This window comes from Pristiophorus japonicus, chromosome 2, assembly GCF_044704955.1.
Source record: "Pristiophorus japonicus isolate sPriJap1 chromosome 2, sPriJap1.hap1, whole genome shotgun sequence".
NCBI lineage: Eukaryota > Metazoa > Chordata > Chondrichthyes > Pristiophoridae > Pristiophorus > Pristiophorus japonicus.
In genome coordinates this window covers 57816315-57960493 of record NC_091978.1, presented here as the reverse complement: position 1 = coordinate 57960493, position 144179 = coordinate 57816315, and the positions used below count along the sequence as shown (strand labels likewise).

The following is a 144179-nucleotide window of genomic DNA, read 5'->3' as shown; positions in this document are numbered from 1 at the left end:
GAAAGAAATCGAAAGGTGACGTCACAGCCAAGGGGGGTAAGTGATTGGTAAGTAGTTTTTCTTTTTCTTTTCTATATCAGTAAGTAACATTTAGCATTGTTGTTGCCAAATTAAGTTAATCTAAGGGTTAAGTCATGGCAGGACAGCTCAGACACATGTTATGCTCCTCCTGTACTATGTGGGAAGTCAGGGACGCTTCCGGTGTCCCTGACGACTATGTGTGCGGTAAATGCATCCATCTCCAGTTCCTGACGGACTACATTGCGGCACTGGAGCTGCGGGTGGATTCACTCTGGAGCATGCACGATGCTGAGAATGACGCGAATAGCATGTTTAGCAAGTTGGTCTTACCACAGGTAAAGGGTACACAGCCAGATAGTAAATGGGTGTCCAACAGGAAGAGCAGTGCAAGGAAAGTAGTGCAGGGGTCCCCTGCGGTCATCCCCCTGCAAAACAGATACACCGCTTTGGGTACTGTTGAGAGGGATGACTCATCAGGGGAGGGCAGCAGCAGCAGCCAAGTTCATGGCACCGTGGGTGGCTCTGCTGCACAGGGCAGAAAAAAAGAGCGGGAGAGGATAGTGATAGGGGATTCGATTGTAAGGGGGATAGGCTTTTCTGCAGCCGCAACAGAGACTCCAGGATGGTATGTTGCCTCCCTGGTGCAAGGGTCAAGGATGTCTCGGAGCGGGTGCAGGACATTCTGAAAAGGGAGGGTGAACAGCCAGTTGTCATGGTGCACATAGGTACCAACGATATAGGTAAAAAACGAGATGAAGTCCTACAAGACGAATTTAGGGAGCTAGGAGTTAAATTAAAAAGTAGGACCTCAAAAGTAGTCTCAGGATTGCTACCAGTGCCATGTGCTAGTCAGAGTAGGAATTGCAGGATAGCTCAGATGAACACGTGGCTTGAGGAGTGGTGCAAAAGGGAGGGATTCAAAATACTGGGACATTGGAACCGGTTCTGGGAGAGGTGGGACCAGTACAAACCAGATAGTCTGCACCTGGGCAGGACCGGAACCAATGTCCTAGGGGGAGTGTTTGCTAGTGCTGTTGGGGAGGAGTTAAACTAACATGGCAGGGGGATGGGAACCTATGCAGGGAGACAGAGGGAAATAAAATGGAGGCAGGAGCAAAAGATAGAAAGGACAATAGTAAAAGTGGAGGGCAGAGAAACCCAAGGCAAAAAACAAAAGGGCCACATTACAGAAAAATTCTAAAGGGGCAAAGTGTGTTAAAAAGATAAGCCTGAAGGCTCTGTGGCCTCAATGCGAGGAGTATTCGGAATAAGGTGGACAAATTAACTGCGCAGACAGCAATTAGCGGATATGATGTAATTGGCATCACGGAGACATGGCTCCAGGATGACCAAGGCTGGGAACTCAACATCCAGGGGTATTCAACATTTAGGAAGGATAGGGGCAGAGAGGAAAAGGAGGAGGGGTGGCATTGCTGGTTAAAGAAGAAATTAATGCAATAGTAAGGAGGGCCATTAGCCTGGATGATGTGGAATCGGTATGGGTGGAGCTGCGGAATACCAAAGGGCAGAAAACGCTAGTGGGAGTTGTGTACAGACCACCAAACAGTAGTAGTGAGGTTGGGGACAGCATCAAACAAGAAATAAAGGATATGTGCGATAAAGGTACAGCAGTTATCATGGGCGGCTTTAATCTACATATTGATTGGGCTAACCAAGCTGGTAGCAATGCGGTGGAGGAGGATTTCCTGGAGTGTATGAGGGATGGTTTTCTAGACCAATATGTCGAGGAACCAACTAGAGAGCTGGCCATCCTAGACTGGGTGATGTGTAATGAGAAGGGACTAATTAGCAATTTTGTTGTGCGAGGCCCCTTGGGGGAAAGAGTGATCATAATATGGGTAGAATTCTTTATTAAGATGGAGAGTGACACAGTTAATTCGGAAACTAAGGTCCTGAACTTAAGGAAAGGTAACTTTGATGATATGAGGCGTGAATTGGCTAGAATAGACTGGCAAAGGATACTTAAAGGGTGGACGGTGGAAGCAATGGCAAACATTCAAAGATCACATGGATGAACTTCAACAATTGCACATCCCTGTCTGGAGTAAAAATAAAACGGGGAAGGTGGCTCAACCGTGGCTAACAAGGGAAATTAGGGATAGTGTTAAAACCAAGGAAGAGGCATATAAATTGGCGAGAAAAAGTAACAAACCTGAGGACTGGGAGAAATTTAGAATTCAACAGAGGAGGACTAAGGATTTAATTAAGAGGGGGAAAATAGAGTACGAGAGGAAGCTTGCAGGGAACATAAGAACTGACTACAAAAGCTTCTATAAATATGTGAAGAGAAAAAGATTAGTGAAGACAAATGTAGGTCCCTTGCAGTCGGATTCAGTTGAATTTATAATGGGGAACAAAGAAATGGCAGACCAATTGAGCAAATACTTTGGTTCTGCCTTCACGAAGGAAGACACAAATAACCTTCCGAATGTTCTAGGGGACAGTGGGTCAAGTGAGAAGGAGGAACTGAAGGTTATCCTTATTAGGCGGGAAATTGTGTTCGGGAAAATGATGGTATTGAAGGCCGATAAATCCCCGGGGCCTGATTGGGATGCATCCCAGAGTACTTAAGGAAGTGGCCCTAGAAATAGTGGATGCATTGGTAATCATTTTCCAACAGTCTATCGATTGTGGATCAATTCTTATGGACTTGAGGGTACCTAATGTAACACCACTTTTTAAAAAAGGGAGAGAGAAAATGGGTAATTATAGACCGGTTAGCCTGACATCAATAGTGTGGAAAATGTTGGAATCAATCTTTAAGGATGAAATAGCAGCGCATTTGGAAAGCAGTGACAGGATCGGTCCAAGTCAGCTTGCATTTATGAAAGGAAATCATGCTTGACGAATCTTCTGGAATTTTTTGAGGATGTAACTAGCAGAGTGGACAAGGGAGAACCAGTGGATGAGGTGTATTTGTACTTTCAAAAAGCTTTGGACAAGGTCCCGCACAAGAGATTAGTGTGCAAAATCAAAGCGCATGGTATTGGGTGTAATGTACTGACGTGGATAGAGAACTGGTTGACAGACAGGAAGCAGAGAGTCAGGATAAACGGGTCCTTTTCAGAATGGCAGGCAGTAACTAGTGGAGTGCTGCAGGGCTCAGTGCTGGGACCCCAGCTCTTTACAATATACATTAACGATATGGAAGAAGGAATTGAATGTACTATTTCCAAGTTTGCAGATGACACTAAACTGGATGGCGGTGTGAGATGTGAGGGGGACGCTAAGAGGCTGCAGGGTGACTTGGACAGGTTAGGTGAGTGGGCAAATGCATGGCAGATGCAGTGTAAATGTGAGGTTATCCATTTTGGGGGCAAAAACACGAAGGCAGAATATTATCTGAATGGCAGATTAGGAAAAGGGGAGGTGCAACGAGACCTGGATGTCATGGTTCATCAGTCATTGAAGGTTGGCATGCAGTACAGCAGACGGTGAAGGCAGCAAATGGTATGTTGGCCTTCATAGCTAGGGGATTTGAGTATAGGAACAGGGAGGTCTTACTGCAGTTGTACAGGGCCTTAGTGAGGCCTCACCTGGAATATTGTGTTCAGTTTTGGTCTCCTAATCTGAGGAAGGACGTTCTTGCTATTGAGGGAGTACAGACTAATTCAAGGGATGGCTAGACTGTCATATGAGGAGACTGGATCAACTGGGCCTTTATTCACTGAAGTTTCGAAGGATGAGAGGGGATCTCATAGAAACGTACAAGATTCTGACGGGACTGGACAGGTTAGATGTGGGAAAAATGTTCCTGATGTTGGGGAAGTCCAGAACCAGGGGACATAGGGTAAGTGGTAGGCCATTTAGGACTGAGATGAGGAGAAGCTTCTTCACTCAGAGTTGTTAACTTGTGGAATTCCCTGCCGCAGAGTGTTGTCGATGCCAGTTCATTGAATATATTCAAGAGGGAGTTAGATATGGCCCTTACGGTTAAGGGGATCAAGGAGTATGGAGAGAAAGCAGGAAAGGGGTACTGAGGGAATGATCAGCCATGATCTTATTGAATGGCAATGCAGGCTCAAAGGGCCAAATGGCCTACTCCTGCACCTATTTTCTATGTTTCTATTTGTTTAATGTCTCTGCGATTTCCTTATTGCCCATTATAATTTCTCCTGTTCCTGCCTCGAATGGGCCCACATTTACTTTCACTCATCTCTTCCTATTTACATACCTATAGAAATGTTTAAAATTTGTTTTTATGTCTCTTGCTAATTTACTCATTCTTTTTTTCTTTTATCAATTTTTGGTCCTCCTTTGCTGAATTCAGAAGTCCTCCCAACCCTCAGGATTACTACTCTTGACAACATTATAAGCCTCTTCCTTTGATCGAATACTCTAACTTCTTATCAGCCACGGTTGGACCACTTTTCCTGTGGGGTTTTTGTGCCTTAAAAGGAATGTATATTTGTTGTAAATAATGTATTAATTCTTTAAATGCTAGTCACTGCTGGTCTATTGTCATACCTTTTAATGTAGTTTCTCAATCTACCTTAGCCCTCATACCTACATACTTTGCTTTGTTTGGATTTAAGACTCTAGTTTCGGACTTGGCTAAATCACTTTCAAACTCAATATAAAATTATATCATATTATGGTTTACTTCCCTAAAAGGTCTCTTTACTAAAAGTTATTAATTAACTGTTTCACTCATTGCACAATACAAATCTAAAATAGCCTGTTCTCTAGTTAGTTCCTCAACATACTGATCCAGAAAACAATTTTGCATACATTCCATGAACATGATGACACACTATAACTGCAAATTTGGTTTGCCCAGTCTGTGTCGATTAAAGTCCCCCATGACAACTATATTACCCTTCTTACATGCGCCTCTAATTTCCAGATTTATACTCTACCCTACATTATAATTACTGTTTGGGGGCCCTATAAAAATTCCCACCAATGTTTTCAGCCCCTTGCTGTTTTTATTAGCTCCACCCAAACTAATTCTACTTCTTGTTTTTCTGAGCTAAGATCCTTTCTCTCTATTGTCTTTATCTCATGCTTTATCATCAGGGCTACACCTCCTCCTTTTCCATCTTGTACATCCCTTCTAAACGTTACATATCCTGCAATATTTAGTTCCTAACCATGGTCACTTTGCAACCAGCTTCTCTAGTCTATCCACATAACTGAAGTCCCTCATCCCTGGTACCATTCTAGTAAATCTCCTCTGCATCCTGTCCAAGGCCTTGACATCCTTCCTAAAGTGTGGTGTCCAGAATTGGACACAATACTCCAGCTGAGGTCTAACCAGTTATTTATAAAGTTTTAGCATCATTTCCTTGCTTTTGTACTCTATGCCTCTACTTAAAGCCAAAGATCCGGTATTTAAAAAAAAACTACTTTCTCAACTAGTCCTGCCACCTTCAAAGATTTCTATACACAAACACCCAGGTTTCTCGGTTCCTGCATCCCTTAAAAATTGTACCAATTAGTTTATGTTGGCTCTCCTCATTCTTCCTCTCAAAATGCATCACTTCACACTTCTTTGCATTAAATTTCATCTGCTATCTGTCTGCCCATGTAAATTTGAAGTAATACTTTCTGTATACTTCAGAAGAATCACACATTTTGGCCAAGGTAGAATCTATTCCTGTGCTAGGTCCACATTAGCGTGATTAAATTTAATTCCAGGTCCCTACATATTTTATTTTATTCTTCAAGTTTATAAAATCACATGAACTGCAAAATGACATTACAACTCTGAAAATCACTCCACGTACTCATTTTTCATAATACATACCAAGAGGTCTCCATGGTGCTCGACATGTAGACCACATTAACAGTGAACTTGACAAAGCAAAAATTTGTAATACTTTTACCTATCACACTACAAATAACTTTATTTACACTTCTCTTGCCCAAAACCTCTTCTGTTATTATACATGTTGTACCTCTCCAGTCCGGGACACTCTGATCCGGAACCATCCGTGGTTCGGCATCAGTCCCTTGCCTGGAGCGTGAGAGGCGGCGGGTGTGGGTGTGATGGCAGCAGGGGATGCGAAGGCAGCGGCGGATCCGGGTCCGGCAGCGGAGGGGAGTGCAGAGGCGGGTCCAGCGTAGGAGGGGGGTGCGGCAGGGAGACACGGCCTTAAAAAAAGAGAAGCAAACTAGTACAGCGAGAGAGCGCGAGGCCAGAGTTGTGCAGCCGGAGCATGATGGAGGCGTTCAGGAGTCCGGGCACAGTCATCAGGTACCAGTAAGCTTGGGCTCGGCATGACATCTGTGGTTTGGCAAATTCTCTGTTCTGGCACCGGTCAGGTCCCAAACCAGAGAAGTCCAACCCCTTTCCCAGGATAGCACTAAATGTTTTTATGTTGGAGTAAGGCAGAGACATAAGTTATCTTATTGCACCAAGAGGCATTTACAAAAAGGAATCAAGTATGCGGGAAAGTTTTCAGCATGATGTAAAGTTGCTGATTTGTAGTTAAATTTATGACTCACACTTCAGCTTTTGACCAAATTGAAACTCTTCACTCAACTCTTTGAACTTTTGCATATTATTCATTGACCAAGTACAAGTGAATTGTGAAATAACTAGTCATTCCACAAATGTGTACCGCCTTAAGTGCTTACAATATAAAACATACATGGTTTTAAGCAGAGGGAAGATGAGCTTGCATACCAATCACAAAACCACTCATGAATGTCATACAGAATACTTCCATTTTAAGTTGTCTGATTACATCCCTCAAATGTCACAAAGCGCTTCACATACAACTTCTGAAGTACAGTGACTTGTGATGTAGACAAATACTGCAGCCATTTTGCACATGTTCCCACAGACAGCCTATCTTTTTGTGGTATATATGTGGAGAGAAGAATGTGGTCATAATTATCTGCTCTTCTTTTGAATATTGCAAGAGAGTCTTCTAATGTCTGCCTGAGCCACCAGAACAAGAGTGCTCCTGATTTGCCCCAGTACTGGCTCAAAGGTTAGTAGGCAAAGCTGTAAATGTTGTCCCCACCCATATAGTCAATTAACCACCCAAGTTCACATATGAACAATGGTTAATAGAGCAAGGCACTGGAGATCCACCTCTCACCATAAATCAGTCGAAGTGGATACAAGAATCATCAGAAAGAATAAATAGGAAGGATCGCCCTACACTTGTACTGGTTCATACTGGTTTCTGTGTTTCAGGCTTAAAAGCCCTTCAAAAGAGAAGATATATATGCAACACTTATAATCCAAATACTATGCACAACTCTTCATCCCCTTTCTTGTTATTAAAATGAAGTTAAATACAAAATAATTATTTATTCCCAGTTTTCTGAGCAATTTTAAAACATACAATATTTTAAGGGAAGTGTCTATACACTATGATGTTTCAGTCAGACTAAAGAATTATAAAATGTTTAGGCACATCCCTAAAAAAAAAAGTTTTAAATTGTGACAATTCAGCAGGTTGTACTTCCTTTCTCGTATCAAAAGCAACAGAGAATGTTTCAACAGGCTAGGTTTTGTGTTTCATGTGACCACTTCCTTTCTCCTCAACAACAACTTCTTATGAAGCCCAAGTCGGCTCCAAAACTCTCATTCCAGGGAGATTTTCCTAACACTTTCCTTGCACTTGGGGCTAGACACAGTAAAAAGGGTTGCAGTCTGCTAGGCAAGTTCTTTGTTCAACAACTTGTATTTATAAGAGCGCCTTTAACATAGCAAAACGTTCCAAGGCGCTTCACAGGAGTATTACAAGACAGAATATTTGACACCGAGCCACATAAGGAGAAATTAGGGCAGGTGACCAAAAGCTTGGTCAAGCATCTTAAAAGGAGGAAAGACAGGTAGAAAGGCAGAGGTTTAGAGGGGGAATTCCAGAGCTTGGGGCCTAGGCAACAGAAGGCACGGCCACCAATGGTTGAGCAATTATAATCAGGGATGCTCAAGAGGGCAAAATGAGAGGAGCGCAGATATCTCGGGGGTTGTGGGGATGGCGATTACAGAGACAGGGAGGGGCAAGGCCATGGAGGGATTTGAACACAAGGATGAGAATTTTGAAATCGAGGCATTGCTTAACCGGGAACCAATGTAGGTCAGTAAGCACAGGGATAATGGATGAACGGGACTTGGTGCGAGTTAGGACACGCGCAGCCGAGTTTTGGATGACCTCAAGTTGACACAGGGTAGAATGTGGGAGGCCAGCTAGGAGTGCATTGGAATAGTCAAGGCAAGAGATAACAAAGGCATGGATGAGGGTTTCAGCAGCGGATGAGCTAAGGAAGTGACGAAGATGGGTGATGTTATGAAGATGGAAATAGGCGGTCTTAGTTATGCAGAGGAGATGTGGCCAAAAGCTAATTTCAGGGTCAAATAGGACACCAAGGTTGCGAACAGTGTGGTTCAGCCTCAGACCCGATGTAAGGGAGAGGGATGGAATCAGTGACTAGGGAATGGAGTTTGTAGCAGGGACCGAAAACAATGGTTTTGATCTTCCCAATATATAACTGGAGAAAATTTCTGCTCATCCAGAACTGGATGTTAGACAAGCAGTCTGACAATTTAGAGATCGTGGAAGGCTAGCATCTCACTGGCAAAACCTGTTGTCTTGTTCCATTTTATGGATACGATGTATTGAAATTCCTTTTATTCCTAAAATGCAAATGCGCCCTACACGCTCTTTCTCCTCCTTGTCGTACCACTATGTTGAAATCAAAATTCATTACAACCTCCTAACTTCACCTCATTCTTTCTCAGATCCTAACTGTAGAACGCTTTACTACCCTCCTGCGATCTTTACGCTTTTAAAACTCAATCTTAGAAACATACAAAATAGGTGCAGGAGTAGGCCATTTGGCCCTTCGAGCCTGCACCACCATTCAATATGATCATGGCTGATCATGCAAAGTCAGTACCCGATTCCTGCTTTCTCTCCATACCCCTCGATCCCTTTAGCCGTAAGAGCCATATCTAACTCCCTCTTGAATATATCCAATGAACTGGCATCAACAACTTTCTGTGGTAGAGAATTCCACAGGTTCACAATTCTCTAGGTGAAGAAGTTTCTCCGCATCTCTTTCCTAAATGGCTTACTCCTTATCCTTAGACGGTGATTCCTGGTTCTGGACTTCCCCAACATCAGGAACATTCTTCCTGCATCTAACCTGTCCAATCCAGTCAGAATTTTATATGTTTCTATGAGATCCCCTCTCATTCTTCTAAATTCCAGTGAATATAAGCCTAGTCGATCCAGTCTTTCACATGTCAGTCCTGCCATGCTGGGAACCAGTCTGGTGAACCTTCGCTGCACTCCCTCAATAGCAAGAATGTCCTTCCTCAGATTAGACGACCAAAACTGTATACAATATTCCAGGTGTGGCCTCACCAAGGCCCTGTACAACTGCAGTAAGACCTCCCTGCTTCTATACTCAAATCCTCGCGCTATGAAGGCCAACATGCCATTTGCCTTCTTCACCGCCTGCTGTACCTGCATGCCAACTTTCAATGACTGATGTACCATGACACAGGTTTCGTTGCACCCCTCCTTTTCCTAATCCGTCACCACTCAAATATTCTGCCTTCCTGTTTTTGCCACCAAAGTGGATAACCTCACATTTATCCACATTATACTGCATCTGCCATGCATTTGCCCACGCACCTAACCTGTCCAAGTCACCCTCCAGCCTCTTAGCATTCTCCTCACAGCTCACACTGCCACCCAGCTTAGTGTCATCTGTAAACTTGGAGATATTACATTGTATTCCTTTGTCCAAATCTTTAATGTATATTGTAAAGAGCTGGGAGCCCTGCACTGAACCTTGCGGTACACCACTAGTCACTGCCTGCCATTCTGATAAAGACCCGTTTATTCCTACTCTTTGCTTCCTGTCTACCAACCAGTTCTCTATCCACGTCAATACATTAACCCCAATACCATGTGCTTTGATTTTGCACACTAATCCCTTGTGTGGGACCTTGTCAAAAGCCTTTTGAAAGTCCAAATACACCACATCCACTGGTTCTCTCTACTAGTTACATCCTCAAAACATTCTAGAAGATTTGTCAAGCATGATTTCCCCTTCATAATCCATGCTGACTTGGACCGATCCCGTCATTGCTTTCCAAATGTGTTGCTATTACATCTTTAATAATTGATTCCACCAGTTTCCCCACTACCGATGTCAGGCTAACTGGTCTATAATTCTCTGTTTTCTCTCTCCTTCCTTTTTTAAAAAGTGGGGTTACATTAGCTACCCTCCAATCCATAGGAACTGACCCAGAGTCTATAGAATGTTGAAAAATGACCATCAATGCGTCCACTATTTCTAGGGCCACTTCCTTAAGTACTCGGAGATGCAGACGATCAGACCCTGGGGATTTATCGGCCTTCAATCCCATCAATTTCCCCAACACAATTTCCTGATTAATAAGGATTTCCCTCAGTTCCTCCTTCTCGCTCGGTACCTCGGTCCCCTAGTATTTCCAGAAGGTTATTTGTGTCTTCCTCAGTGAAGACAGCACCCAAGTATTTGTTCAATTGGTCTGCCATTTCTTTGTTCCCCATTATAAATTCACCTGATTCTGACTGCAAGGGACCTACATTTGTCTTCACTAATCTTTTTCTCTTCACATATCTATAGAAGCTTTTGCAATCAGTTTTTATGTTCCTGGCAAGCTTACTCTCACTCTCTTATTTTCCCCCTCCTAAATAAACCCTTTGTCCTCCTCTGCTGAATTCTAAATTTCTCCCAGTCCTCAGGTTTTTCTGGCCAATATAAATGCCTCTTCCTTTGATTTAACACTATCCCTAATTTCCCTTGTTAGTCATGATTGAGCCACCTTCCCAGTTTTATTTTTACACCAGACAGTGATGTACAATTGTTGAAGTTCATTCATGTGATCTTTAAATGTCTGCCACTGCCTATCCACCATCACCCCTTTTTTAAGTATCATTCGCCAGTCTACGTCTCATACCATCGAAGTTACCTTTCTTTAAGTTCAGGACCCTAGTGTCTGAATTAACTGTGTCACTCTCCATCTTAATGAAGAATTCTACCATATTATGGTCACTCTTCCCCAAGGGGCCTCGCACAACAAGATTGGTAATTAATCCTCTCTCATTACACAAGGATGGCCTGCTCTCTAGTCGGTTCCTCGACATATTGGTCTAGAAAACCATCCCTTATGCACTCCAGGAAATCCCCCTCCACCATGTTGCTACCAGTATGGTTAGCCCAATCTATACGTAGATTAAAGTCACCCATGATAACTGCTGTACCTTTATTGCACGCATCCCTAATTTCCTGTTTGATGCCATCCCCAACCTCACTGAGCTAATTATTAGTTTAATTAACCTGGTTTCTTTTATTCCATTTTTCTTCTCAACAACGGTGATATCTTGCTTCTATACCTTGATAGAATATTAACTAGCTGATCTCCAGTGAAATCACTCACTGTAAGCACTATTTATAAGGATAAGTATGTTCTGTAATGTAACACACACAGTATTATTCTGCCACAGTGAAGCTGTGAGAAACCTGGCCTGTCCTTACAAGGTCTCCAATTACTGTGAATATACACATCTGCAACTACGTAGAAATTAGAACATGGAAACAGACTGTTCAGCCCAGCCAGTCATTGTTGGGTTTAGAACTATTGCCGAGTGGAGGATAAACACCATACGTCCATCCCATTCTCTATTTCCATATCATTGTATTCCATTTTCCTTCAATCATCTAAACTATTCTTAAATACTGACCAAGTCACCAACTTCGGTAGTTTCTCCTGCACTATCTTAAAATCTCTCATTTACATTTCCAGACCTCTCGAATTACTGGAATCATTTTGTCCTGTCTCATCCAGTCTTAATTTTTTAATCAGTATCAAATGATCCTGTAATGTCTTCTGTTGTAACAAAATCAACTACAAAAAAAAAATCAGCTGCAACTTTTCCAAGTCTTCCTTCATATTTGTGCTTCCTCATACCAGTCAGCATGTCTGTGAAGTGGCACTGCATCGCCTTTATTGTCTCAATATCCTTCCTAAATGGTGCAGACCAACAGTATTCCAAACTATGGTCTCAATGGAAGTTTTATATAGCTCCACCATATTCTAGACCTCTTGCCATAAAACCCAGTATTCCATTAGTTTTTCTTTCGCTTTAAAATAGCATTATCCACTTGATGCTGCTTTTAATGTTTTTTTGAATCCCTAAATACCTCTGCTCTTCCATAGAAACCAAATATATTTACTACTTCGTACTGTAAAAAATTAAATATACCAGCTCACATTTAGCGACTTTGAATTTCATTTACCATTTTGTTTTTTAACCATGGCACCATTTTATTAATATCCCCTTGCAACTTAGCTTTGAAACTCAATTAACCATGCCTCCTATTTTAGTATTGTCTGCAAATTGAGACACTGCACCCTATATCCAAAATCATTGATGTACAGTGTGAACAGAAGTGGTCTCAAAACAAAATCCTATGGGTCACCATTATCTACTTCGTTCTAATCAGTTTTTAAAATCCAAATTTACTACCCTTCCCCTAATTTCCTTACTCTTTAATGATCTCCACTAATCTCCTCTGTGGTACCTTGACAAAGGCTTCCTGAAAGACTGAAAGAACTGCATTTCCCCCATTCATCACATATCTCCCCTCCTCAAAAGAACTCTATCACCTTTGTTAAACATGACTTTTTCCTGAAATAGGTGTTGGCTGCTTCTATTATTTTCTCTTCACCTAGATATTTTGTCTTGAAAGATTCCAAAGGTTTTCCTACCACAGATGTTAATATAACTGCCCTGCAATTACTTGGGTTCAAAAGCTGTGCCCTTTTTGAAAATGGGCATTACATTAACCACTTTCCAGTCCTCCGGCACTCAGTTATTCAATAGAACCCTGAAAGATATTTTTAGGGTCTTTGCCTATTCTTACCCCATTTCTCTCAATCTTCTGAAGTATCCCATAAGTCCTGCACTTTATCGTCATTTACTTTAACTTATCTAATGCTTTCCATTTATTTATTATATCTTTCATTTCACTTTCAATCAATTCAGAATTTACCTCCTCTCAACATCCTCTTTTGTAAACACTGAAGCAAAATACTTAAGAATCCCTGTAAATTTCCATTTATCCTCAGTTAATAATTCTCTTTTTAACATATATATTTATTGAATAATTCACTGTTCAACTTTATTTTGCGATACTCTCCCCATACACTCTTTTAGGTGTCAGCTTTGGCTCATTGGTAGCACTCGACTGAGTCAGAAGATCATGGGTTCAAGCCCCACTCCAGACTTGAACACATAATCTTGGCTGACACTCCAGTGCAGCGCTGAAGGAATGCTACATTGTTGGAGATGCCATCAAAGCTCTGCAGCCCTGCCACAGCCAGTCGTGAATGGTGGTGGACAATTAAAGGGAGAAGATGGCTCCATGAACATCACTTGCTTTGGAGGCAATTCAGAGAAGGTTCACTAGGTTGATTCTGGAGATGGGGGGGGGGGGGGGGATGGGGGGGATGTTGACATGAGGAAAGGTTGAGCCTCTACTCATTGGAATTCAGATCAATGAGAGGTGATCTTATCGAAATGTATAAGATTATGAGGGGGCTTGACAAGGTGGATGCAGAGAGAATGATTCCATTGACAGGGGAGACTAGAATTAGGGGGCATAATCTTAGAATAAGGGGCCACCTATTTAAAACTGAGATGAGGGAAAATTTCTTCTCAGAGGGTTGTAAATCTGTGGAATTCGCTGCCTCAGAGCTGTGGAAGCTGGGACATTGAATATATTTAAGGCAGAGATAGACAGTTTTTTAACCGATAAGGGAATAAGGGATATGGGGAATGGGCAGGGAAGCGGACACGAGTCCATGATCGGATCAGCCATGATCATATTAAATGGCTGAGTAGGCTTGAGGGGCCGTATTGCCTGCTCCTTCTCCTATTTCTTATGTTTTATCACCATTCTCGATGGCGGAGCACAGTATGAGAGTGAAAGAGACAAGGCTGAAGCGTTTGCAACGACCTTCAGCCAAAATTGCAACGTGGATGATCCATCTCGGCCTCCACCAGTGGTTCCCACTATCACAGATGCCAGTCTTCAGCCAATTTGATTCACTCCACGTAATATCAAGAAATGGCGGAGCGCACTGGATACAGCAAAGGTTATGGGCCCTGACAACATCACGGCTGAAGTACTCAAGACTTGTGCCCCCGAACTGGCCTCACTTCTAGCCAAGCTACAACATATGCATTTACCCATCAAAGTGGAAAATTGGCCAGGTACGTCCTGTCGAAAAAAGCAAAAACAAATCCAATCCAGCCAATTACCGCCCCATCAGTGTTCTCTCAATCAGCAATAAAGTGATGGCAGTTGTCGTCGACAGTGCAGTAAAGCGGCATTAACTCACCATTAACCTGCTCACTGATGCTCAATTTGGGCTCTGCAAAGACCACTCGGCGCCAGATTGCATCACAGTCGTGGTCCAAACATGGACAAGAGAGCTGAATTCCAGAGATGAAGGGAGAGAGTGACAGCCCTAAACATTAAAGCAGCATTTGACCGAGTGTAGCACCAAGGAGGCCTAGTAAAATTGGGGAAAACTTTCCACTGGCAGGAGTAATACCAAGCACAAAGGAAGCTGGTTGTGCCTGTTGGAGGCCAATCATCTCAGTCCCAGGACATTGCTGCAGGAGTTTCTCAGGGCAGTGTCCTAGGCCCAATCATCTTCAGCTGTCTCATCAATGACCTTCCCTCCATCACAAGGTCAGAAGTGGGGATGTTTGCACAACTTTCAGTTTCATTCGCAATTCCCCAGATAATGAAGCAGTCCCTGCCGGCACGCAGCAAGACTTGGACAACATCTGGGCATGGGCTGATAAGTGGCAAGTAACATTAGCGCCGCAAATGTGCCAAGCAATGACCATCTCCAACAAGAAATACTGGCATTAAAAATAAATTGTCTTTTATGACAGATGCACGATAAAGAGAGATACTGATCATGTTTATGGCTAGAGCTGCCTTCACTAATCCAATCTCCAAGAGTGAAAAGCAATCAAGATTAAAATCAGGGCGCAATAGTCTAAAATATGTCAAAGTATGGTGAAGGGTGCGTTTTTGACTTACTTTGGTCTCCTAAAGATATGTCCATACTGTGAACAGGCCAGGCCTACTGTTGGGGTGTAAACAATCGGCATCAATTCTTCAATGTTGTCAAGCAGAACTCGATAGAATAGTCTCTCATTTCTTTCCTGAATGCCCATCACATAAATATATCTGTAAGGGAACAGCAGTTATGACAGAAAAATTCTGCAAGATCATTCACGCAAAGATATTTTACTTTAGCACTTTCTGTGCCTTAGAATAAGTGTTTTAAAAAAATAGCTAATTTCACCAACCACCCAAGCATTGGGTGCACAATACAATCAACATGTTTTGACATCAAAGACAATCACACGTAATACAGAATGGCACAGTACATTGAATCTCAATCTTATTATTCAACCTAACACCTGGAATGAGGCCACACGCACACAACTTACTAACAGGGTCTAAATTGTTTTGATTAATTACAATCCAAGTCGTCTGAATCTCACACACACAGAAACTCCCATATAAAAGTACTATGCAACCAGTTTCAAATTAAGGAATTTTACCCTTCTATAATTTCGATTGCACTTTAAATTTAAAGCAGAGGGGACAATTATATGATTTAGGTATTTAGGGCCCATGTTTCCGCCCTCTAGAAAAACGGCGCATCTCGATAAGGTGCGCCGACTTTCTGGAAGAAAAAGGGCGGCGAAAACTTGTGATTCTCCGGTCTCTTCAGGACGTCTTCGTGCTCGGTGTGACGCAGCACAAGGGGTTGGGAGAGGGGGACCTCTGCACATGCGTGTTAAAAGTGTGCGCACACGTGCAGTAGCTCCAGGCCCCCTGAGGCTGCGTGGGAGGGGCCCGAAGCACACCGCCCCGAGCCCTGGCCGGTGCGGCGAAGATCAGACTCTGGCCTCCCTCCTCTTCAGATTCAGCTCCTCCCCCCTCCCTCCCGTTCAAGTCCCACTCCGGCTCCCCCCCCCCCCGCATTTTTGCTGCACATAAACCTCCCCCATCTCACCGCCCCCTTCATCTAACTCTCTAGCTTCCCCTTAAAATGTATCTATGCTATTCAACATTGTCAACACATTGCATAAAGACATTTCTCCTGAATTCCATATTGGATTTATTCAAGACTAACTTATATTTATGGCCCTTAGTTTTGATTTCAACACAACTGGAAACATCTGTTCAACATCTAATTCATGTATTAATTGCCAATTAAACTCGCCGTAGAAAGTTAGGGCTTGTACTGAACAGTGCAAGTACCTTTTTAATGACTAAATTTATATTCCAGCAATGCTACTCAATCTTTCTAGCCCAGAAAGGGAACTGTGAAGTCTCATTCCTACAGGTAATAAATGGTTGGTGTAAAAAAAATAATTTTCCTATTTTTGCTTTCCGTTTTTTCTCTCGCTCTCTTAATTCAATCTTTTGTTCCCTCCATTTCTCTTTCTGTACCGGATTTAACACTAATTCACCCAATTTGCTTCTCCGTCATTCCTCTGTTTCTTTCTCAATTCTTAAATCTCACTGTTGGTCCTATCGTTCACTAAGTCCCATATGCCCCACTGCCCTCAGCATGCAGTTATCAGCTCACACTTCCTGCAAACAGTGCAAATAAAATTGAGCGGAGGAGTGAGGAAAAAAGTCTAACAGGCCTCAGGTCAGGTAAGAGTACATTGTGATAAAATGCTAACTTAAAAATATCTCTAAGGAGATGCAGGTTATAAGCCCATTAAAGTGGAATTGATTGCATTTTTTTTTTAAAAAGATGGGAAGAAAAAAAAACTTGAAATTAAGCATTTTCTAAATATTGCTCCACATTAGCCAAACTGAACTGAACTAAACATTAATCCAATAGGTGTTTTAATAAATTAAGTCGAATCAGAGATATAATCAAGCTGAAGAAATAGATTATTTTGTGACAAAGAAACAGAGCATATCTGTTGTACTGAAGTTGCATGTTCAGCCATGAACTCATTGAATGGCGGTGCAGGCTAGAAGGGCCGAATGGCCTACCCCTGCACCTATTTTCTATGTTTCTATGTCTACAGAGAAATAAATAAGCATAAAGCTATACTTAATAGTGCTGCAAACAGTTATATCAATGACTAACAAAAGACTTTGAGAAAGGATAACCATCCGTGGCTAACTAAGGAAATAAAGGATGGTATCAAATTGAAAACAACTGCATACAAGGTGGCCAAGATTAGTGAGAGGCCATCGGATTGGGAAAATGTTAAAAACCAGCAAAGAACAACTAAAAAAAAATGAAGAGGGGGAAGATAGATTCTGAAAGTAGACTAGCAAGAAATATAAAAACCAGATAGAGTTTCTGCAGGTATATAAAAAAGGAAGAGAGTGGCTAAAGTAAATGTTGGTCCCTTCGAGGATGAGACTGGGGAATTAATAATGGGGAACAGGGAAATCGCAGAGACTTTGAACAAATATTTTGTATCGGTCTTCACGGTAGAAGACATAAAAACATCCCAATAATGGATAATCAAGGGCTACAGGGAGGGAGGAGCTTAATACAATCACGGTCACTAAAGTAGTCGTACTCAGTAAAATAATGTGACTAAAGGTGGACAAGTTCCCTGGACCTGATGGCTTGCATCCTAGGATCTTAAAAGAAATGACTGCTGAGATAGTGGATGCATTGGCTGTAATCTACCAAAATTCCCTGGATTCTGGAGAGGTCCCAGTGGATTGGAAAACCACAAGTGTAACACCCCTATTTAAAAAGGGAGGCAAAAAGAAAGCAGGAAATTATAGACCAGTTAGCCTAACATCGGTTGTTGGGAAAATGCTGGAGTCCATTATTAAGGAAGCAGTGGCAAGACATTTAGAAAAGCATAATTTAGTCAAGCAGAGTCAGCATGGTTTTATGAAAGGGAAATCATGTTTGACAAATTTGCTGGAGTTCTTTGATGTAACGAGCAGGGTGGATAAGGGGGAACCAGTGGATGTGGTGCATTTGGATTTGATAAAGTGCCACATAAGAGGTTACTGCACAAGATGAAAGTTCACGGGTTGGGGGTAATATATTAGCATGCATTGAGGATTGGCTAACAGAAAACAGAGTTCGGATAAACAGGTCATTTTCCAGTTGGCAAACAGTAACTAGTGAGGTGCCACAGGGATCAGTGTTGGGACCTCAACTATTTACAACCTATATTAATGATTTGGATGATGCGAGATGTAGTCCATTTGGAGTGTAATGTAGCCAGGTTTGCTGATGTTACAAAGTACAAAGATGGGTGGGAAAGCAAGTTGTGGGGAGGACACAAAAAATCTGCAAAGGGATATAGACAGACTAACTGAGTGGGCAACAATTTGGCAGATGGATTATAATGTGGGAAAGTGTGAGGTTATCCACTTTGTCAGAAAAAATAAAAAAGCTAATTATTTAAACCTTGTGCATGAAACACAAACAGTTAATATGCAGGTACAGCAAGTAATCAGGAAGGCAAATGGAATGGTGGCCTTTATTGCAAGGGGGATGGAGTATAAAAGCAGAGAAGTCCTGCTACAACTGTACAGGGTATTGGTGAGGCCACACCTAGAGTACTGCATACAGTTTTGGTCTCCTTATTTAAGAAAGGATATACTTGCATTGGAGACTGTTCAGAAAAGGTTCACGGTTGATTCCTGAGATGAAGAGGTTGGCTTATGAAGAAAGGTTGCGCCTATACTCATTGGAGTTCAGAAGAATGAGGGGTGATCTTATTGAGACATAAGATAATGAGGGGGCTCAACAAGGTAGATGCAGAAAGGATGTTTCCACTCATGGGGGAATCTAGAAGTAGGGGGCATAGTTTTAGAATAAGGGATCGCCCATTTAAAACTGAGACGAGGAGGATTTTCTTTTCAGAGGGTTGTAAATCTGAGGAACTCTGTCCCAGAGAGCTGTGGAGGCTGGGTTACTGAATATATTTAAGGCAGAGATAGGAAATAGACAAATTTTTGAGCAATAAGGGAGTAAAGGGTTTTGGGGAGCAGGCAGGGAAGTGGAGCTGAGCTGATAATCAGATCAGCCATGATCTTAGGGTCAAAAGGACCAAATGGCCCACTCCTGCTCCTATTTCTTCTGTTCTTATGATTTCCTGGGTTATTGATTCTCTGGTCCAGAAGTTGTAAGCTGAAAAAAAGTTACTTCTAGCTGTCTGCAAGGTTGTCTTTAGTATTTTCTAATCTCATAAGTTTTAGAAGGGGGAAATCTTTTGAGAAGAAAACTAAACAGCAACAACTTTTATTTATATAGCGCCTTTAATGTAGTAAAGTGTCCCAAGGCGCTTCACAGTAGTGTTATAAGACAAAACAAATAAATTGGACACAGAGCCACATAAGAAATTACAGCAGATAATCAAAAGCTTGGTCAAAGAGGTAGGTTTTAAGGAGTGTCTTAAAGGAGGAAAGAGGGGTAGAGAGGCGGAGAGGTTTTGGCATAAAAATAAATTAACTACAAAATGTCTGTTTAAAAAAAAAATCTGTATTTTCCAGTTTGTGTATCCTGTGGTTTGTCAAATTAAATATTTCTGACAAAAGTTGCCACATAAAAACAGCTGTGTGCTTGGCCAGTACTGATTCAAAAAAATATTGATGCCACCAATCAGATAAACAGATAGATCCATGCTAATAACATGCCATCTGCTCACAGCTGGAACAGCTGCTGTCTAAATCAGCTATCAAAATCAATGCACAAATCTTCAGCAAGCTACCAGCTGATTAAAACAATCAAACATTTCCAAGCAAGCAAGAGATGTTTGATTTCCTATCCTAAATACAATGGCTTCACTTTCAACCAACCATATTACAACTGTACCACAGTTGTACTCTATTTGACATCTAACATTAAGTAAAGCCATTATAGAAAATGCACAATTGTTCATGTCTGCTTTTGTGGCCACAAGGACCGAGCCAACTACACTCTCAGTTTTACTATATTATGCACAATAAATGAGCTAGCTCTTACTTTGTTAAAGGATCCTCAATTTTTTCCAGATTCTTCTTAAAGCGCATTGCTTGAATATCTTGTGTTTCTATTTTAGGAGGTAGAAGCCCATGCAAGCCAAGAATCTGTCGTTCTTCTAACGTGAATGCCATGCCCTAGAAACATCATATTTGACAAATGAATCAATTGTGGCAATTAGTGCATTGTAAAAATTGTACACAATGATATATAGATCCACGCTTTGCACGTACCTTACATCCTTGGTCAGGAAAGTCAATAAAGGTTGCCTAAAAGCCTGGCACAGATCTAATGCAAATCATTCTGTACAATGAGAATTTTGAGGAACAGAAAATTACCCTTTTAAAAAAAAAAAAATAAGTCGATCCCCACTTACCCACCTGTTCTCAAAAACACCTCTCTCAAGAAACGCATTCAACTGTCGTTTTATATTGCAGTATTATTTCAATGGTCTTTTCTACTAATTTATTCCAATTACTCCTTTCTTCCTATTTCCTAACATTCAAAACAAATTGAAGAAAGAATCATATTTAATTTAATCTGCTCACATTTTATCACATTCACTGATGGAGTAATTTACAAATCTCCAATTTGATGCCCTAGTGATGACGAGATCAATGAGAGAGATATTAAATCCTCATTAAATAATTTTCCTCTACAAGGTCCCAGTAGTCAAATGTGACATTATTGTTGGATATGTTTTTTTTGCTTCAGACCCACATTTCTGTTAATCAGGATTGCCGTTTCCTCGTGTTTATTTTAAATGGATAAGGGAAGCCTTATTTCAAAATTTCTTCCAAAATATTATAAATTTGTGCAGTGATGAGAAGGGTGAAGAAAAGTAGAGAGTGTGTAACATTTGCGTTCCTCCTTCTGGAATTTAAAAAAAAAATTGAATAAAAATCTACTTTGTGTTGCAACAGATCATCGTATCACTATCTCTACTTTTTACATTCTCACCACAGAATAGTAGCGGCCATGTTCATATCAGTAAGAGTATTTTGCTACACTGGGCTCCTCAGTAACTTCACAGCAGAATAAACATTTTGCCTTTGCAGGCCTCTATTCTTGCCCAGGAGGCAGAAAAAAAATTAGGCTGGAAGATTTCATGGAACACATTTTCTATAACGAGGATACAGATCTCTACACATGGTCAGTAACTTGAGATCGTAAATTCAACACAATATGAAGGAAGAAGCAATTAGGAGATATTTTTTTAATGTCGTGGGTTGTTAGGACATAGAAAGCCTCATCAAAAAAAGAAAAAAATGAAACGGTTATAGGCTAACGTCAGGGGAATGGAATTAAACTCTTTCAGGAGTCATCCCATAGGCACAATGGGATACATGCCCTATTTTGTGCTGTAAAATTCTGATTCTGAAAAATCAATGGATATGCAAAACTAGGACTGCAACCACTTGTGCATTCTCCCTCCTTTTGCCCCACCATTGACAACCATACTTTCAGATGACCAAGTTCCAGTAACTGCAATTATTTCCTTAAACCCCGCCATAACTGGAATTCTTTCCCTAAACCCTGCCATCTCTCCATCTCCCTCTCCTTTAAAACCTTCCTTAAAACCCACCTCCTTGACAAAGCTTTTGGTCACCCTTTCTAATCTCTCCTCCTTTGGTTTGTCGTCAGTTTTTTTGACACCGGCGCTATGTTAAAGGCAAGTAGTTGCTGTAGCAAAATAGCATCAATTTGTTTTTTTTAAAAAACACATACGCAGTAGTATGGACAATAGCAGAATGAGAAACTTTTAGAACTTCTAATGCGTTTTTTTTGGCAAGAAGCAAACATGTGTCTGGAACAGTAGTATAAATAAGGGAAAACAAAAGTAGAAGTTCTGACGATAGGTCAGCAACCTGAAACATTAACTCTGTTTCTCCACAAATGTTGCCGAACCTGCATGTTCGCAGCAATTTCTGTTTTTATTTCAGTATAAATATACAATACAAAAAAACAAAATGTAGGATTCCAGACATTAGATACAGGAAACTCTGGTGGTGTCCTGCAACATTTATGGAAAAATTATATAATTAAAAAAAATCAAATACCTTATTTGTTCTGGGACTCAGCATGAGTGGTTTACCCTTCTCCTTTGTATGCACACACCGGCACATGTACACACATGGTCTCACGGCCAAATTAAGTCGAGACAACATCTTTAATATTCAGTCTGCAGGAGTTAAATATAAACCATGTTAGCCATTTTAGTAACATATGTTGAGAGCATTCTAATATTAGAATCCAATATATGTGAATTCAAGCCCGTCTAAGAATTTGGATTCAAAAGCTCCACATAAACACATGGTGCCAGATTTCCCCAATTGGTCGGGGCCATAAAAAGAGCAGTGTGCGGAGGCCCAGGAGCAACATGGAGGCATGTAACTTCAGGGAGCAGCATGAGCTGCGAAGGCAGCAAAGAGTGACGTCATCAAGGTCCAGGTCAGTGATTGGAGTGTGGGCAGATACAGCAGGAGCGGCGAGAGACTGTAGAGCGATGTGATCGGGACCCAGGGGAGGCGCGTGTTCAAGGCCAGGGGCAGCCTACACTGCGATATGTGTGCGTGCTAGGTCCGTGCAGCAGAGGTGGTCTCCAGTTTGGGTAATCCTTGCCACTGGACCAAGACCTAGCTCTGTCAAGCCAGTGTGCTGGCTAGTGTGCAACAGTCACCACACGTTAAAATAATCCAAGCACAGACATCTTCCGTCCTTCAGCATGTAGTTCAGGACCTGGAACTTTAGGTCCTTCATTGGAACACCTGTGAACTTATCCTTTATTGGCATGGAAGCAAGTCATCCTCGTTTCGAGGGACCACCTATGATGATTGGCACAATGCAAGCAAAACAAGGCATTTCAGCAGGCAAAAGAAAAAGGATCTTAGGATTTTAAAAATCAACTCAGAAAACCTCTACATATAGGTAAGATGGTTAGCAGGATTTGCAAAAAAGTTCCCATAAGTTCAGATATAATTTGTATCCTCTGAACTCCAGATCAGAGTATTTATCACTAGGTCATTCTGTAAAATGTGACACTGTTTTTGCAGGGGTAGGAATTGCTCTACTTTCCACACCCTGTAATTTCTCCAAGTCATGCATAAATGCAGGGAAGTGAATAATTTGCCTCCAGAGTTCTACAAATGCCACCGTAAACCAATTGCAGGTGTTTGAAAGTAATAATAATGATGCCCCTCTTTCCCCCAACAGTGCCACTTCACAAATCATTCCCAGAATGCAATTTGGAAGCATAAGCAAACATGGAGGTAACATCTGTTTGCTCTATCCATATGGGCTTGTAGAAATCGGCTGATTTTGGCTGGCGTTTAGTGATTACTATAATTACCAATCTATTTATAATCACACATTAAAGTCTCGGTGGTACAACAGGATAACAAACTTAGACAAACCAATGTACACATCTTTAATGAAAATCAAAAGTTACAATTTGAATTATTTATGGAGATCATCCAATACAACCAATTACTTCTGGTTAGCAGGAAGTAAAATGAATAACTTTTCATCTAGTGCGCACCAAAGTTTAAATTGAAGGTTGCCAAATCGCTAACTAGACTAATGGTGGACAATAAAAGTCAGTGATCCAAACAGGTCAACTTCCTGCTTGTTTAATGGACGCATGTACAATCATGGTTCAGTAACCATATATTCACTCAGAGCAGCCACTCCCACTCATGCTGCTAAATATACTTGGCCATGGTCTAACAGTAGTGTTCACTGAAGCCTGGTTACACATTTACTCATGTTTATATCCCAAATTACAAAGTCACAGTGTAATATGTTGCTTGACCTATTTCTATATCCACTAGTACTGAAGAAAATCTACTTCATGATGAAATCTTGCCAATGGTAAAAATGGTTGAGAGTTGAAGTCCTCGGAGGTGATGCTGCTGCCGGCAACTTCATTTTCACCAGGGAGGGGCAGAACAAAGTGCAGAGCTTATGCATTCATTGCATAAGACACACTATCCACATACCCCAAATAACATACTTGGTTAACCTATGCAAAGTCAATTGAATTAATACTTTGAGATAGCATTATTACTTTTAGGGATCATTTCTAGGATTTGTAATTCGATAAATGTGTTCTAAAATGGCTCCAGCAATTTCCAAGAACTCTTCCACAATGGACTTGCGACCAGAATAGTTTTTTGTTGAATTTTAGACCCAAAAAAGTGCTGAAGCGTTTGCAAAAAAAGATGTGTCTTGGAATAAAAATGACTTTGATGTAACAACAGAGGCAGCAGGCAAATGAGCTAACTACAAGTTAAAAGTTTTGCATTTGGTGCCTGGCTGCTGCATTTAGGATGCAAAAACATGCTGTTGACCATCTCAATCTTACAGATTTTCACCCTCTCCAAAAAAAAAATTTCAAATCATATCCCTGAAAAATATTCAAGTTCTTTGAGCAGCCATTCTTGATTCCCGACCCACCTCAAAAGTTAAATTTATAAAAATTTAAATTCTATAAAAAAGATAATCTTATTCATTCAATCTTCCAGTACGTTTAACATATACACTAGCCTTTCCTGTGTCTCTGGGAATGGAACAGAAGAAAGGTCAATTCCTTGTAGATCTTGATTTTGAGCTGGGCGTTGGGTTACAATTGATTTTCAACTCTCCAGACAACTTACAAGCTTAATGCCCCTCACTGATTGATTTCATGCACAATTTCTGCAGATGGAATTGTATGTTTCCTCAGCTTTTGCTCATGTATAGTACCGTAAACAAAGAAAAACAAAAAAGGTAGGAAGGAGAAAGGGAAACCCAAAAGAGGAATGCAAGCCATGAAGAGCTAAGCAAAAGGCAGTTCCCATTTGCCTGGCCACCAGCTCCCCCCCACCCCCCACTCACCCATTTTATTTTTGTCCTTTAAATTTCAATTTGTAAGCAACCCCACAGGAACTTTACTAGATTTAACATTGAATTCTTTCCGCTCAACCTCAAGACATTAGTGTTTCCTTTAAACAGGATTCAGCCAGGCAAGAGTTGTTTTTGGAGAATTTTCACATCCCAAAAAAGTACTATATCGTCAATGAATTCCCTTTACAGGTACTGAAGGCGTCAGCATTGTTCCGTTTATGTCATGCGAATACATTATTTTGCACCAAAATTGAAATTTAGAATAGAAATTAAGTGTAGGGGGTAGATAGATACTTAATTTTGAATCTTTGACTCAACTCATTTACTAAATTTTAAAAAAGCAAAAAAATGCTTGCACACAAGGTCATACTCAGAACCCACATTACATTCGAGTCACGAGCGGATAAAACTGGAACCAGAACAGAAAGCAGAACAGATAGAAATGTTTGAGGAATGCTAAAGATCATGCTTAATTGCTTTGAACAGCACTAACTGCAAATAAGGATAAAAGCAACAAGGCCATAAAATGCCCTGAAGTTTAAATCCATTTGTTTGAATTGCTCACTTTTTCCCTTCTGGTTAAACTGTGTGCCTTACAGATCAGCAGTAGTACTTGTGTCAACAAAGAAAAAAATAGGTAAGTTAAGCAACACTTGTATAACTCTGAATGGGGACAAGATTTTTTTTTTAAGTTCTATTTATCCATCACTATGAGGCCCTTCCTAGTTATTGTTGTGCTCACATCTATGCTATGTTAATATGCAAATAAAATAAATGAGAGGAGGCAGTTCTTCAGCTACTATAAAGTAATATCCACATCAGTCCTCCAGTACTGAGCATTATGTTTTACAAAGTTAAACCACAAATGTTTTTAAAGTGTTTTACAATGCAAAACCATTTGGGAGGTTTCAATGAGCCAAATGCATAGCACAGGCTTGATGGCCGCCTTCTGTGCTATAATCATTCTATGATTCTAAAGCTGCAAAACCCCTCCGATTATTGCACAAAAAGTCACAACTTAACATTTATATTACCAACCCTACAATCTGTTAGTCTTCTTAACCTTCAAGCTGAAGCCTTCTAAATTTATAGAAACTGGTGATAGCTCTCAAATGACCTCAAATTTAGGTCAGACCTAAATTTCCTACATTACAACAGTGAATACACTTCAAAAGTATTTAACTGATTATAAAGCGTTTTGGGACATCCAACAGAAGGGCTTCCGCTGGTCAGGATGTTAAACGGGTTGGTGACGCAAAGGAAAAATAGTTGCAGGGAGAGTGCGGGAAGAGTTCCAGCCTACAATAGAATCCTGGAACAAAGGAGTGGGAAAAATGAACCGCATGGCAGGCTTATCCTTTGCCAAAGCCCCACACTAGGGGCCCAAGTTTCGGCCTGAGTTGCTCCTGTTTTTTTGGAGCAACTGGTTTAGAATGGAGTATCTTCGAAATTGCAATTCTCAGCATTTAGTATGCTCCAGTTCTAGTCAGTTCGTACAGTTTCACTTTGGAACAGAATTTTTTTTCCCCAAAAGGGAGCATGTCCGGCCACTTACGTCTGTTTTGAAAGTTTAGGCAGTGAAAACTTACTCCAAACTAACTTAGAATGGAGTAAGTGAAGATTTTTGTACGCTCAGAAAAACCTTGCGTACACTTTACAAATCAGGCGTAGATTACAAATTAGGCGTAGGGAACCGGGGGGGGGGGGGGTGAAGGGAAGTAATTAAATTCTACAATCATTCAATTTATAAAAATAAAGATCCAACCTGAATAAAAATTTATAAACAAAGCAAAGCAAAGATTAAATATTCCATGTTCCTACCCATGTGAAGCAGCAGCAGCCTTCGAGCTGCAGTGCTTCAGGCAGGCCTTCCTTCCATCAGTGTCTGGACGGCAGCCGAAGAAACAGCAAGCAGCTTTCGAGCTGCGAAGGGGACTGAGGCCATTTGGCCAGGAGACAGGGGAGGCGTCAGGCCACAGTGGACGGCAGTAGAATCCGGCAGCAGCAGGCTCCGAGCTGCGAAGAGTTAGGCTGCTCGGCCAGGGGTCCATGAGACAAATCTTCACTTTTCCTCTAGTTCCTTTAAAAATGGCCGAGTGCCAATGTTTATGTGCCACCGCTCCAACGCGCATGCGCAGGGTTGCTGGCATGATGTTGCCTTATTTAAATTAGCCCCGCCCCCCCACTACTTGTAGAATCGGCGTGAGTCTCTTGCTCCGCCCCCCGCTGTTCTGTGCGTGCCGTGCCGTGCCAAGCTGCTGAAGACCTACAGGGAGCCGGAGAATATGCAAGTATTTTTTCGCCGCACTTTCGAGCGTGAAAAACGGGCGTCCAGGTCGGGGTTGCGCAGTTCTAGGCGCGGCCCGAAACTTGGGTCCAATAGGCTAAATTGAGTAGGTAGTGACAGATAAACCAGGTATGCATCACTGGACTTGTATATTCATAGCTCCTTCCACCATACTAAAAATAAGATGCCTGTTGTATAGTTGATAAAAATAAATCAAGACTTGGACAGTTGCTAGAAGGGATTCCTTGGAGGCCATTTACGAGAACATAGTCATGTCCAGAATTTGTGCCTACCACGGTTGGGTCGCAGAGAGACAAGCAGATGCTGCTTCTGAAGCTCAGCACTTCCAACAGGCGGAACCAGTACTCAACAACAACTTGTCCCAGGGAGCTTCAGCAAACAAAATTTGACACCGAGCCACACAAGGAGATATTAGGACAGAAGCTTGGTCAAAGAGGTAGGTTTTAAGGAGCGTCTTAAAAGGAGGAGACAAAGAAGTCGAGAGGATTAGGGAGGGGATTCCACAGCTTAGGGCCTAGGCAGCTGAAGGCACGGCCGTCAATGGTGGAGTGATTAAAATCAGGGATGTGCAAGAGGGCAGAATTGGAGAAGTGCAGAGATGAAGGACGGATTTGAAAACAAGAATGAGAATTTTAAAAATCAAGGCGTTGGTGGACTGGGGGCCAAAACATGTCAGAGCACAGGGTGATAGGTCAATGGGACCTAGTGCAAGTTAGGATATAGGCAGCAAAGTTTTGGATGAACTCAAGTTTATGGAGGGTGGAAGATAGGAGGCTGGCCAGGAGAGCACTGAAATAGTCAAGTCTAGAGGCAACAAAGGCATGGATGAGGGATTCAGCAGCAGATAAACTGAGGCAGGGATGGAGGCAGGCGATGTTAGAGGTGGAAGTAGACGTTCTTGGTGTTGGAGCAGCTATTATGTTAGAAGCTCAGCTTGGGGTCAAATAGGACACCAAGGTTGCAATGGGTCTGGTTCAGCCTCAGACAGTGGCCAGGGAAAGGGATGGAGTCGGTGTTTGGGGTGGGGACTGAAGACAATGGCTTTGGTCTCCCCAATATTTAGTTGAAGGAAATTGCTGCTCATTCAGTACTGGAAAGAGTATGACAATTCAGCTAATGTAACACCTCTGTTTAAAAAAGGGGGTAGACAAAAGACAGGTAACTATAGGTCGGATGGTTTAACATCTGTAGTGGGGAAAATGCTTGAAGCTATCATTAGGGAAGAAATAGGACATCGAGATAGGAATAGTGCAATCAAGCAGACGCAACATGGATTCATGAAGGGGAAATCATGTTTAACTAATTTACTGGAATTCTTTGAGGATATAACGAGCATCGTGGATAGAGGTGTACCGATGGATATGGTGTATTTGGATTTCCAAAAGGCATTCGATAAGGTGCCACACAAAAGGTTACTGCAGAAGATAAAGGTACACGGAGTCAGAGGAAATGTATTAGCATGGATCGAGAATTGGCTGGCTAACAGAAAGCAGAGAGTCGGGATAAATGGGTCCTTTTCAGGTTGGAAATCAGTGGTTAGTGGTGTGCCACAGGGATCGGTGCTGGGACCACAACGGTTTACAATATACATAGATGACCTGGAAGAGGGGACAGAGTGTAGTGTAACAAAATTTGCAGATGACACAAAGATTAGTGGGAAAGCAGGTTGTGTAGAGGACACAGAGAGGCTGCAAAGATTTAGATAGGTTAAGCGAATGGGCTAAGGTTTGGCAGATGGAATACAATGTCGGAAAATGTGAGGTTATCCACCTTGGAAAAAACAGTAAAAGGGAATATTATTTGAATGGGAAGAAATTACAACATGCTGCAGTGCAGAGGGACCTGGGGGTCCTTGTGCATGAAACTCTTTTAGGAGTCAACAAACAACATTAAACAGTGCCCCCCGATCTGGGGGAAAACACCAACATTTACAAGGCCCTTTTTTATATTTTTTGGGGGGGTTTTTTTGGGTCCTTGTGCATGAATCCCAAAATGTTAGTTTGCAGGTGCAGCAGGTAATCAGGAAGGCGAATGGAATGTTGGCCTTCATTGCGAGAGGGATGGAATACAAAAGCAGGGAGGTCCTGCTGCAACTGTACAGGGTATTGGTGAGGCGGCACCTGGAGTACTGCGTGCAGTTTTGGTCACCTTACTTAAGGATATACTAGCTTTGGAGGGAGTACAGAGACGATTCACTAGGCTGATTCCGGAGATGAGGGGATTACCTTATGATAGATTGAGTAGACTGGGTCTTTACTCGTTGGAGTTCAAAAGGATGAGGGGTGATCTTTATAGAAACATTTAAAATAATGAAAGGGATAGACAAGATAGAGGCAGAGAGGTTGTTTCCACTGGTCGGGGAGACTAGAACTAGGGGGCACAGCCTCAAAATACGGGGGAGCCAATTTAAAACCGAGTTGAGAAGGAATTTCTTCTCCCAGAGGGTTGTGAATCTGTGGAATTCTCTGCCCAAAGAAGCAGTTGAGGCTAGCTCATTGAATGTATTCAAATCACAGATCGATAGATTTTTAACCAACAAGGGAATTAAGGGTTATGGGGAGCGGGTGGGTAAGTGGAGCTGAGTCCACGGCCAGGTCAGCCATGATCTTGTTGAATGGCGGGGTAGGCTCGAGGGGCTAGATGGCCTACTCCTATTCCTAATTCTTATGTTCTTATCACTGCCAAAACAAGTGAATATAGGCCTTGAGGGAATGTTGTCAAAATTTGCAGATGATACAAAAATAAGATGTATAGTTAATTATTTAGAAGACCAAATGAAGTTACAAAGTGATATTGCTAAGATGGGGGGATAGGTTAAAAAAGTGGCATATGGAATTCAATGTTAGATAACGTGAGGTGATGCAGTCTGCTAAAAAAACAGTAATTACAGTCAATGCATGTATGCTTTGTGCTGTGGAATAGTAAAGGGATTTGGGGGTATAGGGTCACAAAACATTAACGGCAGCATCTCAGGTTGATACGGCTCTGGTAAAAGCTAATGAAATTCTAGGTTTTACCACAAGGTATAGAATATAAAAACCAATGAGGAGCCCACGTAAAACCTCAAGACCTGTAGCACTGTATGCATTATTGAGCTCTGCACTGCAAGAAGGACATCAAGGCTTTGGATAGGGTACAATATAGATTTGTTAGGATGCCAAGAGGAAATACAACTACAGTTACAAATAAAGACTTGGAAAAATTGGATCTTTTCTCATTAGATTTTAGAGTGAGATGATGGAAGTGTTTAAAATTATGAAAAGATTAGCCTTGGCATAGTTTCTGGTAGTTGTATGGTCCAAAAAAAGGTCATAGAGACAAGATTAAATGCAAGAGATTTAGAACAGAGAACAGGAGAAACGACTAATTTCAGAGTCATAACTGAGTAAGTGATTGACGCAGAAATTATGTCAACATTCAAGATAGGATAGGTGAATGAAGAAGAGAGGTTTAAAGCAATATAGGAACAGGTTGGGTAAACATAATTAAAATTATTTAACTGCTGACGGTAAAAGCTGACATGGACTGGTTGGGCTAAATGGCATGTTTCCATATTACATTTCATACATATTTCTATGAAAAATAATTGATGTACATATATGGCAAACATTCCATCCAGGGAATGGAATTACACTCCACGTGTGCCAAAGTCAAGTGTTGAGAGACAGATTCTGAGCGAGAAGCTCGCACTTGGCTTTTATGCATGTCACATTGGGGTCACATTGGGATCAGACACTCATGCCAGACAGGCACTTTTATGCCAATGCAATCCCTTCACCTATGCTTTGTGTACATGGCCTCACTTTACACCTTTCAAATGTACATCACCTCTTTAGTCTGGAGCACACAGCTTCCCTTTACATCTTATGAAGTGAAAATTTATTACTCTATCAATCATTTTAAATGCAGCAATATCAAACTCGTGACTTCCACTTTTTCTTTCTTTAGAAGATTTACATTTGCCATCTTAAAGAATTCTCCAAGCAGATACAACCCCAACAAGTTTAAACTGTCAGTTGTGGAGCTAGTTTAGATTTCGAACATTAAATTAGACTAACAAAAATTCGCATCATGTACTAACTGTCAGTAACAGAACATCTCTTGCTATTTCTTCAAAACTATTTTATTTTAAATACGTAATACCGCAGTGTCAATTTGTCAGTGATCATTGCATCCAATATTGAGGCAAATTACTAACCGACATTGATTTTAAATTAGGATATTAGTTCCAGCTTTTCTAACTCCAACTTTGTTATTGAAACAAGAAATTACAACATTAAAGTATATTCCAAAATCTGCACTGCACACAACTGGCAGATATTAAAGAGAATAGTATAGGTAGGTTCTCTTAATCTGTCCCAGCAGATTGGAAAACTGAAAATGTAACCCTACTTAAAAAAGGAGGCAGACAAAAAGCAGGAAACTATAGACCAGTTAGCCTAATATCTGTGGTTGGGAAAATGTTGGAGTCCATTATTAAAGAAGCAGTAGCAGGACATTTGGAAAAGCAAAATTCGGGTCAGGCAGAGTCAGCATGGATTTATGAAGGGGAAGTCATGTTTGACACATTTGCTGGAATTCTTTGAGGATATAATGAACAGGGTGGATAAAGAGGAACCAGTGGATGTGGTGTATTTGGACTTCCAGAAGGCATTTGACAAGGTGCCACATAAAAGGTTACTGCACAAGATAAAAGTTCACAGGGTTGGGGGTAATATATTAGCATGGATGGAGGATTGGCTAACTAACAGAAAGTCGGGATAAATGGTTTATTCTCTGGTTGGCCACCAGTAACTAGTGGGGTGCCGCAGGGATCAGTACTGGGACCCCAACTATTTACAATCTATATTAATGACTTGGAAGAAGGGACTGCGTGTAACATAGCCAAGTTTGCTGACGATACAAAGATGGGAGGAAAAGCAATGCGTGAGGACACAAAAAATCTGCAAAAGGACATAGACAGGCTAAGTGAGTGGGCAAAAATTTGGCAGATGGAGTATAATGTTGGAAAGTGTGAGGTCATACACTTTGGCAGAAAAAAAAATCAAAGAACACATTATTATTTAAATGGAGAAAGATTGCAAAGTGCCACAGTACAGCAGGACCTGGGGGTGCTTGTGTATGAAACACAAAAGGTTAGTATGCAGGTACAGTAAGTGATCAGGAAGGTCAATGGTATCTTGGCCTTTATTGCAAAGGGGGATAAGTATAAAAAAGAGGGAAGTCTTACTACAGCTATACAAGGTATTGGTGAGGCCACACCTGGAATACTGCGTGCAGTTTTGGTTTCCATATTTACAAAAGGATATACTTGCTTTGGAGGCAGTTCAAAGAAGGTTCATTAGGTTGATTCTGGGGATGAGGGGGTTGATTAATGAGGAAAGATTGAGTAGGTTGGGCCTCTACTCATTGGAGTTCAGGTGAGAGGTGATCTTATCAAGAAGTATAAGATTATGAGGGGGCTTGACAAGATGGATGCAGAGAGGATGTTTCCACTGATGGGGGAAAACTCGAACTCGAGGGCATGATCTTAGAATAAGGGGCCGCCCATTTAAAACAGAGATGAGGAGGAATTTCTTCTGAGGGTTGTAAATCTGTGGAACTCGCTGCCTCAGAGAGCTGTGGGAGCTGGGACATTAAATAAATTTAAGACAGAAATAGAGTGTTTCTTGAGCGATAAGGGGACAAGGGGTTATGGGGAGTGGGCAGGGAAGTGGAGCTGAGTCCATGATCAGATCAGCCGTGATCTTATTGAATGGCGGAGCAGGCTCGAGGGGCCGTATGGCCTATTCCTGTTCCTATTTCTTATGTTCTTAAGGGAATGTCCAGATCTACCAAAATAATGTTTACTGTGAGCTGTCTGCAAGTTGTTTTTCATTGATCTGATCCATCACTCCCATATATTTTACTATCTCTGCCTTCTTACACCTTTTCTCTTCTGAAGTATGTTGACCAAAAAACAGCATGCCAAAACTCCAGATGTAACACTGTCTAATGTAAATTCTTATATCATACTTCATTGGTGCTTGAATAGCTTCAGCTTCAATTGACCTACCCATAAAGCCAGATTTCTCATTTGCAGCCCACCCGATCTGTGACAGACCCAAGCATTAATTTCAATAATGTAAAGCAATTAAACCATGTTGCCTTAAAAAGACACGCGTAAACATTTTAGAAAAGTAATTAGTCTGGTGCCATCAAAAAAGGAGCACCACCACTTAAAGAAGCTAAAGTTTCATAAATGCAGCCCAACTAAAGCCTTTTAAATGGAATTATTTCTTGCCTTGCATTTCCCAGTAATTGAGTCCATTTTTACAGCTACTTTACAAAAAAAAACACAAAATAGTTTTCTGGTGCTACATAGCTTGATAGAGTAGGACTTATAGTTGTCAGGCTAAGATGGCTGCCAAGGAAGCATTTGTGAGGACTCCAACTTATAAAAAAATTAAAAGACAGTTCATCCAAGATTTGGATAACAAATCACAACGTATTAACTGTGGCATAACCCCATTTAATATATTATCTTATCATTTTAACAGGCGAGATCATTTACAATATTTACAGGAACCTTACCTGGTTTCATTTAAAACAGGTGTTGGGGACCAAAGACACAGGTGGGCAACCAATCTCACAACTGTATAATGTAGAGACTGCAGTGCAGCTTTGGTTTTGCATCAGCACAGACACAGCCGTATCACGACCCACTAGAGATCTATGCAGGATGTCATAAGTTTGTTTTAAGTGAAGTTTGTTTTAACTGTCGTATAACTCCAGCTACAAAATTAGCATACGCTTCCATATATTCAGAGATCCTCTCAATGTCCTGCACTCCCTCATATTCTTCATATAAATTAATTCCATAATTCTAACTGGTCTTGTATAATCTCATTGATGTCTATCTGGCCACTAACCAATATTAGAAGTATTACATTTATTGAACAGCTTCAGAAAAACAGTTCCACATATCTACTTACGGTGATCCGCCACTGGGATGGACATTGCAAACCCTATTCCAGCTATCGCAGCACTCATGTCGCCTTATGCAACATTAAAATGCAAATGATTAAAACCAAATGCCATGGGGACCGAGATTAGTGACTCCATGTTGGGTTTCTTTTTAAATAGCATGCAGTTTGGAGCATTTCTTGAAAAGACGTTCTATAAAATGAGTGGTCCTCCAGAAAGTTAAACTGATAAAGAATTACTCAATTATCCGAAAACCTTCTGGGCTCAGATAAATGCTTCAGTATGCAACAGCACAGTCCCTCAATCAACATCACAAAAACAGATTTAACTGGTCATTGTCACATCGCTGTTTGTGGGAACTTGCTGAGCGCAGTGCCGGCGACATCACAACAGTGACACTTCAAAAACAGTACTTCATTGGCTGGAAAGCGCTTTGTCGTGAAAGGCGCTTTATAAATGCGACTCTTTCTGTCAACAGAATAAGGACCAGCGCTGTAAACAGCATCCTCCAAACAGCCCACCAAAGCCGTATCTCTCTGGCCGACCGGCTGCGCATCTTCTCATTTCAGCCTCCCAACACTCGGCGATGCCATGTCTGTAAATCAAAAAACCGTACTGCACTCGCTAGAAGTTTGTTTTATTTAAAAAATGCCCAGGGGGCGGGCAGAATAACTTACCGCGACGCCAGCCTCTGCCGAACTCACTCACTCACTCACGCCCAATCTTGACCTTCAGCCCGTCCTGAGCCACGCCAGAAAGCTCGAGCACCAGATTCCACGCCTCAACCGTCGCCGTCGCCGTTACCTCAGGTCGTAACCCGCAGCCGCTCGCATCCCAGATGACGCGCGCAAGATGCCGAGTGCGAGCGACCAATGGAGCGAATGAACAGCTTTCGCCTTGGGCGGGGCGGGGCCTTGTGATTGGCAACCGAGCCGCTCCAATAGGAACTCGAGAAAGCAAGAGCGCGCGAGGGTGGGCACGTTGCTGCTAATTTAAGTTGGAATCAGTGGCAGGAAGGCTTCAGTGGGAGGGAGAGTTATTGTTTCCTTCCTCTTTAGATAAGGGTAGTCTGCGAAAGAAGGCAAACTCGGTTAAATAATGATTGAAGTTCACATGGATTGTTTGCTGGAACCTGTTTTTTTTTAAACTTGCACTAATAATCCCAACACAAACTTTTAAAACTTTAAAGTGCTGTTCTTTCTATTTGATTTTGTTGTTGTTGAAAAAGCAGCAATTGTCCTGCCAACCTGCAAAGGCTGGTGGAGGGTCTCCTGTGTCAGTTGTGCCTCAGTGGGTAGCACACTCGCCTCTGAGTCAGAAGGTTGTGGGTTCCAGTCCCACTCCAGAGACTTGAACACATAAATCCAGGCTGACACTCAAGTGCAGTAATGAGGGAGGTGCCGTCTTTCGGAAGAGATATTAAACCGAGGCCCCGTCTGTCCTCGCAGGTGGGCGTAAAAGATTATGGCTCTTTCGAAGAAGAGCAGGAGAGTTATTCATGGTGTCCTAGCCAATATTTATCCCTAAACCAACATAACAAAAACAGATTATCTGGTCATTATCACTACTGTTTGTAGGAGCTTGCTGTGCACAAATTGGCTGCCACATTTCCCACATTACAACAGTGACGACACTCCAAAAGTACTTAATTGGCTGTAAAGCGCTTTGAGATGTCTAGTGGTCACGAAAGGCACGATATAAATGTAAGTCTTTTCCTTGGCAAGCCGCTGCAGTGAGAGCAAGAGGATAACTCAAGAAAAGATGGGGCCTATTAGAGACCATGAGGATAATTTGTGTGGAGGCGGGAGACGTGGGTATGGTTCTTAATGAATACTTTGCGTCTGTTTTCACAAAAGAGGGGCGATGCAGACACTGCTATCGGGGAGAGAGGAGGTATTAAGGGGTTTAGCAGCTTTGAAAGTGGATAAGTCCCCAGGTCCGGATGAAAAGTATCAGGCTGTTAAGCAAAGCAAAAGAGGAAATAGCAGAGGCTCTGACCATTTTCCAATCATCTCTGGCTTCAGGTGTGGTGCTAGAGGACTAGAGGATGACTAATGTGGTACATTTGTTTAAGAACATATGGAGAGAAAGCAGGAAAGGGGTACTGAGGTGAATGATCAGCCATGATCTTATTGAATGGTGGTGTAGGCTCGAAGGGCCGAATGGCCTACTCCTGCATCTATTTTCTGTTTCCATGTTTCTAAGAAGGAAGAAAGGGATAGACTGAGTAATTACAGGCCAGTAAGCCTGTTGATGGTGGGAAAATTATTGGAAAAAATTCTGAAGGACAGGATAAATCTTCATTTAGAAAGATACAGATTTGTTCAGATCCACGGATTTGTTAAGGGAAGGTCGTGTCTGACTAATTTGATTTAATTTTTTGGGGAGGTAACAAGGAGGGTCGATGAGGGTAATTTGTTTGATGTAGTGTATATGGATTTTAGCAAGGCTTTTGATAAAGACCAAAATGGCAGATTAGTCATGAAAGTAAAAGCCCATGGGATCCAGGGCAAAGTGGCAAGTTGGATCCAAAATTGGCTCAAAGGCAGGAAGCAGAGGGTAATGATTGATAGATGTTTTTGTGACTGGAAGGCTGTTTCCAGTGGGGTTCCGCAGGGCTCAGTACTAGGTCCGTTTTGTGGTATGCATCAAAAATCTAGACTTGGATATAGGGGATATGATTAAGAAGTTTGCAGATGATACTAAAATCAGCTGCGTGGTTGATAAAAAGAAAGCTGTAGACTGCAAGAAGATATCAATCAACTGGTCAGGTGGGCAGAACAGTGGCAAATGGAATTTAATCCAGATAAGTGTGAGGTAATGCATTTGAGGAGGGCTAACAAGAAACAGGAATACACATTAAATGGTAGGCCACTGAGAAGTGTACATAAGAACATAAGAACATAAGAATTAGGAACAAGAGTAGGCCATCTAGCCCCTCGAGCCTGCTCCGCCATTCAACAAGATCAAGGCTGATCTGGCCGTGGACTCAGCTCCACTTACCCGCCCGCTCCCCGTAACCCTTAATTCCCTTATTGGTTAAAAATCTATCTATCTGTGATTTGAATACATTCAATGAGCTAGCCTCAACTGTTTCCTTGGGCAGAGAATTCCACAGATTCACAACCCTCTGGGAGAAGAAATTCCTTCTCAACTCGGTTTTAAATTGGCTCCCCCGTATTTTCAGGCTGTGCCCCCCTAGTTCTAGTCTCCCCGACCAGTGGAAACAACCTCTCTGCCTCTATCTTGTCTATCCCTTTCATTATTTTAAATGTTTCTATAAGATCACCCCTCATCCTTCTGAACTCGAACGAGTAAAGACCCAGTCTACTCAATCTATCATGATAAGGTAACCCCCTCATCTCCGGAATCAGCCTAGTGAATCATCTCTGTACCCGCTCCAAAGCTAGTATATCCTTCCTTAAGAAAGGTGACCAAAACTGCACGCAGTACTCCAGGTGCGGCCTCACCAATACCCTGTACAGTTGCAGCAGGACCTCCCTGCTTTTGTACTCCATCCCTCTCGCAATGAAGGCCAACATTCCATTCGTCTTCCTGATTACCTGCAAACTAACTTTTTGGGATTCATGCACAAGGACCCCCAGGTCCCTCTGCACCGCAGCATGTTGTAATTTCTCCCCATTCAAATAATTCCCTTTTACTGTTTTTTTTCCAAGGTGGATGACCTCACATTTTCCGACATTGTATTCCATCTGCCAAATCTTAGCCCATTCACTTAACCTATCTAAATCTCTTTGCAGCCTCTCTGTGTCCTCTACACAACCTGCTTTCCCACTAATCATTGTGACATCTGCAAATTTTGTTACACTACACTCTGTCCCCTCTTCCAGGTCATCTATGTATATTGTAAACAGTTGTGGTCCCAGCACCGATCCCTGCGGCACACCACTAACCACCGATTTCCAACCCGAAAAGGACCCATTTATCCCGACTCTCTGCTTTCTGTTAGCCAGCCAATTCTCGATCCATGCTAATACATTTCCTCTGACTCCACATACCTTTATCTTCTTTTGTGTGGCACCTTATCGAATGCCTTTTAGAAATCTAAATACACCACATCCATCGGTACACCTCTATCCACCATGCTCGTTATATCCTCAAAGAATTCCAGTAAATTAGTTAAACATGATTTCCCCTTCATGAATCCATGTTGCGCCTGCTTGATTGCACTATTCCTATCTAGATGTCCCGCTATTTCTTCCTTAATGATAGCTTCAAGCATTTTCCCCACTACAGATGTTAAACTAACCGGCCTATAGTTACCTGCCTTTTGTCTGCCCCCTTTTTTACATTAGCTGCTTTCCAATCCGCTGGTACCTCCCCAGAGTCCGAGAATTTTGATAGATTATAACGAATGCATCTGCTATAACTTCCGCCATCTCTTTTAATACCCTGGGATGCATTTCATCAGGACCAGGGGACTTGTCTAGCTTAAGTCCCATTAGCCTGTCCAGCACTAACCCCTAGTGATAGTGATTATCTCAAGGTCCTCCCTTCCCACATTCCCGTGACCAGCAAATTTTGGCATGGTTTTTGTGTTTTCCACTGTGAAGTCTGAAGCCAAATAATTGTTTAAGGTCTCAGCCATTTCCACATTTCCCATTATTAAATCCCCCTTCTCATCTTCTAAGGGACCAACATTTACTTTAGTCACTCTTTTCCGTTTTCCGTAGAGGAACAAAGGGACCTGGGAGTGCATGTCCACAAATCCCTGAAGGTAGCAGGCCAGGTAGATAAGGTGGTTAAGAAGGCATATGGAATGTTTGCCTTTATTCGCTGAGGCATAGAATACAAGAGCACGGTTGTTATGCTTGAACTGTATAAAGCACCAGTTAGGCCACAGCTAGAGTACTGCATGCAATTCTGGTCACCGCATTACAGGAAGGATGTGATTGCACTGGAGAGGGCACAAAGGAGATTTACGAGGATGTTGCTGGGAGTGGAGAATCTTAGCTATGAGTACAGATTGGATAGGCTGGGTTTGTTTTCCTTGAGGCTGAGGGGAGACTCCATTATGAGGGGCCTAGATATAGTGAATAGAAAGGGCCTATTTCTCTCAGCAGAGGGGTCAAGAACCAGGGGGCATAAATTTAAAGTAATTGGTAGAAGGTTTAGGGCGAATTTGAGGGGAAGTTTCTTCACCCAGAGGGTTGTGGGGGTCTGGAACTCACTGCCTGAAAGGATGTTAGAGGCAGAAACGCTCACCACATTTAAAAAGTACTTGGATGTGCACCTGAAGCACTGTAACCTGCAGGGCTACGGACCTAGAGCTGTAAAGTGGGATTAGGCTGGATAACAACAGAAATCTCAGCAGGTCAGGCAGCATCTGTGGAGAGGAAGCGGAGTTAACGTTTTGGATCGATGACCCTTCATCAGAACTGAAGAGTGTTCGGAAAGAACAGATTCTTAACAAGCCCTGAAAGGGGAGGGGATGAAAGAACAAAAGGGAAGGTCTGTAATAGGTTGGAAGACAAGAGAGATTATAGAGACAAAAGGGATGAGGACCCAAATTCAAATGATAATGTCGGGAATTAGAAAAACTTTAGTCAAGATAGGGTGTGAATAATGGGATAATGACCAACTGCCATTAGAGACAAGGGAAAAAAGTAGAAAGAAAGAAACAGGTTCTGAGGTTGGCGGGGGGAAAGGGAGCCAAAGATTGCCAGTGGTTACGCTTTGAAATTGTTGAACTCGATGTTGAGTCCAGAAGGCTGTAAAGTGCCTAAACAAGGTGCTGTTCCTCGAGCTTGCGTTGAGCTTCGTTGGAACAGTGTAGGAGACTGAGGTCAGAGTGGGAATGCAGTGGGGAATTAAAGTGACAGGCGACTAGAAGCTCGGGGTCATACTTGCGGACTGAACGGAGATGCTCCACAAAGCGGTCGCCCAATCTATGCTTGGTCTTCCCAATGTAGAGGCGACCACATCGTGAGCAGCGAATACAGTATAGTAAATTGAAAGAAGTACAAGTAAATCGCTGTTCCACCTGGAAGGAGTATTTGGCTCCCCTTCCCCCCACCCCCCTCAGAGCCTGTTTCTTTCTTTCTATTTTTCCCCTTGTCTCTAACGGCAGTTGGTCATTATCGCGCCATTCACACCCAACAGCACATTACAGCACAAGGGCCACATTACAGCAAAATTCTAAAGGGACAAAATGTGTTAAAAAGACAAGCCTGAAGGCTCTGTGCTTCAATGCAAGGAGTATTCGGAATAAGGTGGATGAATTAACTGCACAGATAGCTGTTAACGAATATGATGTAATTGGCATCACGGAGACATGACTCCAGGGTGACCAAGGCTGGGAACTCAACATCCAGGAGTATTCAACATTCAGGAAGGATAAACAGAAAGGAAAAGGAGGTGGGGTGGCATTGCTGGTTAAAGAGGAAATTAACGCAATAGTAAGGAAGGACATTAGCTTGGATGATGTGGAATCGGTATGGGTGGAGCTACGGAATACCAAAGGGCAGAAAACGCTAGTGGGAGTTGTGTACAGACCACCAAACAGTAGTAGTGAGGTTGGGGACAGCATCAAACAAGAAATTAGGAATGCGTGCAATAAAGGTACAGCAGTTATCATGGGCGACTTTAATCTACATATTGATTGGGCTAACCAAACTGGTACCAATGCGGTGGAGGAGGATTTCCTGGAGTGTATTCGGAATGGTTTTCTAGACCAATATGTCAAGGTACCAACTAGAGAGCTGGCCATCCTAGACTGGGTGATAATGAGAAAGGACTAATTAGCAACCTTGTTGTGCGAGACCCTTTGGGAAAGAGTGACCACAATATGGTAGAATTCTTTATTAAGATGGAGAGTGACACAGTTAATTCAGAAACTAGGGTCCTGAACTTAAAGAAAGGTAACTTCGATGGTATAAAACGTGAATTGGCTAGAATAGACTGGCGAATGATACTTAAAGGGTTGACGGTGGATAGGCAATGGCAAACATTTAAAGATCACATGGATGAACTTCAATAATTGTACATCTCTGTCTGGAGTAAAAGTAAAATAGGGAAGGTGGCTCAACCGTGGCTAACAAGGGAAATTAAGGATGATGTTAAATCCAAGGAAGAGGCATATAAGTTGGCCAGAAAAAGCAGCAGACCTGAGGAGTGGGAACATAAAAGCTGACTGCAAAAGCTTCTATAGATATGTGAAGAGGAAAAGATTAATGAAGACAAACGTAGGCCCCTTGCAGTCAGATTCAGGTGAATTTATAATGGGGAACAAAGAAATGGTGGGCCAGTTGAACAAATACTTTGGCTCTGTCTTCACGAAGGAAGGCACAAATAACCTTCCGGAAATACTAGGGGACCGAGGGTCCAGCGAGAAGGAAGAACTGAAGGAAATCCTTATATAGCGGGAAATTGTGTTGGGGAAATTGATGGGATTGAAGGCCGATAAATCCCCGGAGACTGATAGTCTGCATCCCAGAGTACTTAAGGAAGTGGCCCTAGAAATAGTGGATGCATTGGTGATCATGTTCCAACAGTCTATCGACTCTGGATCGGTTCCTATGGACTGGAGGGTAGCTAATGTAACACCACTTTTTAAGAAAGGAGGGAGAGAGCAAAGGGGTAATTATAGACTGGTTAGCCTGATAACAGTAGTGGGGAAAATGTTGGAATCAATTATTAAGATGAAATAGCAGCGCATTTGGAAAGCAGTGACAGGATCGGTCTAAGTCAGCATGGATTTATGAAAGGGAAATCATGCTTGACAAATCTTCTAGAATATTTTGAGGATGTAACTAGTAGAGTAGACAAGGAAGAACCAATGGATGTGGTGTATTTGGACTTTCAAAAGGCTTTTGACAAGGTCCCACACAAGAGATCGGTGTGCAAAATTAAAGCACATGGTATTGGGGGTAATGTACTGACGTGGATAGAGAAACATAGAAACATAGAAAATAGGTGCAGGAGTAGGCCACTCGGCCCTTCTAGCCTACACCACCATTCAATGAGTTCATGGCTGAACATGCAACTTCAGTACCCCCTTCCTGCTTTCTCGCCATACCCCTTGATCCCCCTAGTAGTAAGGACTACATCTAACTCCTTTTTGAATATATTTAGTGAATTGGCTTCAACAACTTTCTGTGGTAGAGAATTCCACAGGTTCACCACTCCCTGGGTGAAGAAGTTTCTCCTCATCTCGGTCCTAAATGGCTTACCCCTTATCCTTAGACTGTGACCCCTGGTTCTGGACTTCCCCAATATTGGGAACATTCTTCCTGCATCTAACCTGTCTAAATCCATCAGAATTTTATACGTTTCTATGAGGTCCCCTCTCATTCTTCTGAACTCCAGTGAATACAAGCCCAGTTGATCCAGTCTTTCTTGATAGGTCAGTCCCGCTACACTCCCTCAATAGCAAGAATGTCCTTCCTCAGGTTAGGAGACCAAAACTGTACACAATACTCCAGGTGTGGCCTCACCAAGGCCCTGTACAACTGTAGCAACACCTCCCTGCCCCTGTACTCAAATCCCCTCGCTATGAAGGCCAACATGCCATTTGCTTTCTTAACCGCCTGCTGTACCTGCATGCCAACCTTCAATGACTGATGTACCATGACACCCAGGTCTCATTGCACCTCCCCTTTTCCTAATCTGTCACCATTCAGATAATAGTTTGTCTCTTTGTTTTTACCACCAAAGTGGATAACCTCACATTTATCCACATTGTACTTCATCTGCCATACATTTGCCCATTCACCTAACCTATCCAAGTCGCTCTGCAGCCTCATAGCATCCTCCTCACAGCTCACACTGCCACCCAACTTAGTGTCATCCACAAATTTGGAGATACTACATTTAATCCCCTCGTCCAAATCATTAATGTACAATGTAAACAGCTGGGGCCCCAGCACAGAACCTTGCGGTACCCCACTAGTCACCACCTGCCATTCTGAAAAGTACCCATTTACTCCTACTCTTTGCTTCCTGTCTGACAACCAGTTCTCAATCCATGTCAGTACACTACCCCCAATCCCATGTGCTTTAACTTTGCACATTAATCTCTTGTGTGGGACCTTGTCGAAAGCCTTCTGAAAGTCCAAATATACCACATCAACTGGTTCTCCCTTGTCCACTCTACTGGAAACATCCTCAAAAAATTCCAGAAGATTTGTCAAGCATGATTTCCCTTTCACAAATCCATGCTGACTTGGACCTATCATGTCACCTCTTTCCAAATGCACTGCTATGACATCCTTAATAATTGATTTCATCATTTCACCCACTACCGATGTCAGGCTGACTGGTCTATAATTCCCTGTTTTCTCTCTCCCTCCTTTTTTAAAAAGTGGGGTTACATTGGCTACCCTCCACTCGATAGGAACTGATCCAGAGTCAATGGAATGTTGGAAAATGATTGTCAATGCATCCGCTATTTCCAAGGCCACCTCCTTAAGTACTCTGAGATGCAGTCCATCAGGCCCTGGAGATTTATCGGCCTTCAATCCCATCAATTTCCCCAACACAATTTCCCAACTAATAAGGATTTCCCTCAGTTCCTCCCCATTACTAGACCCTCTGACCCCTTTTATATCCAGAAGGTTGTTAGTGTCCTCCTTAGTGAATATCGAACCAAAGTACTTGTTCAATTGGTCCGCCATTTCTTTCTTCCCCGTTATGACTTCCCCTGATTCTGACTGCAGGGGACCTACGTTTGTCTTTACTAACCTTTTTCTCTTTATATATCTATAGAAACTTTTGCAATCCGTCTTAATGTTCCCTGCAAGCTTCTTCTCGTACTCCATTTTCACTGCCCTAATCAAACCCTTTGTCCTCCTCTGCTGAGTTCTAAATTTCTCCCAGTCTCCGGGTTCACTGCTATTTCTGGCCAATTTGTATGCCACTTCCTTGGCTTTAATACTATCCCTGATTTCCCTTGATAGCTACGGTTGAGCCACCTTCCCCTTTTTATTTTTACGGCAGAGAGGAATGTACAATTGTTGTAATTCATCCATGCGGTCTCTAAATGTCTGCCATTGCCCATCCACTGTCAACCCCTTAAATATCATTCGCCAATCTATCCTAGCTAATTCACGCCTCATACCTTCAAAGTTACCCTTCTTTAAGTTCTGGACCATGGTCTCTGAATTAACTGTTTCGTTCTCCATCCTAATGCAGAATTCCACCATATTATGGTCACTCTTCCCCAAGGGTACAACGAGATTGCTGATTAATCCTCTCTCATTACACAACACCCAGTCTAAGATGGCCTCCCCCCTAGTTGGTTCCTCGACATATTGGTCCAGAAAACCATCCCTTATGCACTCCAGGAAATCCTCCTCCACCGCATTGCTTCCAGTTTGGTTAGCCCAATCTATGTGCATATTAAAGTCACCCATTATAACTGCTGCACCCTTATTGCATGCACCCCTAATTTCCTGTTTGATGCCCTCCCCAACATCACTACTACTGTTTGGAGGTCTGTACACAACTCCCACTAACGTTTTTTGCCCTTTGGTCTTCTGCAGCTCTACCCATATAGATTCCACAGCATCCAAGCTAATGTCCTTCCTAACTATTGCATTAATCTCTTCTTTAACCAGCAATGCTACCCCACCTCCTTTTCTTTTTATTGTATCCTTCCTGAATGATGAATACCCCTGGATGTTGAGTTCCCAGCCCTGATCATCCTGGAGCCACGTCTCCATAATCCCAATCACATCATATTTGTTAACATCTATTTGCACAGTTAATTCATCCAGCTTATTACGGATACTCCTTGCATTAAGACACACAGCCTTCAGGCTTGTTTTTTTAACACCCTTTGTCCTTTTAGAATTTTGCTGTACAGTGGCCCTTTTTGTTCTTTGCCTTGGGTTTCTCTGCCCTCCACTTTTCCTCATCTCCTTTCTGTCTTTTGCTTTTGTCTCCTTTTTGTTTCCCTCTGTCTCCCTGCATTGGTTCCCATCCCCCTGCCATATTAGTTTAACTCCTCCCCAACAGCACTAGCAAACACTCCCCCTAGGACATTGGTTCCCGTCCTGCCCAGGTGCAGACCGTCCGGTTTGTACTGGTCCCACCTCCCCCAGAACCGGTTCCAATGCCCCAGGAATTTGAATCGCTCCCTGCTGCACCACTGCTGAAGTCACATATTCATCTGTGCTATCCTGCGATTCCTACTCTGACTAGCACGTGGCACTGGTAGCAATCCCGAGATTACTACTTTTGAGGTCCTACTTTTTAATTTAGCTCCTAGCTCCTTAAATTCGTTTCGTAGGACCTCATCCCTCACCAATGTGCACCACGACAACTGGCTGTTCTCCCTCCCTTTTTAGAATGTCCTGCACCCGCTCCGAGACATCCTTGACCCTTGCACCAGGGAGGCAACATACCATCCTGGAGTCTCGGTTGCGGCCGCAGAAACGCCTATCTATTCCCCTTACAATTGAATCCCCTATTACTATCGCTCTCCCACTCTTTTTCCTGCCCTCCTGTGCAACAGAGCCAGCCACGGTGCCATGAACTTGGCTGCTGCTGCCCTCCCCTGATGAGTCATCCCCCTCAACAATACTCAAAGCAGTGTATCTGTTTTGCAGGGGGATGACCACAGGGGACCCCTGCACTACCTTCCTTGCACTGCTCTTCCTGCTGGTCTTCCATTCCCTATCTGGCTGTGGACTATTTACCTGCGATAAGACCAACTCGCTACATGTGCTACTCATGTCATTCTCAGCATCGTGGATGCTCCAGAGTGAATCCACCCTTAGCTCCAACTCCGCAACGCGGTCCATCAGGAGCTGGAGGCGGATACACTTCCCGCACATGTAGTCGTCAGGGACACTGGAGTCGTCCCTGAGTTCCCAAATGGTACAGGAGGAGCATAACATGTGACCGAGCTGTCCTGCCATGACTTAACCCTTAGATAGGCAACAACAATGCTAAAGTTTACTCACTGTTATAGAAGAGAAAAAGAAAAGCTACTCACCAATCACCAGCCAATCACTTACCCTCTTGGCTGTGATGTCACCTTTCTGTTTCTTTCTATTTCATTTTTGCCTTCTCCCTGTAGCTGCACAAGTACGCCTTTTATAGGCCTCTCTCCGAAGTCCCGACGCTTCTCCACACACCTCTCGCCGACGCTGGGCCCCGGACTCCCTGCTGTGCCTTTTATAGGCCTCACCAACAAACTCCCGACACCTCTCCACGCACCTCTCGCCGACGCTGGGCCCCGGACTCCCTGCTGTGCCTTTTATAGGCCTCACCAACGAATTCCCGACGCCTCTCCATGCACCTCTCGCCGACTGGTTGGCAGACAGGAAGCAGAGAGTCGGGATAAACGGGTCCTTTTCTGAATGGCATGCAGTGACTAGTGGGGTGCCGCAGGGTTCAGTGCTGGGATCCCAGCTATTTACAATATACATTAATGATTTAGATGAAGGAATTGAGTGTAATATCTCCAAGCTTGAAGATGACACTAAGCTGGGTGGAGTTGTGAGCTGTGAGGAGGACGCTAAGAGGCTGCAGGGTGACTTGGACAGGTTAGGTGAGTGGACAAACGCATGGCAGATGCAGTATAACGTGGATAAATGTGAGGTTATTCACTTTGGTGGCAAAAACACAAAGGCAGAATATTATCTGAATGGCGGCAGATTAGAAAAAGGGGGGGTGCAACAAGACCTGGGTGTCATGGTACATCAGTCATTGAAAGTCGGTATGCAGGTACAGCAGGCGCTGAAGAAGGCAAATGGTATGTTGGCCTTCATAGCTAGGGGATTTGAGTATAGGAGCAGGGAGGTCTTACTGCAGTTGTACAGGGCTTTAGTGAGGCCTCACTTGGAATATTGTGTTCAGTTTTGGTCTCTTAATCTGAGGCTGAGAGGGGATTTCATAGAAACATATAAAATTCTGATGGGACTGGACAGGTTAGATGCAGGAAGAATGTTCCCGATGTTGGGGAAGTCCAGAACCAGGGGACACAGTCTAAGGATAAGGGGTAAGCCATTTAAGACTGAGATGAGGAGAAACTTCTTCACTCAGAGTTGTTAACCTGCGAAATTCCCTACCGCAGAGAGTTGTTGATGCCAGTTCATTGGATATATTCAAGAGGGTGTTAGATGTAGCCCTTATGGCTAAAGGGATCAAGGGGTATGGCGAGAAAGCAGGAAAGTGGTACTGAGGTGAATGATCAGCCATGATCTTATTGAATGGCGGTGCAGGCTCGAAGAGCCGAATGGTCTACTCCTGCACCTATTTTTCTATGTTTCGATGTTTCTATCTTGACTAATGTTTTTCTAACTCTTGGCATTACCATTTGAATTTGGGCCATCATCCCTTTTGTCTCTCTAATCTCTCTTATCTTCCAACCTATCACAGACCTTCCCTTTTGTTCTTTTTTCCCCTCCCCCGTTCAGTGCTTATTAAGAATCTGTTCTTTTTGAACACTCTCCATTTCTGACGAAGGGGCATTGACCCAAAACGTTAACTCTGCTTCCTCTCCACAGATGCTGCCTGACCTACTGAGATTTCTAGCATTTTTTGTTTTTATTCCAGATTCCAGCATCTGCAGTATTTTGCTTTTGTATTAGGTTGGATAGCCTTTTGTTGGCCGTGCTGTAAATTTCTATGATTCTATGAAGCGACCTGGAGTATTTGCATTGCAAATCTGATTGTAATTTCAAACTGCCCTGATGTTGAGCAACTACAATGCGAACTTAAAAATATTTTGAGTATTTTTATATATTTTGTTGCTTTTCAATTACTGTCTTTGTTGTGGCTGTTCGGTTCCCATTAATCATTTGGGTAAATATGAAATATAGTGCCAAAAATTGCAGCCTCGCCAGGTGTATACGAACTGCACATGCACCCGGCGAGGCCTCGAAAATGCCAGTCTCGGCACGCGATGCACGTGCACAAGAACTGGCTTTTCCGATCTGTCAAAATTTCTTTTGACAGGTTCAACACATCCGTGGGAGAAGGATATCTGCCGGGCAGAGATCAGGCTATTTGCCCAACACTTGCCCAGCGAATGTCCTTCAAACTCTTACGCTTGGTAAAAGGAGGCGTATAGCTTACTTTTACCTAGGGTTTTAAAACATAGAAAAATTTAATTTAATCACTCATTTTTATATTTAAAACCCTGTCCTTTAAGGTAAGTTTATTTTTAACCCTATTAAATCACATTAAAAGAAAATTCAAAAAAAATTATTTTTTTCGAAAACATTCAATTTCAATTAATTTTAAATATGTGAGGTGTTTTTTTATATTTATTGTGCTATGTTTCTTGTTTTAGGTGGGTATTCTCATTGATAGTAATGGGAGGTCCGTACAAACAGAGCTCCCATTATTATCAATGTGAATACTGCATAGTGATTGGTGGTCCAGGCCCATGTGGTTCCAGGATACGAATCCCTATCTGGAGGACATGTTCTTGTACGCTGCACAGCGACTAGAGGCCTCTGACCGCAATCCTATATTCCTCCGGGACCACCATGTATTTTCAGAGATTTTTTCGGGTTAGAGACGTTTGTCCGAGGGTAGCTTCTGACCACAATTCCCACCACCCCCCACCCCCGCCCCCCGCAATATCTAATAATAGCACAGTTGGTATTTAGCAAAAGAATCGCCGACAAGCACTGGGTATATCAACACTTTATTCAGTTTATAAATTCTAAAGGTCCTCTTTCAGAAGGATTTACTTTGCTTCTTTATTTTGGAAGAGATTGGTACTTTGATTACTTTCAGCTCATTACCTCTGGAGATGATAGTCTGCAAATCATAATCTGTTGACATTGTTTGCAGTAGGAAGAAACAAACACAGCACAAACATTTCATTTTTGGAAGATGAAAGGAAAATGCTGAGGGGTGACTTACTGGAGGTCTTTGAAATTACGTAAGGTTGTGATAGAGTAGACTCAGAGGCTTAGAAATTCAGAAGTGTCCATTGTTGGGCGCTTTTCCCGCAGAGTGCTAACAGCCTGCGCTCAAATGGGCAGGTCTGAGGAGCCCCAGATTGTGGGCCTCAGACCTCATTATCACGTAGATGGCCCTGCGGTCGGAGCCCGCACAGGTTAGCGCTCCAACTTTCAGGTAAGTGATTGGGGTTCAATCGCAGGGATCTGGAGGAGGAACAGCTGGGCCTCAGAGTCCAATTGGAGGGCTGTCAGGGTCGGGTAGTAGGATCATGCGGTCTGGAGGAGGAATGGCTGGTCCTTGGAGTCTGATCGGAGGGCCGATGGAGATCGGGGTGAGGGGGAGGGAGATCGGGGTGGGGAAGTGGAGATCGGGGTGGCGGGGGGGGGGGGGGAATTGGAGATCGGGGTGGGGGTGGGGAGATCGAGGTGGGGGGAGGGAGATCGGCATGGGGGGTGGAGATCGGAGTGGGGGGGAGGTAGATCGGAGTGGGGGGGTGGAGATCGGCGTGGGGGGAGGGAGATCGGCATGGGGGGGGTGTGGAGATTGGCGTGGGGGGGAGGGAGATCGGCATGGAGGGGGTGGAGATCGGAGTGGGGGGAGGTAGATCGGCGTGGGGGGGAGGGAGATCGGGGTGGGGGGGGAGGGAGATCGGCATGGGGGGGTGGAGATCGGAGTGGGGGGAGGTAGATCGGCGTGGGGGGGGAGGGAGATCGGCGTGGGGGGAGGGAGATCGGCATGGGGGGGTGGGAGATCGGCATGGGGGGGGAGGGAGATCGGCGTGGGGGGGGGTGGAGATCGGCGTGGGGGGGGAGGGAGATCGGCGTGGGGGGGGAGGGAGATCGGCGTGGGGGGGGAGGGAGATCGGCGTGGGGGGGGGAAGGAGATCGGCATGGGGGGGGTGGAGATCGGCGTGGGGGGGGAGGGAGATCGGCATGGGGGGAGGGAGATCGGCGTGGGGGGGGAGGGAGTTCGGCATGGGGGGAGGGAGATCGGCATGGGGGGGGAGGGAGATCGGCATGGGGGGGTTGGAGATCGGCGTGGGGGGGGGAGGAAGATCGGCATGGGGGGAGGGAGATCGGCGTGGGGGGGGAGGGAGATCGGCATGGGGGGAGGGAGATCGGCATGGGGGGGGAGGGAGATCGGCATGGGGGGGTTGGAGATCGGCGTGGGGGGGGAGGAAGATCGGCATGGGGGGAGGGAGATCGGCGTGGGGGGGAGGGAGATCGGCATGGGGGGGAAGGAGATCGGCATGGGGGGAGGGAGATCGGCATGGGGGGGGAGGGAGTTCGGCATGGGGGGAGGGAGATCGGCATGGGGGGGGAGGGAGATCGGCATGGGGGGGTTGGAGATCGGCGTGGGGGGGGAGGAAGATCGGCATGGGGGGAGGGAGATCGGCGTGGGGGGGGAGGAAGATCGGCATGGGGGGGGTGGAGATCGGAGTGGGGGGGGGAGGTAGATCGGAGTGGGGGGGGGTGGAGATCGGCGTGGGGGAGGAGGTAGATCGGCGTGGGGGGGAGGGAGATCGGCATTGGGGGGTGGAGATCGGCGTGGGGGGTGGGTGGAGATCAGAGTGGGGGGGAGGTAGATCGGGGTGGGGGGTTGGAGATCGGGGTGGGGGGGGAGATCGAGGTGGGGGGAAAGAGATCGGGATGGGGGTTAGGGAGATCGGGATGGGGGAGGGAGATCGAAGTGGGGGGGAGTTAGATCGGGGTGGGGTGAAAGAGATCGGGATGGGGGTAGGGAGATCGGGATGGGGGGGCGGTAAATCGGGGTGGGGGTAGGGAGATCGGGGTGGGGGTAGGGAGATCGGGATAGAGGGAGGGAGATTGGGATGGAGCGGGGGGAGGGAGATCGGGGTGGGGGTAGGGAGATCGGGATAGGGGGAGAGAGATCGGGATCGGGGGGAGGGAAATCCTTCTGGGGGGGAGGGAGATCGAGGAGGGGAGGAGGGAGATCGGGCTGGGGGATAAAGAGATCGGGGTGGGGGTAGGGAGATCGGGATAGAGGGAGGGAGATCGGGATGGTGGGGGGGAGGGAGATCGGGGTGGGGGTAGGGAGATCAGGATAGCGGGGGGAGATCGGGGTGGGGGGGAGGGAGATCGGGCTGGGGGGGAGAGAGATCGAGGTGGGGGGAAGGGAGATCGGCGGGGGGGGGGGGATTGGGGCGGGGGGAGGGAGAGATGGAGGGGGGATCGGTGGAAGATGATTGGGGGGAGGGAGATCGGGGAGTGAGGAGGGCGATCGGGGGGAGGAGGGAGATCACGAGGGGTGGAGATGGGGGGGAGATCGGGGGGGGGGGGGCGGCAGATGGGAGGGAGGGAGGTGGATTTGGAGATCGGAATCGGAAGTGAGGTCTGAGATTACAGGACCATGAGCATCGCCGATTATGGTAAGTACTTGCCTTTTTTTAAACTAGCATAGTGTTTAGCGTTGCATTTCCTGGAGGCAATCAGCAGTGGTGTTGGCTGCCTCAGGCGCAAACCAAAGTTGCAGTGGGGACCAGAAGCTGGTTGTAGTGTATTTACTTCATGTTTAAGAATTCAAAGCTACACATTTGCTGTAAAGAACTAGCTGGTTTATTTGAAAAGGTTTAACAATCAAACTGAACCCTACCAGTTCCTCCATATATGTACATGCTGTTTGTAGCCACCAGATGGTGTCATTGTTGGAGGCCACTGAGCAGCACGCACATGGTGCTGCTCTGGGTATAAAAGGCCAGCCATTTTGTGAGTCTGGAACTTTGGGCAGTAATAAAGCAGAAGCAAGGTTGTACCTTGTTCAGTTAAACAGTACTCAGTTTATACCTTTATTGCATACATAACATTCTGCCAGGTTCACAACTGCATGCCTCATCATGGACTCAATTAATTGGGGTTTTACTGAGTCTTGTGAACATCACGTGACTGGCTAAGCCACTCACAGTGAAACAGCTCCACAACTATTTCAGTTGAAACGTAAATCAAATGCCGCCTTTTGGAAAGGGCACTAGAACCCACAAATTAACATTGTGAACTTTAATGAAACCTTAAATCAAATTAAAATTTGGTTGCCGGAGGTGATGATGCACTCCAGTCCCTCCGGCACCCACCTCTCGCGGAAGGCCAAGAGTGTACTGGTGGACATCGCAAGCTCCATCTCCAGGGACACCCTGGCCCGGATGTAAGCACGGAAGAGAGGCAGGCAGTCGGGCTGAACGACCCCCTGAACCGCCCGCTGCCTGGACCAGCTCATGGCCCCCTTGGCCATGCCCCAGGAGCAGTCCTATGAGGAGGCCTTCCGACCTGCCCGCTCCCCTCCGCATAGAATGTCCAAAGATCAGGAGCGTGGGATTGAAGTGCAACCAGAGTTTGAGGAACAGGCCCTTCAAATATTGGAACAGGGGCTGCAACCTGACACATTCCACATAAACATGGAACATGGTCTCTTCCAGATCGCAAAAATTACAGGAGGCTTGGGAGTCCGTGAACCGACTTAAAAACCTATTGCAGGAGTAGGCTATTCGGCCCTTCGAGCCCGCACCACCATTCAATATGATCATGGCTGGTCATTTTTGCAACTTTAGTACCCCATTCCTGCTTTCTCTCCTTACCCCTTGATCCCTTTAGCTGTAAGGGCCACATCTAACTCCCTTTTGAATATATCTAACAAACTGGCCTCAACAACTTTCTGTGGCAAAGAATTCCACAGGTTCACAATTCTCTGACTGAAGAAGTTTCTCCTCATCTTGGTCCTAAATGGCTTACCCCTTATCCTTAGACTGTGACCCCTGGTTCTGGACTGCCCCAACATCGGGAACATTCTTCCTGCATCTAACCTGTCCAATCCCGTCAGAATTTTATATGTTTCTATGAGATCCCCTCTCATTCTTCTAAATTCCAGTGAATATAAGCCTAGTCGATCCAGTCTTTCTTCATATGTCAGTCCTGCTATCCCGGGAATCAGTCTGGTGAACCTTCGCTGCACTCCCTCAATAGCAAGAATGTCCTTCCTCAGATTAGGAGACCAAAACTGTACACAATATTCAAGGTGTGGCCTCACCAAGGCCCTGTACAACTGCAGTAAGACCTCCCTGCTCCAAATTCTCTCGCTATGAAGGGCAACATGCCATTTGCCTTCCTCACCGCCTGCTGTTCCTGCATGCTAACTTTCAATGACTGATGTGCCATGACACCCAGGTCTCGTTGCACCTCCCCTTTTCCTAATCTGTCACCATTCAGATAATATTCTGCCTTCCTGTTTTTGCCACCAAAGTGGATAACCTCACATTTATCCACATTATACTGCATCTGCCATGCATTTGGCCACTCGCCTAACCTGTCCAAGTCACCCTGCAGCCTCTTAGCATCTTCCTCACAGCTTAGTGTCATCTGCAAACTTGGAGATATTACATTCAATTCCTTCGTCTAAATCATTGATGTATATTGTAAACAGCTAGAGTCCCAGCACTGAACCTTGCAGCACCCCACTAGTCACTGCCTGCCATTCTGAAAAGGACCCGTTTATTCCTACTCTTTCCTTCCTGTCTGCCAACCAGTTCACTATCCACGTCAATACATTACCCCCAATACCATGTGCTTTGATTTTGTACACTAATCTCTTGTGTGGGACCTTGTCAAAAGTTTTTTGAAAGTTCAAATACACAACATCCACTGGTTCTCCCTTGTCCACTCTACTAGTTACATCCTCAAAAAATGCTAGAAGATTTGTCAAGCATGATTTCCCCTTCATAAATCCATGCTGACTTGGACCGATCCTGTCACTGCTTTCCAAATGCGCTGCTATTTCATCCTTAATAATTGATTCCAACATTTTCCCCACTACTCATGTTAGGCCAACCGGTCTATAATTACCCGCTTTCTCTCTCCCTCCATTTTTAAAAAGTGCTGTTACATTAATTACCCTCTTGTCCATAGGAACTGATCCAGAGTCGATAGACTGTTGGAAAATGATCACCAATGCATCCACTATTTCTAAGGCCACTTCCTTAAGTACTCTGGGATGCAGACTATCAGGCCCCGGGGATTTATTGGCCTTCAATTCCATCTATTTCCCTAACACAATTTCCCGCCTAATAAGGATACCCTTCAGTTCCTCCTTCTCACTAGACCCTCGGTCCCCTAGTACTTGCGGAAGGTTATTTGTGTCTTCCTTCGTGAAGACAGAACCAAATTATTTGTTCAATTGGTCTGCCGTTTCTTTGTTCCCCATTATAAATTCACCTGAATCCGATTGCAAGGGACCTGCGTTTGTCTTCACTAATCTTTTTCTCTTCACATATCTATAGAAGCTTTTGCAGTCAGTCTTTATGTTCCCGGCAAGCTTCTTCTTGTACTCTATTTTCCCCCTCTTAATTAAACCCTTTGTCCTCCTCTGCTGAATTCTAAATTTCTCCAAGTTTTCAGGTTTGCTGCTTTTTCTGGCCAATTTATATGCCTCTTCCTTGGATTTAACACTATCTTTAATTTCACTTGTTAACCACGGTTGAGCCACCTTCTCCGTTTTATTTTTACTCCAGACAGGGATGTCCAATTGCTGAAGTTCATCCATGTGATCTTTAAATGTTTGCCATTGCCAATCCACTGTCAACCCTTAAGTATCATTTGTCAGTCTATTCTAGCCAATTCATGCCTCAAAGCATTTAAATTCCCTTTCCTTAAGTTCAGGACCCTAGTTTCTGAATTAACTATGTCACTCTCTATCTTAATAAAGAATTCTACCATGTTATGGTCACTTTTCCCAAAGGGGCCTTGCACAACAAGATTGCTAATTAGTCCTTTCTCATTACACATCACCCAGTCTAGGATGGCCAGCTCCCTAGTTGGTTCCTCAACATATTGGTCTAGAAAACCATCCTTCTTACACTCCAGGAAATCCTCCTCCACCGCATTGCTACCAGTTTGGTTAGCCCAATCTATATGTAGATTAAAGTCGCCCATGATAACTGCTGCACCTTTATTGCATGCATCCGTAATTTCTTGTTTGATGCTGTCCCCAACCTCACTACTACTGTTTGGTGGTCTGTACACAACTCCCATTAACGTTTTCTGCCCCTTGGTACTCCGTAGCTCCACCCATACCGATTCCACATCATCCAAGCTAATGTCCTTTCTTACGATTGCATTAATTTTCTCTTTAACCAGCAATGCCACCCCGTCTCCTTTTCCTTTCTGTCAATGCTTCCTAAATGTTGAATACCCCTGGATGTTGAGCTCCCAGCCTTGGTCACCCTGGAGCCATGTCTTCGTGATGTCAATTACATCATACCCAAAGGAAGCCTTTGAGAGGCTATGGATAGATCAAGCTGAACGACCCAAGCTGGTCCCGGTTCAGGCAAAGCTGCGCACCTACACCAAGGAACTGATATCGGTTGTTGGTAGTGCGGATGTAAGTGTATCCCATCTTGGCGTGGTGCACAATTTACCATCGTGGATTGTTTCAGGTGATGGACCATCGCTACTTGGAAGAAGATGGATGGGGAAGAATCATTGGAACTGGGAAGACTTCATCCCTCCAGCGATCGACGTTCCCCGTGCTCAGAGGCAGAGCGAGCCCCCACCTTCGGTTGGACCAGGCACCGGAGAACAGATCCGCGCAGCCCCCGGGGCACAAACCGCTCATTGCGACTGCGTGGCGATGATCCGGCTGAGACGACCCGAACGCACCTTCCCGGTTTCAGTGGCAAGACTCCTGGGAGGAAGATTGGATCCGAGGGCGCCGTCCCAGCTTCAGTGGCAGAATCCCTGGGAAAGAAGATTGCGGCAGTCGACATCATGGACAGGGAAAAGATGGCCTCCAAACCATGAGGTGCAACGCTAATGGAGCAACGCCATGTGGTTCCACACAAGGAAGGTGATTGGGGTAAAAGTAGTAAGGCCATTTTAAAGGAGGCCAGCAACCCGCCATCTTTGAATGAACTGCTTGAAATTGGTAACCAATGTAAAAGTCCAGCTGCAATGAGCAAAATGTTGTTGAGCGATGTCGGGTGTAAATTGCAATCAGCCAATGTAGCGGGCGAACACCTAACGGTCATATACAGGTCCAGCGGGCTACCCAATGCTGTAGCCTGCGCCCCCGGGACCAGAACGATGTATCATAAAGTGTCCCCACAGAGTAAACGATCCCCGGAGAACAGAGGCACCGGTAGCGATACCCTGCCTCAGATCCGTTTAACACTGCAGGCACCCGATGGCATGAACCGCCATAGGCCAGCAACAGTAAACTGTGCCTATGCTCGCAGTCGGCTACCGTCGTCCACCACCCGGGTGGAAACGTCGCAGCCCACAAACCCACTTGCCACCATGGCAATGCCCAAGAGCGAAGGGTCACCCGCAACGGCACCTCCGAATGGGACCTGGACCAGCCAGGATCCCAAACTAGAGAGTGCTCACAATGGTGCCCTCAAGGAAAGCGAGTCAGCAGTCCCCTGTGAACTGCTAGACAAGACGAGGCAGCCCCACCGTCGCTTAGACAAAACGCTCACTCGCTCAGACCGCTTCCCAGGAAGCAGCAGCGACACTATGCAAACAAAAAGGGCAGGGAGGTCACAGACAGATCAGCTGTCTTTGGGCCTGCCCGACACTAGGAGTAACATCGAAACATAGAAAATAGGTGCAGGAATAGACCATTCGGCCCTTCGAGCCTGCACCACTATTCAATAAGATCATGGCTGATCATTCACCTCAGTACCCCTTTCCTGCTTTCTCTCCATACCCCTTGATCCCTTTAGCCGTAAGGGCCATATCTAACTCCCTCTTGAATATATTCAATGAACTGGCATCAACAACTCTCTGCGGTAGGGAATTCCACAGGTTAACAACTCTCTAAGTGAAGAAGTTTCTCCTCATCTCAGTCCTAAATGGCCCAGTCCTTATTCTTAGACTATGTCCACTGGTTCTGGACTTCTCCAACATCGGGAACATTCTTCCTGCATCTAACCTATCCAGTCCCGTCAGAATTTTATATGTTTCTATGAGATCTCCTTTCATCCTTCTAAACTCCAGTGAATACAGGCCCAGTCGATCCAGTCTCTCCTCATATGTCAGTCCTGCCATCCTGGAAATCAGTCTGGTGAACCTTCGCTGCACTCCTTCAATAGCAAGAACGTCCTTCCTCAGATTAGGAGACCAAAACTGAGCACAATATTCCAGGTGAGGCCTCACGAAGGCCCTGTACAACTGCAGTAAGACTTCCCTGCTCCAATACTCAAATCCCCTAGCTATGAAGGTTAGCATGCCATTTGCTTTCTTCACCGCCTGCTGTACCTGCATGCCAACTTTCAATGACTGGTGTACCATGACACCCAGGTCTCGTTGCACCTCCCCTTTTCCTAATCTGCCGCCATTCAGATAATATTCTGCCTTCGTGTTTTTGCCACCAAAGTGGATAACCTCACATTTATCCACATTATACTGCATCTGCCACGCGTTTGCTCACTCACCTAACCTGTCCAAGTCACCCTGCAGTCTTTTAGCATCCTCCTCACAGCTCACAACGCCACCCAGCTTAGTATCATCTGCAAACTTGGAGATATTACACTCAATTCCCTCATCCAAATCATTAATGTATATTGTAAATAGCTGGGGTCCCAGTAACGGCAAGAGCCCTGAGCTCTGGCAACTCGATGCAATATGAGATGTAAATGTAAAACCCATGTGATGAACTTGAATGCAAGTTGCATGTAACGGGCCATTAACATGATCTCTGTGTTGGGAGGGTGGGGGGGGGAGGGGGGGAGGGGGGAGAATGGAGTCGTCATGTACTCACAACCAGAAACCACGGGGACCTCCATTGGCAACAAATCTCACTACTAACCCACCCAAGCTAGAAGCGACCCTCCAATGGTCAACCAGGAAGAGCAAAGCCCAGGTCACCGTCAATGTACGAATCAATTTGGATTAAAGACTTGGGGGGAAGTGATGTCATGTATGTAGACCACGTATACTAACTGTATAGTCACATAAGGTGTGCCACCAGAGGGCACTGCGATGGGAGACCTGAGGGTCACCTGATAGGTGTGCAGGGCCCAGTAAAACATAGAAACATAGAAACATAGAAAATAGGTGCAGGAGTAGGCCATTCGGCCCTTCTAGCCTGCACCGCCATTCAATGAGTTCATGGCTGAACATGCAACTTCAGTACCCCATTCCTGCTTTCTCGCCATACCCCTTGATCCCCCTAGTAGTAAGGACTTCATCTAACTCCTTTTTGAATATATTTAGTGAATTGGCCTCAACAACTTTCTGAGGTAGAGAATTCCACAGGTTCACCACTCTCTGGGTGAAGACGTTTCTCCTCATCTCGGTCCTAAATGGCTTACCCCTTATCCTTAGACTGTGACCCCTGGTTCTGGACTTCCCCAACATTGGGAACATTATTCCTGTATCTAACCTGTCTAACCCTGTCAGAATTTTAAACGTTTCTATGAGGTCCCCTCTCATTCTTCTGAACTCCAGTGAATACAAGCCCAGTTGATCCAATCTTTCTTGATAGGTCAGTCCTGCCATCCCGGGAATCAGTCTGGTGAACCTTCGCTGCACTCCCTCAATAGCAAGAATGTCCTTCCTCAAGTTAGGAGACCAAAACTGTACACAATACTCCAGATGTGGCCTCACCAAGGCCCTGTACAACTGTAGCAACACCTCCCTGCCCCTGTACTCAAATCCCCTCGCTATAAAGGCCAACATGCCATTTGCTTTCTTAACCGCCTGCTGTACCTGCATGCCAACCTTCAATGACTGATGTACCATGACACCCAGGTCTCGTTGCACCTCCCCTTTTCCTAATCTGTCACCATTCAGATAATAGTCTGTCTCTCTGTTTTACCACCAAAGTAGATAACCTCACATTTATCCACATTATACTTCATCTGCCATGCATTTGCCCACTCACCTAATCTATCCAAGTCACTCTGCAGCCTCATAGCATCCTCCTCGCAGCTCATACTGCCACCCAACTTAGTGTCATCCGCAAATTTGGAGATACTACATTTAATCCCCTCGTCTAAATCATTAATGTACAGTGTAAACAGCTGGGGCCCCAGCACAGAACCTTGCGGTACCCCACTAGTCACTGCCTGCCATTCTGAAAAGTTCCCATTTACTCCTACTCTTTGCTTCCTGTCTGACAACCAGTTCTCAATCCGTGTCAGCACACTACCCCCAATCCCATGTGCTTTAACTTTGCACATTAATCTCTTGTGTGGGACCTTGTTGAAAGCCTTCTGAAAGTCCAAATACACCACATCAACTGGTTCTCCCTTGTCCACTCTACTGGAAACATCCTCAAAAAATTCCAGAAGATTTGTCAAGCATGATTTCCCTTTCACAAATCCATGCTGACTTGGACCTATCATGTCACCTCTTTCCAAAAGGCTGCCCACCATGCTTGTGCCTCACTCTGGAGTTACAATAAATGGGACTACAGTCACAACAGCTCAAGTACAAGACTAGACCTCGTGGAGTCATTCATAAGAGTATTACAGACATAATGGGCCCAGGTTTCCACATGATTCGCGCCTGATTTTTAGGAACAACTGGTGGAGAACGGACTATTTTAGAAATCGCAATTCTCCACATTTTTTTTTCTGCAGTTCTAGTCGGGTAGAACAGTTCTAGTTTAGAACAGAATTTTTTCTTCAAAAGGGGGCGTGTCCGGCCACTGACGCCTGATTTGAAAGTTTCCACAGTGAAAATGTACTCCAAACTAAAGTAGAATGGAGCCAGTGAAGATTTTTGTAGAACTGAAAAAACCTGTTCTACACATTAAAAAATCAGGCGCAGGTTACAAATTAGGCGTCCAGAACGAGGTGGGGGGGAGGGGGGGGAAGGGAACTCATTAAATTCGACAATAAATCCTTATTTATACTTATACAAATATTATACAAATAAATCCAACCTGAATAAACATTTATAAGCCAAGAAAAGATTAAATAAACCATCTTCCTACCTGTGTGAAAGTGCTTCAGCCAGGGAGAATTCTGCAGCCGTTCGTGTCGCTGAGCGGGAGGGGGAGAGAGAGAGAGAGAGGGAGGGAGAGAGAGAGGGGTGGGGAGGGAGAGAGAGAGAGGGGGGGAGGGAGGAGAAGAGAGAGAGAGAGAGAGAGGAGGAGGGAGGGAGAGAGAGAGGGGAGGGAGGGAAAGAGAGAGAGGGGGGAGGGAGTGAGAGAGAGGGGGGGAGGGAGGGAGAGAGAGGGGGGGAGGGAGGGAGGGAGAGAGAGGGAGGGAGGGAGAGAGGGGAGGGAGGGAGAGAGAGGGGAGGGAGAGAGAGGGGGGAGAGGGGGGGAGGGAGGGGGAGAGAGAGAGAGAGAGAGAGAGGGAGGGGGGGAGGGAGGGAGGGAAGGGGGAGGGAGGGAGAGAGAGGGGGGAGGGAGGGAGAGAGAGAGGGGGAGGGAGCGAGAGAGAGGTGAGGGAGGGAGAGAGAGGGGAGGGAGGGAGAGAGAGGGGAGGGAGAGAGAGGAGGGAGAGGGGGGGAGGGAGGGGGAGAGAGAGAGAGAGAGAGAGAGAGAGAGAGAGAGAGAGAGAGAGGGAGGGAGGGAGAGGGGAGGGAGGGAGGGAGAGGGGCGGGAGGGAGAGAGAGAGAGCCGGGGGGGGGGGAGAGAGGGGGGGGGAGAGAGAGAGGAGGGGGGAGTGGGTGTCTGGTCGGCGGAGGGGGGGGGGGGGCGGGGTGGGGGGAGCGGGTGTCGGGTCGGGTCTGGTCGGCGGGGGGGGAGCGGGTGTCGGGTCGGTTCTGGTTGGCGGGGGGGGGGGTGGGGAGCTGGCCTTGGGAGGAGCCTTATTCACGCAGCCCCAGTGAGGCCATTCAACCAGGGCTAGGGGCTGCGTGCTTCGGGCCCCTCCCACACAGTTCGGCGCCTGGAGCTACTGCACTTGCGTGCCGACTGTAGCGCGCATGTGCAGAGGTCCTGGCACTGTTTTCAGCGCCGGGACCTGGCTCCGCCCCCCCACAGCTCGTGCTGGCTGCGCCGAGGGCCAGAGGACCTACAGGTAGGTAGAGAATACCGAGGATTTTTTTAGGCGCCGTTTTAGGCGCGAAAAACAGGCGCCCAGCTCGGAGGGGTGCCCGTTTTTTTTCTTGTGGAAACTTGGGCCCAATAAGCTGGTTTATAACGAGTGCTTGACCCCTGTAGGACACCACTCAGAGCAGTCCTGTCCAGCGGCTTAGTTGAGCGGTGACTTTGGCCGCCAGCTCTTGCCAGTTCGCCGGGCAACAGCTCCACATCTATTTTAGTTGAACGTAAATCAAGTGCCCCCTTTTGGCAGAACCGACAAATTTCAAATTAAACTTTTACAGTAACTTACATCAAATCAAAATTTGGTTGCTGGGGGTGATGATGCACTCCAGTCCCTCCGGCACCCATCTCTCGCGGAAGGCCGTGAGCGTACTGGTGGACACCGCATGCTCCATCTCCAGGAACACACTGGCTCAGATGTAACCGTGGAAGAGAGGCAGGCAGTCGGGCTGAATGACCCCCTCAACCACCTGCTGCCTGAATCGGTTACTGGCCACCTTGGCCATCCCCAAGAGCAGTCCTACAAGGAGGCCCTCTGACCTGCCCGTTCCCTTCTGCACAGGGTGCCCAAAGATCAGGAGCGTGGGACTGAAGTGCAACGAGAATTTGAGGAGCAACCCTTTCAAATAATGGAAGACGGGCTGCAACCTCACACATTGAACATACACATGGAGCAGTACTCTTCCAGACCGCGGAAATTGCAGGTGGCCTGGGAGTCCATGAACCGACTTAAAAACCGATTGCACGGGACTGTAGGAGTTAAACTAATATGGCAGGGGGATGGGAACCAATGCAGGGAGACAGAGGGAAACAAAATGGAGACAGAAGCAAAAGACAGAAAATAAATTAGTAAAAGTGAAGAACAGAGAAACCCAAGGCAAAAAACAAAAAGGGCCACTTTGCAGCAACATTCTAAAGGGTTTAAGTGTGTTAAAAAGGCAAGCCTGAAGGCTCTGTGCCTCAATGCGAGGAGTAGTCGGAATAAGGTGGACCAATTAACTGTGTAGATAGCAGTTAACGGATACGATGTGGTTGGCATCACGGAGACATGGCTCCAGGATGACCAAGTCTGGGAACTCAACATCCAAGGGTATTCAACATTTAGGAAGGATAGACAGAAAGGAAAAGGAGGTGAGGTGGCATTGCTGGTGAAAGAGGAAATTAATGCAATTGTAAGGAAAGACATTAGCTTGGATGATGTGGAATCGGTATGGGTGGAGCTACGGAATACCAAGGGGCAGAAAATGCTAGTGGGAGTTGTGTACAGACCTCCAAACAGTAGTAGTGATGTTGCGGAGGGCATCAAACAAGAAATTAGGGGTGCATGCAATAAAGGTGCAGCAGTTATCATGGGTGACTTTAATATGCATATAGATTGGGCTAACCAAACTGGAAGCAATGTGGTGGAGGAGGATTTCCTGGAGTGCATAAGGGATGGTTTTCTAGACCAATATGTCGAGGAACCAACTAGAGGGGAGGCCATCTTAGACTGGGTGTTGTATAATGAGAGAGAATTAATTAACAATCTCGTTGTGCGAGGCCCCTTGGGGAAGAGTGACCATAATATGGTGGAATTCTACATTAGGATGGAGAATGAAATGGTTAATTCAGAGACCATGGTCCAGAACTTAAAGAAGGGTAACTTTGAAGGTATGAGGCGTGAATGGGCTAGGATAGATTGGCGAATGATACTTAAGGGGTTGACAGTGGATGGGCAATGGCAGACATTTAGAGACCGCATGGATGAACTACAACAATTGTACATCCCTGTCTGGCATAAAAATAAAAAAGGGAAGGTGGCTCAACCGTGGCTATCAAGGGAAATCAGGGATAGTATTAAAGCCAAGGAAGTGGCATACAAATTGGCCAGAAATAGCAGCAAACCCAGGGACTGGGAGAAATTTAGAACTCAGCAGAGGAGGACAAAGGGTTTGATGAGGGCAGGAAAAATAGAGTACGAGAGGAAGCTTGCAGGGAACATTAAAATGGACTGCAAAAGCTTCTATAGATATGTAAAGAGAAAAAGGTTAGTTAGGACAAGCGTAGGTCCCCTGCAGTCAGAATCAGGGGAAGTCACAACTGGGAACAAAGAAATGGCAGACCAATTGAACAAGTACTTTGGTTCGGTATTCACTAAGGAGGACACAAACAACCTTCTTGATATAAAAGGGGTCAGAGGGTCCAGTGAGAAGGAGGAACTGAGGGAAATCCTTATTCGTCGGGAAATTGTGTTGGGGAAATTGATGGGATTGAAGGCCGATAAATCCCCAGGGCCTAATGGTCTGCATTCCATAGTACTTAAGCAGATGGCCTTGGAAATAGCGAATGCATTGACAGTCATTTTCCAACTTTCCATAGACTCTGGATCAGTTCCTATGGAGTGGAGGGTAGCCAATGTAACCCCACTTTTTAAAAAAGGAGGGAGAGAGAAAACAGGGAATTATAGACAAGTCAGCCTGACATCGGTAGTGGGTAAAATGATGGAATCAATTATTAAGGATGTCATAGCAGCGCATTTGGAAAGACGTGACATGATAGGTCCAAGTCAGCATGGATTTGTGAAAGGGAAATCATGCTTGACAAATCTTCTGGAATTTTTTGAGGATGTTTCCAGTAGAGTGGACAAGAGAGAACCAATTGATGTGGTGTAGTTGGACTTTCAGAAGGCTTTCGACAAGGTCCCACACAAGAGATTAGTCTGCAAAGTTAAAGCACATGGGATTTGGGGTAGTGTGCTGACGTGGATTGAGAACTGGTTGGCAGACAGAAAGCAAAGTGTAGGAGTAAATGGGTACCTTTCAGAATGGCAGGCAGTGACTAGTGGGGTACCGCAAGATTCTGTGCTGGGGCCCCAGCTGTTTACATTGTACATTAATGATTTAGACGAGGGGATTAAATATAGTACCTCCAAATTTTCGGATGACACTAAGCTGGGTGGCAGTGTGAACTGCGAGGAGGATGCTATGAGGCTGCAAAGTGACTTGGATAGGTTAGGTGAGTGGGCAAATGCATGGCAGATGAAGTAGAATGTGGATAAATATGAGGTTATCCACTTTGGTGGTAAAAACAGAGAGACAGACTATTATCTGAATGGTGACAGATTAGGAAAAGTGGAGGTGCAACGAGACCTGGGTGTCATGGTACATCAGTCATTGAAGGTTGGCATGCAGGAGCAGCAGGCGGTTAAGAAAGCAAATGGCATGTTGGCCTTCATAGCGAGGGGATTTGAGTACAGGGGCAGGGAGGTGTTACTACAGTTGTACAGAGCCTTGGTGAGGCCACACCTGGAGTATTGTGTACAGTTTTGGTCTCCTAACTTGAGGAAGGATGTTCTTGCTATTGAGGGAGTGCAGCGAAGGTTCACCAAACTGATTCCCGGGATAGCGGGACTGACATATCAAGAAAGACTGGATCAACTGGGCTTGTATTCACTGGAGTTCAGAAGAATGAGAGGGGATCTTATAGAAACGTTTAAAAATCTGACAGGGTTAGACATGTTAGATGCAGGAAAAATGTTCCCAATGTTGGGGAAGTCCAGAACCAGGGGTCACAGTCTAAGGATAAGGAGTAAGCCATTTAGGACCGAGATGAGGAGAAACTTCTTCACCCAGAGAGTGGTGAACCTGTAGAATTCTCTACCACAGAAAGTTGTTGAGGCCAATTCACTAAATATATTCAAAAAGGAGTTAGCTGTCGTCCTTACTACTAGGGGGATCAAGGGATATGGCAAGAAAGCAGGAATGGGGTACTGAAGTTGCATGTTCAGCCATGAACTCATTGAATGGCGGTGCAGGCTCGAAGGGCAGAATGGCCTACTCCTGTATCTATTTTCTATGTTGCTATGTCTATATTTCTAACACGCTCCAGGCCAAGTCCCAAATAAATAAAGGGAGGACTCCCGCATAGAGAGTACTGCATTGGGGACCCCTGCCTCATCTGGACGGCAAGATGGTGCGCCATGGCGTGTCCGGACAGCAGATGAGGATGGCAAAGTGGAGAGTGTGCAAGAGCAGCCCGTACAGGAATCCCCTCCATGCAGAACTGAAAGGCATGGAGGGGATTTCCTAGAGGAGGCTCAAGTTGTTAGGCGCCAGCATCGAGGGAGGTTTCGGGGCTTGGTGCTGATGAGGAATTCCGTCCGGATGGGTGTCAGTTCGGACAGGATCGCCCCATGTGCCTGAGCCTCCTTGACGCACCTAGTGGAGTCAGGGCCCAGAGCTGTTTTTAGCGACTCGATGGCATTGGCCGCAAGCCAGACGTTGGCCCAGGATAGGCGCCGTGCCAGCTCTTCTGGTGTCATCCAGCCCACTCCTCTGCCATCCAGTAGATCCGTGACCCTGGTCACTTTGCCAAACACAGCCCTCTCATCCATCTGCCACATAAAACCGTGCTCGTGGAGGTATGGATTCCTGAGCAGCGGCTCGCGAAGGGCAGCCACCACTCCAAATGGAGCTGCGTGTCATAATTGAGGCTGTACTGCTGGCAGATGAAATACGTTACCAGCCCACATCATGTAGAAGGATGCTTGACGTACAGGTATCTCTGCAGGGTCTGATGATGGAAAGTCACAGTCTGGGTGCTCATGCACACCAATGCCTGATCGCCCTGCCTAAGCGGGAGAATCAGAGCCGCAGCAGAGACCCAGTGCTTCCCAGAAGAAGTCGGCGAGCTTGGTGACAAACAGAGGGGCAGGGGTCAAAGTGACCAACCGGTACCACAGCATAGCGGCCACCAGCTGGTTTATGATTAGTGCCCGACCCTGTAGGACAGCACTCGGAGCTGTCCTGTCCAGCGCCCTAGGCGAGCAGTGACTTTGGCCTCCAGCTCCTGCCAGTTCGCCGGGCAACAGCTCCACAACTCTTTTGGTTGCAATCAAATTAAACAATTAAATCAAGTGCCCCCCTGATTAAAGGGGGAAGACACTCCAAACATTTTTCAAGTGCCCTTTTTTTTTTTCCTTTTCTTTGTTTTTTTTGTGGGGGTTTTTTTGTGGTTTTTTTTAGGGCACCGAGAGGCAAATTATACAAGTGCCTCCTGACTCGGGGGACACTAAAAAATCCGGCAATTAAAACAAATTAAACTTTAAAACATATAAAATCAAATTAAAATTTGGTTGCCGGGGGTAACGATGCACTCCAGTCCCTCCGGAACCACTCTCGCGGAAGGGCGTGAGCGTACTGGTGGACAACGCATGCTCCATCTCTAGGGACACCCTGGCTCGGATGTAAACACGGAAGAAAGGCAGGCAGTCGGTCTGAATGACCCCCTCGACCGCCCGCTGCCTGGACCGGCTGATGGCCATGCCCAGGAGCAGTCCTACAAGGAGGCCTTCGGACCTACCCGCTCCCCTCCGCACAATGCCCAAAGATCAGGAGTGTGGGACTGAAGTGCAACCAGAAATTGAGGAGCAGCCCCTTTAAATAATGGAACAGGGGCTGCAACCTCGTGCATTCAATAAAAACGTGGAACACGGACTCTTCCAGACCGCAGAAATTGCAGGCGACCTGGGAGCCCGTGAACCAGCTTAAAAATTTGTTGCACGGGACTGCTCCGTGCACCACCCTCCAGGCCAAGTCCACAATAAATAGTAGGAGGACTACCACGTAGAGTGCACTCCATCGGGGACCCCCACCTCCTCTGGACGGCAAGATGGTACGCCATGGTGTGTCCGGACGGCAGATGAGGATGGCAAGGTTGAGAGTGTGCAGGAGCAGCCCGTACAGGAAACCCCTCCGCGCAGAACTGAAAGGCACGGAGGGGATTTCCCCGAGGCGGCTCAAGTTGTGAGGTGCCGGCTCCCGAGGGAGGTTTCGGGGCTTGGCGCCGATGAGGAATTCCGTCCGGACAGGGGTCAGTTCGGACGGGATCTCCCCACGTGCTTGAGCCTCCTCGACACACCTAACAGAGTCAGGGCCCAGTGCTGTTTTTAGCGACTCGAAGGCATCGGCCGTGCGGCGGACGTCGGCCCAGTTTAGGCGCCGTGCCAGCATGTCTGGCGCCATCCCGCCCGCTCCTCCGCCATCGAGCAGGTCCCTGATCCTGGTCACCTCGCCAGCCACAGCCTTCTCGTCCGCCTGCCACCTACAAACGCGGTCGTGGAGGTACGGATTCCTGAGCAGCGGCTCCTGAAGGGCAGCCACCACTCCAAACGGGGGAGAACTGCGCTTGGTGGTGACTTTGTTCCAGATCCTGATGAGTTCCAGGTAAAAGACAGGCAGCCCCTGCACGGCGGTCCTGACGCCCCCCAAGCTCACAAACAGGAGCTGCGTGTCGTAAATTGAGGCCGTGCTGCTGGCGGAAGAAATACATCACCAGCCCACACCATGTAGAAGGATGCTTGACGTACAGGTACCTCTGCAGGGTCTGAAGACGGAAAGTCACAGCCTGGGTGCTCATGCACACCAATGCCTGATCGCCCTGCCTAAGCGGGAGAATCAGAGCCGCAGCAGAGACCCAGTGCTTCCTGTTGTCCCTGAAGAAGTCGGCGAGCTTGGTGACAAACACAGGGGGAGGGGTCAAAGTGACCAGCCGGTACCACAGCATAGCGGCCACCAGTTGGTTTATGCTTAGTGCTCGACCCCTGTAGGACAGCACTCGGAGCAGTCCTGTCCAGCTCCCTAGGCGAGCGGTGACTTTGGCCTCCAGCTCCTGCCAGTTCGCCGGGCTACAGCTCCACAACTCTTTTGGGGACAAAAATAAACATTAAATCAAGTGCCCCCCGATCTGGGGGACACTCCAAACATTGTTCAAGGACCTTTTTTTTTGTGTTTTTTTTGTATTTTTTTGTAATTTTTTTGGGGCACTAAAATCATAATTTTTACAAGTGCCCCCTATAAAAGGGGAGAGGGACACTAAAACCAGAACTTAAAACAAATTAAACTTTAAAGCATATAAAATCAAATTAAAATTTGGTTGCCGGGGGTAATGATGCACTCCAGTCCCTCCGGCGCCCACCTCTCGCGGAAGGCCGCGAGCGTACCGGTGGACACCGCGTGCTCCATCTCCAAGGATACCCTGGCCCGGATGTAGGCGCGGGAGAGAGGCAGGCAGTCAGGCTGAACGACCCCCTCGACTGCCCGCTGCCTGGACTGGCTGATGGCCATGCCCAGGAGCAGTCCTACAAGGAGGCCTTCGGACCTACCCGCTCCCCTCCGCACAATGCCCAAAGATCAGGAATGTGGGACTGAAGTGCAGCCTCTTTAAATAATGAAACAGGGGCTGCAACCTCGCGCACTGCACTCCATCGGGGACCCCCGCCTCCTCCGGACGGCAGGATGGTACGCCATGGCGTGACCGGACGGCAGATGAGGATGGCAAGGTTGAGAGTGTGCAGGAGCAGCCCGTACAGGAAACCCCTCCGCGCGGAACTGAAAGGCACGGAAGGGATTTCCCCGAGGCAGCTCAAGTTGTGAGGCACCGGCTCCCGAGGGAGGTTCCAGGGTTTGGCGCCGATGAGGAATTACGTCCGGACGGGGGTCAGTTCGGATGGGATCTCCCCACGTGCTTGAGCCTCCTCGACACACCTAACGGAGTCAGGGCCCAGAGTTGTTTATGCAACTCGAAGGCATCGGCCGCGTGGCGGACGTCGGCCGAATTTAGGCGCCGCGCCAGCGTGTCTGGCGCCATCCAGCCCACTCCTCTGCCATCGAGCAGGTCCCTAACCCTGGTCACCTCGCCAGCCACAGCCTTCTCGTCCGACTGCCACCTAAAACCTCGCTCGTGGAGGTACGGATTCCCGAGCAGCGGCTCCTGCAGGACAGCAGCCACTCCAGCCGGTGGAGAGCTGCGCTTGGTGGAGACTTTGTTCCAGACCCTGGTGAGTTCCTGGTAAAAGACAGGCAGCCCCTGGACGGCGGTCCTGACGCCCCCCACACTCACAAACAGGAGCTGCGTGTTGTAGTTGAGGCCGTGCTGCTGGCGGATGAAATACGTCGCCAGAGCACACCACCTAGGAGGGGGCTCGACGTAAAGGTATCTCTGCAGGGTCTGAAGACGGAAAGTCGCTAGCTGGGTGCTGACGCACACCAACGACTGACCACCCTCCCTAAGCGTGAGCCTCAAGACCGCAGCAGAGACCCAGTGCTTCCTGTTGTTCCAGAAGAAGTCCACCAGCTTCTTCTGTATCTTGGTGACAAACGCAGGAGGAGGGGTCAAAGTGACCAGCCGGTACCACAACATGGCGGCCACCAGCTGGTTTATGACTAGCGCTCGACCCCTGTAGGACAGCACTCGGAGCTGTCCTGTCCAGCGCCCTAGGCGAGCGACGACCTTGGCCTCCAGCTCCTGCCAGTTCGCCGGGCAACAGATCCACAACTCTTTTGGGGGCGGGGGGGGGGTACAAAATAAACATTCGATCGAGTGCCACCCGATCTGGGGGACACTTCAGACACTTATAACTGCCCTCTTTTTTTTTGTTTTTTTTGTGGTTTTTTTTCTTTTGTGATTTTTTTTTGGGTCATTAAAATCATATAATTTATAAGTGCCCCCTTATAAAAGGGAAGGGGAACACTAAAACCCGCCAATTAAAACAAATGAAACTTTAAAACATAAAATCAAATTAAAATTTGGTTGCCGGGGTGATGATGCACTCCAGTCCCTCCGGCGCCCACCTCTCGCGGAAGGCCGCGAGCGTACCGGTGGACACCGCGTGCTCAATCTCCAAGGACATCCTGGCCCGGATGTAGGAGCGGAAGAGAGGCAGACAGTCAGGCTGAACGACCCCCTTGACTGCCCGCTGCCTGGACTGGCTGATGGCCATGCCCAGGAGCAGTCCTACAAGGAGGCCTTCAGACCTACCCGCTCCCCTCCGCACAATGCCCAAAGATCAGGAGTGTGGGACTGAAGTGCAATCAGAAATTGAGGAGCAGCCCCTTTAAAGAATGAAACAGGGGCTGCAACCTCGCACACTCCATAAAAAAATGAAACACGGACTCTTCCAGACCGCAGAAATAGCAGGCGGCCTGGGAGCCCGTGAACCGGCTTAAAAATTTATTGCACGGGACTGCTCCGTGCACCACCCTCCAGGCCAAGTCCCCGATGAATAGTGGGAGGACTCCCATGTAGAGTGCACTCCATCGGGGACCCCCGCCTCTTCCGGACAGCAAGATGGTACGCCATGGCATGTCCGGACGGCAGACGAGGATGGTAAAGTGGAGAGTGTGCAGGAGCAGTCCGTACAGGAAACCCCTCCGCACGGAACTGAAAGGCACGGAGGGGATTTCCCCGAGGCGGCTCAAGTTGTGAGGTGCCGGCTCCCGAGGGAGGTTCCAGGGTTTGGCGCCGATGAGGAATTACGTCCGGACGGGGGTCAGTTCGGACGGGATCTCCCCACGTGCTTGAGCCTCCTCGACACACCTAACGGGGTCAGGGCCCAGAGCTGTTTTTAGCGACTCGATGGCATCGGCCACGCGGCGGACGTCGGCCGAATTTAGGCGTCGTGCCAGCATGTCTGGCGCCATCCAGCCCGCTCCTCCACCATCGAGCAGGTCCCTGACCCTGGTCACCTCGCCAGCCACAGCCCTCTCGTCCGACCGCCACCAAACACCTCGGTCATGGAGGTACGGATTCCCGAGCAGCGGCTCCTGCAGGACAGCAGCCACTCCAGCCGGTGGAGAGCTGCACTTGGTGGAAACTTTATTCCAGACCCTGGTGAGTTCCTTGCAAAAGACAGGCAGCCCCTGGACGGCAGTCCTGACACCCCCCAAGCTCACAAACAGGAGCTGCGTGTTGTAGTTCAGGCCGTGCTGCTGGCGGATGAAATACGTCGCCAGTGCACGCCACCTGGGAGGGGGCTCAACGTAAAGGTATCTCTGCAGGGTCTGAAGACGGAAAGTCGCTAGCTGGGTGCTGACGCACACCAACGACTGACCGCCCTCCCCAAGCGGGAGACGCAAGACCGTGGCAGAGACCCAGTGCTTCCTGTTGTTCCACAAGAAGTCCACCAGCTTCTTCTGTATCTTGGCGACAAACGCAGGGGGAGGGGTCAAAGTGACCAGCCGGTACCACAGCATAGCGGCCACCAGCTGGTTTATGACTAGCGCTCGACCCCTGTAGGACAGCACTCAGAGCAATCCTGTCCAGCGCCCTAGGTGAGCGGCGACCTTGGCCTCCAGCTCCTGCCAGTTCACCGGGCAACAGCTCCACAGCTGTGGACATGCTCACAGGTGCATACATTACACTGGTGTTCGGCCCCTTATTTGCATATGCAAATGGTCTAATGCCTGATTCAGACATGGGTAAAAGATGCCTCTTGTTCACCTTTACCAAGATGGCTTCCAGAGCGGCCCGCTCCAGAAGTGTGTGTGTATGGTCCAGACGTCATTTTGGACATAAAGCGACACCCATAGTGGCAAAAAAACGGACGCTATGTTGCTGAATTTCTAGCCCATAGGGTTTGTCTCCACTTGTGGGGAAGAGACAAATTAGAGGCAATCAATATAAAATAATCACCAAGAAATTAAATCGGGAATTCAGTAGAAACTTCTTTACCCAGAGACTGTTGAGAATGTGGAACTCACTCCCACAGGTAATAGTTGAGGCCAATAATATAGATGCATTTAAGGGAAAGCTAGATAAGCATATGAGTGAGAAGTGAATAGAGGATTCTGGTGATAAGAGTTAGCTGATGGATGGGAGGAGGCTTGAGTAGAGCATAAAACCGAAACATGGACTGGTTGGGCCGAATGGTCTGTTTCTGTGCCGTGTATTCTATGTAATTCTATGTATCTACCAACTGTGAACATCCTTTTTTGGCGTGGAAGCAAGTCATCCTCGTTTCGAGGGACCGCCCATGATGATTTATCAATTTTAAAGAATCCAACATTCACTCTGATCACTATTTGAGATTTGAGCATGGGACACAGGACTAGAGATTAATCATGATTCTTTTATTAAAATTACATTTTGTACCAATTAAATCCTCAATTGAACCAATTTTACTTCTAGTCACTTCCACAAAAAGGGTATCCGGTTGCGTGGAAAATTATATTATATTTATGTTGTGAGATCATTGTAAAGTGGTGGGTAATCTTGAATTCTGTATAAATGCATATTCCAATGGACTCAAACATTTTGATGGATCTGCCTTTTTAAAATGTGGTTTCTACCACAAAGAATAAATTTGCTTTGTCCTGTATGCTGGTGGCTACACGAATAGTCCTTGCGAGGAAATACCAGTCGCAGGTCGGGGATATAAGGAGGAGCATGCCACTACAAGATGCATTGCGTTCCAGGTGGGCGACGGCTTTGAGGAGGGCGACTGGGTGACGTCACCAAAACCCAGATTGCCGATTGGAGCTTAGGCAGGAACATCGGCGGGGCCCGGGTACAGCAGAGGAGTGGCGTGGTCAGGACTGAGGAGCAGTGAGAGACCATGGCGGAGGTGCGGTGAATGATCAGGGCGGAGGAGTGGTGAGAGATCGTGGCGGAGGTGCGGCGACTGACTGGGGCAGAAAAGCGGAGAAAGGTCGGGGTCCAGGAGCGACGTGATTGGGGCGCAGAAGAGGCGAGGGTCCAGGGGCAGCACGGGCCAGCCCTTACTGCAATATGTGTGCGCACTAGGTCCGTGCAGCAGAGCTTCGTCTCCAACCATCTTGGTTAACCCTTGCCAGTGGACCAAGACCTGGCTCTGTCAAGCCCGTGTGGTGGCTGGTGTGCAACTGCCACCCTATGTTAAAAGAATCCACGCACAGGCATCTTCCACCCTTCAGTATGTAGTTCGGGACCTGGAATATTAGGTCCCTCATTGAAACACCTGTGACCTCATCCCTTTTTGGTGTGGAAGCAGGTCATCCTCGATACGAGGGACTGCCACCCAAGACCCCACCCCACTGCTGGCCAAGAACGGGGAAACACTTATCAAGGACACCGAGGCAGTCAGGGCCCGCTGGAAGGAGCACTTTGAAGATCTCCTCAATCGAGACTCTGCCTTTGACTTGAGTGTTCTCGCCTCCAGCCCACAGCATGCTACCCGCCACCACCTCAGCAAGACCCCAACACTGCATGAGGTAGAAAAAACCATAAGACAGCTTAAAAACAACAAGGCTACAGGTGCGGATGGAATCCCTGCTGAGGCATTGAAGTATGGCGGAGAGGCACTGCTGGCGCGAATACATGACCTCATCTCTCTCATCTGGAGGAAGGAGAGCATGCCGGGAGATCTCAGAGATGCAGTAATCGTGACCATCTTTAAAAAAGGGGACAAGTCCGACTGCGGCAACTACAGAGGAATCTCCCTGCTATCAGCCACTGGAAAAGTTGTCGCTAGAGTCCTCCTCAACCTACTTCTTCCCGTGGCCGAGGAGCTCCTCCCGGTGTCTGAGTGCGGATTTTGTCCCGTACAGGGCACAACGGACATGATTTTTGCAGCGCGACAGCTACAGGAAAAATGCAGGGAACAGCGCCAGCCTTTATACATGGCCTTCTTCAACCTTACAAACGCCTTTGACACTGTCTATTATGTCTGTAATGCACATATAAATGACTCCACGAGGCAATATATTGTACTCAAACTATAGGGACCTTGGTCCTTTATTCGTAACTCCAGAGTGAGGCACAAGCATGATGAGCAGCCTTTTACACTGGGCCCCGCACAACTATGCAAGTGACCCTCAGGTCTCCCACCGCAGTGCCCTCTGGTGGACAGCTTCTGCCACAGGGGCAGGAAACACCGGTCTCCACCAGTCGCACCCTCTAGTGGTGCCAGCATAGTATATACACAGTGTAAAGCTTATTGATAGTACATCAGGTAACAAATCTCCATCTTATGCAACTATACAGTGACTACACATAGAGTATATCTATAGTCTGCATATATAACACTGTCAACCGCGAGGGTCTATGGAGCGTCTTCCTCCATTTTGGATGCCCCGAAAAGTTCGTCACCATCCTCCGCCTGCTCCACGACGACATGCAGGCCGTGATCCTTACCAACGGATCCATTACAGACCCAATCTACGTCCAGACCGGGGTCAAACAGGGCTGCGTCATCGCTCCAACCCTCTTTTCAATCTTCCTCGCCGCCATGCTCCACCTCACAGTCAACAAGCTCCCCGCTGGAGTGGAACTAAACTACAGAACCAGTGGGAACCTGTTCAACTTGCGTCGTCTCCAGGCCAGATCCAAGACCACCCTAACCTCTGTCGTTAAGCTACAGTACGCGGACGACGCCTGCGTCTGTGCACATACAGAGGCTGCACTACAGGACATAGTCGATGTATTTACTGAGGCGTATGAAAGAATGGGCCTTACGCTAAACATCCGTAAGACAAAGGTCCTCCACCAGCCTGTCCTCACCGCACAGCACTGCCCCCCAGGCATCAAGATCCTGGACAACGTGAACCACTTCCCATATCTCAGGAGCCTCCTATCAACAAGAGCAGGCATCGACGACGAGATCCAACACCGCCTCCAGTGCGCCAGTGCAGCCTTCGGCGGCCTGAGGAAAAGAGTGTTTGAAGACCAGGCCCTCAAAACTGCCAGCAAGCTCATGGTCTACAGGGTTGTAGTAATACCTGTCCTCATGTATGGCTCAGATACATGGACCATGTACAGTAGACACCTCAAGTTGCGGGAGAAATATCACCAACGATGTCTCCGCAAGATCCTACAAATCCCCTGGGAGGACAGGCGCATCAACATTAGCGTCCTCATTCAGGCTAACATCCCCAACATTGAAGCACTGACCACACTCGATCAGCTCCGCTGGGCAGGCTACATAGTTCGCATGCCAGATACGAGACTCCCAAAGCAAGTGCTCTACTCGGAGCTCCTTCATGGCAAACGAGCCAAAGGTGGGCAGCGGAAACGCTACAAGGACACCCTCAAAGCCTCCCTGATAAAGTGCAACATCCCCACTGACACCTGGGAGTCCCTGGCCCAAGACCGCCCTAAGTGGAGGAAGAACATCTGAGAGGGCGCTGAGCACCTCGAGTTTCAACGCCGAGAGCATGCAAAAATCAAGCGCAGGCAGCGGAAAGAGCATGCGGCAAACCTGTTCCACCCACCCTTTCCCTCAACGACTCTCTATCCCACCTGTGACAGAATCTATGACTCTCGTATCGGACTGTTCAGCCACCAAAGAACTCACTTCAGGAGTGGAAGCAAGTCTTCCTTGATTCCGAGGGACTGCCAATGATGACTACTAACACCTATTGAACTTGAAGGTGTAGAAAATGGAAGAATAAACCCATAGGAATAGCTGCAACAGCGAACATTGGACTTGGGATGAGAATCCAAGAAGGATTGACCCTTCAAGTTTCAGACCCTACCCTAAAATATACACATGATAACAAACACCCACGGATGTCCTGGACAACATGTGCTGTTTGATGGGCCCCTCCCCTATGCTGTATTTTTGGATTTTTTTAATGGCATGCTGGTTCAACACACCTGTTCTTGCTAATAGTCACAAATGTGCAAACTGAAAATAACTTGTGACTCAGTTCACCTTAGCAGCAAGATTATTTTGGGTGCCTTTGGATATGTACGTGTCACAAAATGTACTGTGGAAAATAATTAGCAGACTGAAGCAAATACTGTTCCAGAGAATATCCAACCGCGTTTCCCCTAAAATTAAAATGGTGCAAAAAAACACATTAATTCTGAAAAAATGATCTTTATTCATTTTTTGGAGATATTTACATCAAAGTCCTCAATATCCCAATAAATCTGGAATAATTTAAGATATATGCTTTTAAAAAATAAAACACCAAAGCTTTATTTCCATTTCACACAGTTTGAGACACATTGATGTATTCTATTTATAAAAATGCAGATTGGAATTCTGTATTATGCATGAGTTACAGTACTGTGCAAGACATTCATTTCTGTCACTATTTTCAAATATAACTTTTGTTAATACAGTGCATTATCAATATTGATTTTTTTCCTTTAAATTTCAAAGCAACGGTACCCCTTTTGCAGGCCTACATTCATAATAAAATATAGCTAAAACATTTTTGAGGCCACTTTTAGGTAGATCTCCTGAGCAGGCAACCACTTTCTTATGTTGGTCAAATTTATTATTAAAAGGCCACCGTCTTCATGAAAAGAGATAAACCTCTTTCCCATTTATTTGCAAAACAAAATTATGACATGGTGCTATAAATTGCACTGAGATTTATGGTGTCACTTGCTTGCCACAAAAAAATGATGCACAACTTTTCTGGCTCTTCTGCCCATGATAACAATGCCCTATTTAAAAGAAGAAAAGTAAATGAATCAAGAGACCGAACACTATAACAGTAAGGCACAACTTTGGTCACAAATTCCTACTTTCCAAATATTATTCATCAGGTATACCTTGCAAGTTTACAATACATCTCGACGGTTTCTGTATCACCTGCCCCTGGCTCCCGATGTTGAGCCAAGCTTGTCACATTGCAGTCAGTGATTTGACTGCAATGTGTGGAGCCAGCAAAGGTAATCTAGAATCCTTGTGGAAAAAGAAACTTGTAAAGTATAATGGTTTAATTGTCAAGAAACTGATAGGGCTATTACAAGTCGACAGATTCATGTGTATAGTGGGTCTGTATCATAGCCAAAACATCCACAATGGCTTTGGGTATCCCAACAAGCCAACAGTACAAGTTTATAGTTAGTAAATCACCAGTCCCATGACTTATATTCACTATATAACTGCATGATATTAATGTCTTAGTAACAGAAAAAGTTATTTTATCTTATGGGAAATGCTTTGAGCTTTGCACTTATTGCTCACTCACTCCCTTTGAGCTTCATGTATTAAACTGAATTGTATCACCAATGATGATGACAGCACATGAAATATTTTCTAAAATGGTCTTATAACTGAAAAGATAGCATAACGATATAAAGGCCATTCATCCTCATGCCCCTGAACCAGTCAGCAATCCATACAACATAAAAGAATTTCAACCCCGTAAATATATTTTGATTGGTTTCATTTATTTATTTTTACCTCAGATTTTTCTCTCACACGTTCTGCCCTTGTCTTTAATTTGAAGTGTCTAATGATTCGGGGATACAAATCCGGAGATGGCCTCGTACCTTGTTCCTTGTGTGAAACCAGGCAGTTTGAGTGTCAGCAAGCTATTAGATCATGGGATCTATTGCAGACGAGGCGAGTTCTGTTTCCCTCTGACATCTCCACATATGCTTCAGCTGGGGTTAAGATAAGGTCATTAAGGTTAGGTGCCCAGACCAATTCCTTTCGCCCCCTCCCTAATCTGGGGACACTGAGGCAAATTGTGTGCACCTCCAGCTGCGTGCTTGAAATTGGCTAACTCAGCACATACCAGAACGTGAGACTTTACTGATTTTCATGATGTGTTGCACATTTACCCATTGAGTTATCTACTTCATAGAATTTTAACTAGTTACAGAATGTAACATGCACATTGACTGTAACTCACTCATGACTTCATCACTCACAGATGATCAAGTTGATTCACCCCTTTAATTGTATCCTATAGATATTGTGTTCTCAATACATTACATATAGAATAATGGATATTTAATCCACAGACACAGAAATGTTGGTACAAGAAATAGCCATTCAGTTCTTTGAACCTGTGCGGATAGTATATATCAAAACTATTTATTCTATTTCTTTTTCCCTGCCCTTCTCCTGCGCCCTTTATTTTGAAGAATGTTTCTAATTCCCTCCAAAAAGTAAATGAGTTCAGAAATTATGCATCATATTGGGTACATCTGCTGGACAGTAGCTTTGTTGCAGGTGTGCAAATAGGTTGTTTACCTGACTAAAAGATTATGAGATTATTGTTTACTCAAGTATTTAGATTAAGTCAAAAACCAGCAATATTTTTGTAGTTTATCTAATCACCAAGATTAAAGAAGTACTTTATGATTATTTTCGGCTATCTTTTTTTTAAACATTCTATGACGTTGCTCACAGTAAGTCTGATGTTAATCCTGCTTTATAAAGAGGAGTGTTATAACATGCAGTGTTTTATTCTACTGCTGAAGCGAAGCTGTGCCCTTTAAAGCCACAATGTCTAATTGTTAAGTAAAAACAGCCTCTGGTCAATCAGAGATTAATTATCATTTGCTGAGGGAACTGTATAAATTTGAAAAATGCTTTCAGGCTACGTGTCAGAAGCATTCAGCATTTGGTGGCCTAATTTTCTGCCTTGTTTTTTTTATGATTGTTTTGCATTTGGAGCAATGTGTGACATTGGTGTGACAGACAAAATGTGGACTAGATGGTGGTATTGGTCATGGTATGATCTTTTTTTATAAGGGCAAGAGTGTTATACAATTTATTGGTCTGATGCTGAGATGGAACTGAGCCCTTTTTAATACAGAGTACCACCAAATGTTATTGTTATTATTATAGTATTAGTATTAGGCAGTCCCTCATATCGAGGATGACTTGCTTCCACACCAAAAAGGGATGAGTTCACAGGTGTTTCAACGAGGGACCTGACGTTCTTGATCCCGAACTACATACTGAAAGGTAGAAGATGCCTGTGCCTGTGCATCTTTTAACATGGGGTGGCCGTTGCACACCAGCCACCACATGGGCTTGACAGAGCGAGGTCTTGATCCAGTGATCCAGTTTATTAAGTAAACAGGGTCTCAATGTCAATCAGAATCTAATTGTTCAGTAAGGGAACTTTTAGAGTGAGACAAATCAGAGTTTAATTGCCGATCAGATTGCAAATCAGAAGCCACGATGGAATATTTGGCTTTCTTTCCCTGTTTTAATTACTAAGGTCTTTTTTAATGGGCCATATACATTCTGACTCCTGTGTTTGGAATGTATTTTCTGTTGACGGAGAGTTTCTCCGTGCATTCCGAAGGACCAGCTTTCTCTTTTTTTTTTCCAGGCTATGAAAGATTCTTCTATAATCAACTGCAAGAAATTTGCCTAGAATGAATTTGTCTAGAATGAATTTGTCTAGAATGAAATGCGAGTGAGAGATCTGACACAGAATGTGACGTGACACCTGGAGATATACCATTTCAATCTTAATTTTTAAAATATATATATATTAGAATACTATTGGATGGAATAAAAAGCTCTGTGTTGCTGGTGATATTCACAATGAAAGATTAATGATTGTGGGCGTTTACTGTTTATCTCTTGCCTCTTTGACATTTCCATGCACCAATCCCAGCCTAGGAGAAAACAGATGAGCTACTGAATAATTTGCGTCTGCTAACTGACACAATGCATCACATCAGAATAGTTCGGTTTGACGTGGTTTCTAAGCCACACAATTTCATCCCTAACTTTTAGAAACTTATAAAAACAAAATGATTTTGTTTACAAAAGAAAATTGTTTTATGTAAGAAATGAAATGTATTTGCCATCATATATTGTTATATAACATGACAAAAGAGTGTACACTTACTTTTATCTAAAATAGCCATGTAGTTTTGTATCAGGAACAATTATCAATTATATTTCAATTCTATATTTTCATTGAAGTGGTTAGAGGGGATCATGTTAAAATAATTCAGACCAATTAGCAAAATTAAACAAACAAATGCTGAGGGAGCTTCCTTGGGTCCAAGCCATCCCAGCACATACAGTACAATTAAGCAGCTCAAACGGTGATTATGCAGAGCTCCACAGAGGAGCCTTATAAATGGGATTAATTTATGAACCCGCCTCAACAAAAGTAATTTTACCCATGAATCATACAGACAAAAATACTTACAGTGCCTAGCATTACCCCTACACTAAATCTTGCAATTTAAAATTCAATGAAAGTAGGTTGACGAGACAGTTACAGCATCTTCAAACTGTGACATCATCATGCTTTCTTCCTGACCAAGGCAAAAATCAGTGCAGGGCATAAAAAAACAATACCGAAGGCTAGTAATAATAAATGCAAGATTTTAAAAATGGTTCTTGATTTTACTTAAACTGATTTTATTATTTTTTGCTATTTCCTCATATAAAGTGTACAAGTTCACCTCCCTTCTGTACACTACTGTAGAGGGATTCAGCATGGCCTTGTGGATGAGAGATCATGACTGATAAATCTCTTGGCGATAACAAATCTTGATTATAGTGGGGAACTCAGTGTTGGTATTTGTTTAGATTTCAGGAGCACTTTATATAAAACACCACCAGAGATTGGTCCACATGATCACAAGTGAAGTGCTTCTGAACCAGAGAATGCATACGATGGATGCACATGGAACTGGTTCATCATGGAAGAACATAACCAGCGTGATGCCTGGGGATTAGTGTTGGGCTGTTGTTGATTATGGTGTACAGTGATGACATGCAAGTGGGGACAGAAACAAATGTCTCCAAGTTTGCAGGTGCTGTCAAATTAGGAGGGATTGCAAACAATATGGAACAAATTGATCAAATAAAGAAGGACTGGATAGATTGGGAATCTGGGCTGACAAGTGGCAGATGTTATTTAACGTGGACAAAATGTAAAGCCATGAAATTGGGAAAGGATAATAAACAGTGGTAATATTTTAGTATTCTACAAGGTACAACACAGGAGAGTATTAGTCAATAGATTGATAAAGCCTTCAGCATACTGTGCAAAACAGTAAAGAGAAATAGTATATTGGGTTGTACAGTCAGAGGAGTAGAGCACAAATCTCAGGAAGTGATTCTAAGTTTGTATGGAATGCTAGTTGGACCTTACCTGGAGCACTATGTATAATTCTGGTCACCATATGAGAAAGACATCAGATAGTGGAGAGGGTGCAGCAAAGAACAACTAAATTGGTATTTGGGTTACGGTGTCTGAGTTATGCAGAGAAACTGCAGAAGCTGGGAATGTTTATACTGAAGAAGGAATCTAGATGTAATCTTACAGAGGTATTCAAGACAAGGTAAACATTAATACGTTTAGCAGATTCTACAACAATAAAGCATAGCCTTAAACTTAGAAGAGGGAGGTTGAAGAGACAATTAGACTTAACTACACAGAGAGTGGTGAATGTATGGAATGGGCTGCCACAAGAGGCAGTGGGGGCTAAATGTATTCTCAAATTCGAGAGACTTGGATAACTACTTGGAGATAAATATTTGATACAGGGGTATGGGATGTGCATATTGCCAGACTCTGGGACTGGCCAGATGGGCCACAGTGGTCCTTTTGGTCTTGTACATTCCTATGTTGTTGCTATGATATGTCACCTCACCTGTCATTGAAGTTAGTAAACAGACCAATGTTCAATTTAATGGAATCCAATTTAATGGCATCCAAACTGAGCCCATTAAACTCAAAAAATCAACAGTAAAATTCAACTGAGCTCCTAATTTTTAAAATCTTTCCTGTGTGTTTTTTATATGTAGGAAATCTAAATCTAAAATGTGCAGATTTAGCATTGGCATCTTAAGATGTTCACGTTGGATTGTCCCATAGTCATGTTTATCTCAAGTTGGCTTTTTAAATAAGGAAAGGTTTTTTTTGAGGTACAACAGTAATAAACATAGAGTTATCCCAGACTCCTACAGAAACATTTCTGTTTTCGAATCAATCTATCTGGTGGCTGTCCTGTGTAATGGTGCCAATTTGAGCCTAATTATAATCACTCTTAAGTTAGGGACTTCAGCCCAGTGGAAACATGAATTCTGACTCATTTCACTAAGATTCTTGAGACCGTCCAGAGAGAACGAGAAAGAGAGAGACTTTTTGCTAGGGATTTAATTCAGGCCCCAAAGCTAAAAGAACTATGCATTGCTCCATTGCAGCACTCTGTCATTAAGTAATATCTGTACTCAGCATCCCACTGTGAGCAATTTACAGCAGCCAAAGGATAACAATCAGGAATGGGTAAGAGATGCACCTGTGAACATGCTTACAGGTTTGTGGAGCTGTCATTAACCGATCCAGGCAGCAGGCGGTCGAGGGGATCGTTCATCCCAACTGCCTGCCTCTCTTCTGCAGTTACGTTTGAGCCAGGGTGTCCCTGGAGATGGAGCATGCGGCCTTCCACGAGAGGTGGGTACCGGAGGGACTGGAGTGCATCATCACCCCCGGCAACCAAATTTTAATTTGACTGTTTAATGTCCAAAGTTTAATTTGTTAGTTTGTCGGTTCTAGTGCCCCTTTTAAGGGGGCACTTGATTTATAGTTTAATTAAAGTAGTTGTGGAGCTGTTGCACTGTGAATGGCTCAGCCAGTCAGGTGATGTTCACGACACTCAATAAAACGCGAGTTAATTGAGTCTAGCGTTCTCCACGATGAGGCGCGCTGTTGTGAACCTGATGGATGAACTGGTAGGGTTTGCTTTGCTAATAAACCAGCTAGTTCTTTGCATCAAATGTGTAGCTGTGAATTCTTAAGCAAAGAACCCATGAAGCAAATACACAATGTGGAACCTTCATTGGTTATCCTTTACCTAGCCTAGGGACACTGAGGCAAATTTTAGTGCCCCATTGCTGCCCTGTTTCAGATTGGCTAACTCAGCAGAACTAAGAGCTGGAAGCTGGGACTTTCCTGGCTCATATGGCTCAGAGGCACAGTGTGCCCTTGATGGGCTCGAGCGACATATTTACTTTTTCCATGTCAATTTTCTCCACTCTCCTTATTTCTTGAATGCATTGTCTCCTTGCAGATATACAGCTCAATGAGCACCAGTCACCTTCCAGTCTCGCCCAAATGGCCACAGGAGAGCCAAGAATATTATTTCAAACAATTCCACTGTTCAGCATTCACCGATGAAGCTGCTCTCATAGTTTATGATGTCAACTGAATGTGGTACTTCTCTATAATACACTTCTGCTGCTGTGGCTAATGCAGCATTATGGATTTATTCTGTCAGCGGCAGCGTTATTTTCATTCCTCAGTGGTTTGGTAGTCACCTGCACTGGTATTAAAACCATATTGATCGGCAAGTGCTTATTGCATAACTGGCAGCAAACACCGCATTTAGGATCTGAATCAAAAATCGCTTGATGTGTTTTCAACAGTTTAGCAGATTCAGCATTTTTTTTTAAAACTAATGAAAGTCTCCTTTATCTGCGGGCTAAGGTTCCTGTGCAAATTCAGTGAGACCAATTTCAATGCAATTCCTTGTGGGTGCAGGCCCAAAGTACAAAACTGCCTGTTATTTTGTACTGACTGGCATTCTCACTTAGGGAGGTCACAAAAACCGTAGGTGCAGACACTGGAAAATGGTACAGTCCTGTAGGATTTTCTGAGATTGTAACGAAGGCACATTATTTGGGCAGAACAGAGGGAGCTTTATTTTGCATCTGGCCTGTACTAAATTTGATAAGGGAATGTTTAATAGTGGCACAAGTGGAGAAAGTGTTTCATTCCCCAGCAATAAATATTCAGCTTAAGAAATGAGCAAATTCACCTCAAAAAAATAGAAATTTAATTCAACCAACAAAAAAAATCATTCTGCCCATGAAAAGATGGTAATAACAGTTTCACACCAACAGGTGGTGCAACAGCCCAGTGCTCTGCAATGACATCACAACACCACCACACAGTGGACTAGAATTTAACTTGTGGGCTGCCGATTGGCTGCCTGATCGGGCCTCCTGTCAATTTAGAGGGCTGAGACCCTACTATCTCCCTGATGAGCTGCTGATGCAAAAAAGGCGCTCTAAGGCAGCCTGCCAGGTGCCACTCTGGTCGCCTAAAAAGTAGGCCCAGGGCAGGGGGTTGCAGTCATGGAAGGGGGAAGCCCTGGACGGCAGCAACCCACATTGTACATATGGAGCCCGGAGCACCTCTTCGCCCGCAAAAATAATTTTGACACTTACTTAAAAGGGCCTCTTCTGTTGACTCAGAGGAGCGTCCACAATCAATGCCCTGCCCAGTACGCAGTCAAAATCACATCAAAGTCCTATTATAGGCCCCGCTTCTGCTGGGTGGAGGGAGTAAAATCTAACGTAATGATTGGAATTAACCCATGATCTCCGATATGCCGTTGGAGGAATCAGAGGTTAGTTCGGTGGCTCCAACAGGGAAAGTGGCAAATATGGAAGGTTCACTCTCGGCTAGCTCCACATACTAATTCAGAACAACATTGGCAGAATTGGACAGACCAAGGGGACAGGGAACCAAATAGAAAAATTTCAAATAACGTTTTTTTAAATAAAAATTTATACCATGACTGTGTGTTACTGGTCCTAATTCACATGTGAACCGGAAATATAACTCACTCATACATGCATCACTTAAGAATCATTGGTCTTTCAGGCAGGGAAATTAAAACTAATAACACATTGTGACAAGTTCAATGTCTGAGAATACACAAAAAAATGCAAGTTTTGACTTGTTTTCTGAAATACTGTTATCGTCTTCAAAAGGTTAACGTTATCAGTGTTTACTACAGCTACCTTCCAAACCACTGGAGCACTGATTCTGGGCTGCAACAGATTAACTAAACTTCCCCCAAGACTTAATTTTCCAGGTTAACAAACCCTTAGGTTAACCTGCTTGTTTTGCAATTGGTGATACTCCATTTTACACATTGGAACTCCTATCCAGCTCTTCTAAGGACTGCCAATTTTTTACCACCTCTCCTTTTCATTTACTTCTGCCTGGACAATTTCATTGGTATGTTCTGGCATGCACGTGCCATTCAAATCATTCAATTTACTATCAGCTTGCTCTTCTTGCTTCCCGCAAAGCTTCAAGGCTCTGGATATGAAGACGTCAAAATCAAATAGGGAGCCCCCTCCATTTGATATTTCCGAAGATGCTTGGGTGCGAGGGGATGATGGCTGACTCCTTTCCTGGATATTTGGCAGTGAGCTGGAGCAATCGATTTTCAAAGGGCTCCCGTTCTTACAGTCCGAAACCTTCAAAAGGAGGTCGGATTTCCCTTCGTCCAGCGAGACGGCCACACAGGAAGCAGTTGCTGTCCTTTTCCTGTGCGATAAATCCAGAATGAGCTTAGGCTCCGAGTAATGATGGGGCTTGTTGTCCCTCCACAGTAGTCTATCCAGATAGGAGGGTGACCCGATTTTATAGTCGCAAGATCGTCCATAGTCCATTTCACACATCCGATCCATGGAGGTGTGGGACTGCTCCAGGATGCGCTCAGAGCTGCTCTGCGAATATTTGCGAGGGTCGATCTGCACGTCCTCTGCAACAGCTTTGGACGCGGCACGAGGATCACGCTGAGCTTCATCCATGTCACCGTATTTGTCTCGGAGCCATTCCAAGTCAGAAGAGAGGCTGTCGTGAAATCTGCAACAAAATTGTTGGTTGTGAAATTGTCAAAGACAAAAAGCAGTAGTAACATCCAGCTTATTGAGTCAGAACATGTCTTAACCCCGTAATGTCTTACAAAAAGCAGAGGCACTTTTGCTACAGCTTCTTTTGGGCTTTTTGGTAAAGTTTAGCCTACCCATTTTAGCTAATTTTCTCTAATTAGGTTAGGGATACACATCAGCTGATTTCACTGATTGTCGGCTATGGGGAGTTCCACAACGCAGCCTGTGGCGGAGTAGGAAACAACTGACTGCAACTTTAAGATTTCTATGTTTATCTGCGCATGCGCTAAATCCTGAAGCTATGGTCAGTTTCAGAGGGATACTGACAGCAAATGCTCACAATTTGCCGATGAACATAAGAACATAAGAAATAGGAGCAGGAGTAGGCCATTTGGCCCCTCGAGCCTGCTCCGCCATTTAATAAGATCATGGCTGATCTGATCATGGACTCAGCTCCACTTCCCTGCCCGTTCCCCATAACCCTTTATTCCCTTTTCGCTCAAAAATCTGTCTATCTCCACCTTAAATATATTCAATGACTCAACCTCCACAGCTCTCTGGGGCAGAGAATTCCAGATTTACAACCCTCTGAGAGAAGAAATTCCTCCTCATCTCAGTTTTAAATGGGCTGCCCCTTATTCTGAGACTATATCCCCTAGTTTTAGTTTCCCCTATGAGTGAAACTATCCTCTCTGCATCCACCTTGTCAAGCCCCCTCATTATCTTATATGTTTCGATAAGATCACCTCTCATTCTTCTGAACTCCAATGTATAGAAGCCCAACCTACTCAACCTATCTTCATATGACAACCCCCTCATCTCTGGAAACAAGCTAGTGAACCTTCTCTGAACAGCCTCCAATGCAAGTACATCCTTCCTTAAATACGGAGACCAAAATTGTATGCAGTACTCTAGGTGTGGCCTCATCAATGCCCTGTACAGTTGTAGCAGGACTTCTCTGCTTTTATACTCCATCCCCCTTTACAATAAAGGCCAACATTCCATTTGCCTTCCTGATCACTTGCAGTACCTGCATACTAACTTTCACATTCACAGTTCGCCATCATTACCACCACAAAATCATACATCTGCCTGTATATCCGGTCAGTACAACTTGACACGGGCAGCCGATTGTTGTCATATTTTTGTCACATTCTTTTAGTATCAACTTTTTCCCATTATAAATCCCTATGACCATGTTAATAATGGGTTTTCCCATGAAAATTCATCACTCGGACTACATAATCTGACTACTGTGTTTCCACAAATCACTCAAAATCCTTTCTAAAAAGATCCTGTTCTGACCCATCACACAAGTACTTTGAAGTAGAAATCAGAAATGGGAACCCCGGATGATTTTTCTCCTTCCAGCCTAGGGGTGCTGAGACCCATTGTCTGGTTTTGAATAGATAGTGAGATAAGAGGCAGCACAGTTCATTTTGGTCACTACAACAACAACTTGTATTTATATAGCACCTTTAACATAGTAAAATGTCCCAAGGCACTTCACAGTAGTGTTATAAAACAAAATTTGACACCAAGCCACATAAGAAGAAACTGGGGCAGACAAAGAGGTGGGGTTTAAGAAGCATCTTAAAGGAGGAGAGAGTTAGAATGGTGGAGAGGTTTAGGGAGGGAATTCCAGAGCTTAGAGTCCAGGCAGCTGAAGGCACAGCCACCAATGGTTGAGTGATTATAATCAGGGATGCTCAAGAGGGCAGAATTATAAAAGCGCAGATATCATGGGGCGGTTGTGGGGCTGGAGGAGATTACTGAGATAGGGAGGGGCGAGGCCATGGAGGGATTTGAACACAAGGATGAGAATTTTAAAATTGAGGCGCTGCTTAACCGGGAGCCAATGTAGATCAGTGAGCACAGGGGTGATGGGTGAACGGGACTTGGTGCGAGTTAGGACAACACGGCAGCTGAGTTTTGGATGACCTCAAGGTTATGTAGGATAGAACGTGGGAGGCCAGCCAGGAGTGCGTTGGAATAGTCAAGACAGAGGGTAGCAAAGGCATGGATGAGGTTTCAGCAGCGGATGAGCTGAGGCAGGGGCAGAGATGGGTGATGTTACAGAGGTGGAACTAGGCAGTCTTAGTTATGGCACGAAAATGTTGTCATAAGCTAATTTCAGGGTTAAATATAACACTAGAATTATAAGATGAGGATTTGTGTCCATGAAGCCCTAGATAGTCAATTAGTGATTTCTACTTTGCTGTTATGTGATAGGCAGTACTTTCCCATAGGGGAAGGATGGTCTCCCAAGGCCACTTGTGTTGGCAAAGGCTTCTCAGCTAAAGACAATGTGCGATACGGTGGGACCACAGAGCAGAAAAGGACTGAAAATACATATCGTAACAGATTTAAAATACAAAAAGAGGCATTGTAAAAGATAGTACCAGAGCAGATAAAGTGCCTACTCCGGAGTAAAACATTTCCTGGAATGATTAGGAACAGCTTATTCTGAAAACTGCTGCCAGATGCCAGCATGTTGACTGTCTGGGAAGGCTTGCACTGCAGCTAATGTGGCAGTTGTCAATATGTGGCTCTCTCTGTTTTTATTTTGCTCAGAATGCTGCAATCGTTTTCATGTTACTGCAGTTGTACATTTTACTTACATGCCCAGCGAGTGCAAAATTATATTGATATAATTGTACATATTAGTGTATAGCAGTGCAAGTGTGCTTTACAATCTTTAAATCCTAGTTTTCATTCAAATTATCCTATAAAGAAACAATTTGTTGCACCACTTACAATCACTTTTGCTAGGAAATGATGGTGCTTTGCTGCAAAAGAAGGTACCTTGTGAGATAATTTATGCCAACATTGTCCCTTCAAATGCTACTTCAGTGAACATCATCTTTATATTAAAGGTTATGCTGGCTTCCATTAACAGCTTGGCATGAATATCACACTGCAACTGTGACATTGGTTTCGCATTTATGCATTTTATCTCCTGTTTCCCCTTGTTGGTCTCCCCAGCTCCATCCAAGGCAAGCAATCTATTCCCACTTTCTATGCTGAAAGTGTGGACATACGAAATTTACTGGCAGGAAATGAGTATGTGGTCCATCAAGCCTGCCCCACAATTATGATTGCCAGTGAATCACGACTAACACTTCCTCCCTCTCCTTCCCTTCCCCACCTCTCCTCCACACCCTCTCCTTGCCCCCACAGCTGACTTTCATTGGTGTACAGTTCGACAGATGCAGGTAGCCTTCTGTTAACTTGCTCAAATGGTAATTTAATATTTGTGAGTGTCTGTGAGGGGCATGGTGGCAGGGCCTGAACTTGCCTTCATGTAATATCCACACATGGAATTTCCAGCAGGAGTTACTGAATAGCAGTTTGAAGTAGGAAGTCTAGCTAATTCCTTTATAGTTTTCTCCTCCTTATTTCAGAGGATGTTGAGGCTGCCTGGTTGCAACCTGGAATTCAGCATAGACTGGGGATTGAATCTGAGGGTTTCTATGATCCGTAAGGCTCAGTACAACATCAAGATGTATCCCAATAAGCCATTGGGAGAACTTTTCAGTACCATTACTGATCTAGCCAGTAGAAGCTACAAGAGAGCAGCTCAGGGTCTCCCATCCTTTGGGTTTCCCATCTTTCAGTTTCCCTTCTCCCTGTGGGGGCATACTGACACTAGTTGCCGACTTCTTCTGAGACTGAGAACTGTTTGTGCAGAGAGTTAAAGGTTTAAATATCAGTCCTATCATCCAATTAAAGCATGATCTGACGCGGGCAATGGTAAATTCTATGGAAAGAATAGTCTCTTAAATATCAGATTCATCTGATAGTACAAATTGCAGAACATAATTCATATTACTCATTATGTAATACCTCTCCCAGTTGGACATTTGGCCCTGACTCGCTTCCATCAACAGAATGTCATCTATCTCATCTTCGATCCTGAAAGGATGCTGAGAAATCGGTTCATCTTGCGGGCAGGAGTAAGGGCTCATAAAGAGATGTGCTAGGCCTTCCTCAGCAGTTAGTCGATCCATAGAATTAAATGTCAAAATCTTTTCCAGGAAATCAATAGCTGTGGCAAGCAGATAATATTGGTTACTTTTACAAACATTGTAATTGGTTGTCTCAACACAATTTCCCTTCCCTCAGCTTCTACACTGATACCAGTGACAAGCAGAACTCATCTGTTCACTGTGCAAGTAATGTTTGCTCCATATTTGAATCTATTTTCATTGGTTGAGTAAAAATGCTCTAACTTATGCTCTGGCTGCTCAGTAGAGAAGCTGTGTGATGGATTTTAAGTATGATTTGTTTTGACATGCGCGGATCCCTCAACATCACAAAAACAGATTAGCTGGTCATTATCACATTTTTTGTGGGAGCTTGCTGTGTGCAAATTGGCTGCCGGGTTTCCTACATTACAACAGTGACTAAAAGTACTTAACTGGCTGTAAAGCATATTTTGACATTCGATGGCCGTGAAAGGCGCAATAGAAATGCAAGTCAATCTTTTTTTTCTTTCTCTGCATTATACACATGATTATTTTTTGAAGAAATGGCAAATAAAGGAAAATATACAACTTTATAGAAATAACTCACATTCATAAAGCAGCAACCAATGAACTACTTCTAAAGTGCAGTCAACGTGGTTATGCAACAAAAGAGGTAGTCATGTTGCACACAACAAATTTCTACAAACGGCAGTGAGATATTGACCAGTTAATTTGGTTTTGGCTCAGGTCGGGTTACCAGGCTCTTCAGTCTGATGGGATCACTTGAACAGGCAGGCATGGGCTCAGTTCAACGTCTCAGCTGAAAAACAAGGGGTGGGGGGGAAATTTGTCCCATTTTACAGCCCTGTTAGCGCCTGTGGGGGGCGCTAACGGGGCATAATGGCATTTTTTCCTGGGGGAGGGGGGGCGCTACTTCCTCCCGGGAAATTGCCCCGGAGGTTTGGAGGGCGCTGTCCCGGCAGCACCGTGCCCCGCAATTAGTGCCCTGGGCCACCGCGCAGCCGACGATGACGTTATCGTGTGTGCACCGACCCCTCGCCACTCCGCGCTGACCTCTTAATGCCCCTGGGGAAATTGCCCCATGGGCGGCGAAGCTGGCGTGAGCAGGCGCCAACGCAAGCCAAATATCCACCGCCAGGGCAAATCTTAAAAGGGAGCCCTTTAGTGCCAAGGCCACCATCATGATTTGTCAGTCGACTCTTGGGTCGGCCTGACAATGGCAACCCTCGCGCCAACCGGGCCGCCATCGTGCAGCCCGGCATTCTGTTTTGGATTCTGGGCTGCTGGCCTGGTCTATCGCGTCCCTGGTGGCCCAGTGGTGGCCATCAAAAGGCCAGCAAAGTGCTTAGGGGCCCTCCCCTTTAAAGGAAAGGGAGGAGCCTTGTAGCACATACGCGGAGCATCCGTGCAGCGCTGGACTCAGTGCGCGCTACCGCTCTGGGAGCACCCCTCAAAGGAATCGGAGCACCGGAGATAGCGCTGCACTTCCGTTGAGGGGTGTACTGCCCAATTCCGTTGAGGGGTGTACTGCCCTTCATTATCTTGAAAACCTCTATCAAATCACCCGGAACCTTCTGAGCTATAATTTAAAAAAGGCTTAATTTCTCAAGTCCATATTCACTGGTAATATCCTAGTGAATCTACAGTGCACCTTTTCCATTGCTTTTATATTCTTCTGATAACAAAGAACCCAAAACACACTTCTCCAACAGCAGCCTAATTAAGGTTCTTTTTGTCATGTATGTATGCTTGGGGTTACTAGCCACCAGATGGCGCCACTGATGGAAGTCCTGGCCCCAGATGGTTCCCGCCCCCAATCGGGGCGAAGGGCAATTTCTAGCACCACCTCAGTACATCACTGAAGTGTCAAGCTAGATTATATACTGAATCCCTGGAGTGGGTCTTGAACAAATATTCTTCCAATTTAGAGGCAACAGTGCTGCCATGGAACAAGGTTGACACTGTGAAAGGGGTAAATTGGAGTTCAAAACCAAATAAGAGGTGAAATATTGTAGCTCTAATAAATTGTAACAGGGAGGAGGGAAAAGAAGGAAATTAGGACAGTAAAAGTGTTTGGCCATGACAGCTTTCCTCCACAGTTGGTGCTGCTGCTCGTAACTGTTTATAGAATCCTAGAATGCTGCAGCACAGCAATAGATCATTCTCCCCATCAAATCTGCATGAGCCACCTGGTCTAATAATACTCTTCTCTCACTCCCCATATACCCTTCAAGCAGCTAGCTAATTCCTTTTAAAAGTACAGGTACTTATGGATTCTGCTTCAGCAAATGTTTGTGCCAGAGAATGTTGTATACACTCTCTATGCAAAGATTTTGTTTCTAATCTCCCTTTTATTTCTTTTTGTCTTCTCTCAATTTAAAATGTTTGCCCCTAGATCCCTGCTTATCAACCAAAAGAAACAGTATATCACTATTTCCCTTAAAATAACCCTTCATTATCTTGAAAACCTCTATCAAATCACCCGGAACCTTCTGAGCTATAATTTAAAAAAGGCTTAATTTCTCAAGTCCATATTCACTGGTAATATCCTAGTGAATCTACAGTGCACCTTTTCCATTGCTTTTATATTCTTCTGATAACAAAGAACCCAAAACACACTTCTCCAACAGCAGCCTAATTAAGGTTCTTTTTGTCATGTATGTATGCTTGGGGTTACTAGCCACCAGATGGCGCCACTGATGGAGGTCATTGAGCTGTACGCAAGTATGTGCGGCCCAGGTATAAATGGCAAGCCATCACTTTGGGCCCCAATAAAGCAGAGCCAGGTTCGTACCTGTGTTAGTTTACAGTATTCAGTCTATTGAGTTATTACATACATAACACTTTTCAATGTCAGCTCCTTGCTTTTGTGTATCCTGCCTCTCGATACAAAACTAAGGATTCCAGTTGCCTTTTGAACATCCTTTCTACTTGTGCTGGCACCCTTTAATGACCTATATATCTGTTCATATTAACAGATTCTCCTCCAAGGACATAAGAACAAAAGAAATAGGAGCAGGAGTAGGCCATACGGCTCCTCGAGCCTGCTCCACCATTCAATAAGATCATGGCTGACCTTCGACCTCAACTCCACTTTCCTGCCCTATCCCCATATCCTTTGATTCCCCTAGAGTCCAAAACTCTATCTATCTTAGCCGTCACTGTACTCAAAGGCTCGCCATCCACAGCCCTATGGGGCAGAGAACCTTCTGAGTGAAGAAATTCCGCATCTCAGTCTTAAATGGCTGATCCTGAGTCTTATCCTGAGACTATGCCTCCTAGTTCTAGACTCTCCAGCCAGGGGAAAGCCCCTCAGAATCTTGTATGTTTCAATGAGATCACCTCTCATTCTTCTAAACTCCAAAGAGTATAGGCCCAATCTATTGAATCTCTCCTCATTGGACAACCCTCTCATCTCAGGAATCAATCTAGTGAACCTTTGTTGCACCGCCTCAAAGGCAAGTATATCCTTCCTTAGCATCTCTGGGTGAATCCTTCATAGAGGGTCCTCTCCACCCTCTGCTCCACCAGTGCCACTTTCAGCCACTATGCTCCTGTGCTCTGGAAGTCCCTACTTTTGTCTCTCCACCTTGACACCTACCTCTCTTCAGAAAATCTCTTCCACCTTGCCTTTAACTCTCCTGCCTCCCGCCCCCCCACCCCCCAAGCTCGCCTTCTCTTCTCTTTCTCTCTTCTTCTCAATGTTAAGCACTTTAAGACGGATGTGAGGTTGCTACTGTTGACTCTGCTGCCTGGTCATATTAAACATATTTATGTAAATGCAAGTTGGTCATTTTTTTTTTTCTCTTTCCTTCCTTTGGATAACTGAGGTGAACCTTGTTTACTCATTTTTCAGTCCAGCTTGCTGATTTGATATTAATATTGTTACCTTTGAACTGCTTGCAAATGAGGTGTGATTTTTTTTTAAATTTAGAGATTTCATTAGTGCAGCCTTTTAATTCATGATTAATCAGAAGAGGTGTTTGCTCGTGATGGGAAAAAATTAACTGATGTCCATTTAGGTTATTAATGTGATCTGTTTCTGTGTTATCAAATTAATTCATGCTAATTAATTCAAATTAATTGGGAATGGTAGCATAGTGGTTATGTTACTGGACTAGTAATAATCTGGCGACATAAGTTCAAATCAAACCATCGGAGCTGGGAAATTTAAATTCAGTTAATTCATTAAATCAATCTGGAATAAAAAGCTAGTATTAGTAATGGTGACTATGGGCTCAATTTTCCCCAGGAGTTGCTCTGTTTTTTTGGGAGTAGGCTGCTTTTTCTGGCCTAACTTAAAAATCCCCAGTTTTTTCCCCAATCAATCTGCACCAGCGTAATTCACTTAATTACATTTTTTTAGGTCCGTTTTTTTTTTCTCAAAAGGGGGCGTTACCAGCCCTCTGCGCCAGTTCTGGCCATTTAGGCAACTTTGGCCAGCTAATAGTTACTCCATTTCTACTTAGGCCAGTGTATTTGGCCACTTGAGAAAACCCTTGCGGAGAGTTAAAGAAATCGGCGCAGGTAAGGAAATCGGCGCAGGTAAGGAAATCGGCGCAGGTAAGGAAATCGGCGCAGGTAAGGAAATCGGCGCAGGTAAGTGCAGCAGATGCCCGGACAGCAGCAGCAGGAAAGGTAAGAGAGAGAGGAGTAGGGAGAGATGGGGGGAGAACGAGAGAGGTGGGGGGAGGGAGAGGGGATGGGGAGAGGGAGAGGGGGAGGGGAGAGGAGGTGGGGGGAAGCCTTTGACCAGGAGGGAGGAGACCACTCGGCCTGGGCTAGGGGCGGGGGAACAGACTGGGAGGCCACTCAGCCAGGGCTAGGGGCAGGCAGGAGAACTGACAGAACTCACTGGCAGGCAGGAGAACTCACAGGTTACCATGGCAGCCTGATCTTTTTGGTGCAGATCAAGGCTCCACCCCCCTCGGGTTAGGCCACGCCAAAATGAAGAGATCCGAAGGGGAAACTTGCACCACTTTTTTTGGAGTACTTGGGCCACAAAAAATCGGGCGTAACTCTTCAAGTATGCCAAAAAAAAGCTTTGGGGAAAATTGAGTCCCATGAAACTACTGGATTGTCGTAAAAACCCATCTGATTCACTTAATGTCCTATAGGGAAGGAAATCTGCCATCCTTACCCGGTCTGGCCTATATGAGACTGCAGACCCACAGCAACGTGGTTGACTCTTAACTGCCGCTCTGAAATGGCCTAGCGACCCACTCAATTGTCAAGAAGGTGTCTCACCACCACCACCTTCTCAAGGGCAACTAGGGATGGGAAATAAATGCTGACCTTGCCTGTGATGCCCACATCCCATGAATGAATAAAGAAAAAAAATGCTGCGGCACAGTTCCTACAATAACAAAACACTGCACATAATAACAACAATCTGGACGTGTGTCTGTCAGGGAAGATTCTATTGTGTTATTAATGCAGAACATGCATTACTGGCCTGTATTGGCAGTCCTCCAGCTGCCAGAATAAAATGGCGGATCTTACATTAAGTGCTGGCTTGGCCCCTGGACCAGAGTAAAATTCCTGATGTGGTTTTGGAGTCTCATTTATATTGCAACACTGCCTATAAAGGCAAGGTTCCAATATAAATGGAGTACTAATGCATTCAAAGTACTTACATTTCAATTAAAGTGATGTGCCGCCCTCCCGTGCTGACAAAATACTGCTACTGGTCTTACCAAGCAGCCAATGGTAACTCTAAGTATGTGAAATACATCCACTTTGAAACTTTTCTCTACATTATATGTCGATAAGCTATTTTATCATGGAAGGAGCGGTTATGGCCACATCCCGTTGATGACTACATTTCTTTTCAAAAATAGATCTTTGTTAGTCCTATTGCATGCTAGCCCACTTATGACAACCATAAGGCCACAAGTTTCCCAGGAATCTCGGCCTGCTTTTAGAAATGACCTTTCTGCCAATAAGTGCTGGGGAAAAGCCTGAACTGTGACACTGCTTACTGATTCCTTTTAATTCAAGAGTGATATCTGTTTGCCTTTGTCAACATTTGTTGAAGGTAAGCGAGTACCTCAGGTGTACAAAGACAGCAGTAACAGAAAAGTCAAGGAACCCGAAATGAATCATTAATATGAAGCTGAAAATGAGCACTGCAGTCTGCTTTGCGCCCCCGTTATTTGTTGATGTATTAGGGGTGGGAATTCTGAATTGCCGGTTGCCCATTTCTCACCCGAGGAAAATCAGCGGACAGAAAAAACAATTTTTTCAGTGCTATTTCCTTTTTTACAATTATCCTTTCTAATTGCTCCAGTTCTTGTACCCTTTCATTACCACACACTTTGTAAAACGCAAGGCAAAATCTGCTGAGCATTTCCAGCATTTTCTGTTTATAAGACAAAATACTCATTTTGTGTCTCCACCATTCCTTAATTCTCTGCAAGATTTCCTTTTTAAAAAAATCTCAGAATCAGGCCTACATTTACTTTAACTATTCTTTGACTTTTTATGTGTTTTGCAGCAGTTTTTATTGTATTTTCTCCTCTTCCCCTACACTACCCACTGCAGTAGATGTTCTGTTGTACTTTCGCTGAGAGGTCAGGTATACGGCCTACCCCATGGCTTCTGTCATTGCTTGTCTTGGTGCATGAAGCCCAGAGGAGATGACACAAAGCCCCTTCTCTATATACATCATTGCCACAGATATTAGCTCCACCAGGGCTGACTTATGAGGATAGGTTGAGTAGGTTGGGCCTATACACATTGGAGTTCAGAAGAATGAGAGGTGATCTTATAGAAACTTGTAAGATAATGAGGGGGCTCGACATGGTGGATGCAGAGAGGCTATTTCCACTCACAGGGGAAACTAAAACTAGGGAAATAGTCTTAGACTAAGGGGTCACCCATTTAAAACTGAAATGAGGAAAAATTTCTTCTCTCAGTGGGTTGTAAATCTGTGGAATTCTCTGTCCCAGAGAGCTGTGGAGGCTGGGTCATTGAATATATTTAAGGCGGAGATAGACAGATTTTTGAGCGATAAGAGAGTAAAGGGTTATGGAGAGCAGGCAGGGAAGTGGAGCAGAGTCCATGATCAGATCAGCCATGATCTTATTGAATGGCAGAGCAGGCTCGAGGGGCTAAATGGCCTACTCTTGCTCCTATTTCTTATGTTCTTATGTGGTGCCATTGCTGTGACATAGATAAGGTGACATTATTGTCGACTGAGGTTTTTAAATCTTCACAAGTAGCAGTGCGTTGGTAGCACTGAGAACAATTTTATTTGACCATAGGCATGCTGAGTGTTTTTCGCATTTCCTCAGCTGTTCATGAGGTCCACAGCCAGAAAATATAAGTTAAGATGTGTAAGCTTGCACAGGAACCGTTGTTTCTCGGTAAGTACTCGGTAAGAAATTAATCTCGCAATGTAAATAGGGCAGATTCCATAGCACCAGGAGCCTCATCGCATTGCACAAACACTTCATGTAGAAGTGCTTCTTCAGTAGAAAGGAGGGAGCAGTATGCAATCGTTTCTCTTACTCATTCCTTGTGGCGAAGCTCTTGAGCCCTGAAGACATCTCGCACACAAAACAATGATCACACTTTATTTCCTATGTCTGATTTACCTTCTGCATTTCCTTCAGGAAGTAGGTTCCTCAGTGGTTTTGATACCTCCCACTTTGGGCTGATGTATGCGGGCATAACACGGAGCAGCTCCTGTTTGTCCTCCTCTCGGAGAACAGGAATTGTTTTCAGAATCAACTGCATCTGTTCCAGCTCATGAGCACCTAGGAAGAAAAAGAAAGATGGAGTGGAGGAAAGCACACCATGTATAAGTTAGTTCACTCTATTCTTTGTCACAGGCCATGTACAGTTCAAAATTTAAACTGCTCGGATAATTTAGTGTATTGGATTGTAGCCAGGATTCCTCAGACTGTGAATTTCATCTCAGGGAGCTGTCAGAGGATTATAGTCACAGAAAAGAGGCCACACTGGTTCACCGAAGCTCCTTCCAGAAAAGCAACTAGACACCCCTGCCCAGTCTGGCCCACATGAGACTCTTGTCCCACAATAATTGTTCACTTATAATGCCCTCTGAAGTGGTCTAGGAAGCCACTCAGTTGTAAACAATTATTACTGAACAGAATCAAAAGGGAAATAACAGACTGACCTGCTGGTAATGACAAAGGCATCAGATCAACACAAGACTCAGGCAATCCTGAAAAATCCTCCTTTCTAACTGGTCCCCGCAGACTACTCAAGCAATAGCCTGACATAGTTGTAGTCAGAGAGTAATATTTAGGATCCAGCCTTCCAGACTCCTTCATCATCATCCCTGATTGTGACCTGACTAACCAAGATAGTGATTATACAGCCAGATGGACTCCAGACCAGTGTTCTCCCCAAGGTGCTCGGCCGATCGCGAGGTCCCAGCCGCTCACCAGCTGTTCTGCTGGAAGAGATGCGGTGCAGCAAATCTAAAGGGCCCCTGCAGGGAGAAAAAAATTAGAGGGAACATTGCTCCAGACTCCATGAAGCCTCATGGCTTCAGGTCAAAGAATGCCAAGGAAACCTTCAGCTGATCGCCACCTATCAATCCCATTCAATTGACAAACAGTCTTCCTTCATGTGGAACATCACTTGGATGAAGCACTGAGACCACAGAAATGTACTCTGGCGGGGGGACTTCAACATTCACCATCAAACATGGCTTGGTAACACCACCAGTCACTGAGCGAGCAGAATCCTGAAAGACATTGCTGCCAGACTGGGCCCTTGTCAGGTGATGTAGGAACCAACATGAGGGAGTAAGCTACCAAAACCTCATTCTCACCAACCTACCTCCCACAGACTCGTCTTCCACAATAGCATTGGTGGACTTGTGCGCATTAGGTCCGTGCAGCAGAGCTGGTCTCCAGTTGTCTTGGGTAATCCTTGCCATTGGACCAAGACCTAGCTCTGTCAAGCTGGTGTGCAACAGCCACCCCACATTAAAAAAAATCCACCCACAGGCATCTTCCACCCTTCAGGATGTAGTTCGGGTCCTTCATTGAAACACCTGTGAACTCATCCATTTTTTTGGTGTGGAAGCAAGTCATCCTCGTTTCAAGGGACCGCCGATGATGATGATGATGGTGGATGTGAGAATTGTATTGTCCCATTGAAAACAAAGCCTTGTTTTTACAGTGAGGGCACTCTCCATCTATGTAGTGTGGCATTACCACCATGTTAAGTGGGATATTACTAAGGACATTTCTAGTAGCCCAAATGGTCATCCATCAGGTGCTGTGGGCCATCACCAGCAGCAGACTTTTATATCTGTAACCTCATCGTCTAAATTATCCCTCTCTCCTCCATCACCATCAAGCCATTTTGTCCTGGTACTCCACAGTGAAACAAGTTAATAGAACTATGATGCATATGAAAAGAATCACAGAAAAATCACTCTTTTTCTTCACTTTTAACCTTTATCCCTGTCTCGTGCACTAGCAATGCTATCCTGCATGTTTGTAAGACAATAGTTGATAAGTAGCAAATCGAAGACCAGGAACTTACTTACCAGCAAACAGCATCTTTCCAGTCAGCATTTCTGTCAATATACACCCAGCAGCCCACATGTCAATAGCTTTGGTGTAGTTGTTGGGCGACAGAAGGAGGCGAGGAGATCGATACCATTTGGTCACTAAACCTTCAGAAAGATGACCCTGGACAATGAAAAGCAAAAAACCCGATATTGAATAATATAATGGTGGTGAAATTGCGGTCGGCAGCACAGGTACAGAATACGCCACCAACCTCCGAAAGAGTTCGCTCTTACCCGGTGCGGGGCCCCACATGTCAACTTGTTGTCAGACATGGCAGAATTGTGTGCAGCATAGTGCATCACGGAGCGCAGGAGCGTAAAGCTCTGAGTTACCTGATGCATCCAACTCACTGAGAATGGTAAGGGGCTTGATTCCTTCAGAGTTTAAGGAAACGTCTCTGTTTTCCTAAGGGCTAGCAGTTCATTTGTACATTTCTTAATCCTGAGCAGGTAATATTGACATTGATTGAATATCTAGATTTGTTTGCAAACTTTTTCAGGAAGAATACAATGGCACTTTTTGAGGGAAGGGAAAAGACTTGAATTCTCCACCAGATCCACAATAACATCACTAATTATCTAAACTTTTATATTCGGGTATAACATATTGTAACAAGGTTGCCCTCTACCTTATCCCTCTACATAAAATGACATTATTTTGTTTCTTTAGAGAAAGTAATCAATGATTCAAATTACATCTTGAAACAAGTACATAACATTCCAACAGTTTTTTAAAATTGAGACATCCTATTAATTCCTCAACTTTTCTGTTTTTTGGGGGGTTGGTGAGAGGTGAAGACATGAATAGGTAGGGAGCAGGTTATTTTCAGAAACTTGGGGCTAGACGTTCCACTAGGTGGCTAAGGCCCCAAAAAATGGGCCTTATTCCAGCGATGTGTGATGTATCGCCCATGCTGATTGCCAGCATAAGGCCCATTTTATTTTTTGCGATTTTCCACTCAGCCATACCCCAGCGATGTCAAATGGGCGATCTGATTTCTCAGCAATCACACGATCGCCCAAAAAAAGAGGAAGTCAAACGGAAGTCCAAAAAAAAAGCTTCCCTAGCAACGATATTGTGCGCATTTGTGGGATTTTTTTGGAGGGTTGATTTTTTTTGCCGCTTTTGGAGAGTTTATGGGTCATCGCACATGCTCAGAAGGACAGGGTTGGAGAGAGTGGGAGAGAGAGGAGAGAAGGAGAGAGGCATCGAGGAAGCAGTGAGGAAGTATTTGTATTTTGCTAATTTGATTTAAAATTCAAGAATGGAAACACCAAATAGAAGGGAGATGGAGAGGCAACGGGCAAAAGCCTTTAGTGAAGAGGCGAACGAGGCCCTTGTAAATGTTGTTTCCACAACATGGGAGGACTTGACACGGGGTGGCCTTGGGAAATCTCCACCCCGTGCCTATTGATGGATCTGGCTGGAGATTGCCGATGTGGTCATATCAGCATCCAATGAGGTGCGGACAGCTGACAAGTGCCGCAAGAGATGGAATAGCCTGCTGGCAGCTGCCAGAGTAATTTGGATTTTATATATGTCTTTAAAACATATTTAAAAGTCATATTTAAAAGCACACATATGTATTATTTACTTCATGTTTATAAATTATTATGTATTATTTACTTGATGTTTATAAATTGCAAACAAAATCCTCAATGTTATTTATTTATAATGTAAAGTAATAACATTAAGTTAAAAACTACATTAAATTAAAAAAAATTACATTACTAATTACATTTATTCACCCTAATACTAAGTTGCATGTTATAGTATTTAAAATTATTCATATGCAGCTACCAGAGTAAGTTGCATTTTAATATTTGAAAGATATTTAAAAGTCATATTTAAAATCATACATATGTATTATTTACTTACTGTTTATAATTAGAATAATATTAAAAGTTATTCATATGCACTACGATGTTATGTAATAATTGAACATTTAAATCAGTCTTCAATGTTTATTGTCAAGTACAGTAGCTTATGCTGTGCAATGTTAAATTATCATTTACAGAAAAAAGATCAGTATGAACCGTGCGGAGCAAAGGAGGACAGGTGGCGGCTCTGCGACAGTGCACACACTTAATTCATACGAGGAGCTTGCGATGGCCTTGGTGGGGCCTGAAAGCCGTTCGGTCACGACTCGTGGCGTGGCCGAGCCCACCCTTGAGTCTGGTGAGTAATGCTAAATGTGCAATGTATCAAACATTACTAAATACATATGAGAAATATCGTAGTTCCGCATTTGTTATGCAATTATAATTCATTAATTTAGATGTAGTCTGATCTACGAATGAGGCCATGTTAACTCTAATGAACCCTTGTGCATATGTGGTTTTGCAAAGTATTGCAATGTTTTGGGTTATATTGAAATATTGATATTGATATTGAAATATTGAAATATATTGATATGTATTGTTGTGAGTTGTTTCGAAATGTCATTCATCTTTCTAAGGTCAAGTGATCATTGAGCAGTGCTCGGTAGCAGAGGCTTCTCAAAATGTGATAGACCCCTCAAGCAGCTCGCAGGAGGTTGAGATGGTGGAGGACGAGGAGGAGGAGCAGGAGGAGGAGGAGGATGATGAGATTTTTTTTGTGGGGGGAGGAAACAACCTGCGGCCACCTTGATTGAGATGGAAGACGCACCAGGACCAAGCGGTGTGCAGGGGACGATGCCAAGGCGCGTCATTTTGCAAACGTCGATCCCATGGAGGTCCGGTCAGCGTGGCAAGCAATCGCCTACCATGGAGGACCAGACAGAAAGCTTGATTTCCCTGTGCAGGGAGACGGTCGCGATTGGTCGCGACCTTATCCAGGGGTTTGCGGGATTCTCTGCGAAGTGGAGCCAGTTTCCAGCATCCTGGAGTGAGTTCTGCACGAACTTCTCCAATTGGTCTTCCAAGCAAGCACAGACAGCAAGGGAGATCTTGGAGGCCATTCGGCAGCAGACAGCCGCAACCAATGCCCTACGGCATGCATAGCACCCCAAGGTGTCGTGTCTGCTCGCAGTGAGACCCCGAGCACGCAAGCGAGTACGGAGGGCACAGTTCCTCCTGACTCGGAAGTGGAGCTTCAGGCTTCCGCTTCCGCTCCATCACCTCCACCATGGCAGGAAGTCTTGCCGTCCCACTCTTCACGACGTCTTGGTGTCGGTCTGCGTAGACCAAAACGGGCGGGTGGGGTTCGAACACGGGGTGGGACTGGACCTGGAGGGAAACGTGGCCGTAGCTAGGGAGGGGGGCATTTTTTCACAAAGTTTGTTCACTTGTTCAATTGTTCTTGTTCCTGTTTTGTTACTTTTGTTAGTTGTTAAAGGTTAATTGTAAATTGCTAATTGTTAACTGTTAAGATTTTTGTGTATTTGAGGGAAGGGTGGGTTGGTGTGGGGGGCGGGGGGTAGAGGGTAGGAGGGATAGTTTTTCAATTTTTATTTGCACTTTTTTTAATTAAAAAAAATGTCTTTAATTCAATAAATTGTGTGTGTCTTCTCTCTTGGTTACATTAGTTATCAACTATACAGATGTTATTCCATATTTGTTCATTCTATTAATATACGAGTACTTTAGTAACACTTCAGTAACACTAAACTTTATAAAATAAGCATAAGCTCTGATGATAGGCCATTGCAGGCAAGACCTAAAGGACACCCCAAGCAATTGAACGTATTTTGATTAACCCTAACTGTAAATCAACATCTGAAATGTCCACATTTAGCGAGTGGAACCCCTTACAGTTATGAAAGACCTCCACGTTATTTCAGGGTGCTTTGAGGGCAATGTGCATACAGTATATTGCTCCCTGCACCTTGGGGAAGTCTGCTATTCTATGGAAACCAAAAAATACTCACGGTCTGTGCCTCCCTGGTCATTGTGAAGCTCATGAAGTCCCTCCACGAGCATAAAGAGTCACCTAGCAAATGCAGCTGTGTGTAGCGTGCTGATTTGTGATTTTAATAATCTCTCAACAATATCTAATCACTGTACTCTGCACTCTCTGTACTCTATATGCTGTTTATCAATCAGTTTGATAGGCACCAACAATATCAGTAAATAAATTCACTATGTAAAAGCTTTTTAATAAATTCAATATATAAAAAATATATAAAACCTTCTAATAAATTCTATTATATAAAACCTATTCACTAAAAACAATGTAATAATACCTATATGAAAAATTACAGCTCTTATTAAATTATATTATATAAAACCTAATTATATAAAACCTAAACATAATGATAACTATATGAAAACTGACAGCTCTCAGTAAATTATACTATAGAAAACCTATTTACTAAAAATAATGTAATAATACCTATTTATATTCTCTGTCCCAATATTCTGAATACAACTAACTCTCTAATTAAATCACAACTAATCCTCTACCCTTCCATTGAAGTCAAAATGGTGTCCGTAGTGCCCATTTTCCTTCTCATAGGCCCAGAAAAAGCAACTATTTCTCAGCACTGTTTTGGGCCTTGCATCGGCCCAGCGAAGTGCATGCTAGGTGCTGAAACTTGGGATGGACCTTGTGTGGGCTATAATTTTGGCAATCTTTTCGGCGATCAAAGTGGAAACTTAGGCACCTGTTTTTCGGGTGATATTTTGGGCCTGGTTTCCACTTTTTGCTCAAAATGGGCGATAGAGGTCCGTTTTGGGCCATATAGGGGCCAGAAGTGAAGTGGAAAATCCAGCCCTTGGACCTTTTCTAAAAGTGAAAAAGGGCTGAAATTTATCCTTTTTTTAAGAGCTGTTACAGGCGGTAACGGGTCAGGTAAGCACCTCGCGTGTGTTCCTGCCCTGTTGGCTGTGCGCCGACCCCTTACCAACCCCTTTTCTGCCCCACGTGGGAAATTGCCTCGCTGTGGCCACCATTTTATTTTAATTGTCGGCCGACTCCGAAGTCGACCCGATAATGGCGACCACAGGTTTGGCAAGGCTGCCAACAGGCAGCGCAGTACTCCCTCTTGGGTACCGGGCCATTGGCCCGGCCGAAACCCTCTCTGGTGGCACAGTAGATGCCACTAAAGTCTACGCAGAGCTCGCAGTGGCCCTCCCCTTTAATGTGAAAACTAATGTTGTTATGTAGCTAGCACATAGATTGGAGTGTACTTCCAAGGCAGTGAATACATCAAGCAATTGACATGATGTCAAAAATGCATGAAATGGGAGTTTTGCTTAAAGCTATGTCAACAACAATGTGTTGTGTCCTGGATGGTGTCGAGTTTCTTGGGCATTGTTCCTGCTTTATCCATCCAGACGAGTGGTGAATATTCTATCACGATCCTGATTTGAGCCTTATAGTAAATGAAGTCACATTGAGGCATCATGAGGTGAGACACTTGTTGCGGAGTTCCTACGACTTACCCCCTGTCCTGCTGTTTTAGTCACGGTGTTGTTTTGGCTGATCCAGTTAACAAGAAAGATCGGCTAAGATTTCAGGTGGACGTCATCGGTCACTCTGGCTTCTGATGTTCTAGTGAAGGCTTCTCTCCAAACAATAATTTGCCTTTCAGGGCAGACCTGCTGTACATTTGCTGTGCTATTGGCAGGTGCTTTTAGAAAGATAGAGCTTCCGTGATCAAATCAACTTCCCTGAACTAATGATTCATGCAATGATCTGAAGTATATTACATTGCATGTTGCAAGGCAGTAGCATAGTCCATATAATAAAGATTCATGTTCTGTTGCTAACTTCTGGATTGATTTGATGATACTATTTTATTTCCTTGCTGGGCTATTCCTTCACTGGCACAAAACTGACATCTGGCTGAGATTATGCAGCAGCATGGGTTTCAAGTATTTCTATGGCTGTCAGTCGTGCAATCATATGAATGTCATACAGGGTAAACCATTCCTTCTCCTTCCTTCTGAGGCAGTCCCGTGTATCGAGGATGACTTGCTTCCACACCGAAAAGGGATGAGTTCACAGATTTTTATTGTGTTCCTAACACAGATGAGCCTGCACACAGGGAGGTTAAAGTAACAGTGACTTCAGTCTTTATTAGGATACTTCAGAGTGAGGAACAGGCCTTCGGGGCCGGCTTATATACAATGCTCCCAAGGGATGCTAGGATCCCTTGGGACTTCAGAGGATGCGCTCCCTGGTGGCGGAATATGGGAGTGCATGCTTTACAGATACACAACATCACTCCCCCCCCCCCCCCCCCAAGTCAAAGTGAAAACTATTTATAAGGTGAGGCGGTCGGGAGCCTTTCTTTACCTGGTGGACCGCCTCGTTACAAAAGTCTGTTCTGATGTATTGGCTGTCCCCTCGCTGGGCTGGCGTGTTGTTGGCCTGCTGGGTGAGCCTGGCCTTGCTGGGCTGTTGGGCATGAAGGGTTCAATTTCCTGGTCCAGGGTGGTTGATCCTTTGGATGTGTGTTGTGGGCTCGAAAAAGGTGGTGTCTGCTGTGGGTTATTCAGGGCAGTCTGTGAACCGCAGCCTCGTTTGGTCCAAGTGCTTTCTGCATATTTGTCCATTGTCTAGTTTCACTACAAACACCCTACTTCCTTCTTTAGCTATCACCGTGCTCGCGATCCACTTGGGACCGTGTCCATTGTTTAGTACACATACAGAGTCAATCAGATCAATTTCCCATATCACAGTGGCGCGACCATCGTTTACATTTTGTTGCTGCCGCCTGCTCTCTACCTGATCATGCAGGTTGGGGTGAATCAGCGAGAGTCTGGTTTTAAGTGTCCTTTTCATGAGTAGCTCAGCCTGGACAGGCGGGTTTGGAGTGAGCCTTCTGTGACTCATTTAAGGCTCTGTTCGATTGTTTGTACTGCCCACTCTGCCTGCCCATTGGAGGCTGGTTTAAACGGGGCCGAGGTGACATGTTTGATCCCATTGCGGGTCATGAATTCTTTAAATTCGGCACTGGTGAAACATGGCCCGTTGTCACTGACCAGTATGTCAGGCAGTCCGTGGGTGGCAAACATAGCCCTCAGGCTTTCAATGGTGGTGGCGGTGCTTCCCGACATTATTTCACATTCAATCCATTTTGAAAAAGTATCCACCACCACCAGGAACATTTTACTGAGAAACGGGCCCGCATAGTCGACATGGATCCTCGACCATGGTCTGGAGGGCCAGGACCACAAACTTAGTGGTGCCTCTCTGGGCGCGTTGCTCAATTGAGCATACACGTGGCATTGCCGTACACAGGACTCTAAGTCACAGTCGATACCGGGCCACCACACGTGGGATCTGGCTATCGCTTTCATCATTACTGTACCCTGGTGTGTGCTGTGGAGATCCGAGATGAACGTCTCCCTGCCCTTTTTGGGTAGCACTACGCGGTTACCCCACAACAGGCAGTCTGCCTGAATGGACAGCTCATCCTTTTGCAGCTGGAATGGCTTGATTAGCTCTTGCATTTCAACGAGGATGCTGGTCCAGCTCCCATCAGTACACAGTTTTTTTTACTGGGGACAGCAGAGGATCTTGGCTGGTCCAAGTCCTAATCTGGCGGGCCGTGACAGGTGATTTATCATTTTCAAACACTTCCATGACCATCAATAAGTCTGCGGGCTGCGCCACCAGCAACAAGTTTGCAGGCTGCGCCATTTCCATCCCCGTGGTGGGCAATGGTAGCCGACTGAGAGCATCCGCACAGTTCTTGGTGCCTGGCCTGTGGCGGATGGTATAGTTATACGCTGATACCGCGAGTGCCCACCTTTGTATGTGAGCTGAGGCATTCGTATTTATCCCCTTGTTTTCAGCGAACAGGGATATGAGGGGCTTGTAATCGGTTTCCAGCTCAAATTTGAGGCCAAACAGGTACTGATGCATTTTCTTTATCCCGAACACACACGCTAAAACCTCTTTCTCAATCATGCTGTAGGCCCTCTCAGCCTTAGACAAGTTCCTGGAGGCAGAGGCGACAGGTTGCAACTTCCCCGCAACGTTAGCTTGTTGTAGTACACACCCGACTCCATACGACGACGCATCACATACTAACACAAGTCTTTTACACGGGTTATACAATACAAGCAGCTTGTTGGAGCATAACATGGTACTGGCTTTCTCAAAAGCAATTACTTGATTTTTTTCCCCATACCCAGTTCTCACCTTTACGCAATAACACATGTAGGGGCTCTAAGAGGGTGCTTAACCCCGGTAGGAAGTTATCAAAATAGTTGAGGAGTCCCAGGAATGACCACAGCTCCATGACGTTCTGTGGCCTGGGTGCGTTCCTGAGAGCCTCTGTCTTGGCGTTTGTGGGCTGAATGCCGTCCGCCACGATCTTTCTCCCCAAAAACTCCACTTCTGTTGCCATGAAGACTCATTTCGACTTCTTCAGCCGCAGCCCTACGCGATCCAGTCGCTGGAGGACCACCTCCAGGTTTTGTAGGTGCTCGGCGGCGTCCCGACCCGTGATCAATATGTCATCCTGAAAGACCACCGTGTGTGGTACCGACTTGAGTAGGCTCTCCATGTTTCTCTGGAAGATCGCAGCAGTCGACCGAATTTCAAGCGGGCATCTGTTGTAGATGAACAGTCCCTTGTGCGTGTTGATGCAGGTGAGGCCCTTCGAAGACTCCTCCAGCTCCTGCGTCATGTCGGCCGAAGTCGGGTCGAGCTTGGTGAATGTCTTGCCTCCTGCCAGTGTCACAAATAGGTCGTCTGCCTTCGGTAGCGGGTATTGGTCCTGTAGCGAGAAACGATTAATAGTTACTTTATAATCGCCGCACATCCTGACCGTGCCATCACTTTTGAGTACTGGAACAATCGGGTTGGCCCACTCGCTGAATTCCACTGGGGAGATGATGCCCTCGCGTTGCAGCCTGTCCAGTTCGATTTCCACTCTCTCCCTCATCATGTGAGGTACCGCTCGCGCCTTGTGGTGAATGGGTCGTGCCTCTTGGACCAAGTGGATCCGCACCTTCGCCCAGAAAAGTTTCCAATGCCTGGCTCAAAAAGGGAAGGAAATTTGTTAAGAACCTGGGTACATGAGGCCTCATCGACATGTGATAGCGCTCGTATGTCATCCCAGTTCCAGCGGATTTTGCCCAGCCAGCTCCTTACAAGCAGTGTGAGGTCATCGCCCGGGACAATCCAGAGTGGCAGTTCATGCACCGTGCCCTCGTAGGTGACCTTGACCATGGTGCTGCCCAGGACAGTGATGAGCTCTTTGGTGTACGTTCTCAGTTTCGTGTGGATGGGGCTCAGGGCTGGTCTGAGTGCCTTGTTGCACCACAGTCTCTCAAATATCTTTTTACTCATGATGGATTGGCTAGAGCCAGTGTCCAGTTCCATGGCTAAGGGTAAGCCATTCAATTTTACATTTAGCATTATAGGTGGACATTTCGTCGAAAATGTGTGCGCCCCATGTACTTCAGCATCTGCCTCCTCTCTCTGAGGCTTGAAATTGTTTTGATCCACCATGGACCGATCTTCCTCTGCCACATGGTGGTTAGCAGGTTTTGCAGAGCTTGCAGCTCGCCTGCAAGCTCGTTGGAGGTGCCCCATTGTTCCACACCTCTTGCAAACATACCCTTTGAAGCGGCATGAATAGGCTGAATGCAAGCCTCCACAATGCCAACAAGGTGTGAATTGCCTTGCATTCATCCTTTGTTGGGGACTCTGAGTCATCTGGGTCACCTGAGGTCTGCTGGCAGTTGTAGACTCGTGGTTTCTGCCCTGTACACCTCTGCTCGCAAACACAGTTCCAATTATTTTATGAACTTGTGTGTTGAGAGATTTGTTTGGTGTTATCACTGGTGGACATAAATGCCTGTGCTATCGCAATGGCCTTACTGAGGGTCGGTGTCTCTACAGTCAAAAGTTTTCGTAGGATGGTCTCATGGCCAATGCCCAGTAAAAAGTCTCTGAGCATCTGCTCCAGGTAACCATCAAACTCACATTGTCCTGCAAGTCACCTTAGCTCGGCGACATAGCTCGCCACTTCCTGACCTTCAGATCGCTGGCATGTGCAGAACTGATACCTCGCCATCAGCACACTCTTCCTCGGGTTGATACCTTGCCATCAGCACACTCTTCCTTGGGTTAAGATGCTCCCGAACCAGTGTACACAGCTCCTCATACAACTTATCTGTGGGTTTCACCGGAGCCAGAAGATTCTTCATGAGGCTGTAGGTCGGTGCCCCGCAGACCGTGAGGCGACCGCTCTCCTTTTTGCAGCGCTTCCTTCTCCGTCCAGCTCATTGGCTACAAAGTACTGGTCTAGCCGTTCGACATAGGCTTCATGGTCCTCACCCTCCGAGAACTTCTCCAGGATGCTCACAGTTTGCTGCATCTTTGCGTTGGATTCGTATTCTCATCGCCAGTTATTGTGTTCCAAACACAGATGAGGCCGCACACAGGGAGGTTAAAGTAACAGTGACCTCAGTCTTTATTAAGACACTCCAGAGTGAGGAACAGGCCTTAGGGGCCGCCTTATATACACTGCTCCCAAGGGATGCTGGGATCCCTTGGGACTTCAGGGGATGCGCTCCCTGGTGACGGAATATGGGAGTGGATGCTTTACAGATACACATCAATTTTCAATACCACTACCACTGTAGAAGCACTCTGGTCTCTAAACGAGGAGCATAAATTCCAATCCAAGTCTCAACTGACACTCCCACTTATGACTTCCCCCAGTAGGGGGAGAAGGAAAGAAATAAGGAGTGAGTGAGTCAATACATGTCAATGTTAGACAGTTTGATTGTGAGTAGGGGTGACAACCTGCCTAGCAAGGGTCCTTCCAGATTATTGAAAGATGCCAAACCATCGTCTTGACTTTTTTCAGGAAATTACATCCGAAGTTGATTGTGGAAAGCCTTCAACTTTCAAAGGGCATTTGACAAAGTTTCACACAAAAGGAATAATAGTCAAACTCAAAGATTCAGGATAAATCTTGGGTATGGATAAGAAGTTGGCTGAAATGCACAAAACAACAGGCATTGTTAGAGACTAGGGAGATTTTCATTGGTTCTGTCGGGTAGAAATAAAGTTGTGGCGCTTCGAAAATCGTGCGGGAAAATGATTCCCGTTCACAATCCGCCATCCTGACAGGAGTCTACTGCTGCCCAATTGGAGGGCCTGCCTAATTCTTACTATGCAAATTGGAGTCTTATGACATACATTTTGATTGCCTATGATTGCCATTTTTGGGGAGCAACTAGGTCAAGGTCAATTGAAAATTTCAAATCTGAGATTGATTGATTTTTGTTAGGCCAGTGTATTAAGTGTTAAAGAACCAAGGCATGTAGATGCAGTTAAGATACAGATCAGCCATGTTCTAGTTGAAGGGCGGAACAGGCTTGAGGGGCTGAATTGTCTACTTCTGTTCCTATGTTCCTAACTGGGCGGAACATGTGATATGCATGCTTACCCAGTTTAACCTGGTGCCTGAGCTGAAGTGGACCAAAAAGGGATTTTTTCAATTATTTTGTGGGGCCAGGCGGAGCAAGAATAGTGTGACACACTTACTCTCTGTGCTTTCCCCTCCTGTGATTGGTTCCCTCTCGCCCCTCCCCCCGCCACTCCCACAGACCTACCTTGCTGCTAGCCAGGTTGGAACCCAGACGCTGATGTTGGTCCTAATCTGGCGAGTACTGAATGTTTGGTGCACATGGCCCACTGGCAAGTGGGTGATGGACCCGTGTCCTGAAAATGGACTGGTTCTCCCGCTATCACTATGTGAAGCACAGCTAGCTTCCAGTTCCACATTCAAAACACACGGGCTGCTGGCCACCACTCCCCCTCCCTCCCTCCCTCCGCTCGGATCACCACCTCTGCCTTCTCGATCCCAACCTCGACCCACCCTCCCCGATCAACCAATTATCATGGTGCATATAGGTACCAACGATATAGGTAAAAAACGAGATGAGGTCCGACAAGACAAATTTAGGGAGCTAGGAGCTAAATTAAAAAGTAGGACCTCAAAAGTAGTAATCTCAGGATTGCTGCCAGTGCCACATGCTAGTCAGAGTAGGAATCGCAGGATAGCTCAGATGAATACGTGGCTTAAGGAGTGGTGCAGAAGGGAGGGATTCAAATTCCTGGGACATTGGAACCGGTTCTAGGGGAGGTGGGACCAGTACAAACCGGATGGTCTGCACCTGGACAGGACCGGAACCAATGTCCGAGGGGGAGTGTTTGCTAGTGCTATTTGGGAAGGGTTAAACTAATATGGCAGGGGGATGGGAACCTAGGCAGGGAGACAGAGGGAAGTAGAATGGGAGCAAAAGCAAAAGATAGAAAGAAGAAAAATAAAAGTGGAGGGAAGAGAAACCCAAGGCAAAAAGCAAAAAGGGTCACATTACAACAAAATTCTAAAGGGGCAAAGTGTGTTAAAAAGACAAGCCTGAAAGTTCTGTGCCTCAATGCGAGGCATATTCAGAATAAGGTGGACGAATTAACTGCGCAGATAGCAGTTAACGGATATGATGTAATCACGTATCACGGAGACATGGCTCCAGGGTGACCAAGGCTGGGAACTCAACATCCAGGGGTATTCAACATTTAGGAAGGATAGATAGAAAGGAAAAGTAGGTGGGGTGGCATTGCTGGTTAAAGAAGAAATTAATGCAATAGTAAGGAAGGACATTAGCTTGGATGATGTGGAATCGGTATGGGTGGAGCTACGGAATACCAAAGGGCAGAAACCGCTAGTGGGAGTTGTGTACAGACCACCAAACAGTAGTAGTGAGGTTGGGGACAGCATCAAATAAGAAATTAGGGATGCATGCAATAAAGGTACAGCAGTTAGCATGGGTGACTTTAAGCTACATATTGATTGGGCTAACCAAACTGGTAGCAATGCGGTGGAGGAGGATTTCCTGGCGTGTATTAGGGATGGTTTTCCAGACCAATATGTCGAGGAACCAATGAGAGGGCTGGCCATCCTAGACTGGGTGATGTGTAATGAGAAAGGACTAATTAGCAACCTTGTTGTGCGAGGCCCCTTGGGAAAGAGTGACCATAATATGGTAGAATTCTTTAATAAGATGGAGAGTGACACAGTTAATTCAGAGACTAGGGTCCTGAACTTAAGGAAAGGTAACTTCGATGGTATGAGACATGAATTGGCTAGAATAGACTGGCGAATGATACTTAAAGGGTTGACGGTGGATAGGCAATGGCAAACATTTAAAGATCACATGGATGAACTTCAACAATTGTACATCCCTGTCTGGAGTAAAAATAAAACGGGGAAGGTGGCTCAACCGTGGCTAACAAGGGAAATTAAGGATTGTGTTAAATCCAAGGAAGAGGCATATAAATTGGCCAGAAAAATCAGCGAACCTGAGGACTGGGAGAAATTTAGAATTCAGCAGAGGAGGACAAAGTGTATAATTAAGAGGGGGAAAACAGAGTATGAGAGTAAGCTTGCTGGGAACATAAAAACTGACTGCAAAAGTTTTGATAGATGTGTGAAGAAAAAAGATTAGTGAAGACAAACGTAGGTCCCTTGCAGTCAGATTCAGGTGAATTTATAATGGGGAACAAAGAAATGGCAGACCAGTTGAACAAATATTTTGGTTCTGTCTTCACGAAGGAAGACACAAATAACCTTCCGGAAGTACGAGGGGACCGAGGGTCTAGTGAGAAGGAGGAACTGAAGGATATCCTTATTCGGGAAATTGATGGGATTGAAGGCCGATAAATCCCTGGGATGGAGAGAGACAACGGGTAATTATAGACCAGTTAGCCCGGCATCAGTGGCGGGGAAAATGTTGGAATCAATTATTAAAGATGAAATAGCAGCACATTTGGAAAGCAGTGACGAGATCGGTCCAAGTCAGCATGGGTTTATCAAAGGGAAATCATGCTTGACAAATCTTCTGGAATTTTTTGAGGATGTAACTAGTAGAGTGGACAAGGGAGAACCAGTGGATGTGGTGTATTTGGATTTTCAAAAGGCTTTTGACAAGATCTCACACAAGAGATTGGTGTGCAAAATCAAAGCGCATGGTATTGGGGGTAATGTACTGACGTGGATAGAGAACTGGTTGGCAGACAGGAAGCAGAGAGTTGGGATAAACGGGTCCTTTTCAGAATGGCAGGGAGTGACTAGTGGTGTGCCACAGGGCTCAGTGCTGGGACCCCAGCTCTTTACAATACATATTAATGATTTAGATGAAGGAATTGAGTGTAATATATCCAAGTTTGCAGATGACACTAAACTGGGTGGCGGTGTGAACTGTGAGGAGGATGCTAAGAGGCTGCAGGGTGACTTGGACAGGTTAGGTGAGTGGACAAATGCATGGCAGATGCAGTATAATGTGGATAAGTGTGAGGTTATCCACTTTGGGGGCAAAAACACGAAGGCAGAATATTATCTGAATGGCGGCAGATTAGGAAAAGGGAAGGTGCAACGAGACCTGGGTGTCAAGGTTCATCAGTCATTGAAAGTTGGCATGCAGGTACAGCAGGCAGTGAAGTAGGCAAATGGCATGTTGGCCTTCATAGCTAGGGGATTTGAGTATAGGAGCAGGGAGGTCTTACTGCAATTGTACAGGGCCTTGGTGAGGCCTCACCTGGAATATTGTGTTCAGTTTTGGTCTCCTAATCTGAGGAAGAACGTTCTTGCTATTGAGGAAGTGCAGCGGTTCACCAGACTGGTTCCCGGGATGGCTGGACTGACATATGAGGAGAGACTGGATCAACTGGGCCTTTATACATTGGAGTTTAGAAGGATGAGAGGGGATCTCATAGAAACATATAAGATTCTGACGGGACTGGACAGCTTAAATGCGGGAAGAATGTTCCCGATGTTGGGGAAGTCCAGAACCAGGGGACACAGTCTTCGGATAAGGGGTAGGCCATTTAGGACTGAGATGAGGAGAAACTTCTTCAATCAGAGAGTCGTTAACCTGTGGAATTCCCTGCCGCAGAGAATTGTTGATGCCAGTTCATTGGATACATTCAAGAGGGAGTTAGATATGGCCCTTACGGCTAAAGGGATCAAAGGGTATGGAGAGAAAGCAGGAAAGCGGTACTGAGGGAATGATCAGCCATGATCTTGTTGAATGGTGGTGCAGGCTCGAAGGGCCGAATGGCCGACTCCTGCACCTATTTTCTATGTTTCTATGTTTCTATGATCCTGGCAACCACGACCCATCATCATGGGTATCGAGGATGACTTGCTTCCATGCCAAAAAGAGATGAGTTCACAGGTGTTTCAATGAAGGACCTAATATTCCAGGAATCGAACTACATCCTGCAGGGTGGAAGATGCCGGTGCTTGGATTTTTTTTAACGTGTGGTGGCCGTTGCACACCAGCCACCAGACAGGCTTGACAAAGCTAGGTCTTGGTCCAGTGGCAAGGATTAACCAAGGTGACTGGAGACCAGCTCTACTGCACGAACCTAGTGCGCACACATATCGCAGTTTGCCCGTGCTGCCCCTGGGCCCACGCCCCTTCTAGTCCCAAACTCACGCTTTTCCTGGGCCCCGATCGCGTCGCTCAACGATCACTTGCCGCTCCTGCGCCCCAACCTCGCCGTTCCTGCTGTATCTGCCCACGCTCCAATCACCGACTTGGACCTTGCTAACGTCCAATCCAGTCACCCTCTTTGCTACCGTTGCCCTCCTGTACCAGCTTGCGTTGCTCCTTGCAGTGGTATACCGCCACGCTGTCCAAGGGCTGCTCACCGCTCCTTTTATAGCCCCGACCTGTCGCTGGTGGTCTCTCGCAGGTCGCGGCTGTCACGCTGCCATCCACCCGGTAGCACCCCTCTCCCGGTGCCTTTTATGAACTTACCTGAGGGCCACTGCCTTTATCACAGCAACCTGATCATCAAGTCTTCTTTTCCGTGAGCTGCCTGGGGACGCCCATTAGTGCCCATTAGCCCATTTGCTCACTGGTTTGATGTGTCAGCTGTGGTTCACTAGGTAGCAGACTCGTGCCTGAGTCAGAAGATTGAGGGTTCAAATCCCACTCCAGAGACTTAAGCTCATAAATCTGGGCTGACACTCCAATGCAGGACTGAGGGAGTGCTCCACTGTCAGATGTGAGGTCTTTCGAATGAGATGTTAAACCGAGGCTCCATCTGACCGCTCAGGTGGATGTAAAAGGTCCCATGGCACTATTTCGAAGAAGAGCAGGGGAGTTATCCCTGATGTACTGGCCAATATTTATCCCTCAATCAACATAAGAAAAACAGTGTATCTAATCATTATCACATTGCTGTTTGTAGGAGTTGCTGTGCGCAAATTGGCTGCCACATTTCCCAAATTACAACGGTGACAACACTTCAAAAGTACTTCATTGGCTGTAAAGCGCTTTGAGACGTCCGGTCGTAATGAAAGGTGCTATAGAAATGCAAGTCTTTCTTTTTTCGAAGTGACTATTTGAACTTACGCTTTCTACGCATGCGTCCTCCTGACTCCGCGCACCCCCCCCCCACTGCCCCCCGAAACCAGAACTAGAAGTGAGGCCCTGAACTGATTCTGAACTGACCACATTATCCGACTGAGCTACAAGCCTCTAAAGCCTCCTGCTGAGTCCCGAGCCTCCCGCTGAGCCTCTGACCGAGCGCTGAGCTGCGATATATATGTGAGCGATGCTTGTGTTAATCATGTTTGGAGAGTTTTGTACAATGCAACTTGATTGTCTTTTATTGGCAATAAATTTCATTACATTTTTTACATTATTTCTGAGTCATTTGGGTCAGTGGCTATTGTCAGCTACTAGAGTTTGGGGTAAGGGACTTTGACTGGGGGAGGCAGCACTTGCGCTGGGGTAAGGGACTTCGGCTGGAACTTAGTGGCTTTTGCTTGGTTGTTCGAGATGTGTCCTCTCCAGCTTCTTATGTCAGAATGGATTAAATTACAATTTGCAAAGTCAGTCAGAACTTCGGCTGGGCGGCTCCATTTACATTTTTTCAGATAAACATCAGGGTGTGGCTTATCCTCCAAGGGGGCCAATCAGCAATAGGTCATGTGCTAATGGATAGCCAATCAGAGAAACAAAGGCCATTTTGTTAGTACAAATAGACCCATTTTTTTACTGAGGCTTGAGGCCCATCACGTGTGCTTTAGGCCTGTCAATTCCCACACACATGTTTTTGGACACGCTCGAACTCCTGGTCCAAAAAGTGTGACAAAAGCATGACAACAGGAAGTCAGATGGCTCAGATGTAAGATTTTTATAAGTTATAGATATAGTTATAGATCTACCAGGACATTGCTGAAGAGTAATTTGAAATCTGAAGTGTGCATTTTGATATTTACTGCAGTCCCACTGGGACCTAAAGGCGACAGCAGTTCACCCATCACTATTCTGTATCAAAATTAATGAAGCAATTTAATCACATGATTGAGTCAAGGTAAAAATATTACAAAACTTAGTAATATTATAAGGTACAGGCCTCATTAAGTATAATGTTTGTACTACTGTTTGTCTACCATTTTACAAAGTAACATTATTATTTCTTCCCCAAAACCTTCCTTCCTATTCTTCGTCATTTACATAATAATAAAATATACTTGTTCTCCCTGTTGCTTCCCATGGTGTATTTCTAGTTCTTGCTGAAGTCATTTGTGTAGCGCTTGCCAACTGAGGTGTTGAATCTCCAGCAACCAGCACTTGGAACAGCTGTTCATTCCCCAGGATACGAGCCTGGCTGACTGACTAACTCCGGCCGCAATATCCAAGTCACCATGAAAGTACTTCATAAATATCTGCCTCTGACCCCAACAAACACTTCAGTCCTCTTCAGCAATACAAAAAAAAAAAATTCCAAACAACATTGTAAGCTTAGAATTTTTTATTTACTCGATTAAACTGTAGAACAAGCTGAAAAATTGCATTTATTTTTGTGCCTCATTATGACATAAATGTTCTGCCTGGCTCACAGTACACTCTGGTTCCACAGGAGCATTGTGAAAACAGGAACGTACCATGATGTGATACATTTATTCACACTCACGCATACAATCTCTCCACAGGGATTAGAGCTGTTTTAAAAATCTAATTCGTGTGCCTCACAGTTATTTGTAAATCTTTGAAAGTCACAGTCCACTGGAGATTCTAGTTCCACAAGAAAAAGGGTGAAAAGTACAACTTTCACAATCTATTTTTCTGTCACTCTCTCAGAATTTATCAACTGCAGCTAGAAATTCCAGTATCCAGGCCATATAAAACACGGACACAAACTCCAGACAGAAGGGCAAGCCTATCAGGCAGAACTGGGAGGGGTATAAAATTATGAGGGGCCTGGATAGAGTGGATAGGAAGGACCTATTTCCCTTAACAGAGGGGTCAACAACCAGTGGGCATAGATTTAAAGTAATTTGTAGGAAGTTTAGAGGAGATTTGAGGGGAAATTTCTTCACCCAGAGGGTGGCGGGGGCCTGGAACTCACTGCCTGAAAGGGTGGTAGAGGCAGAAACCCTCACCACATTTAAAGAGTACTGGGATGTGCACTTGGTGGTGTAACCTACAAGGCTACGGACCAAGAGCTGGAAAGTGGGATTAGGCTGGATAGCTCTTTGTTGGCCGGCATGGACACGATGGGCCGAAATGGCTTCCTTCCGTGCTGTAAACTTCTATGATTCTATAACTTGCTTGCAGACATTTTTAACATTAAATAACTCATTTTATTGGTAAATTTAACAACTTTTTTCACTATCTGTGATTTGGGGGTTTCTCATTGAAGTCAAGAGAAATTGCTGCAACAGATATCTCCTAACAAAAATGCAAAACAGCCCCTACAACATTAACGTCATCAAATGTCTTTTTAACAAGTCTGCTGCCGCAGGCAAGGTCCCGGGACTCACTTGGATCCCGATTTGATGGGAAGATGCGTGCTGTGAACCTCACCCAAAGAAGTGAAATTCAGTATGGGATTCTATGCAATGGGATTTCAAGATTAAAATAAGTGCACGATCCTTGTTACTTGCTCTCAAATCGATGAATCACTCTTCCAAAGTTGAGTATCTGATTTTCTGACACCACCCCAACTGTTTGTAATGATGTGGTTTCCAAGAAGCTGATATAATTTTCCTTTCTATCTTTTCTTTGTGAATTTTGTGAGTAATTTCAGTGTCAGAATCAAGCACTTCCAGGTCATTACTGGCACTTGGGAAAAATTCTTGAGCAATTGAGGATACTTCTGAGGCAGAAGCTTTGCAGGAGTTGGGAATTTGGGACAGGATCTGCTTAGTCTTCATCCCTTTTTTTAAATGATGAGAAATTCTGCCAGGTGGAGTACTGGGCCTTTGTAAGCATCTTCTCTGTCCCATGCTGACATCAAAAGAAGAGATGGGATTGACCCCGCGTACCAGAAATCCCATCAGTTCCGCCTCCCACCCCACACAAGGGATAGCTTCATAATCCTGGCAGAAGTGAAGCTCACAGAACTGCTTTCCTAACAGCAATTGATCACAGAGATTGGAGGCAGGAAAGCAGCAGTGGCAAAATGAATCTACTTGAGAAAGCAAATCTTTATTCTTTGGTCAAGGTGACCTACGCTTCTCAATGGACTAGTGTTGTGCTACCCTGAAATTCCTGGCCCCCAAAGGGCCAGTTGCCCAGGGAGCCCCATAAAGCATGCCCGCTTTAAGGAAATGGGCCCTAACCAATACAGTTGGCACAGGGTCAGGGTTGGGACAGACTGGCTGGCAAAAGCCACGCCATACCATACATCTGGTGGCAGGGTGGGGTTTAAGGAATTCCAAGCCCCACTACTCCAAGAAGGTGCCACAGTCCGAACTTCAGAAAAGTATCACCTAACTGCACCATTGTGGCCTTAGTATTTCCAGTATCTTCATAGAATGGTTACAGCACAGGAGGCCATTCGGCCCGTTGAGTCCATGCCAGCTCTCTGCAAGAGCACTTCAGCTAGCCCCACTCCCCCGCCCTTTCCCCAGAATTTTTTATTCCTTCAGGTACTCAAGCAATTCTCCTTTAAAAGCCACGATTGAGTTTGCCTCCACCACCCTTTCAGGCAGTGCATTCCAGATCCTAACCACTTGCTGCGTAAAAAGGTTTTTCCTCATATCACCTTTGGTTCTTCTGCCAATCACCTTAAATCTGTGTTCTCTGGTTCTCGATTCAATGGTACAAATTAAATGGTACAATTTTAAAAGGGATGCAGAAAGAGAGAGATCTGGGACTTTACATATGCAAATTATTGAAGGTGGCAGGACAAGTTGATAAAGCTGTAAAAAAGCATACAGAATCCTTGGCTTTATAAATAGAAGCATAGGCCTAGAAATACGCGCTGTTATCTCCGACTGTTAAGGCCCATTTCAGAGAAAGAAATGGCCGCCGCCTCACTTTCACCCGCCTCTGGCGCGGGACTCGGCAGCCGCCATTTTGGTTATATCTGCAATCTTTGATGAGTTTATGGCTGGGTCCTCAGCACGCTCAGAAAAGCGCGCGTACAGCAGCCCTGCAGAGATGCTGTCAGCGCTTCTCAAAGGACACACACAGCTTTCAGGCAAGTTTGGATTTAAACTTTTGGACTGTTTTTTTTAATATATTATTGAAGTCGTGGCTTGGTGCAATAGATGTTAAAAGTTTTTAAAGTGTGCAGGGAGTGCTGCTTCGGATGTTAAAAAGGAAGCCTCTGAGAAGACTGAAATGCTGGAAATTCTCAGCAGATCCGGCAGCATTCATGGAGAGAGAAACAGAGTTAATGTCTCAGGTCCAGATGCTCTCTGACCTGCTGAGATTTTCCAGCACTTTCTGCTTTTATTTCAGATTTACAGCATCCGCTCGCAGAGGGAAGAGGAAGATGCAGAATGTGGCCACGCTGAGTGAGATTGCTGATTTAATGCCAAATTAGGAGTTTATGACCACTAGGAACTGAATTAAAACTGCCCAAAGTCATTTCACATAGGACCTTTACAAACAGTTGCGAGGACGGTTTAATATTTTAAGCACCTTTGATGCAATGACATATCATATGTTTACAATTGTGTGACTACAAATGCCTGATAAAAAATTATATCCAAAATGATCTTACTCGTGCAACAATGCCCCTTTAATTAAACATCTTTCAAAGTAGAAAGGCATAATAAACATACATAAAGATAATGACTTAGATTGTAAAACATTCCTCTACATGTTCTCTTTTCTGAATTGTGTGCAATTACTGATAGAGATCTGATGAGGTCAGCTTATTGGCCTTGAACTATACTGGAGCCAGATAGCTACCACCTGCTTGAACCAGTTTGCTTTAAAAGTGCAGCCTTGACCGTGCCACATTTTTCTGCAATACAATAAAAATCAGTTACTGATAAAGTAAGAATTCCTCTGTCATTCTCGCAGTATAATAATCTAAAGCATTATCTGTGTTTTAAAAGAAGGTTGATGGAGAGCAAAATCCCTGGCTAGCGGTATGGCAAAGCAAAAGATTTTGAGAACAGCGACTGTGCAAGAAAAGGAGGAATCAACAATACAGAGATACACCACTGAAGGCTCAATGTAGAATAGAAAATGATATCTTATGTTTCATCACTTGCTTTGAAATGCAGAAATGTTCTTGTGGCAAAACGAACAACAATATGACAGCTGGTCCACACTGCAGCATTTTCTGCTATGTCCCTCATTCACTTTTGGCTTGTGTCCCAATTGACAGTTCACCAATGTCAGCTCACATCCTGTCTTGATATATGCCCTCTCTCAATCTCTCCTTTTTCCTCACTTGCCTGACTTGATCACCTCTCATCTAAGTTAATTTGACGTCTGGCACACACTGTGATGGAACAGTTTAAATACTAGGGCCGATTTCCCCAATCACAGAGGAAAATGACCTTGGCATCATGGCACACATTTGCACTCCCGCATTGGTAGAGTGGGCAGCTGACCTTACTGGATTTGGCAAGAACAACTCATTAACATAACTATAATATAGTCCCTGCATGTTTTCCACATGGACAGACCATTATGCTAACAGGCTGGGGATAGGGGGAGACTTGGAGTGTTCCACCTCTTAAAGCGATGCTGCTCATTTGTGTTTTTGATGCTTCTGTTCTATACCTGAATTATTCAGCCAGAGGAATGTATCGAATGGTTGCTTAGAGACCAGATATACTATCCTTGCGATCATGGTTGATGATCCCACTCTGGCACCCAAAAACCAGCTGCAGACAAAAGATACAATGAAGCACCGTGAGTTACATGCACCATCATTGAGGAGACAATCTGGATGCTGAAATCCTGCTTCAAGTACCGAGATAAGTCTGTGGGAGCCCTGCAGTACAGGCCAGCAAGAGTGTCTTGAATTTTACTGGCATGTTGCATTCTTCACAAGTTTATAACTCGGAAAGGATTAGTCCTTCCAGTTGCAGATGATCAGAAGAAGTACAAGGCCATCTGTCATATATTCACAGAGCACAAGCACACACAGTTTCTAACATGGCAGGCAGCTCTCTCGGAAGCCTCCGGAATCTCTGCCTGGTTCTGTTTATTATTAACCCTGCACTTGCAGTACACAATACGTTCACATCCATAGTATGGAGCTACCAACATTACAAGCTTACAGACATTACACCATCCATCTCCAGGACAAGACAGGGTTATCCATGGGTGAGAGGAGATGGCACCTAATAAACTCTTGTCAGTAGCAAGAGAGGAGGCAGAAAATCATCAGGAACTGCTTCCACTAGGTATTAGGCAGTCAATCTCCAGAAGCCATCCTTCAGTGGATGACCCCACTACTAACTATAATTTACAAAACCAATAAATCATGGAACATCTCAGGGAAAGCAATATTATAGCTATAATCATCAAATAAAAAGAGAGGCTTCAACATAAAAATGCACATTAATATACAATTTTAAAAAAAATTACAGATTTTCACCACAGTCTTATTTCTATTTCTTGTCACTGAGCCAAAATTCCATTCTGACCCCAGGCGCCTTCCATACCGGAATTGGAAAATGGGATGTAATCCTGGTTCTGTCAGGATTCTACACTGTGGAGAAGAGGCCTGAAAATTCTGGGGGGATGGGCGCAAGGATGGGACTTTGACTCACCACCCCCTATGTCAAGGGGTGCATCTGGGAGAGGTCCTGGGAATTCTCCCCAGCACACCCTCTACAGGCATTAATGGAGCTCTTTTTGGCCAAGAGTGGTGTGAGGTATCAGGAAAACCGTTTGCCCCAAAGGTGTTGACTAAGTTAAGAAAATCCCCCCGCCCCGCCCCTGAAAGCTTCACTGGGAGCAGAAGAAGGAAAAGGGTCACCTCTTTGTTGGGTTCGTCCTGGGTCTCACTTCCAACCTCGGAATGACATGGTGCCACTGTGATTTTCAGAGCTGATGTCAGGATAGCACAGCTCCTTCAGCCTGATCCCAGCCCCAGCATTTTGGGATAAGATCTGCATCTGCGCGGTCGGGAGTACACTCAGTCACATTTCCACAAGGGGAGCGGGATTCCTGGAATTTCAGAACTGCAGTAGCTACCCCTTTGTGACGAAACCCTACTTGCACTTTTCCAAACCCAAAAATGGGATGGGATAGTGGCTGGTTCATATGTGCAGGTGGAGATTCCACCCCTCAGCACATTCAACGGCGGAAGAAAAATTCAGCCCCTTGTTTCTTTCAGTCCTCCCTAATCCCACCACCTAAACACCATTTATTTCTCATCTTCTCTTTGATAACTTTCAACCTTTGTGATGTCCCGCTCTTTGGGTCATAACACTTCACCTATGGTCTTCAATAATAAATAATCTTACTTGTAGATACATATAATGTTGTTGTTTCATTACAGCCAATTTAATCATTGGCAATTGGCCAATTGGAAAGGAAATTTGGATACCCATATAAATCACCTATAAATGTGATAATCATATTCAAATGCATAAAACTGGTTAAAGTATCATTCAGTTGAAATCATGGACTTTGCTTACTCTGCCTTATCAAACTAAAGAAAGGCAGATAAATGATAGACTCGACCTTCAGTCTCATCCTTCAGTAGTTGAGCACATTCTATTTTAGCAATAAGGCACACGCCCAAGCATATTACTGAAGCAGATATTGCATCAGCATTATATTTTTAAAACTAGTTAAAACAACTGCAATAGATAATAATTGCTAGGAAAAACCCCCCATCAAAAACCATTTGCACGCAGTTGAAACTTTTTAAGACTGGTATAAGGTGTTGGTTCTGCAGCTGCACAGTGTACTTGGGCATTAACGCGCAGTGTTAGGAGTGCCAGAATATAGCTGTGACTTTCCCACAACCCTGATCTCCCAATCCCAGCCGCATCACAGTGGGAGAGAAATTCTCAAACAAAAGTTGCCCTTGGCCCCCTTTTAGCAGCCATAGGAATGTAAGAAATACATTCGGCCATTTGGTCCCTCGCGCCTGCTCCGCGATTTAATAAGATCATGGCTGATCTGATCTTGGCCTCAACTCCACTACCCTGCCCGCTTCCCATAACTCTTTATTCGCTTATCGCTCAAAAATTAGTCTATCTCCGTCTTAAATATATTCAATGACCCAGCCTCCACAACTCTCTGGGGCAGAGAATTCCACAGATTTACAACCCTCTGAAAGAAGAAATTCCTCCTTATCTCAGTTTCAAATGGGCGGCCCCTTATTCTGAGACCACAATCCCTAGTTCTAGTTTCCCCTATGTGGAAATATCCTCTCTGCATCCACCTCGTCGAGCCCCCTCATTATCTTATATGTTTCGATAAGATCACCTCTCATTCTTCTGAACTCCAATGAGTACAGGCTCAACCTAGTCTCATAAGTCAACCCCTTCATCTCAGGAATCAACCTAGTGAACCTTCTCTGAACTGTCTCCAATGCAAGTATATCCTTCCTTAAATACGGAGACCAAAACTGTATGCAGTACTCCAGGTGTGGCCTCACCAATACCCTATACAGTTGTAGCAGGAATTCTCTGCTTTTATACTCTATCCCCCTTGCAATAAAGGCCAACATTCCATTTGCCTTCCTGATTACTTGCTGTATATGCATATTAACATTTTGTGTTTCATGCACAAGGATCCCCAGGTCCCTCTGTACGGCAGCAGTTTGCAATTTTTCTCCATTTAAATTAAAATTTGCTTTTCTATTTTTTTTGCCAAAGTGGATAACCTCACATTATCCCACATTATACTCCATCAGCCAAATTTTTGCCCACTCACCTGTCTATATCCCTTTGCAGATTTTTTGTGTCCTCGTCACAATTTGCTTTCCCACCCATCTTTGTATCGTCAGAAACCTTGGCTACATTATACTCGGTCCCTTCATCCAAGACATTAATATAGATTGTAAATAGTTGAGACCCCAGCACCGATCCCTGCGGCACCACACTAGTTACTGTTTGCCAACCGGAAAATGGCCCATTTATCCCGACTCTCTGTTTTCTGTTAGTTCGCCAATCCTCTAACCATGATATTACCCCCAACCCCGTGAACTTTTATTTTGTGCAGTAACCTTTTATGTGGCACCTTATCGAATGTCTTCTGGAAATCCAACTACACCACATCCACTGGTTCCCCCTTATCCACCCTACTCGTTACATCCTCAATTACAAGCCAATTAGGAGTGATCTAGTCAGAGAGGTAGGTACAAGTTGCCAGCCCACACCTTTGGTGCCAGTTGGTGAGTGGATGACAGAGAAAAGGTATGAGATGGCATGTATAGTTCTGGCCTCGAGAGCATCAGAGATTGGCTTGAAATAATATTGCTGTTACAAATTTGTGCCTGCTATAAATACCTTCTCGGGTTCAGTGGCATTGGTCATTCCCATAAGTGGAAAGATCATCTTATTTTTATGGGAGTTGACTCACACTGCTCTCTGTCTACTCACATGTTGGAATTACCAGAAATATGACAATACATTACCCTTGTGATCATATCTTTTGCATGAATGCTTTTTCAATCTCTTGAAAGGATATGAATCAATAAGCTGCTTTATTTCACAGTAAAGTAATCATGTAGAATAGGGTCAAGATTAAATTCATTTAATTCAAGCAGTACAACATATCTTCATGGAATGATACAAAATTAAGGACATAAGAATTAGGAGCAGGTGTAAACCACATGGCCGCTACAGGCTACTCCGCCATTCAATAAGATCATGGCTGATCTTCAACCTCAACTCCACTTTCCCACCCAATACTCACACACCTTGATTCCCTGAAAGTCCAAATATCGATCTCAGCCTTGAATATAATCAATGGCTCAGCATCCACAGCCCTTTCGGGTAGAGAATACAAATGATTCACAACCCTCTGAGTGAAGAAATTCCTCCTCATCTCAGTCTTAAAAGGCTGATCCTTATCCTGAGACTGTGACCCCTAGTTCTGGTTTCTCCAACCAGGGGAAACAGCCTCTCAGCATCTACCCTGTCAATCCCCCTTAGAATGTCGTATGTTTCTTCTAAACTCCAGAGAGTATACGCCCCCATCTACTCAATCTCTCCTCGTAGGACAACCCTCTCATCCCAGGGATCAATCTAATGTACCTCCGTTGCACCGCCTCGAAGGCAAGTATGTTCTTCTTCAGATAAGGAGACCAAAACTGTTATGTATGTAAACCTCACCAATGTGTAAGCCTTGCCACCAGGGGCACACCTGTGGGAGACCTAAGGATCACCTGTGTACCCTGGGCAAGCAGGTATAAAAGATAATCTACCATGCTGCTTCCTCACTCTGGAGTTACAATAAAGAGACCAAGGTCGCAACAGTTTGAGCTGAAGATGTACAGTCTTGTGGAGTTATTCTAAACGTAACAATTGGTGACAAGTAACAGATCATGAACTTTCACGCAGTTATGGCTGCTGTTGGTATTCTTGAGAGATTTGTTGAGGGTGATGATTGGGAAGCCTTCGTTGAGCATCTTGATCAGTACTTCGTAGCCAACGAGCTGGAAAAGGTAGAAACTGTGGTCAAGCGCAAGGCGATTCTCCTCACCGTTTGCCGGTCCACAATATATGGCCTCATCAAAAATCTGCTAGCACCGACAAACCCAACGGGGAAGACATATGAAGAGCTGTGCACGCTGGGTCGGGAACACCTTAAGCCGAAGGAGAGCATCTTGATGGCCAGGTATCGCTTTTATACGCACCACCGCTCCGTGGGCCAGGACGTGGCGAGCTATGTCGCCGAACTAAGACGCCTTGCGGGACAGTGCAAATTTGCCGGATCTTTGGGGGAATGCAGGACTTTTTCGTGCTTGGAATCAGCCACGAGGTCATCCTTCGCAAACTGTTGTCTGTCGAATCCCTTCATCTGAGCAAGGCCATCACGATAGTCCAGGTTTTTATGTCCACGAATGATAACACTAAATGGATATCATTGTCGCATCAGAACTCATCGGCAAGTACCGTGCATAAAATAACGACTTCAGCAGGCAGAACTGTACATGGCAGGGCCTACACGCCCGCAGAGGTCAGACCTAGGATGACTCAGAGCTCGCCGTGGGGCGTGAATGCGAATCCATTAGCACCATGTTGGCACTGCGGGGGTAATCATCGAGCCCATCAATGTCGATTCAAGCACTACGTGCACAAGGGCTGTGGAACAATGGAGCACCTCCAGCGAATGTGCAAACGTGCTGCGACTCACCACATGGCAGAATCGGCAGAAGATGACCGATCTGGCGCGGACCACGTTGAACGAGCAGGAGAGGCAACTCAACCTGAGGATGAAGAGGAAGTGTATGGGATACATACCTTCACCACCAGAACTGATACCAGTTATTGGTAGAGTGGACATAAGAGTATCCCATGAGGGAGCGGTGCATGATTTACCACTGTGGATTGTTTCAGGTGATGGGCCAATGCTGCTGATAGAAGGTGGATGGGGAAGATTCGATGGAACTGGGAAGACCTCTGTGTACCTTCTCCGGCGAACGACGTCTCCCTTGCTCAAAGGCTAAGCAAGCCCCCACCTTCAGCTGAACCCCCAGGTATTGAAGTGCAGATCCATTTGCAGATCCCCGAGGCACAGGCCGCTCAGCACGACCACGAGGAGGTGAAGATCAACCGAGCAGCGGTAAAGGCGCAGTACCCACTACCCAAAGCCGACGACCTTTTCGCGACAATGGAAGAGGCTCCAGGTCGACCAAGCAAAGTGGGACTCCGGCCGAAACGATCCGAATGTATCTTCCCGACGCCAGAGGCAAAATCCCTGGGGAGGAAGATAGCGGCAGTCAACATCACGGACAGTGCGCCCAGACCACGGAACAAAAGTACATCCAGACCACGGGACGAGAGTGCGTCCAGACCACGGAACCAAAGTACATCCAGACCACGGGACGAGAGTGCGTCCAGACCATGGGTCGAGAGTGCGTCCAGACCACGGGATGTCGTCGCAACGAAACAGAGGCATGTGTTGCTCAGCAAGGAAGACGACTGGGCTTGGGTCAAAGGTAAAGGGGCACCGCTGAGAAGGCCAGGAACCCACTATGTTCCAATAAGTTGTTTGCACTATGTAACTCATGTGAGCGCCCATTCATGGCAAATGATGTATATCATATGGGGTCGGGGGTAACTTACAACAAGCCAAAGTAGCAGGCGAACACCAATCGGTCGTATATGTATCTAACAAATTACTTGTAGCAAGTGATGTGTTATCACACGGGGTTGGGCTTGTTGTACAGCAAGCCAAAGTAGCGGGGGAACCCCAACCGGTTGTACATGTATTCAATAAGTTAACCAAGGCAGTAGCCTGCGTTTACGGGACAAAAGAGACATACCAAAGAGTGTCCCAAAGAGTCAGACAAGCTGCAAATCTCACAGTTTTCGGAGGGCAGAGGCACTATTATCAATGCTTTGTCTCGAATAGGTCTAACACTGTCTGTGTACTGTAACATGATCTGCCAGAGGCCAGGCACTGAGAACGGCGCTGATGACTTCAGTTGGCCACCGTTGCCCATCACCGGGGTGGAAACGCCGCAGTCTGCAGACCTGCTCGTTGTCATGGAAGTGCTAGAAAGTGAGGGGTCAACTGTAACGGCTCCCCAGACTAGGACCTGGACCAGCCAGGATCCCACGTTATTGCCTGCTAATGGCGAACCGCTAGACAGGGTGTTGCAGCTTATCCGTCGCAAAGACGTAATGCTCATCCTATCAGATTGGCCCCTATGGGGCAACCCTGCAACGTTGCAAAGAAAGGCAGGGAGGCTACACACAGTCGGTGGTCCAGGACCTCCATAGCATGGCCCAGGATTCACAGGGACCACGCGGCCTCCCGCCACTACTGAAAGTCTCAAGGCCTTATCTGCCATCCTTGGCTTGCCAGAGCTTAGGGTCAGCGACAATAGTCCGGAGCGGGCAGCCAAAATCATAAAGCCGAGCACCACATGTGTCACGATAGACTCCCCACAGACCCGGCTATCCCGGGTGCTACACAGTCACTGGACTGAATCACTCAGAACCGGGCCTTCCGTATGCTATCGGCAGAGAATGCACCATGATCGCATGGCTCCTCCACACGACATCAGAATAAATGATGTAGACCATGTTCAGGGCCCCAGATGGGCTGCTATCACTGTATTAGCCAAAGAGGGGAATGGAGTGTTTGTGATGAAAATAGAGTGTCTGTAGTAAAACCATGTAATGGGCAAACGCAGAAAGCATTTGGACCAGACCAAACTGCGAACTACAGATAACCAGGAACTACTATGTAAGGACCTGGCCCCCAGCGACCCACTAACACAATTGAACTCGCTGTCAACCACGAGAATGAACCCACCATGCCCATCGGTCCGATCAGACCAGCTGCGCGGCCATGCAGCAATGATCCGACCAACTCAACCATGCCAGGATTTCAACTCAAGCGATCGACCCGGGATCGCAGAGTGCCAGACCGCCTCAACTTGTAAATAATTTGTACACAGGACTTTGGAGAGGGGGGGGGGGGGGAGAGTGATGTTATGTATGTAAACCTCATCAATATGTAAGACTTGCCCACAGGGGTCACACCTGTGGGAGACCTAAGGATGACCTGTGCACCCTGGGCAAGCAGGTATAAAAGGTAATCCACCATGCTGCTTTGTCACTTTGGAGTTACAATAGAGAGACTAAGGTCGCAACAGTTTGAGCTGATGATGTACAGTCTTGTGGAGTTATTCTAAACGTAACAAAAACTGTGCACAATACTCCAGGTGTGGTCTCACCAAAGCCCATTACAGTTGTAGCAAGACTTCCTTACTCTTGTACTCCACATGGCACACATACCCACATGGGCATTAGCGTTATATTTTGTAAACTAGTTGAACAATAGCAATATATAATTCCTAGAAAAAACAAGGTGTCTTCTAACTGTTCCTCCAGCATCTCTGACTTTCTGAGCCTGGCCAAAGCTTCTGCAGTTCTCTGTTTAAAAGCCTGACTGCCTGCCTCTGTTTCAAAAATCTCTCTGGCAGCCTGTGCCCCAGCTTCTGGGAGGAATAGTTAAAAGACTAACTATTAGAAGGCTGACATACAGGCTATGGACTCCACCTTAGAGAGAGGGCTGTCCATAATGAACAGATTGATGGATCGAATAGATAGGAGCCTTCAAGGAGCCACCTATTTTCTGGAGTCTGTTCTCCCGCAAATCAGTGGAAGTGATGAGCTCCTGCCTCACGGGAGTGGCCGGGCTTCTAAGGGAACTGTATGTTTTGCCCTTTCTGCATGTCACCATGTCTGCTCCTTCACCAACCCCTCAACCAGTACCCACCCTGGTGCCAGCAAGTTAGCTGGGCCAGACTGCCCTGGCAGCAGCCAAGGTGCAGCAGTCAGCAGCCCAACCATCACAGGCTCCAGCATCCAGAAGTCACCGGCCACGAGCATCTCCAGGGTCCCGACATGAGCTGCAGCAGCCTTGCACCAGATTTGCTGAGGCCTCTAAGGGAGCACCTCGTAGGAGTAGACTTAGGAAATCTTCTACGAAAGGCACCATGGGTTGGCACTTGGGTGAAAAATGAATGGGAGGTAATTATTGTGTTGGAAGTTACATTCGGCAGTTTTATCATATTTGGCACTTTGTTCTGCAGCCTGCTTTTATAGCTTCTGAGTCTGCATTGTGAGTATGTCACTGATATAGAAGTTTGTTGAATGGATTCAGTGTTCGTTGATGCAGGATTAAGAGAAGGTGAAGGATGTAATATGGACTGCTAATGCAGAGGATTTTTTTGTATGTTTTCAGGGCAGAGGAATGAGTGGGCCACCAAAGTCCGTGCGCAATTAACTCATCCCTCGCATCTCTTGCTACAAAGTGTTGAGGGAGACCACCTTCTGCTGCTTCGTTACCTACCTTGTGAGATGAGGACTGCTGCTGCTATTGCGATGCATCCTCCAAATGCAGCCCAGTCTGTAAGGCGAGGTTGTGCACGTTACACTGATGTGGGAGTCTCTTTCTGGGGTATATTGTAGGGAGCCTACAGTCCAAACACCGGAACCTCTGTGTAATGTATTTGCTTCATGGGTTCTTTGCTTAAGAATTCATAGCAACACATTGCTATTAAGAGCTAGTTGTTTTATTAGCAAAGGTTTAACAATCACAATGCACACTACCAGTTCATCCACCAGGCTCACAACCACCTGCCTCATCGTGGATCCCCTGAACCCAACTGGCTGGGGTTTTATTGAGTCTTGTGAACATCACGTGACTGGCTAAGCCAATCACAACTCAACAGCTCTACAACTATTTTGTTTTAAACTTTAATACAAGTGCCCCCTGATTAAAAGGGGGCGGGGCACTAAAACCAACACATTAATAAAATTAAACTTTTGCCAGTAACTTAAATCAAATTAGAATTTGGTTGCCGGGGTTGATGATGCACTCCAGTCCCTCCGGCGTCCACCTCTCGCGGAAGGCCATGAGCGTACCGGTGAACACCGTGTGCTTCATCTCCAGGGACACCCTGGCTCGGATGTGACCGCGGAAGAGCTCAACAGCTCTGCAACTCTTTTGTTGGAAAACTAAAATAAACCATTAAATCAAGTGCCCCCTGATCTGGGGGACACTCCAAACATTTTTCCAGGCCCTTTTTTGGCTTTTTTCGGGGGTTTTTTGTAGTTTTTTTTTGTTGTTTTTTTTTGGGGCACTAAAACCATAACTTACAAGTGCCCCCTATAAAAGGGGAGGGGGACACTCAACAGCTCTACAAACCTGTGAGCATACTCACAGGTGCATACATTACTCTCTGCTTCTAATTCCTGGAGATTAAAGGGTAATTGGGAGGGTTGGCAACCATAAGCAGACTGAAAGGAGTGAGTGCCAAAGACGGTAAGGGCTGTGGTGACTTTGACAGTCACTGGCTAAAGCATGCCCTCCTTGGTCAGGAGGCCTGCTACAGCCTGGCTGGAGATACACAGCCTCCTGATGCACTGCTCTTCAGATAGATCCAAGAAAGTGACTCTTGTTCGGTACATCATGTGCTGGATGTGGCCTCCTCCAAGTGACCCCACTCAAGCTCTGTTTTTAAACAGGCCCAGCTGCTGTACGTGCTGCTTGCTGAGGCTGCTGCTGCTCTTCCTCCAACTGCTCCTCTATCCAAATGAAACTGGCAATAACAGCACCCATTTTAATCAGCTAGAGCTTACTGAGGGTAACTAAGGCAACAGTATCTCGGAAGGAAACAATCTGGAAGCTGAAAACTCTCCTGGCAATCCAAGCAGCACAATGATACACAGATGCTGTGTTCCAATCACCTGTAGCTGAATGCTCCTTTAAATATTACTTCAGGGGCTGTGAGAGACTAATCCCTGCTGGGTTTCAATGGCGGGTTGGTCATTGGGTGGGACTTCCATTATTTTGAGTTAAAATGGAGATGGGGTCTTAATTGGTTCAAAGCACCCCGATTTGAATGTATTCATGAGGCCCCTGCCTTCGTCTGATGGGCGTCTCAGCCAATTAAAGAAACTGCATGGTTAAAATGGCGACCGGCCGACAGGAACGCAGCGGGAACATAGCAGTAAGTCCTCTACAACAATTTTAACCATCCGGCCGCCCCATCCCTGCCAGAAAGGCAGGGTTAAAATTGCCCCTAGAGTGTGTTAGAAATTAGGGGTGCCTAAAATGTATATGGTTATGCGAATGAAAATATGACATGAGTAATACTGTGTTTAAATAATTGTATGTTTTTGCTTGGGACAAGTAAGGGGTTAATGTATAAGTTGTGTCTTAGTGGAACTGGTTAAGTTTCATTTTCCTGGAAAATGAGTATGAGATAAGGGGAAGACAGTCCTCAACATGCTGTAAGGTCATGATTGGTCAATTACAGAAAGCATCTATAATAGGTTTGAGGACCCCTGATAGGTGGGAGATAACATGAGGGTTGGCCTTTTTCCATGGTTTAAACAAAGAACTTGACATACCATAATTAGGAAAGACATTAGCTTGGATGATGTGGAATCTATATGGGTAGAGCTGCAGAACACCAAAGGGCAAAAAACGTTAGTAGGAGTTGTGTACAGACCTCCAAACAGTAATAGGGATGTTGGGGAGGGCATCAAACAGGAAATTAGGGGTGCATGCAATAAAGGTGTAGCAGTTATAATGGGTGACTTTAATATGCACATAGATTGGGCTAGCCAAACTGGAAGCAATACGGTGGAGGAGGATTTCCTGGAGTGCATAAGGGATGGTTTTCTAGACCAATATGTTGAGGAACCAACTAGGGGGGAGGCCATCTTAGACTGGGTGTTGTGTAATGAGAGAGGATTAATTAGCAATCTCATTGTGCGAGGCCCCTTGGGGAAGAGTGACCATAATATGGTGGAATTCTGCATTAGGATGGAAAATGAAACAGTAATTTCAGAGACCATGGTCCAGAACTTAAAGAAGGGTAACTTTGAAGGTATGAGGCGTGAATTGGCTAGGATAGATTGGCGAATGATACTTAGGGGGTTGACTGTGGATGGGCAATGGCAGACATTTAGAGACCGCATGGATGAAGTACAACAATTGTACATTCCTGTCTGGCGTAAAAATAAAAAGGGGAAGGTGGCTCAACCGTGGCTATCTCGGGAAATCAGGGATAGTATTAAAGCCAAGGAAGTGGCATACAAATTGGCCAGAAATAGCAGCGAACCTGGGGACTGGGAGAAATTTAGAACTCAGCAGAGGAGGACAAAGGGTTTGATTAGGACAGGGAAAATGGAGTACGAGAAGAAGCTTGCAGGGAACATTAAGGCGGATTGCAAAAGTTTCTATAGGTATGTAAAGAGAAAAAGGTTGGTGAAGACAAACGTAGGTCCCCTGCAGTCAGAATCAGGGGAAGTCATAACGGGGAACAAAGAAATGGCGGATCAATTGAACAAGTACTTTGGTTCGGTATTCACTAAGGAGGATACAAACAACCTTCCGGATATAAAAGGGGTCAGAGGGTCTAGTAAGGAAGGGGAACTGAGGGAAATCATTATTAGTCGGGAAATTGTGTTGGGGAAATTGATGGGATTGAAGGCCGATAAATCCCCAGGGCCTGATGGACTGCATTCTAGAGTACTTAAGGAGGTGGCCTTGGAAATAGCGGATGCATTGACAGTCATTTTCCAACATTCCATTGACTCTGGATCAGTTCCTATGGAGTGGAGGGTAGCCAATGTAACCCCACTTTTTAAAAAAGGAGGGAGAGAGAAAGCAGGGAATTATAGACCGGTCAGCCTGACCTCAGTAGTGGGTAAAATGATGGAATCAATTATTAAGGATGTCATAGCAGTGCATCTGGAAAATGGTGACATGATAGGTCCAAGTCAGCATGGATTTGTGAAAGGGAAATCATGCTTGACAAATCTTCTGGAATTTTTTGAGGATGTTTCCAGTAAAGTGGACAAAGGAGAACCAGTTGATGTGGTATATTTGGACTTTCAGAAGGCTTTCGACAAGGTCCCACACAAGAGATTAATGTGCAAAGTTAAAGCACATGGGATTGGGGGTAGTGTGCTGACGTGGATTGAGAACTGGTTGTCAGACAGGAAGCAAAGAGTAGGAGTAAACGGGTACTTTTCAGAATGGCAGGCAGTGACTAGTGGAGTGCCGCAAGGTTCTGTGCTGGGGCCCCAGCTGTTTACATTGTACATTAATGATTTAGACGAGGGGATTAAATGCAGTATCTCCAAATTTGCGGATGATACTAAGTTGGGTGGCAGTGTGAGCTGCGAGGAGGATGCTATTAGGCTGCAGAGTGACTTGGATAGGTTAGGTGAGTGGGCAAATGCATGGCAGATGAAGTATAATGTGGATAAATGTGAGGTTATCCACTTTGGTGGTAAAAACAGAGAGACAGACTATTATCTGAATGGTGACAGATTAGGAAAAGGGAAGGTGCAACGAGACCTGGGTGTCATGGTACATCAGTCATTGAAGGTTGGCATGCAGGTACAGCAGGCGGTTAAGAAAGCAAATGGCATGTTGGCCTTCATAGCGAGGGGATTTGAATACAGGGGCAGGGAGGTGTTGCTACAGTTGTACAGGGCCTTGGTGAGGCCACACCTGGAGTATTGTGTACAGTTTTGGTCTCCTAACTTGAGGAAGGACATTCTTGCTATTGAGGGAGTGCAGCGAAGGTTCACCAGACTGATTCCCGGGATGGCGGGACTGACCTATCAAGAAAGATTGGATCAACTGGGCTTGTATTCACTGGAGTTCAGAAGAATGAGAGGGGACCTCATAGAAACGTTTAAAATTCTGACGGGTTTAGACAGGTTAGATGCAGAAAGAATGTTCCCAATGTTGGGGAAGTCCAGAACCAGGGGTCACAGTCTGAGGATAAGGGGTAAGCCATTTAGGACCGAGATGAGGAGAAACTTCTTCACCCAGAGAGTGGTGAACCTGTGGAATTCTCTACCACAGAAAGTAGTTGAGGCCAATTCACTAAATATATTCAAAAGGGAGTTAGATGAAGTCCTTACTACTCGGGGGATCAAGGGTTATGGCGAGAAAGCAGGAAGGGGGTACTGAAGTTTCATGTTCAGCCATGAACTCATTGAATGGCGGTGCAGGCTAGAAGGGCTGAATGGCCTGCTCCTGCACCTATTTTCTATGTTTCTATGTTTCTATTGGGCACCTTGTTTTAAGGGGAGCATCTATAGGTAAAATGGTCCAGTCCATATATACCCCAGATCCACCCCTAAAAAAAGAATAAAAGCAAGATGAAAAATAATGTAAAAGTTGGGATGGCGGCAAATGAGCGATGTGCTCCGTCAAACTGAACGGGAGCGGGCGGGAGCACCCAATCTCAGCGGGAAGTGCCGCCGAGGTTGGAGTTGGACACACGGACGATCGAAGATGTTCAAATAAAAATGATTGGAAAAAAAAATTACCCGGAAGACCTTCAGGGGAACCCATTAAGGTAAGTCGCTGTGAAAAAAGATTTATTAAAATATTCACTAACCTTTTTTTTCAGTTTTTTAAACTTACCTTGGTGTTAGACCAGCCTTCTCGCGATGGTCCTTCCCCCTGCTGGTGCTGAGTACCGCCGACTCCCGCCCGCACCAACCTGGCATCTCGGCAGGAGAGAGGTCACCTGCGCCACTCGGCCATCCGCTGATGTCAGCGGGCGGTTCCCGGCAGTTCTCCCCTCTCACCCACTCCAGCCCAAGTGCAAACTGGCACTGGACGCAACCCGGAGAGAAATGTCGGCAGAAGTGGGCAGTGAGGCCATCAATTTCGGCCCCAATATACCTACCATATTGGTTTGCATTCGCTCCTGATTATTTGAAAGATTCAAGATCAGTTAATCTCAACAAGTGTTTGAATTGAGAGTAGAAGTCCATTTTTTAAAATGAGGTGGTTGTTTTTGCATTGTCACACTCTTCCCTTGGAGAATAGTGTGGAGTAGTCGAAGGACTCACAGACTGATTAACACTCGGACAGGCTGCAACATGAGCACTCCTTCCATGGCTTATATATCAGCCGATTGGATGGTTAGTCCCTCAACCTATCCGATGAGGAGGAACTACCCACGCCCATCAGATGCGAGTATCCCACTGGATGTCAATCCAGAATTCAGAGCTCGAGCTCCAGTCTCAACTCACCGGGACTGTCTGGAGGTGGGTTCAAACCCTACACCTTCTGACTTAGAGGTGAGAATGCTAAAGCCAAAAGCTCACTTTTAAAATGAGTTAAAAAAAAAATAATAGTTAAAATAATACCACATTTAAATGCAAAATAACCAAAAAAACATGCACCAAATGAAATGCAACCAAAGCAAATGAAAGTTATACCTCACACTGACTCCCAATGCAATTAAACACAACTTCGTGAAACACCAAAAAGTGAGTTAATAAATGTGCCCATGTGAATTCCTTCTTCACCGATGATGTTGTATCTCAGGAGCAATCCACTGAAAATGGGGCTGCGGGAAGCCCTGCTCTTATTTTCAAATCCTTGAAGCTCATGCATACCAGTAGAACCTAGCAGTAAGTACGGGCAGCACGCCTCTGAATGTTGTTCCCTCCTCCTCACTCCCACCCCGACTCTTCCCCGCCCAACCCCCCCACCCCCAGCGTCAGACATGTTTGCGCATCAGTGGGTAGAAATTCTTCCCTTATATTCTAAATGGGGCCCACTAAAGATAAACAACATCTTTGAGATCTCCTTATCCCTATCTTACATTGTAGGCATACAAAGCAGCCTCTTTACTGGAGCATCCTCCAATGCATCATAACCTGCAACATACTACACATGCTGATAGCTCTCTCTCAAAGGTCACAGTGAGGTGTAACATTAGCTCTAAGATACCTAATTAGTAAAAACTCCACTTGTCATCAGTTCTCAGTGATGTTTGTTTGGTACAGTTACTCTTATGCGCTAAATATCAATAATATACTCTTAACTGGAGAATAGGCAGAATCATATTTAAATATCCACGACCTGTGAGGCTTCTCATACAGTACATTTCATTCTACTCAAGTGAGCAAATGATAAGTGGATATTTCTGCGCACTGTACTTTTCACTAGGTCATACAGTGCACTGTGTTGATTCAATCTGTCCTCTTCTGTTCCACATCCTTACATAGCTGCTGCACTGAATGATTTATAAAGCGTACTGCCACTGTGGTAGTGTTTCAGGACACAGTGTGAATTCCTATCAAGTCCAACGCCATAATGAGAAATTACAATGCTGTGGCACACAGAATACTCTCTTAAAGCTTCAGTCACATTTTATTGCAATACTAATTTTTCTGTCCCTTTAATGGAGGTTACTGCTATTCGTTACCTTGCGAGATGCTTCACCTTTACAAATGAGGAATGCAAAGATTTGATTATTATTTTTTCTTTGTTTTAACATGAACATAAGGAAGTATGGCATGAGAAAGACCATTCAGTCCATCATGCCATGGGTTGTGGCGAGGCTGGGGGGCGGATAATTTTTAACTTTGACACCTCGGCGATAATGTGACAGTGCAGATTACCTGCCCATTACAGAGATCATCCAATATTCATCCCATTGAAATCAGTGAAATGAAACTTGAATGAGTTTTTGTGAAAGGCAGGCAAACAGTTCTGTCACATTATTGCTCAGGTGGCAAAGTTGAAAATGACCCCCATGATCCATTATGTTAATCTTCCACAGACCGTGTCCAATCTGTCCCGTAATGGACTCTACCCAAGCCAGAATAAAGTCAGCCTCAAGTTAACAGTAAATGATATCTAAGGCAGTGGTGCTCATACTAAATAGATTTTTGTCTCATCTTCCCTTCATCTGTGAACCTTGACATATTTACCAAAGCTATCCTGATTTGTTTAGTCAATTGTCTAAGAAACAGGATTTGGGTTTTAAAAAGTGAACATACAGAGCAGGTCACTTAGCGTCTGAAACTTGTCTTTTTTTAGATGCTGATGAAGAATGAACGAGTCACTTATAAAGCAACGTATCACATTTCTCAGGACGTCTCAAAGCACTTAAAATACAATTAATGACTTTTCTATACATTCTAGTTATGTAGGCAAACACAGCAGCCATTTTGCACGCAACAAAGTCCGCAAGCAGCAATGAGAAGACAGAGCAATTAATCTATTTTTTTGGTCATGCTGGTTGAGGGAGGAATGTTAACCAGAGCTCCCTGCTCTTCTTTGAGTAGTGTCATGTAATCTTTAACATCCCGGGAATAAAAAAAGCCTCAGTTAATGTCTCATCCAAAGGATGGCAGTTCCAGCAATATAGCACTCCCTCAGCACTGTCCTAAGGTGCCAGCCTAGACCATGTATTTAGATACAGGTTGCACCTCCCTTATCCGGAATCCTCGGGACCTGGCCTGTTCCGAATGAGGGATATTTCCGGATAAGAGAAAGTCACGTGTTTTCAGTGTGTGTGTGCACCAATCAGTCAGTCAGTCAGTGTGATGTCAGTGGGCCGGCGGGCCCCGAGGTGTCGGCGGGCCAACGGGCCCTGAAGGTATTGGCAGGCCGGCGGGTCCTGAGGTGTTGGTGGGCTGTCGGGCCCCGAAGGTGTTGGCGGGCCAGTGAGTTCTGAGGTGTCGGTGGGCCAGCGAGCCCCGAGGTATCGGCTCCGAAGTTGGGTAAATTTATTTTACATTGATATTTTTCAAGGATATTGGATACATTTATTGTGGGGCTCTAAGTGTAAATGCAAGTTTTTTTTCATTGATATTTTTCAAGGATTTTGACCAACGTGCATTGCGCGCATGCGCCGCCCGGCGGGCGAGAATGGTTCTGAACGAGGGGTGGTTCCGGATAAGGGAGTTCCGGATTAGGGAGGTTCAATCTGTACTGGAATGGGCTTCAACTGAGTCAATTATGTTTCTGTTATTTTCACCCTTTACTTTGCCTCAGAGGAGCAGGGCCTGAATTTAAATGGCAAAGTTACATCTCTATAACGTCATCAGATAGCACACGCCATTTTAACCACAAGTCAGGCTAAGGCCCACACAGCCTAAAACCCTCCAGCAACTTTGTTGTTGTTCGGCTTCGGGTAAGATTCAATGTTGGGGCATGTAACTGAGGATCGTACCCACGAGTTAAAATTAGGGCTCTATCTCACTTGTAAAGTTCCTGATCCAAAGGCTATCCCTGATCCAAGCAAGAATCCTGATCCCAACAGAAAAGTTTGTTGTCAATTCTCTGGCTTTTCTGCTCAGCATAATAAATGCAATGCCAGAATGCACCTAGAGAATCAAATTTGTGTGAAGAAATGCAGTTCTCTTGCCCAAATAAAGATCAGCAAGTCATTTACTACACAAAGATTGATCAATTTATAAAAATTCAAATATAATATTTCTTGGGAGAGTGGTTATGTTTTATTCCACTCCCTGAAACAATTAGACCAGTTATACTGCACAATTTGCAGTAAAACAAAGCAGTTTCAGCTTTGCACCAATATGAAATCTGTGGTATAACTCCTGTGCAAAATCACTCAAAATCAAATTTAGACAAGCAATATGAGATCCTTTTGAGATGGTAATCTCGTGTCACTTTGGCTTCACGCTATCGGTTTGAAATGAGTTTTAAAAAACATTTTGTAAATGTTATTTTTCATCTTACATTTATATAGCGCCTTTAACATCATAAAATCTCTCAAGGTGCTTCCCATAGGAAAATGACAGACCAAATGGTGTTGGCTCAAGGTAGTCAAAGGATAGGCTCTGAGGTTGTTTTAGAAGACAGAAAGGGAACTAGTTATGCGATGAGGTTTAGGAAGGGAGTTCTAGAAGGTGGGGCCAAGGTGGCTTAAAGCTTTGCCATCAAGTGAATAACTTCAGAAGTAAGGCACAGGAGCCCAGGGTTGGAGGACAGTACAGTATAACTTGGGATGTATGGCTGGAGGAGTTTTCAGATGTAAGGTGGGGCAAGAACATGGAGGGATTTGTAAATAAGGACAATGACTTTGAATTTATTAATTGGGAGACAGGGGACTAGTGGAGATCAGTGAGGACCGAAGCAAGATTTACTGTGAGTTAGGATGTGGTTGGCACAGTTTTGGACAGGTTGAAGTTTGTATAAGGAGGAGCTCGGCGATCAGCGAAGAGAGGTTTCAGAAGTCAAGTATTGAGGTAATAAAAGCTGGAAAATTGTTTAGGTGGTGGAAGAGATGAAGATGAGTAATGTTGCAGAATAGAAAGTACGCTGTCTTGGTGATGGATAGGATATGGCGTTTGAAGTTCAGCTCAGGGTCAAATAGAACACTGAGGTTTGTGCACTATCTGGTTCAGTCTGAGTGAGCAACTGGGAAGGAAGGTTGAGTCATGAGCAAGAGAATCTATTTTTGACAGGAGCTGAATAAGATGGCTTCAGTTACCCACTGTTTAATTGGAAGAAGATCTGGCTAATTGACATTTGGTAGTCAGTCTGATAGCACAGAGGTGGTTGTGAAATTGAGCTGGCAGTGAAGGCTAAGGATGGAACCATGGAGTTGACTGTATGGGGGTGGGAGAAGTAATCATTGTTGGAAGTGTTAAGGCTAAGTAGGAATTGAACCAGATGGACCACAGAGCAGAGATAGTAATTGATCATATCAAACACTCTTTAAAGGCTAGAGTAGGATAGCATGCCATGATCGCAGTTATAGAGGATTTCGTTAATGACTTTGACGAAGGCGGTCTTGTCAGGACAGAATCCAGATTGTAGGGATTCAAAGAGGGAATTTTTGGAGTACTGGCCACAGAGCAGGATGGGAACAACACATTCAAGGACCTTAGAGAGGGAAGAGAAGTTGGATTTGGGATGATAGCTGGAAAGGGTGTAGCAGTTGAAAGTGAGATTTTTTGGAAGGCCGTGGAAGGGGTGGGTCTTGATGACAGCACTTTTAAAGCAGAGGATAATGATACCTGAGCTAAGGGAGCTGTTTATGCTATCGGCAAGCTTTGAGGCAAGGATATGGTTCAATATTCAGAAGCTTAATGCTGCCAGAGAGTCAGGTGTTCTGTTGGCTCTTGTTTAACATAAAAATCTAACCGGTATTTGGACACGGGTGAGCAGAGCTCGAGGTGTATGTGCTTGCTCTGATTTCATTGGCCAGAAAGGTAAGTGGACTGAGCAATATAATTCAACTTTGCCAGGACTTTGCTAAGCGCCTTGGGATATTTTGCTACGTTAAAGGTGCTATATAAATGCAAGATGTTGTGTCACTCAAAACAGGTGATGGTCTCAAACAGTAACTATACTCTGTGTGGCCTAAGGTCCGAAAAATGTTTAATTTGCAATTGCGAGTAACTCATTAAAAAAACATGCTGTTGCTTTATGTTAAGGTTAGTTAAAGTGTCGGGATCATATTCTATTTAGTTCAATACACGCTGAAATAAATTCAGTCACCAGTGTAAGTGAGATATGATTCAATGAAGTGACCTGCAACTGAGCTACATTTTCGTTGTAAAGGACCAGTCGTTTTTTTAAAAAGAATTTGTCCCCTCCAATATTCTCAGCTTCTCTCCTGAAACTACTAATTACGTAGGGTTTTGCCCCACTTCTGTAACCTTATCCAAGTGACCATTCTGAGCCTAAACATGCAGGGGCCGAAACTTCTGTGGTGGGGGTATTGCACAATTTGATCAGGTCGCCCACAGACCGGGTTAGGACGTCAGGTTTCCTTCCCGAAGGGACATCAGTGAACCAGCTGAGGTTTTATGACAATTACACAGCTTTAGGGTCACTTTTGCCAGCATCGCCTTTTTATTTCTAGATTTGTTTTGCCATGCTGGATTTAAACTCCTGTTAGCCCAAGCCTCTGGATTATAGTTCACTACGGTACTGTATCACCTCATTTAAGAATCTAAGGGGGTGAAGTATAAAAGTAGGACAGTCCTGCTACAACTGTACAGAGTGTTGGTGGAGATCACACTTAGAGTACTGCGTACAATTTTGGTCTCCTTATTTAAAGAGGGATATACTTGCATTGGTGGCAGTTCAGAGAAGGTTCACTAGGTTAATTCCTGAGATGAAGGGGTTGTCTTATGAAGAAAGGTTGAGCAGGTTGGTCCTATACTCCTTGGAGTTTAGAAGACTGAGAGGTGATCTTATTGAAACATGTAAGATTCTGAGGGGGCTTGACAGGGTAGATGCAGAGAGGATGTTTCCCCTCGTGGGGGAATCTAGAACAAGAGGGCATAGTTTCAGAATAAGGGGTCGCCCATTTGAAACAGAAATGAGGAAGAATTTCTTCTCTCAGAGGGTTGTAAATCTATGCAATTCTCTACCCCAGAGAGCTGTGAAGGCTGGGTCATTGAATATATTTAAGGTGGAGTTAGACAGATTTTTCAATAATAAGGGAGTCAAGGGTTCTGGGGAGCGGGCAGGGAAGTGGAGTTGAGGCCAGGATCAGATTAGCCATGATCTTATTAAATGGCGGAGCAGGCTCGAGGGGCCAAATGGCCTCCTCCTGCTTCTATTTCTTATGTTCTTCAGCAATCCTGACTGATAGGCGGGATGGGAATGCTGGCGCGTCTTCTGCCCATCCCCCGATGTCTGCAGCCAGCTATTGGGCATGTCTGGGGCGTCCCTGGGCTATCTCAAGAATTACACCCAATATGCCCTCCTTAGACACAAACATAGACCATGACTGCTGACCACAGTCATGGGTTCCATACTCTATCTTGCCAAGGCTCCAAACTTCTTAAAGAGCAAAGATAATCACAACTCCACGTGTTGTTTCCTCACAGAGAGGGAGCATATGCATTAAAAAAAAATCTGAGGTCAATTAAGGGCATCTTGCTTCCAAGGAGCAGCAAGGTATCCGTTCCGATTTTCTGACACTCCTTCAGGGTGAGTGCCTCTTCTGCAGCCTCGGACCACCCTTGCTGATAATCAACATCCCTGAGATTTGGAATAAGGTCAACGATCTCAATGGTTGATGGCCATATGGCCCACCCTGCCACACTTCCGGTGGCAGAGCAGGAGGCCTGGAATTTTGGGTCCTGTGTGCTAGTAGATAATTTGGTGTGGACAGTATCATAAGGCCCTTTTATGCTAAAGGAGTGGAAGTGACTGTAGGCCCGCAAACTGCTCCCTTTGGATGAATGCCTCGGGATAGACAAAGCCAGCTTCCGAAACTACAATTTTGCCATTGAGTTAAGGGAGCTGGTTTCATTTATATTTAGACAGGGTGCAGGTGCCATGCTTTTACTGTCTGGTGTCTATATAAAAGCAATGTTCAACACACCTTCTGAGACTGACTGCTGCCCAGTCTGCGTGTAAAAGCAAGAAAATGGTGTACAAAGGCTGATCTCTGGCTCTCTGTAGGCAAGCGTAAAAGGTCCTGTAGTTGAACTCAATCCAGTGCTCACCTGGCACTGTTTAATCATCAGGTGTGGAAACCAGAGGTCATTCTATTCCCCTTCCCTAGCCAAGAGGTGCTGAGACCAATTGTAGCATTATTGCAGCTTCTACCCAGCAAAGATCTAATTCATCATATCCCACTGGACTGCATATGGCAGCTATCAGTACTGTATGCTCCAGTACTTTATTGAGCCAGTGAGTTTTAATGTAGCTCACTTACTTTGTGTGAATAATGTGGGTCCACAATCCTCGCCAATCCAAAGTCCCCAATTTTCAACACAAGGTCTTCGGTATTGATAAAGATATTGGCTGGCTTTAGATCTCTGTGCAGTATGTTGGCTGAGTGGATGTACTTGAGTCCTCGAAGTAGCTGGTACATAAAAAGCTTAGCGTGTTCCTCTGTGAGGGGTCCCTGCTCCAAAAGGCGAGCAAGGTCTGTGTCCATGTGTTCTTGGACTATGTACACCACGCTCAACGTACAGATATCGCGAGGTATATCACTTCCTTTGGGGCCGAGAACCTCAAACACTTTCACAATGTTGTCATGATCCAACCGCCGGATGATTTTGATTTCCCGCAGAGCGTGCTTGATACTTCGTGAGTCGCTAATCGTGATCTTCTTCACCGCAACCTTGCGATAGCTTTGGCTGTCGATTGCCGCAAATACCAATCCATTGGCACCATATCCCAAAGGCTTCAACTCGATGTAACGCACACCTAGATCAAACCCGTGGACATGGGTGACACAGTCAAACCTTTCTGCCATTGCCCTAGTCAATAATTGTTGCAAGGTGGCGGTTAATCTTTTTTCTCATCCAGAAGCCTTTAGGAATATTTGAATCTTTTTTTTTCAAAGCTCGATAATGTTAAAAGAGCCCCCAGTGTTTTGCCAAAGAGGGCTATCTTTCGGTTGGCATGCCCTCAGTCGGTACGTTCTATGGATGTTGTGTGCCTGCATGGATTCCCATGAAGCCGTGCAGTAACACAGGCAGACGTGCAGTCGCCTTGTTCAGCGGTGGTTCTGCTGCTGTTCTTCACAGCTCATTGAGTTTTTTATTGCCATTTGTTTCTGCCAATGTTACGCAAACAGCTTGGCCTTTCTCCACACCAAGTCTCCTCCTGGAAGAAAAAAAAAATTACTTGTAGAGAAAATCTCCAGAAACTAGACAAAGTGATTGTACTTACAGATTCCCGAATAACACTGAGAAATAAAAGAAAAATCAAATGCTGATAACATCAATTCCCTTAGGAACAGTAACTGG

The 144179-nt window shown here is 45.1% G+C and overlaps 2 protein-coding genes across 2 annotated transcripts in view; both read right to left on the bottom strand.

The window, feature by feature from the left end:
* The window catches only part of me2 (malic enzyme 2, NAD(+)-dependent, mitochondrial), a 91606-nt gene extending 56479 nt beyond the window's left edge, over positions 1-35127 (bottom strand). The window contains exons 1-4 of the mRNA XM_070867497.1: positions 34904-35127; positions 22129-22250; positions 20072-20205; positions 15127-15276 (exon numbers count right to left, since the gene is read on the bottom strand). Of these exons, the coding sequence (XP_070723598.1) occupies positions 15127-15276; positions 20072-20205; positions 22129-22236 (392 nt within the window). The 5' untranslated portion in view covers positions 22237-22250; positions 34904-35127. The remainder of the gene's footprint in view (positions 1-15126; positions 15277-20071; positions 20206-22128; positions 22251-34903) is intronic.
* Positions 35128-84570: 49443 nt separating this feature from the next.
* On the bottom strand, positions 84571-143683 carry LOC139230156 (mitogen-activated protein kinase 4-like). Its single transcript, XM_070862002.1, has 5 exons — positions 143138-143683; positions 98800-98944; positions 96866-97027; positions 89125-89326; positions 84571-85252 (listed from the first exon to the last, which is right to left on the bottom strand). The coding sequence occupies exons 1-5, from the start codon at positions 143681-143683 to the stop codon at positions 84571-84573; spliced, it is 1737 nt and encodes a 578-aa protein (XP_070718103.1).
* Positions 143684-144179: the final 496 nt, after the last annotated feature.

What these genes read in the sequence shown, in the direction of transcription:
- LOC139230156 (XM_070862002.1), bottom strand. Translation starts at nt 143,683, where the DNA reads ATGGCAGAAAGGTTTGACTGTGTCACCCATGTCCACGGGTTTGATCTA. An exon ending in TCCTGAAGGAAATGCAGAAG is followed by an intron (nt 89,327 to 96,865) that starts GTAAATCAGACA and finishes TGCTTGCCACAG; the next exon opens with CTATTGATTTCCTGGAAAAG. An exon ending in CAAATGTCCAACTGGGAGAG is followed by an intron (nt 85,253 to 89,124) that starts GTATTACATAAT and finishes ATTTTGTTGCAG; the next exon opens with ATTTCACGACAGCCTCTCTT.